At 46.4% G+C, this 112,147-nt stretch overlaps 1 protein-coding gene across 3 annotated transcripts; it reads left to right on the top strand.

Moving 5' to 3' along the window:
- Window positions 1–10,800: 10,800 nt before the first annotated feature.
- On the top strand, window positions 10,801–58,819 carry TNS4 (tensin 4). Of its 3 annotated transcripts, XM_084804587.1 has the most exons (14): window positions 10,831–10,933; window positions 20,664–20,780; window positions 24,048–24,658; window positions 35,724–36,153; window positions 38,400–38,806; window positions 41,937–42,023; window positions 46,200–46,307; window positions 49,783–49,875; window positions 51,188–51,265; window positions 54,072–54,143; window positions 55,460–55,628; window positions 56,917–56,985; window positions 57,400–57,426; window positions 58,114–58,819. In XM_084804587.1, exons 3-14 carry the CDS (start codon window positions 24,172–24,174, stop codon window positions 58,241–58,243), a joined length of 2,157 nt encoding a protein of 718 aa, XP_084660713.1. In that variant the 5' UTR covers window positions 10,831–10,933; window positions 20,664–20,780; window positions 24,048–24,171; the 3' UTR covers window positions 58,244–58,819. The 3 variants fall into 3 exon arrangements, with proteins under 3 accessions (XP_084660712.1, XP_084660713.1, XP_084660714.1); XM_084804586.1 differs by lacking the exon at window positions 20,664–20,780 and having other exon boundaries at window positions 10,801–10,933; window positions 58,114–58,816; XM_084804588.1 differs by lacking the exons at window positions 10,831–10,933; window positions 20,664–20,780; window positions 24,048–24,658 and adding an exon at window positions 34,623–34,847 and having other exon boundaries at window positions 58,114–58,816.
- Window positions 58,820–112,147: the final 53,328 nt, after the last annotated feature.

The following is a 112,147-nucleotide window of genomic DNA, read 5'->3' as shown; positions in this document are numbered from 1 at the left end:
TATTGGGGATAGGGTTCAGCCCTGTGGACAGCCCCTTTAGAGTTCTGACTGGTCCTGACTGAAACCGAGAGCGGAGCCATTGCCCCACTGACATCGGAGCCACCAGCCTCCACTGGGGTATTGTTAGAGACCCAAGCATCTCCCTGCTTCCATCTGTGAACTGCTGGAGCTGATGCTTCCAGGTCCTGCTTCAAGTTCATCACTGCCTTTGCTCTCAGCCTGGCATTCTTCGGAACCGGATGTGATAGCTTTGGGCCATGGTGGGTGGCAGAGGCTGGAGGCGGGGGCGGCTTCCAGGAAAGGTTTGTGGAATTAAGTCGCTGACACATTCAACCACAGCAGGAGAAGAGAAGGAAAAGTCGGAAGGGGGGGGCAATCCAGCACTGAGTCAACATGTTTTCACATTCCATTTATAAGAGAAGGTGACTCACTGGTAAGCAAGAGGGAAGAAGCGGATCCCATGAGCTTCCTAGGAACAGCTCTTTTATTCTTCTGAAGTAGAACTAAAACAGAGGAGGAGCTGCACTGGATAAGACCAACAGCCAACCAGATGTCCATGAGATGCCACAAACAGTTCAAGAAGAACCATCACGGGTGGCCTCAGGCCACCAAGATTTTTGTTACAAGCCAAACCTACTAACGGATCGCACCACCAAGGACTTTGCTTTCTTCCCAGAATCTCTAGGGAAAGGGCTGAAATTTCAGGGTGAGGGGCCAGCCTGAGTATTTATTGGTGAGGTTTAGAAAAGTGCACCTTCTGCCTAGCAGGCACCCAGGACGATGATAATAATAGTTAAATTGATTCCATTGATACCATGCTTTTTTGTAAAGCTTACACCCAAGCTTTAATCAAGGGCACAGGCCACTTGCGACTTGGCTTGAGAGCTTCCGCCCTTTGCTAAGTGCCCCATCCCTCCCACAACAGTGTCTCCGCCAGGCCACCTTGAGCCACCAGACACAGGCAAGGGTTCTCCTGGCCAGTTGCCTTCCTTCCACCACCCCACCACTCCGCCCACCCCCAACGCAACCACAGCCGCAGGGAGAGCACCCGCCTTGCATGCAGAAGGTCACAGTTTCAATCCCTGGTCTCCCCAAGTGGGGCTGGAGGATGGCTTCCTTTTGTGTCTGGAGTGGCTTTCAAAGGTTGGAGACAAATTGGAACTGGTTCAGAGGAGGGCAACAAAGATGGTCAGACAGAGGCATGGCAAATAAAGTCTTAATGAGGAAAGGTTGAAGGAACTGAGTATGAGTAGCTTGGAGAAGAGAAGACCGAGAGGGGTGAGGGCATGACTGCACTCCTCAAAGGCCTGAAGGGCTGTCACACAGCAGAGGACAAAGAGGTGTTCTTGGCTGCTCCAGAGGGCAGGATTAGATCTACTGGGCGCACATTACAGAAGGGTAGATTTGGGTTGAACTTTAGGAGAACATTCTTATTTGTAAGGACAGGTTGACAATTGGACAAATTACCTAGAGGGGTGGTAGGCTCTCCCTTGCTAGAGGTCTTCAGACAGAAGCTGTTCATCTCTTGGACGTGATCTAGCTCTGGATTTCCTGCAGCAAGCAGCGGGGGGTGGGGGTGGCCTTTAAGATCCCCTCCAGTTCTATCAGCCCTGTCTGAAGCCCTGGAGGGCCACTGCGAGTCAGTGTAGACAATACTGAACTCGATGGACCAATATGCAATGGGACTTGCACCGTAGAAAGTGTGCTTAGGACTCCAACCAGGCCACTGAACATACGAACTGTGCTAGATCAGAATGCTGGACCTATCTGGTCCAGCATTTTGTTCCCAGAGTCACCAACCAGATGCCCCAGTGGGAAGCCCACAAGGAGGACATGAATTTACTAGTGCTCCCCTGCTCATGTTCCCCAGCATCCAGTATTGAGATACATACTGCCTCTGATATTGGAGGTAATATGTAGCCATCGTGACTAGTTGGTGGCCAACATTACATCTTGCGATAGCAAATTCCATAGTTTAACTATGCACTGCTTGAAGAGGTACTTCCTGTTATCTTTCCCAACTCTCCCATCATCCTATTTCACTGGATGACCCTAGGTTCTAATATTATCAGGGAGATGTTCTCCCTATCCACTTTCTCCACCCCATAAATAATTTGATACACCTCTATCATCTCCCCTTAGTCACCTTTTTTGCAAGTTTTTGTTGTTGTTCAGTCGTTCAGTCGTGTCCAACTCTTCATGACCCCATGGACCATAGCACGCCAGGCCTTCCTGTCCTGCGCTCTCTCCCAGAGTGTGCTCAAGCCCATATTCAGCATCGGTGATGCTATCTAGCCATCTCATCCTCTGCCGTCCCCTTCTCCTTTTGCCTTCAGTCTTTCCCAGCATCAGGGTCTTTTCCAGTGACTTTTCTCTTCGCATTAGGTGGCCAAAATATTTGAGCTTCAGCTTCAGGATCTGTCCTTCCAATGAGCACTCAGGGTTGATTTCCTTTAACATGGACTGATTTGACCTCCTTGCAGTCCAGGGGACTCGTAAGAGTCTTCTCCAGCACCACAGTTCGAAAGCATCGATTCTTCGGCGCTCAGCCTTCCTTATAGTCCAGCTCTCACAGCCATACGTTGCTACTGGGAAAACCATAGCTTTGATGATATGAACCTTTGTCAGCAAGGTGATGTCTCTGCTTCTTACTATGCTGTCTAGGTTTGCCATAGCTTTCCTCCCAAGGAGCAAGCGTCTTTTAATTTCAGGGGTGCAGTCACCGTCTGCGGTGATCTTGGAGCCCAAGAAAATAAAATCTGTCACTGCTTCCATTTCTTCCCCTTCTATATGCCAGGAAGTGATAGGGCCAGATGCCATGATCTTAGTTTTTTTAATGTTGAGTTTCAAACCAGCTTTTGCACTCTCCACTTTCACCCTCAACAAGAGGCTCTTTAGATCCTCTTCGCTTTCTGCCATTAGGATGGCATCGTCTGCGTATCGGAGGTTGTTGATAATTCTCCCGGCAATCTTAATTCCGACCTCTGATTCATCCAACCCGGCATTTCTCATGATGTACTCTGCATATAAATTAAATAAGCAGGGAGACAATGTACAGCCTTGTCGTACACCTTTCCCAATTTTTAACCAATCAGTTGTTCCATGTCCGGTTCTTACTGTTGCTTCTTGACCCTCGTACAGGTTTCTCAGGAGACAGGTAAGGTGGTCTGGTACTCCCATCACTTTAAGAATTTGCCACAGTTTATTGTGATCCACACAATCAAAGGCTTTAGCGTAGTCAATGAAGCAGAAATAGACGTTTTTTCTGGAATTCTCGTGCTTTCTCCATGATCCAGCGAATGTTGGCGATTTGATCTCTAGTTCCTCTGCCTCTTCGAAACCTTCCGGTAGTTCTCGGTTCACATACTGCTGAAGCCTATCTGGTAGGATTTTGAGCATAACCTTACTGGCATGTGAAATGAGCGCAACTGAATGGTAGTTTGAACACTCTTTGGCATTGCCCTTCTTTGGAACTGGAATGTAAACTGACCTTTTCCAGTCTTGTGGCCATTGTTGAGTGTTCCAAATTTGTTGGCATATTGAGTGCAGCACTTTAACAGCATCATCTTTTAGGATTTTAAATAGCTCAGCTGGAATACTGTCATCTCCGCTAGCTCTGTTGTTAGTCATGCTTCCTAAGGCCCACTTGACTTCACTCTCTAGGATGTCCAGCTCAAGTTCAGTGACCGCACTATCATAGCTATCAGGGACATTAAGATCTTCCCTGTATAGTTCTTCTGTGTATTCTTTCCACCTCTTCTTAATCTCATCTGCTTCTGTTAGGTCCCTGCCTTCTTTGTCCTTTATCATGCCCGTCTTTGCACAAAACGTTCCCTTGATATTTCCGGCTTTCTTGAAGAGATCTCTAGTCTTTCCCATTCTATTGTTTTCTTCAATTTCTTTGCATTGTTCATTTGAGAAGGCCTTCTTGTCTTTCCTTGCTATTCTCTGGAACTCTGCATTCAGTTGTGTATATCTTCCCCTTTCTCCCTTGCTTTTCGCTTCCCTTCTTTCATGAGCTACTTGTAAAGCCTCATCAGACAGCCACTTTGCTTTCTTGCATTTCTTTTTCTTTGGGATGGATTTCATTGCTGCCTCCTGAACAATGTTACGGACCTCCGTCCATAGTTCCTCAGGCACTCTGTCTATCAGGTCCCTTAAATCTATTCATCACCTCCACTGTATATTCATAAGGGATATGATTGAGGTCATACCTGAATGGTTTAGTGGTTTCCCTATGTTCTTCAATTTAAGCCGAAATGTTGCAATAAGAAGCTCATGATCTGAGCCACAGTCAGCTCCAGGTTTTGTTTTTACTGACTGTAAAATAGAGCTTCTCCATCTTTGGCTGCAAAGGACATAATCAATCTGATTTCGATATTGACCATCTGGTGATGTCCATCTGTAGTCACCTCTTGTGCTGTTGGAAAAGAGTGTTTGCTATGATCAGCATGTTTGCTTGGCAAAACTCTATTAGCCCTTGTCCTGCTTCATTTTGTACACCAAGGCCATGCTTGCCTGTTATCCCGGTGATTTCTTGACTTCCTACTTTAGCATTCCAATCCCCTATGATGAAGAGGACATCTTTTTTTGGTGTTAGTTCTAGAAGGTGTTGTAGGTCTTCATAGAACCGATCAACCTCAGCTTCTTCGGCATCAGTGGTTGGGACATAGACTTGAATTACTGTGATGTTGAATGGTTTGCCTTGGATTCGTACTGAGATCATTCTATCGTTTTTGAGATTGTACCCCAGTACTGCTTTTCCCACCCTTTTGTTGACTTGAGTGCTACTCCATTTCTTCTAAGGGATTCTTGCCCACAGTAGTAGATATAATGGTCACCTGAATTAAATTCGCCCATGCTTGTCCATTTTAGTTCGCTTATTCCCAAGATGTCGATGTTCAATCTTGCCATCTCATGTTTGACCACCTCCAGCTTACCTTGATTCATTGATCTGACATTCCAGGTTCCTAAACAATATTGTTCTTTACAGCATCAGACTTTCTTTTCACCACCAGACACATCCACAGCTGAGTGTCCTTTCGGCTTTGGCCCAGCCGCTTCACTCTTTCTGGCGCTACTTGGAAATTCCCTCTGTTCTTCCCCAGTAGTATATTGGACACCTTCCGACCTGAGGGGCTCATCTTCCGGCATCATATCTTTTAGCCTTGTGATACATTCCATGGGGTTTTCTTGGCAAGAATACTGGAGTGGGTTGCCATTTCCTTCTCCAGTGGACCACATTTTGTCAGAACTCTCCACCATGACCTGTCCATCTTGGGTGCCCTGCACGGCATAACTTATGGCTTCACTGAGTTACGCAAGCCCCTTCGCCACAACAAGGCAGTGAACCCCAAATATTGCTTCACCCCCTTGATCATTTGGGTCACCCCTTTCTGCATCAGCTCCAGCTCCATATTATACATTTTGAAGTGCAGCAATGAGAACTGTACAGGGTGTTCCAAGGATGGTCACATAACTAGCATTATTGATCCATTATTGATCCTATTGCTGAATTCATTTCCTACTTGCAGACATAGCAATCCCACCCAAAGCTCATTCATTTTTTTAAAAAGCATACATCAGATGCATTTGCGGTTTACTGCACCGATGGAGAAACGTTAAACTCCACCACCACCCGCCCCTCTTCCTCCAGGTCCCAGTCTGGATCAAGGACCCATGCCCGCTATTTGCTCTTTAAAGCCATTCGTGCAATTGCTAAATGCGTGACTGGGATCATGTCAAGTTTGGCCTTCTGTGTAGATCAAGGGAGCAGGGACAGCAGCTCCCAGAAGACCTGCGGGTCAAATCTACCTGTGACCCTGACATGGAGCACATGAATGGGACAATCAGGCTGCAATGGAACTCGTTACTCGCAGGGTCAGCTCAGTGGGTGGAGATGGATGATCAGCTGCAATCTGGAGTCCCTTGCTTGAGGCTGGCTATCTATGGCGGAAACATGAGACAAGGAGACAGAATCTTGAGAGACAGGTTAAAAATCAGAGCCAGGGAGTCAGTCCACTGTGTCCAACACCCATTGTTGGATGCTGTAGTATGGAGCAGTGAAAGACAAGGTGTTCTGGGGAAAGACAGAAGTGGAGAAATTGTTTGTAGTTACGCCACCAATGTAAATATAAGTATTTGCATTAGTGCATGCTGTAGCTCTGTCTGGATCAGGGAATCAATTACCTTTCTGGTGTGCCTGACAAAGTGATTGGTGTAACTCAAGAGTCAGCATATTCCATGCTAACAGAGTCCAGTCCAATAAAAAGTATATCTTGTTTCTCTGGAGATTTCCATGTAATTGTAAAAGTTGCTTCTCTGTTCTTTCTGCGGTCCAGCTGAGCATATCACTTCTGCCTATTTCCTTCTCTTGTTTGAACAGGAAGCACAAACAGCAGATTGTAAAACCTGCCATCAGGGCTCCATATCTGTAAGTGACTGGCTTGCTTCATTACAGTGATCAGGCCCTTAACTTAGATATCACTCTCTGGAGTTTCACAGAATGCAGGTCACGGGGTTGGGAACAGAAGGGTGCAGGCTGGCTCAGCATGAAGTCCAAACCCGGTGCAGCTTTTCCATCGTGGGTTGTGTTTTTGCAAACAAGCCACCCAGAGAACCCATGGCTTGTAGCAGGGCTGTTTTGGTGGCTTGTTTCCAGGGTGGCTTGTTGTGACATCCGAACCCGGCAGAGTCGCTTCAGCATGGGTTGTTTAAAATGGTGAGAGACCTGCCTGGCAAGAGTGGCGAAAAACCCTGCCGGCCGCCCCCCACAATCTTGCTAGTGCCACCGCCATCCATCCTCCTCTGCTGCATTGAGTGTCCCCTCCTCTTCACCAATACTGCATTGAAACTTGGCAGTGTCCCTATTGTAGCGGCAGCTCTTATTTTATTTAATTTTTCCATTAAAAATTGCACAAATGGGTTCAGGGTTTTTGTTGTTTTTTCCTTCGGTCCTGCACAAGTGCGCACGTTCACAGGACCACAGCAAGGCATATTTTCCTATTTTATTCACATGGTTCATTGACTGTTAAACTGGCAAGGCAGAAATAAGCCCCACATACTCCTGCATCATTGTACAATGAGCAAAAACAAGCTGAATGGAGAGTATCCATCAGGTATCTTGATCTAAATCATGATGCAACTGTACCGCTAGACCGAGCTGCAGAGGAGGCCTTAGCTCGTGGACGCACAGCTTGAATGTTGCTTTGACCAACTGAACTAATGTTTTGGACACATCCTTCCTTATTTATTCATTTATTTATTTCATTATACTACCCAATAGCCAAAGCTCTCTGAGCGATTCACAAAAATTAAAAACACAAAGCACAGGATAAAACAATATAAAATATAAAAGCATTACAACCACAGTATAACAGTACAACCAGAATAAAGCCTAGCAGCAATGCAGAGGTTTAAAATACAGATTTTAAACACCAGAGCTAGAAGTAAAAGGTAAAGGTGTCCCCAACCAGTCGTGTCCGACTCTAGGGTGCGGTGCTCATCCCCGTTTCTAAGCCGAAGAGCCAGCGCTGTCCGAAGACGCTTCCGTGGTCATGTGACCGGCATGACTGAACACCGAGGTGCACGGAACGCTGTTACCTTTCCCGCCGAGGCGGTACCTATTTATCTACTTGCAATTTCTTGCTTTCAAACTGCTAGGTTGGCAGAAGCTGGGACTGAAGACGGGAGCTCACGGGAGCACACTCTGTCACGCAGCACTCGGGTCTCGAACTGCTGACCTGCCGACCTTCCAGTCTGCAGTTCAGCGTTTTAACCACTAAGCCACCGCGGCCCAATAGAAGAGCTAGAAGATTAGGAAGCTAAAAAGGCTAAAATAGTGGGAGAATGAAAAGGTCTTCACCTGGCACCAGAAGGAGCACAACGTAGGCGCCAGGCGAACCTCTCTAGGGAACTCATTCCACAACCGGGGTGCCAAAGCAGAAAAGGCCCTCTTCCCGGTAGCCACCCACGTCACTTCCTTTGGCAGGGGCTCCTGGAGAAGGACCCCTGAAGATGATCATAGGGTCTGGGCAGGCACATATGGGAAGAGGCAATCCTTCAGATAACCTGGCCCCAAGCTGTTAAGGGCTTTGAATGTTAACACCAGCACTGTGAATTGGGCCCAGAAATGGACCGGCAGCCAGTGCAGATGGAAAAGTACTGGTGTAATGTGATCTCGTTGGCCAGTCCCTGTTAACAATCTTGCTGCCCTATTTTGGACCAGCTGAAGTTCCCTACAAAGAGCTTCATACACAACGGCTTCAGACTCTTTGGGAGATGCTCGTGTGCTTGTGTGCAGTGAAATTATTTAGACTGGGGCGCACATCTTTAATACCCGACGACTGCAACTTGAAGTTGCTTCTGATGAGTTTTGCCGCAGTTTCAATTACAGGTATCTTCTTTAGGCTGATATAGCATTCTTTGGCCTTCACATCCTTACCACTTTTACCAGATATTATGACACTGTCCCCATAGTGTTCTATAAACTGGTATTTGATGTGTGTTCTGTCATGTGCTTGTGAATCACCACCTTCAAGGAAGGAACCCATCAGTGATATGATATGAGTTCTGCAACACTAATCCATTCATCATTTACTTCTAAGTAACTACATGTCCTCAGAAATGCTTCATGCTGCTGTTCGTTACTTGGGTATCCCACATTCCACATTTTGGCCAAATGTTTATTACTTGCATACTGTTGTGGGATGTTTTTCCCATTGTGGAAATTTGAGCTACAGCTTTGCCAATATATGCAGCATGTAGATCAGACAAGTAATACCCTGTTCCTCCTCTGACTACAAATGACCATTTATCACAACATCTCATACAGGTCGTTTGAATGGTTTCAACAAACCAACTTGTCCGAACTTTTATATGTTCTGCTTTTGGCATGTGCTTTGACGGAAAACCAACAAGAGTACCACAAGATAAATAGTGTGACTGAATATTAAACGACCCTTGACTTAAACAAATACTTCTTTTAAAGGTACTGTTCACATTACAGCTTTTTTTTTCTTAAAAGTCATGCCTTTTATGTTGGTAAACAACTTCTGGTGTGCAATCTGCCCTTCCGAAGCAACAATCGCAAATAACAAACCATGGGTTGTTTGTGAGCATGTGGGAGTAAGTGAGCGTGCTGCCTCCCGCTGCTTGCCTACTTCTGCTTTGCTACACAACCCAGGGAGAAACAACCTGGAATTTTAACTCATGGTTTGTATTTGTGCTAAAACTCTGGGTTGTTTCACCCTCAGCAGCCCAGAGTTCTGGGTTCGCACATCACGGCAAACAACCCAAAAACAACCCAGGGTTGCTTAGCAAAGCGAAAGTAGGTGAGTGGGTGGGAGCCAGCCTGTGCACTCACTCCCAACCTCTCGCAAACAACCCACAATTAAGCAACAATATGGGTTGTTTAATCTAGAGCTGTGCGCAAATGGCCTCCTGAAATTCTCCACCTTACTTGTGGGCAGAGAAATTTGGGAGACAATTTCACCGAATTTGTCCATTCTCTTTCTCCAGGGAATTCCGGGAGTTGCAGTTTGTTTTTGGGGTGGTGGTGGCTCAGGACGAATTCCAGGTTTGAGTAGGGCAAACTTAGTACTCTCTGGTGGGCCTGCTCCTTTGTCAGAGGGGACCAACTGGCTTATGTGGGAGTCACAAGCAGCATCGGCAAAGCTCCACCATAACACCAGGAAGCTGGACATTGTGGTAATTAAAAGGGTAGCTAGACCCAGCCACTTGGAATGGCTTGGATTGCTGTGACCACAGAGGAGACGTTGTCAGCCGACAGAGACTTGTCAGCCAACTGGATCAGGTGAGTATGGATCAAACCAAAGGTCCATCTAGGTCAAAGATGGGCAGCCTTTTCTCTGTTGAGGGCCACGTTCCCTCGTGAGTAATCTGTCGGGGGGCGCATGTCAGTGTGGGCACGGCCAGAGCCAAAAGTGGGTGGGCGACCCCTTTTCTCCCCCTCCTTCTTCCTTCCCACCCGACGGGCTGCCAGGAAAGGGACAGAGGGCTCTTTCCAGAGGTCTGAACTGAGCACATGCAGAGGGCTTTTGATCGAGACTCTAACTCAGCACCCCGCTTGCCAGAATGGCCAGCTGGATGCTTCTGGAAAGCTCATTAGCAGAACAGGAAGGCAAGAGCCTTCCCACGTCATTGGTGTTCAGTGGTATACTGTCTCGGAATGTGTGGGTTCCCTATAAGCACTGATAAACCTACCATCCTTGAATTTGTCTAATCCCCTTTTAAACCCTTATAAGACTATAATGTGTGCTTTGTATACGAAGGACGGAAGGGGAGTAGCAAAAGAGACAGCTTCTTAGTTGAATCTACATTCTAGCCAGCTTTACATTAGAGATGGGCAGAAGCACTTTGAATGATGTAATGTGGCTTATCCAGCTATGGTGACTCATACTAATGAGAGAAGGATACTCTACACATGCTCAGAGGCACTCTCCATCCAGGCACAGAGAAGTTTCCTTCCAAATGATGAATGACGGAATCTTATTCCAGTCAGCGGACTGAAAAGATTATTCTCTCCCTCTCCTTTACTAGAAATCCAGATGAGCCCAGCCCTATTTCGATCATCCAGATTCACTTCTCCATTTCTGCTTATTAATTTCCGTGGTGTAGTATGCGAGCTTTTGTCTTCCACATAACTTCAAGCTATGAGTTGTGGAGGAGGGCGTCTGCTTGGCTGGTCGCCAGCTTGCACAGTCAGCTCCTTCAGCTTTTTCACCACCCCTGGACATGGGCTGAGAGACACGCCTAACAGAATGCAGGTGTGGCTGCCATGAGCTCACCTGGCATAGGCGGGACAAGGCTACCGTTAAAGCAACAGCACCCTAAAGGCACTGAGATCTGCTCACACTTTCCTGCTGCCACACTTCCAAGACTGAGCACATTAGAGAAAACAGCTGCAATTTAGGTAACAGGAGAAAATGTTTCTCTTTTTTCTTTCTATTTCCCCATTTGTGTTCCCCTCTCTTCATCGATGGTTGCCACATTTTCTAGTATTGTGTATTTAACCAAAATTGTGTAATTTCTGTCCTAGTATGATATGTAATACTAATTTCTGATGAACTGGAATATAAATGGTGGGATCCTTTTTTTGGAGGGGTGTGTGTGTTGCTGGGGGAAAGGAATCTGAAACCATCTTTGGGGAGGATGGTTTAGCTCCAGAAGTCTAGAATACTGTGCTTACAAAAATAACACCCTGGTGAATCCTTCTATTTCTAGGGCACTCAGATTCTTAATTATATGTGCATCATGCAAAACTTACCTGGAAATCCTAATCAAGAGCCTTCTGGACTCTTATACTAAGCTATTCCTGAACAAGCAGGTGGTATTGACATGGGGGGGGGGGAGATGACACTTAGTTTGTGGAACATCTGGATAACATGGGCTGATGTGTAGAGGAACAGTTAAGTGTGTTTCTGCTTTTGATTTGAATATGTGGATCATCCTGCTTATTGCTGGACTGGGTGACCCCAGATGCCTGTCCTGTGTCTCAAAAACCTGGGGTGCTTCCACACTAGGCATGTAATGTAGCATCATCTTACCATCCTTTCTTCACTCATTTTTTAGGGGGGATCCACCATCACCGGCTCATCATAGTGTATTTTCCTTGTGGTTTTCCCAACTTTTCTCAGACCACAGAAAGTTCAACTCCTTTTTCACAAAAGTAGTGCAAACTGCAGAGGTGTAGAAGTCCTTAGAGGTGCTTTTCGATCTTTTTTAAAGGGAAGGGTTTTGATGGGGGCAGCAATGTACTGGGGCAGCCAGGCACAGCTCAGCACATGTTCACTATAAGCTTTGCGATGGGGCACCATTTAAAAGATTATTTTTAAAAAAAACCTTTCTGGTCACTGTGATTAGCCATCTAGTGAAAATGGTGGTGACTGGAAAGGTTTTTAAATCTTTTTTTTTTTTTAATCACATTATAGCATTATACCATGATAACACTTTTTCATCTAAGGGGTATCTCACTAATATTGTAATTTTTTTTAAAAAAAAAAATGTAGCTCGAAAAGCATTTTAATGCTAATTAAAAGATCAGTTTTTTAAGTGATAAAATGACACCCAGCACAAAGGTTATAGTGGATGTGCACTGAATGGCCACTCAGGTGAATTGTACCTTCCCCTTTTCTTTCCCCACCCACAGCAGGTATGTCTGCTGTGGATGGAGCGTAGTGGGATGTACACATAGAAAAAGTGCAATGCTCCCAATGGCATGGAAAGTGTCAGTTATAGTGCCACTTGTAGCTTACAGTGGAAAAGCAATTATTGGGTCACGGTAGGAGCCAGCTGTCTGGAAGCAGCCCTGGTCAGTCAAACATCAGGAACCATGTGCAATTCTCAAGAAGCACAGGGGTGACTCTGAAGGTGCTCCCTGACTCAGGGCTCCTAAAAGTACCAATAAAAGGGCTTTATGCAGCTATACTAGGCATCTCTATACCAGCCTAAAATCCTGCATTTAAAATGGGGCTTTCTGCTTCTGTTTTAAATTCAGGATCACAACAACTCCCTTTTTCACCTGCTTCCTTTCCGCCACCTTTTTGCCCCTCCTGCTCCCCGAATCTGAGTCTTCCATTATCTTTCATTAAGCTCGCGCCTCTTCTCGCCGCTATTACTCTTTTCACAGAGGGAACTCCAGCAGAACACAACGGGGTAATTTGATAGCTCATGATCTGCGATATGTTTAAAAACGGAACAAAGGGCATTTAGTGCAGAATATGCTTTGAATGATCACGGTGGCATGTAAAGAGCCCGCAAATTTCCGTGAAGGAGCAATCTCAACTGCAGGATAAAAGCTCCATGTGAAGGAGCCCCCTGTCTACCCCTCCTTAACAGATTTTTTTGTGACAAGAAGAAGTGATGAGAAAACATGGGAGGCTTACAAATGGAAGACAATGTCACCTGGACCCCCCTGTAAAATTCCGTGAATGAGGCAGAGCAATTGCACAATAAAAGCCTCTCCCGGAGTCACCCAGAGACAGTTCAGAAAAGACATTCCTGAGTCTTTGCATTCTTCCAGATGCTGCAGTAATGTGTGGGGGCTCTGGACGAATCAACTTGAGTCAAAAATGCAATGTGCGGGTGAGACTCACACCACTGAAAGTGCTGTAGGGAGGAAATCATTGGGAAAGGAAAGACAGTGGTCGTGGTTGCTCTGGCTCTCCACCACCATTGCGAAGAATTCGGGGATAAGAAAGAACCAAGAGGACCAGCTAGCCTAGGGCGAGGAAAAGACAACTCTTTGTAAGGCAATATTCTATACATCTAAATCGGGATGAGCAAATTCAGAGGGTCCAGAGACCAATTTCCCACTCCCGGAACCCATCATGCTGCCAAAATTCAGTGCCAATTCAGTGTTGGTGACTTGGGTGGCGAGGGCCACAAAAAAGGCCACAGGAACCACATGCAGGTTGAGGGCTGCATGTTGCCCATCCCTGATCTAAATGATCCCTGATGCTTCACCACCCTTTCCTGAAAAGGCCCAAGGAAGAGCTTCCAGAACCTCTTCAGGCAGCTATTAGCTGACAAGCAGTTAAGATTCTAAATTCTTCCTAATGACCTAAATCCACCTCCCTGTGATCGAAATCATTGTAGGTTGGCCTGTCCTTACTGGATAGGATGAACAATCTCTCCTAAGATCTAAATATTTCAAAGCAGTCTTCTGGGATGAAGCGGAACCCGCCTTCTCATCAATATGTGAACCGCTTACAGATTTTAATACACTAAGAGGTATAAAAGTATTATAATAAATTAAAGAAGTGGTACTGAGCACAAGATCAAATGTATCATTAGAAGGCCTAATACTAGGGTCCATTCCACCCATACAGAAAGTGGACCTTTATGCAGGCTTATGATTCTATGAGTGACCCATTACATAAATAGAAGGTTGTAGGACTACTGAAAATCAAAGCCAGGACAGGGGAAATTGAATGAAAGGGCAACAGACAAGGAGCCAATCTACATTACAATTTTAAACTGGTTTTAAACTGGTTTATCTAAAGGGATCCTGCAGTTTCATGAGGGTACTGAGAATTCCTAGAGCTACAATTCCCAGAATTCCTGTATTTGGTAGCTGTAATCACTAAAAACAGGTTTGAAACAGGTTTGAAACCAGTTTAAAGTTGTAATCTAGATTGCCCCAAGAATGCAGTTAAAAGGCATCCTGGTGTCTTTTGGATATGGGCCAATAGGTTTCAGTACAAACTCTGGATGCTCTTGAACACAGTACCCCTGCATACACATTCTCATCTAACGTTGATGTAGAGTTGAGATGGCCACTTCCATATTGCCAAAAAAAGAGGAAATGCATTCCCCCGAAATAGGACAAAAGAAGATACAGGTTTGCATGAAAATGTGTGTACACTAATTTATATGTATAGATGCACATTTAGAAAAAATGACTATACTTCAAATAGAAATATAATGCATCTCACCACAGTGGGAAAGACTGAGGCCGGAAGACCTGTGTGCTTGCTGCTCCATTTGCTGTCCTGGTGCGAACTTTTGATGGGCACCTTCAAGGTTCCTGCTTACCATTATGATGTTTCTTTATTTTTAAACCAGACTTCCACTAGATAGCCCTTCAAACAAAAGACACCGTCAATAGATGGATGTTCTCTGTAAACGAGGACACATGGCCACCCTACCCACAACTGGGGACGATATTTGTTCAGATCTGTCTTTAGTTGTTCTTCTCTTTTGCTCTTCCCTCTTCAAAGTTGAGCTGCAAAGGCAAGCAGGCCTATATTTCCTGATCCTAGAAGTAATGTGGAAGGGAAGGTTGGATCACGGATGACACGTGTCTTAGTCATCAGTGGGTTCCTGTGTGGCTCATCTGGATTAAGAGGGTGTGCTGGTGAGATTGAGGGATACAGTTGCCACAGTTACTGAGGCTGTTTGTTTTGACTGAAGTAATAATGAGCTACGTTATCAGCAACACCGTCTAATGTTAATATGCCTCCAAAGCACTCAGCGCTCTCTCTCTCTCTCTTGCTATGGGGTGGGGGGGCAGGAAGATTGTTTGTAGGCCGGCCCTACCATTATGCAGAGTGAGGCAGTTGCCTCAGGGCACTGACTTTGGGTGTTTTGAAAGAACAGCAGCTTGTTAGCTATTGAAGGTGCAATCCTATGCATATTTAGACAGAAAAAAGGTCCTACAACTCCCAGCATTCCACAGCTAGTTATGCTGGCTGGCGAATGCTGGGAGTTGTAGGACTTTTAACATACCTAGGATTGGGCCCTTGATTTATTAACTATGCTCGGGGGGGGGGGCACCTCAGGCAGCAAAATGTCTTGAGTGAGCCCTGTGTAAAGGAAGGACAGGCCCAGAGATATCTATCTATCTATCTATCTATCTATCTATCTATCTATCTATCTATCTAAGCATTTTTATCTTACATTTAATGTTGAGGTGGCTCACAATAAACTTTAGCCTGGTACCTACTTTAAAACAAAAAACCCTGACCATGTCAGCTCAAGCAAATCACTACAAGTCAGACCATTAGAGAGAGCTAGTCTAGCACTGCAGCTAAAAGTGCAAGCTGGGAAGTTTCTAGCTGAAATCTCACCTCATCTTAGGCCTCATCTGGAGTCCTGTGTCCAGTTCTGGGCACCACACTTTAAGAAGGATGCAGACAAACTGGAGAGGGTTCAGAGGAGGGCAACAAAGATGATCAGGGGACTGGAAACAAAGCCCTATGAAGAGAGACTGAAAGAACTGGGCATGTTTAGCCGTGAGAAGAGAAGAATGAGGGGAAGATATGATAGCACTCTTCAAGTACTTGAAAGGTTGTCACAGAGAAGAAGGCCAGGATCTCTTCTTGATCATCCCAGAGTGCAGGACAATGAATAATGGGCTCAAGTTACAGGAAGCCAGATTCTGGCTGAACATCAGGAAAAACGTCCTGACTGTTAGAGCAATACGACAATGGAACCCATTCCCTAGGGAGGTGGTGGGCTCTCCCACACTGGAGGCATTCAAGACGAGGCTGGACAGCCATCTGTCAGGGATGCTCTGACTTGGATTCCTGCATTGAGCAGGGGGTTGGACTCGATGGTCTTGTAGGCCCCTTCCAACCCTACTGTTCTATGATTCTATGAGTCTATTATCTCTGAACTCACTTGGTGGCTTTAGTTGAGCCACCACTCTCTCACCTTCCGCCTTCTTATCTGCACGATAAAGATAATAATACTGGCCTGTCTTATAGGGCTATTGTAAGGTTACCTGAGATAACATCTGTGAAGCATACTCAGCATTTATAAATATGCTGCATAAGTGCTCATAATTTAAAGAGATCAAAGGACCTGAGCTCCCATTGAACCCATCTTGGCTGTAAAGTTACCAGACACTAACTGAATTGCCACGCGTGTGTCTTGGGACATGCTGCACTAGCAAAACTTGGTGTGGTTTTGGTTTGCTCAGTCAAATGTAGCTGATAGGATGTGCGGTATTAACAGAATCCTTGTGCGGATGTTTGCAGTGTGTATCTATGGACAGTGGTGGTAAGTTTTGGACCGGATCTCCTGGCCTTGACCTCTACACATTCAAAAGCTGATGTGCATGCATCCTACTGCATATGGGGAGTAGGCACTGATTGTGCCACCTGTAAGCCACAAAAATGGAGGGTACAGCTTTCTCCAGCTGCTCCCAACCTAGTACCCCCCCAGAGGTGTTGGACTGCAACTCCCATCAGCAGTCGGACACATCTGGAGAGTCCAAGGTTCGGCTTATGAAATTGGAGTACGTGCATGGTGAGATGTACATGTGTAGGCCTTGTGTTGATGAGGCCTTAACATTTAAGGCTTAAACAAATGGCAGTCAGGGGACTGGCCCGTAGGCACAGCCTCAACACTCCCTTCCTTGTGTTCATCTGTACACACTTGGAACTTTCCAAGAGGGAGCCAGTGTGGTGTAGTGGTTAGAGTGTCAGGCTAGCATTGAGGGCACTGAGGGCTCAGCTATGACACCAACTGGGTGACCTTGGGTCACTCACCAGCTGCCTATATTAAAGAAAAAACCCACAGTCCTCCTATTGTGGATCCTTTCTGCATTTACAGCAGTGACCATGTGATTGCTGAGAGGGGAAGTTTTTAATTTTCAAAGTTCCATAGAACTCAATGAAACAGCACCATCTAGTGGCTGTTTCAATACTGCAACAATCCAACGTATTTTAATACCTCGTTATTTCCGGATCTATTTGACATGGAATAACCAGGAAATACCTCTGGATGTGCCCTGGAGGTTGACGACATCATGAAAAGGACCCGCAAGCTTCCATGAGTGAGCCATCTCAATAGCAGGATAAAACCTCCATGTGAAGAAGCCCACCGTCTCTCTAACGTACCTCACAGGGTTTTTGGAGGATAAAAATGTGGGAGGGGAAGCTATAAACACTGACTCAAGCTCCTTGAAGGAGAGGCAGGATATAAATAAACTTTCTCTGCATAGGGTTAGGTTTTGCCTCATGATTTGCACCCTACTTACTTTCCTTAGCTCTTTATCTTCTTTTCGAAACTACTTGTATTACAAAGCCAAGATTCTGTTTTCTTTCTTTCTTTGCTCTCCATTCCCTACTTGTGGAACACTCTTCTTCCTAGCATATGCACCGCTCCATCTCTTCCTATTTTTAAACAGCACCTGCTCTTTATAATTGCTTTTCCAAGTTAAGGAGTTATTTTGGCCTACAGCTTCCTCCTTCCTTTAGTTTCTTTCTCTCCCCCTCCCTTACTGTCTATCTATACTAGATCTGCGTGCCTACAGGCAGGGCTTGTCTCCTTTTAACTTTTGATCTGAACGGTGCTTAATTTTTAAAAGCTATAGAAAATTATGTTATTATTACCTCAGGGGTTCTTAATCTGAAAATTGCTATCAACCTGAGCATCAGCAGAGGTTATCTGGACAAACATCTCAGAACCAAGGTTTTGTCCAGGCCTTCTTCCTCCACTTTCATTAGAATCTTCATTAAAAAAAATATTGTGCACACATCCACATCTTCAAGTCTTCACCAATGCAGACCTCTTCTCAGTGTCCCTTCTTCTCTCCCCCCACCCCCCACCCAGGATGAGATGCTGAGGCAGGGGGTGGAACCTTCCTCTTCCCACTAGCCATGACTTAGATGGGCTGGATGCCTTGTCTCACCCATCTACACTGGATTTGTAAGGGTGTCTGAATCCCAGGGCCCCCATCCTCCCATCCTAGTTGGGGGCCCAAAGGGTAATGATAGCATTGTGCACTCTCCACTTCCTGGAGCAGTCGGAAATTTCAGTGGCAATGCCAACTGGGCTTGGTGTTCTTTGGATCTGACCACAGTGGAGATTTCACAACTTCGTAATATTTTGCTTTATTTACAGATATACAGATAGCACTTAAGAGCCTTTCAACATGAGGCTTTTATTGTGTGCTTGTGACTGCTCACTCACAGTCATTTGTGGGTCCTTTACATGATGTCATCCTCCTCCAGAGGATGCTTTGTAACCCGTGCTTTGTAACCATTATTGGGGGGGGGGGAGGTCCCTAGCGAGGAAAGTGTGGTTTTTTTTCTGGATGGTGTTACAGAACCCTTGTGTAATTGCACAATTCTGCTATATCACAGTGCCGCCTAGTGGTTGTGAAATGGAACATATAGAAAGGCAGAGAAAGAAAACCCCCAGAAAAAAACACATGTAAAGGAGCCGATCATAATCCTGCAGAGAATCCAGAAGCAGAAGCCTCAGTAAAGGTGCAGATTAAAAGCCTCATGTAGAAAAGCCATAAGTGGAGGCAAAGAGGCACTCCTACAAGATAGCAGATCTCCTACCTGAGCCTTATGCAACCTGGTTCCATCCAAATGTGTTGGACTGCAACTCCTACCATCCCCAGCCAACATAGCCAATGGCCTGTTGACTCACAATGATGGGAGTTGCACTCAAACACATCCGGAGAGCACCAGGTTGGGGGACCCTGCCGTACCCCATATCAGATCCCCAGAAAGATGTTCTGGACTGCCCAGCATACCTTCAGCCTACAATTCGCTCTTTCTCTGCATCTCTCTCTCTTCCAAGCAAATACTAGGAGAAACTTCGTCATGGAAAAAGCTGTTTGGCAGTGGAACAGACTACCAAGAGAGGTGGTGGGCTCTCTTTGCTGGAGGTATTTAAGCAGAGGCTGAATGGGCATCTCTTGGTGATGCTGTAGTTGCATCCTGTGTTCAGCATGGGTTTGGACTAGATGACCTCCAAGGTCCCTTCTAACTCTTAACATTCTGTGAGTCTATGAAACTGGTGTCTTTACAGACACACAAACACCTGACATCTGACCCTCCCCACATCTGAAGAGGTGTCACCCTCCTGGAGCTCTATTTGCATTCAAAAACTGCAAAGAGTTTCCGAACGATCACCATTAGTTCCAACTTAGGAAACATCAACCAGCCATCCTGGGCTATTAACTGGAAATCTACCAGACTAAAGAACAGACAGCCAGCAGCCTAGCAATAGTTTCCTGTATAGGGGCTTATGGAGGGGGTCAAAAAGATTATCTTCTATCACCAGTATCTGATTAAAAAATGAATAAATAAATCTGCAGGCCTTTGCAGGCAGGACGTTGCATGCAACTGTGGAAGATTATTGGTATTGGGTGTGTGTGTGTGCACAAGATGGGCTAAGTTTGAAAGGGACAAGTTCAAAATGTTTGAGAATCTTTTTTTTTCCTGTTTGTGTGCCCTCGCCTATTTAGCACTATACAAAGTGGCACCATGCCCATCCCGCAAAGGGAAAGTATTAGAGGAGGTGGAAAGTCATTGAAAGGCATTGACTTGGTTCACACAATCATTTTCAGTCCTGGTGGCTTAAATAAGCCACTGTGGTTTGCGGCATGCACCAGGCGCCCACGGACACCCATCCCATAATCCAAACCCCACTCATGGGTCATTGTATCATCTGAACCCAGCAAGGGTGGGCTGTTGGCATGATTAACAATCCACCCACAACCCCAAACAGCCCATGTTTCCTAGGAGGGTTGTTAACCATGCCAACAACTCACCCTTGCTGGGTTCAGATGACACAATAACCTATGAGTGGGGGTTGGGTTATGGAACGGGCATCCACAGACACCGGCGTGTGCTGCAAACCACGGTGACGTATTTAAACCACAGTGGCTGAAAATGATTGTGTGAACCAGCCCGTTGTGTACATTTCCTTTTGAGGGAAAGGAGGACAGGAAGGAGTCATTTATTCATGTCCAATGTTTATGTAATTCCTAGGGTGCAACGTCCTGGCTATTTTTCAAGGCTTCGCATCTACCTCTCCCATCAGCCTTGAGGGCAGTTAGTCAGTGCTTGCTAGACATGACGTGTGGCAGCAGTTGCAGATCTTAGTTTCTCCACCCTAAGCTTGAGCTATAACTCAGCCTGCCACCAATTTGTCTTCTTCAGAAGGGCATGCTTCAGTCGCCGATAAAAGGTTTAAAGTATCTTAAGGTGACTTGTGCAAAGTTGCCATGGGGTGTGCCAGAGATCAACAGGGCAAGTAGGCAAACCAAGAAATCTATACTGTGGAAATGTATGATAGTTGTTCAGACCATCTGTGCCTCTGTTTTCCTGTCTGCACTATGGGTATGTATGTCGATGTGATTGCCTATTCTTTTTTCACTGCTGTTTCTTTTTCAGCACCTCCAAGAGCTGCTGTTTGATCTCTGTGCCTGTGATTAAAGCCCTTCTGCATCCTCTGTCTACCTTTTGTCTAGACTGCTATAACATAGCCTCTGATGGATTTTATTGACCAAGGTCAGTCTTGATTTCTCTGCTGCTTCTCCCTGGTACAGCACATATTTACCTTTGGTCTTTTGGGTTTACCACTGGAGGTAGTACAGTCTAAATTTCTTAGGGCCATTCTCCAAGTTCCTTACCATGTTCAACACAACGCCCTGTGACTGGAGACCGGCCTTCAGAAGGTCAAAACTAGAGCTTGGCTCGCTATCTTCAATTTTTGACTGAAAATACTTTTTTCCAACTGGTTTAGGATCCGCTAATTCTACAAGATGATTTTCAGTCAGTCTGGAAGCAAACCCTGCCTCAAAAGCTCCAGACATTTGGACTCCCCTGGGGCTACCTTACTGCTCTGGGATCTGAGAAGGCCAGAGTGGTCCTCAAACAACGTGTTGCAGATGTTGAACACCAACATGACTGAAGCCTAACCTCAAACCACATTTTAACTGACAGAGCATTCTGCCCAAATAAGCCAGGAAACCATCTATCCATGATTCTGGTCCAGAATCATTGTAGAGCCTTTACACTGGCATGCTTCAATGTCTTCCCCTCAGCAGTTCTGGAAGGAAGATATAGTAAAAACCCCTACCATGAACACAGGTGCCCCTGTGACTCTGGAGAGGTCAAATCGTTGACTCATGTTTTTCTGTATTGCTCCTTTTACTGTGACCAATGCAGAATTTTTTATTGATCCTCATTTATTCAAACTGCCACGTCATTCAGATTTTTTTTATGTCTTTTCATTTCTTTCTGATCAAAGTGTATCCACCACTTGCAGTCTTGCCAAATTCTTTGCTGCAGCATGCAACCCTCCCCGGGACCTGACCTCAGAGACTCTGTAACCCTCCTTAGGAGATTGCAACATGATCACAAACTTTGTAATATCGTTGCACTATTTCTCTCCCCATTGTATCTCACCTTATGTTTTTATCTTATTTTATCTCATGTATTCTATGTGTATTTTATGTGTTTTGTGTGTTTTTATTTGCTATGCTGGTCATTGACTGTAACAATAAATGACTGATTGTATTCTGGGTAGATTTTGGCAAAGCCTTTTAAAAAAAATTATTGTGAGTGACCAGAGTTGCCATTTTTGAGGTTTTAGCCCTCTTTTCCAGGTCTCTAAGGGAGCAATCCTATGGCCACTAGACAGCAGCTAAATGGCCATAGGATATAATGTTATCTGGGAACCGACTTTGGAGCCCGCGCTCTGAGGTCAGTTCCCAGAGAACCAACCTCCCCCCACTTCCGTGCTTCCTCAGAAGCAGTGCGGAACAGCCCTATCCTCCACGCTCGCAAAAGGAGCGTGGAGCAGCCAAAAAGGGGCGTAACTGGGGGTGTTCCAGGGCAGGGAGGACAGAAATGCCTATACGACACATCCAGTGTGTCGTACAGCAGCCTCCCTCCCCGCTCTGTCCTCCCGCAGCTAGACAGCCGCAATCAGCTGTCCAGCCGAAAATCCAGGGCAGGAGAAGTGCAGAGGGAATAATCCCCTCCGTGCTTATCCTGCCCTGCTTTGGATAGGCAGTCACCTCCAAGTTCAGAGGCAGCTGCCTATCTGGATAGGATTGGGCTCTAAAAGTTAAATCTCCAAGGGTGCGGGTGGAGGGATGCATGTGTCCATGAAAAATGCTCCCCCCCCGCCTGATACCCACCTTTCCTGACACCTAATGTTGTCAAATGTCCTTGAAATGCAACTGTTCTATCAACTACAGCCAGGTCCATTGTGAAATTAAACATAAGGAACCCGTTTGGGGTCAGGTTACTGACAGCCCCTGCTTCAGTTGCCAGTTCAGGACAGACTGTGGCAGAGGAAACTAGCTAAGTGTACAGCAGGCAGAGGAGAGCTTGGCTTTAGCAAGGTGTAATAATAACATGTGGGGAGACATCTGGCAGTAAACCTTGATGAGGCGATAAGGGTTCACAATATCTTATTTTCATTTCTGAGTGGGGCTATAAAATCCTCACTTCCTTGCTAGCCTTCCATCCTGCTGAGCTAACACCCCTCCAGAGAACCACCCCTATTCAAGATAACATAACAGCAATGGGATGAGAGATTCTCTCCCTGGATGTAGGGATGTACGAAAGTCACTTACCGTTTCGCGGATTCATTCGCGGCGGGGGGGAGGCGCTCCGTCCCTCCCCCCGGAATCCGTGGCGGGGGGGAGGCACTTCGGTCCATTCCCCCCCGCCCCAGGAATCCTGCCCGGCCGGCTCCGCTCCACGGCAGTTGCGCGGAGCCGCTGGCCGGCTCCGCCTGCAGCCGGACATCTGGCCGCTGGGCAGCAGAGATGCAAATGGTGGCAGCCGTAGCCACCGCCACTTGCGCCCCTGTAGTGAGCCGTGATAGGCTACGTAAGTATTTACGTAGCCTATCATGGCAGGCTTTAAAAAAAAATGCGTACGCAAATGGCGGCGGCTATGGTGGCCGCCATTTGCATTCTGTATTTTTCGCCATTCGTCACTATTACAGTGAAATAAAGGGGAACGCAAATGATGTAGTGGGCGCCATTTGCGTTCCCCTTTTTTTTTGGCTGTAATAGCCTATGTAAATATTTACGTAGGCTATAACGGCGAAAAATACAGAACGCAAATGGCAGCCGCTGTAGCCGCCGCCATTTGCGTACGCGTTTCTTTTTTTTAAAGCCTGCCGTGATAGGCTACGTAAATACATACGTAGTCTATCACGGCCTCTGCAGGGACGCAAAATGTATTTACGTAGCCTATCATGGCCGTGAAGAAGAAGCGAATGGTGGCCGCAGGGCGGCCGCCATTCGCAAGTCAGCGCCGACGGGAGCAGGTAAGTGCTCTGTTTCGCGCAACTTTCGTGGGTTGGGGGAGGCAGGGGCTTCGTTCCGCGATGGATTTCGGGGGGCCAAATGCACTTGCATTTGGCCTCACCGAGATCCGTCACAGAATTCTCTGACATCCCTACCTGGACGTGTGCCCTATGGCTGAAGTAGGACACGAAATAGGGTCTTTGCATTTATCATGCATTTTTACAAAATGCACCTAGCAGGCATGGTGGTGGTGGGGGGGAGCTGGAAATTATCAGGACTGCAGCAGGTGGGAAGGGGGGGAGTTTAACCCCTTTCTCTCCCTTTGCTTCTCCAAGCCTCCTATTTGCATTGGGAAGAAATGCATCGGTACCAGAAGTCCTTCTCCTTAACAGTCAAATGTGTATGCTTCCCTTTCTCCCTCCCCGTCCACTACCTGCTGTCCTGAGTGAGACTAAAGCACATTTGCGGCCAGAGTGTTCATAATTGTTTCTCCTGTAACTTTTAGGTGCCATTTACATGGGTCTTCTCCTTTGATGAAGAAGGCCGCAGAAGTTCACATGCCTTGGCAAATCTTAGCCTTACAAAAGACAGAGAAGAGCAATCGTTCTTGAAGACTTAATAGCCGAAGGATGTCAAAAGTCATCCCAAACCACGTGGTACGTGTTGGACAGACAATATGTGTTTCATCCCAGGATGAACAGGCTTCTTTGCAACACCCGAGTGGGTGCTTGTCCTGGCACGCTTTGCCAACACAGTATTTGTATTACTCAATGGAAGGTTGGGACAGACAGAGCTCATTGGCCCAAACCAAAGGATGTCCACTGCCCAAAGCAGAACTCTATGCCTCTTGCAAACCTACCACAGAGGCCATGCCTATGACACCACCGAATCTGAGAGAGAAACGCCTGCAAGAAGAACCAATGGAAGCAAGGAAGGACACCTGCCCCATCTCTCCTACTTTGGATGTATCCATTGAGGACTTGAACCGCCTGATCTTGGAAATCGACCCCACTTTCCAGCCTCTCCAGCTGAAGCCAGCTCAGACCCCGAGCCCTGCCCAAGCTATTCCACAATGCAACACAGTGGTGGCCCCAAAGCATGAACCAGATTCACCAGGTAAGGTGTGGAATTTATCAAGTCCAACCTGCAGAGCCAATTGGATGGCTCTTCCTTCCCCTGCGGATTTGAGCATGTTGAGCCCAGCATCCAGTTGCTTCTGAGAACTGCTCCCTCTTCTTCTGAATGCTTCAAAGCTGTCCAAAACACCTGGAGGGCATGAGGTTGCCTGCCCCAAGGTATCCAGAGTTCCATTAACTTAAACCACCCAGTGTCTGTGCGCCAGAATCCTGGCTCATTAAACTACAATGTGTATGAGCTGCAGGCATGGGTAGCTTAGAGAGAAATCTTATGGCCACTAGACACTGCCTAAGTGGCCAGAGGATTTTTCAGTTCCTGGGAAGCATGCTCCCCTCCCCCTCATAGCCAGCGTGGTTCTTTCCACACTGCTGCCATCTCTGCACTCGTAAACGGAGTGCAGAGAGGGCAAAAACAGAGCATTCCTGGGGAGGGTAGGAGACCACATAAGCTGTTTTTTAGACAGCTTCCTATCTGGTCTCCAGGCCTCTTCCCTCCCACTCCCCGAAGCCAAAGCTAAACACACAAAAAGCACATCTAGCCACAAATACAGGGCTCGTGAGGTGCAAAGGAGAGGAGAGGAACTCCTCCATCCTCTGTCCACCCTGTGTTGGATTGTAGGTAGCCTCCAATTTTGGAGACTAACTATCTCAATAGGATTGCACCCCTCATGTTACATAAACCCTGGATTATGGCTTACTGTGCCTGAACAAGCCAGGACTCGTAAACCAGCAACAAACCATGATTTAAAGTTGGCTGACACTCCTGTCTCATTTGGGCACAGCAAACCATAATCCTGGTTTGGACGTAACGCTAAGCTATTTGTGCCTGGTTTGTTTGCCCATTTGTGAAAGGGAGAAAGGATACACGAAGAGTGGTGAAGCTTGAACCAACTGAGACACAGGTTTTTTACCCTGTGTTACAGTCTTAAAAACACACAACTCTGAAGCAAGTCGAATTGAAATCAAATCGAATGGGACTTATTTCCAAGGAACAGGATCTGTATGCAAGTATAAAATGGTGGGATATTGGCCAAGACAGCCAAATGAAACTTCCACATAGAGAAGAGATATATCTCTGAAGTCTAGATGCTGGAGACAAACAGGAGAAGCCACTGGCATGGTGTAGCGATTAGAGTTCTGGGGAGTGGGGAGACCCAGGTTCAAATCACTCACGCGTGAAGCTCCTCCAGTGGCCGTCAGCCAGTGACTGACTTTCAGCCTGACGTACTTGTCAGACAAGATGGTGAACCTGTGTCCGGTGGGGTGGCATATCCACTCTGGGTTTCAGGCCTTATTCAGACGCGCTTGAGGAGAGGGTGGTCAGGGTAACTACGGAGGGAGGGGGTTAGTGAAGCCACAATGCGCAGGCCCGCCAGACAACTGCAGAACCACATGGCATCATAATGTTTCCGCCAACCACCCCCTTCCAGAGTTACCTGGCGATTGTCCCAGCACGGTTAGCGCGCATCCCATCATCCTCCGTGGTGCAAATGGGCTCCCAGCAGCCACTCTGGCATCCAAAATGGCCACACAACCATAGAGAACATCTGCATCAGCTAGAGCGTCACTGGCAGTGGCGGACACTCTGGCCGGGGGACTCTATGGTCATAGCCTGGAAGTCCTCCCGGCGGGCCCTTAACCCTTTTACAAAGGGGTGGTTAGCCAGGGTGGTTTACTAACCACAAGGAAGTGGTTTTTCTCCCCCCCACCAATGACACACTAAGCCACCATGGTTAGCAAAAAATGCCTAACCATCATGGCTTAGCGTGATGTCTGAACAGGGCCAGAACCAGTCAGAACCCTAAAGGAGCTATCCAAGGTGCAGAGCACCCTGGGAAGCTCCTTCAGAGTTCTGACTGAAATCTAGAGTGGATTCACCACCGCACTGATACCGGAGCCACCGGCCCGGATTCGCTGCTTGTGTCTGGGCTGCACTACTTCATACTGCAGGTGTGGATTCGCATTACTCAGTGCTCCACCAACCAGACATGATATGGAGGCGTCTTCCTTCAAGCGAGTCTCCACCTGCAGTCTGAGGTGGTACAGTCCAGACACAGGATTACCAACTCGTTTGCTGCTTATAACAACCAAGCCTGTGCTGCATGCATCATCAACTTGCTCCAGTTTGTGGTGGTTGGCGTTCTTGTGCCGGGGGTGGGGGGAGGCCTTTAAATCTAAACACCACATGATTGTCCCCTCAAACACACCTGATCGATCTGTCTTAATAGATTGGATGTGTCAGTTAAATATAACGTTTTTGGTGCTTTCCCCATAGGCTTGGCTGGGCCTGGGGGCTTGTTCAGAGAGGTCTGCTTACTCATTCTAAACATTCAGTGATGTCTCAGAGGGCGTTCCATGTGGTGATTGCCAAAGGCAACAAAGAATTAATTGTGTTCCCCACCATACACACACACCATATAGATATCTTTGAACTGCAGTAACCTGGCATGTCAGGAAACTCAAAATAAATTGCAGCTAACCCCCAGTCTTATCTGAAATGGGAATGTAGCTGATAATGTTTCAGACCACATCTCAAGATTTCCTGGATGATCTCCTAGAATGTACTTGGCAGTGCCCATGAAACAGAGAACCAAAAGGCACTGCATATTTCATCATAGAATCACAGGGTTGGATCAAGACTTAGTCATACTTGGCATAGATCATAAGAACATCAGAAGAGCCCTGCTGGATAAGACCAAGGGTCCATCTAGTCCAGCATTCTGTTCACACAGTGGCCAACCAGCTGTTGACCAGGAACTAAGGATGTCGGAGAATTTCTCCACAAATCTCTGGGAGGCCGAATGCCAACGCATTCGGCCCCCCGAAATTGGTGGAGAAATTCTCTGACACCCCCCCCCCCCCCCGGATGGGACTTACCTCATGCGAATGTCCCTCGTGGCGGCAGGTCCCGGTGGCGGCGCAGCGGCGGCAGCGGCCGGTCTTCTGACCGGCTGCTGCCGCCGCCATTTCCAAGTAAAGTGTAAAAAAAAAAAAAAAAAATGATAGGCTACGTAAAGATTTACGTAGCCTATCACGGCTAGATTTTCAAAGTCAGCCGTGATAGGCTACGTAAATCTTTACGTAGCCTATCACGGCTGACTTTGAAAAAAAATAAAGCGCGTACGCAAATGGCGGCACCCATGGGCGCCGCCATTTGCGTTCCTTCTTTGAGCACAGGTAGTCTACGTAAAGATTTACGTAGACTACGGCGAAAATAAGGGCAACGCTATTTGCGTACGCGCTTTTTTTTTTTTTCCAAAGTCAGCCATGATAGCCTACGTAAAGATTTACGTAGCCCATCATGGCTGACTTTGAAAATCTAGCCATGATAGGCTATGTAAATCTTTATGTAGCCTATCACTTTTTTTTTTTTTTACACTTTACTTTTTTCTTTCGCGGCCAGGGAGACAGGGCGCTCCCCCCCAGCCAGAATTTCAGCGGGGAGGGATGGGGCACCTCCCCCCTGGCCAGAATTTCGGGGGGAGAAACGGAGCGCCTCCACCCCCGAAAACAGCTGCGGGACAAGGTAAGGGACTTTCGTCCATCCTTACCAGGAACCCACAAGCAGGGCATGAGCGCAACAGCACCCTCCCACCCATGTTCCCCAACAACTGGTGTACATAAGCTCACTGTCTCCAGTACCCATTGAAATCAATTGGATGTAAGTTAGTCTTGACTATTCTTAAGCCACTGATAGACAAATACATAGATGCAGACCTCTTCTTTTTAAAAATCATCAATGGTAGCACCCATCCCCACATCATGCAAAAGTGAATTCTATAAGTTAGTGTTGGGCTTTGTGAAGAAGTACCTCCTTTTGCCTGTCCTGAACAGTGATGGGGGGGGGGGGATAGCATTTAGTTCACATTTTGTTAAGAATGTACCAAACTGACACTTCCCAAATCAATGTATGAACCAGAATGCAATTATCCTTTGGTATCCTGACGTCTCCAAATTTTGCAATATATTTGTGCAAAAACACACACAAAATGGCACTACGTTAAGAAAAACTGCCTGCAGAAACTGTGTATATTAGGCAGGGTTGCATACAAAAATGTATATATTGGCAATCGCTTGCAAAAAAAGTGCATATATTAGGGAAAATATGCACAAAAATGCATAAACATTTTCATGCAGACTTGTTTTAGTCTCAAACTGATGCAGCAATGAGATGGAATGAACTTGGGGAGGGGATGAGAAATGGAGAAAAAAACCAAAATTGACGGATTCATCCATCCCCAGTCCTGAACATAGTGCTAATCAACTTCAATTAATGACTCTGACTTCTAGTACTGTGCAAGAGAGAGAAATCTCCCTTTGCTGACTCAGTTCAGAGGGTTAGATCCAGATTTAGGCATACTTAGAGCAGACCCATTGAAATAAATGCCCCATTGATTTTAGTGGGTCTGCTGCTCTAAGTATGAATATGTTGGGGTCCATCCAATCCATAAGAACATAAGAGCCATGCTGGATCAGACCAAGGGTCCATCTAGTCCAGCATTCTGTTCACACAGCAGCCAACCAGCTGTCGACCAGGAACCCACAAGCAGGGCATGAGTGCAACAGCACCCTCCTACCCATGTTTCCCAGCAACTGGTATACGTAGGCTCACTGTCTTTGGTGCTGGAGGTCACACACAGCCATCAGGATGAGTAGCCATTGATAGCCTTCTCCTCCAGGAATTTACCTCACCAACTTTTAAAGCCATCCAGCTTGGTGGCCATCACTACATCCTGTGGTAGTGAGTTCCATAGTTTAACTCTGTGCTGTGTGAAGTCCTTCCTTTGATCTGTCCTGAATCTCCCACCAATCTGCTTCATAGGATGACCCCAGGCTCTAGTATTATGAAAGAGGGAGAAAATGTCCCCCTGTCCACATTCTCCACACCATGCATAATTTGGTACACCTCTCTCATGTCTCCCCTTACCCTCCTTTTTTTTTCAAGCTAAACAATCCTACCTGTTGTAACTTTCCCTCATAGGGGAGATGCTCCAGCCCCTTGATCATTTTAGTTGCTCCTTTCTGCACTTTTGTAAATTTCAGTCATGTCTCCCCTGCCCATCTTCAGCCTTTTTTTCTGAACTAAAAAACCCTGAATGCTTCAGCCCTTTCTCATGAAGGAAGATTCTCTGTCCTCTTGATCATCATATCTACCCACTTCTTTGAGACTGCTTGGAAGGCTGGAAATCAAGTAGACGTTTTTTAAATGAGCCTTGGCCATGCAGAGCCATACTGGCACCTCACCCTACTCCCCACTGGCCTTTCTTTCTCCAGAACAGAAAGGCAGGTGGGAAGGAGCATTGGTCACCTCTGCCTAAAGGTGCATAGGGCACCTTTTAGGAAGCAAAGCCCAATGGGCTGCGCTCCCTTTCCCCGCCGGGGGGGGGGGGGCTTGACTGGTGTGGCGGCTGACACATCTCCCATTTGGGGCTGGCTGACAGCACCTCTTGCCACTCCAATCCAAACCCCGCACAGTGGCTGTTTTCCTGCTTCCCTCACAGGCTTCTTCCAGGCAAAATTGGTTTCAGCCTCCACGCTGGAAGGCGGCTGTACTGCTCATTCCAGGTGTTTGGGCCAGCCAGCCCATTCACAGCATAGTGATCCCCACCAAAAACCATGTATCATGCCAGAGCCTAAAAGCAAGGCAGAGACACATTACGTAACAGGGCAGCATGACTCACAGCGCCATGGTAGATTTTGTACTTTGGCACTGCTTTCCACGAACAAAAGACATTCACGGGCATCGTTTAGGAAGGATATGCACATTTTATAAATTGCTTGTCCTGCAAAATACATGCAGGTGGACACCAGGAAAGGATCTCTCTCTCTCACATACACACACACACCCCTACCTTTGTGTGTGTGTTGTAGGCAAAAAGTGCAATTTATATATGCGCATACCATTTCTAAATGGGAATCTGTCCCTGAGCACACAGGAAAGCAGACCAGCTCTTGTTGATGAAAGATTTTGCAAGCTTTTCTAATCCGTGTGCTTTTTCATTGGAAGCTGCCTTACGCTGAGCCCAACCATTGGTCCTTCTAACTCAGTGGCTGACTCTACACATAGCAGTTATACTGTCGTACAGTTATCATAACTATTGGTGCCCATTGGTGTCATGTGTACCAATAGCTATGATAACAGTATGAGAACAGTATAATTGCTATGTGTAGATTCAGCCAACATCGCCAGGCTGGCACCCTGGCAGCGGTTCTCCAGGGTTTCAGACAAGGCTCTTTCCTGCCCTGCCAGGAGATACTGGGGACTGAACCTCGGGCCTGCTGTGTATAAAGCTTGTGCTCTTTCACTGAGCTATGACCCTTCTTAAGCATGGATGCAGAGTAAAAAAGGAAAGAAAACGGGTTGCCTTTTCACCTGTTCAGACTGGTGATGTCGATGCCTGCTAGGAATCAAATATCTGGGAAGAAACTTTTCCCTTCTGTCCTGGTTTTATTTCTTAAATACCACTCCTAAATGGGCAAGGAACAAATAGAAGTTTGTGGGGATGTTCAGATATAACGATTTCCATCTATATTTGCATGACAATGCCAAGAGAGGTCCATCATGAATTTTGGAGCCCAAGGGCAACAAAGATTAGGCTGATTGTAAATGCTGTAGACGTGAAAGCAGGTCTAGTGGTTGAGTTTGTGAGCAGGAAACTGGAGTTCAAAACTCACGAAATGAACTTAGATAGCCTTGGGGGCAAACTACATGTTACATATAAATATGTGTAAGAAATCTGCAGTGTTGGTTTGATGAGAAGTGGCCCCGGGTGGCTACAATTTTGAGAACAGGACGCTTAACCCTTTCCCTACTTGCCCAAAATCATTTCCCCTCCCCAATCTCCAATCTCTACCACCCTAATGGTCAGAGCAAACTCCAGAAAAACTACTTTGGGGGAGTTAAGGATGATAAAGATTATTAGAGGTGCAAGGATTTCATCCATGATACATAGGACCTTAATATACTGTGGTTGAAAGCACCTTTTCTTCCCCTTGGTACCCTTTGGAGTCATCCCTACCCATAGAATTCCAGACGTGAGAAGTGCACGGCCCATCTGGAACCCCACTGGTGAAAAGCAGCTTGGTGGCTATTTTGAGCAGACAGCGGGGAAAGGGTTAAGAACCCTTTTCCACTCCACCAATCAGAGCTGCGTTAGGCTGATCTTAATTTAAACATCTAGCTTATCCCTTCCAGAAGATACTGTTCTTTCAGTTTGTTTTCTTCGTTTTCACCACCAGTACGGGGATGATAATAACAGTTTTGACCCATCTTGTAAGAATTAATATAATGTCGTATGTGAATTGCTTTGAACACCCCAAAAGTGCTTCATAGATAAAGTGTTATAACTTTCTCCTTCTTTAAAAAACAGTTGGGATTCTTTCCCCATTTGTGCTTCCCAAATCTCCGAAAATTTAACCTCTTCAGTGCAGGTTAGAGTTATTAAGGGTGCAATCCTATCTGGACAAGCAGCTGCCTCCAAACTCGGAGGTGACCGCCTATCCAATACTGGGCAAGAGAAGAACGGAGGAGATCGCTCTCTCCGTGCTTCTCCTGCCCTGAATTTGCCCTGCATTTGCCGCTAGACAGCCAATTTCTAGACAGCAGCCATAGGATTGCTCCCTCCATTAATCTATTTGGCCCTGCTTGGAGGAGAGAGGAGATTTAAATGAGAAGCCTTCCTTGAATAATTCTGCAGATAAAATCCTGGGAGTTACTTCCAAACTGAGCAAGTGAGTCACACACTTGGAAGCAAACATAAGCTGCTGTTTTCTGGGTTGGTAAAGCGGTGATGGCTCTTACAGAAATCCCATACAAGCCATCTTGATGATGCTGTGATACGGGAGGCCCCTTTTCACGTCTATTTTGTATAATAAATATCGGGAAAGGTCAGTGTAAGATCAGTGCCTCACTGGAGTCAAAACAGCACGGAGGAGTGGCCTTGAGGAAGCTCCCTTTGCTTGCCTCTGATGTATTCCTTGGGAGTAGCCAGTTGTTTTTCATCTGGAGTCAGGTACAGGCAGGCAGGGAGAAAAACTGAAGCATGCATCCCCACCCTCTTGTACAGGTAGCTACAAGTAATGGACTCAGGGATATGATGAACACAGGGATGACTCTGCAGAACCCATGTTTCGGCATGGCTGCTGGCCTTCCAGATCCCAGAACAGGTCTTTGGTGCCAAGGAGAGAGAAGTGCCTGCAATCAAGCCATCCTGGAAGCAATGTCCCTCGACCTAGATGGCTTGCCCCCTTCATCGCAGGCAGCCCTGTGTAGGAATCAAATGTGCAGCCTGGGTGATGACCAAATGAGGCTGCCTTACGCCATTGGTCTGTCTAGCCCAGGAACTTGTGTGGAGCTGGTGGCCCTCAAGTTGTTGCTGGGCTACAACTCCCATCAGCCCCAGACAGCATGGCTAATGGCCAGGCATGATGGGAGTTGTGGGACAACATCTAGAGGGCCACAGATTCCCCATCCCTGATCTAGTCCATTGGTCAGTTTACTCTGCCTTGCCAAAGTGGTTCTCAGCCCTGCTACATTTTGAGATCCTTTCAACTGCGTATGCCAAGATCCAAACCTGAGCAAAGCACATTGTCTTCCATAGAGCGCTAACTTCTGCTACATAAATCAGGGATAGACCGTAGAATTATTGCATATGTTTGTGGCATTTGAATTTAACAAATATAGCCGGGTAGCAACTGTGACTTTCCAGTATTTTTTTTTTTTAATTCGTTGTGCACAATTGTCCCAGCTGCCAATTCCTGTGGAAGTACCTTCTATATAGGAAAGTTACTGTGTGGAGGAAGAAAGTTACCAGTTACATTCATTGCTTGTTCATTTCTGAGTACAATTTAAGGTTTTAACCTTTAAAGCCCTAAACACTTTGAGGCAAGGTTATCTGAAAGAACACTTGCAGCCATGCGAGCTTGCCCAGGTTTTAAGATCAGCTTCAGAGGCCTTGCCCTCTGGCCTGCCATTACAATCTACCAGAGACAGGTCCTTTTAAGTGGTGGCCCCTTATCTTTGGAATTCTCTCCCCAGGGAAGTATGCACATCCCCATCGTTACTGGTTTTTAAAACAACCATGAATTTTAAAAATATCAAACCATATTTGGTTGATGTGCTGGTTCTTGAATTTTATTTGCTGCTACACATTAATTAAAAGATTTGGAACAATTGTTTTTGTGATTTTTTTTTAAATAGGGCTATGTCCTGAAAGCCAGGTCAGAAATCTTTTCAAATAAATACAAGATTATTTGAAACTGCTCTCAAGGTGAGAGTCTGCACATGTTCAGAGTCTCTGTCTCTCTTGGCCTTATTATTTGCACATCCCCAGCTTTGAAAACTGCTTCAAGGACAGAGGTCTGATCAAACTAGTCTTTGAAGAATTAGCAACCCTGTTCAGGTGACAAAATATTTGGGGTGCGAGACTGTTGATCGTGCTCCCACTTTGATGCTGTAGGGCTGGGGAAAGAGGATGAGATGTTTCTCCAGTTTTGAGTCCCAAGACAAAGTTAACTGCCTCAGAGAATTTGTTTTCGAATATAAAGCCAAGGAAGTCTTGCCTTCTAGCATTCTACAGCTGCTGAAAGTAAAATGAGGGACACATTCCCATCCCCTTGGTTTGGACTGTCTTTACACATGCCCATAAGCACAATTTTGTCACGTGTGAATGTTGTTCATGTGAGATGGAATGCAGGAGCAAAATCAAATGCCCATCCGAGCTACTGTTTGTTTTGCATTCATACTACAGACTAATTCAAGTACAACCAATGCAAGTTCCACGTGCGAAAATGCCCATTCTAGTCACTGGGACCTGCCATGGCTTCAGGAGTCAAGGAGTGCCCAAAATCAGGCGGAAAGAAAGCCGTTTATGAGCAAATGCAGTGTGTTGGTTAAGAGACTGAGCTGTGAGCTAGGAAATCTCCTGTTCAAATCTCAGCTCTCTGCCACGAACTCACTGGTGTCCCGCTTGGTCTGTAGCACCGTCTAACAGCAGCGAAGTCAGCAAACCTTCACGCCTCCAGCTGGTTATCCAGCGGGGCTCAGGCTCCAACAGAGGAGGTCTCAGTCCAGGCAGAAGTCGGAATGCAGGCAGGCAGGCAGGAGGATCAGGCAACAGCAGGAGCAGCCACAATAAGAAGCAAGAGGTCAAACACGGGAAATCAGTCAGGTACATTGCGCAGGCTGGAAGCAGGGCCGTTAGGCAGCCCAAAAGGCCAGGAAAGAGCACCGCCTCCACCACAGGGCCGGGTTCGGGAGGCAAGGTGCAAGGCAGAGGCTGGATGGACCATGCTGTTCCAGCACCACCTAGGCTTTTGGCGAAGGCTTTTAAGCCCAAAGCCTGCTGGGCCCCACCCAGAGCTCAGCTGCGGTAGTCAAGCCTCTCTTTCCAGAGCCTTATTCCTGAGGAGGCACTTTCTCCTGAGGAGATCTTTTCTGGAGGCGAGCACTGCCCCGCACAGGGACCCTGCTAGTCAGTTGCTTGAGGTGAGGGTGATCCTGGGGGTCAGGGCCTGCTCAGCTTCCACCTCAGGGGCAGAATCCCTGACAGGGACAGCCCTGCCACCATCTCCCCCGAGGGCACTGGCTCCTGTGGGTCTGGTGGCAGGCCCTGGTCTAGGGTGCCCTGGGCTTCTGGGGCCTCCGGCTCGTCCTCTGAGGAGGACTCCTCCGGTGGGGGTATGGTATCTAGGTGGCCTGAGGCAAGCCACTGGTCTCTTCACCTCAGCCCCTTTCTGCCCTGTGGGGGCAATAATATTGGCCTGTCTTACAGGGTCATGCTGGCTAGCTTGTTGCAAGGATTACTGAGATACTGTGAAGATCTTTAGACGATGCAAAATGGAACATATACAGCCCTTCAGCAGTGTTTCCAGAACAGGTTACGGGATAAAATACATCTACATAAAGTTTAAAAAACCATTGCTAAGTATGATGATGTATGCACTGCTTCTTAAATGCAGTGAAGATGGTATATTATTTTTAAAGGTTGGTGAGCCCTGTTGATCTTGTCTGAGTTTTGCTTTTTTTTTTTTTTGTTCTTACCTAGACATAAAATACATCGAAATGTCACCTGCCAGGGCAAAGCCTCAGGAGTCTTGGCAGAGCTCAGCCAGCCCTTCCAGCACTCCGCTCTCTGGGTCTCCCCATTTGTTTCCATGTGGAGGAACCCGTCGAGACAACTGTGACATGAGTGGCCACATGACCTTCACGGGGGGCCATGATCCGGGAGGACCCCGGCACCTCCCAGCCACGGGGAGGCAGTCACCAGCTTGCATCCAGGTGTCTGAGAGTATCTCCATTCCACAGCAGGACCAGAAGAACTCTGCTGCCTATGGGTCAAATCCTCACCTGGCTTCCTCCCCAGGCTTTGAGCATTTACTGAAGTTGTCGCAATATGGGAGGTTAGTCCAGAGGTGCAGCGAGGCATCTGTGCTGTCGACGAGTCCTGGGTCAGACACCAGTTACATTCTTGGAAGGTAAAGTTGATGTTTGGGAACCCCGTCTACTATAAGAGAACTCATTCTCCGAGTGCCAATCCAAAATGGCACCATCCAAACACAGGAATGGGATAATGACGTCTGTAATTGGCATTTGTATCATGTTTATGGATAAGTGTTTCATTTATTATTTATTTATTCACAACATTTGTATCCTGCTCCACATCTAAACAGATTCCGGAGTGGCAAACGACAAGGGATAAAATGATGAAAAGATAAAAAGAATGAAACACAATATTAAAATTATTCTTGGGGGGAAAAATAGAATGTCAATAAAACCAAGGCTGGTCAACTAAGGAAGGCTTCCTGGAAAAGAGCTGTTTTCAGGAGGTGCCAAAATCAACGCAGAGTTGGTGCCTGCTTGACCTCCAGAGGCAGGGAGTTCCATAGGAAAGGAGCCACCACACTGAAGGCTCTTCTCCAGGTGGGCTCCAGTCGGGCCATAGGTTTTGTTTTATATGAGGTAGAAGAAAAGATCAGGATGAACTGAAAATGGGCTTTTCTCATATCCTGCAATGACATGGTCCAGTCTATACCCATGCCTTTCCCAGACTTTAGAGGCATACCTTTTCTTAATTAAAGTCGGATACACTCTTTGCCCTTACACCCCAAAAGGCTGGCTCTTAAAGTCTGAAAGTATAAGAATTCCCTCCCCTCCTAGGAACCCAGCCCCTGAGGGGGGCACAGCCGGAGCAGGGACTCATGCAGAGACAAAATAGGCAGCTTTTCTGTGGGTGGGTTATTCTGCTGAGGAGATCACGCAGGGATACAACAGGCACCCTCCTCCACAGATGAGCGCTTTGATCTCACAGCAGCTTTTTAAATCATGTATTTCTTATGGCACACTCGTGACAATTTTGCTTTACCTGTATACCAGTGTATACCACTGGTATACACTGTATACCAGTGAGAACCCATCACCCAACAAAAGCCAAAGGCCAGGGCAGGCATTGTAGCAGTACTGCTGCTACACATGGGCCATGGAGTCGGAGTCTGGGGTCCTGCAGCCCTCGCTCTCGGGGAAAACAAAGTCCTGGTTCTCTTCTGCTACTCAGCCCTGGATTGAGCCTATGGTGGCCACCAGCACTGCTGCCAATCTCTCTGCAAAAACTACTGCGTGGAGCTATGCAGCTGGATTTCAAAATGCACTTTTTCTTCAAAGGAAATAAATACACTTTAAAATCCAGCAGCGTGGCTCCAAGTGGCAATTTTTGAAGAGAGATCAGAAACAGCTGCCCAGGCAGCTGGCTGCCATTTTGAAAATGGATCTCAGTTTGGATGAACTCTGCTATAGTTCCCACTCCCTCTCAGCTGAGCTGCATTTTCACAATGGCAGCCAAGGGTGGGCCTGGTTAATGATCCAGGCCCTGGAGGAGAGGGGGGCCATCAACCAAGCAGGTGGGGAGAAGCAGTAGCAAGCAGGGAAGGACACAGCAGCAGTTGAGGAAGAGAAGACGGCACTGGGGGGTGGGCTGAGGGCCACTGAAACTTGGCAGGGCTCCTGCACTGCAGCTGGCGTGAACAGGAGGAGAGGAGGTGGCAGGAGGAAGAGGAGATCACACAAGTACATGCCTGGGGGTATTTTTCCTTGTCCAAGGAGTGGAGAGCAGACCTGGGCACATTTCATGGTTGAGACTCTTTTCCTTAGGCACTGCCAAACATTTTCAGCTCCCCCCATCTCTCATGACTATATAGCTAAACATCAGTGTTGCAGAATGAAACGCTGGGGAGTTCTAGATGCCAAATGATGCAAATCTTGCTGCCCATGCTGCATTTTGCCCTGACAAAGCAGAGCCACAAATGCACTGGATACATATGGCTGATGTGGAGCAGAAGAAGAAAGGTCCGATGGCAAACTGAAGGGGTCAGCAACAGGAGACCCCCTGGGCCAGATCTGGTCCCCAGAGTGATGCCGCCTGCCTCCACTCCTCCCAACAAGGATCAAAGGAGGGATAGGAGCAGGGATATCTGTGACACAAGACTATCAGCGGGTCATTATGGGGAGAGCGAGGTGGGGCTTTGGCTGGCGACCTCCCACTCCATATTTAAAAGGGGCCAGCCAGCAATGCTAGATGCTGATTGGGGGTGCCAGTGCTCTAAGAAGGGCCCTGTGCCCCTTCCATATTTTGTACATGTACCATTTAGCATTATATGAATATTTAGTACTAGTAGTTGTATGGGTCTCCCTTAATTCTTCTGTATTTTTCCTTTCTCTTTTGCAATAGCACCCAGTCACTGTCCAACAATGAGCCCGACATGCCTCAAACCAGATCAACAGGAAGTCCTTCCTCTGTTGGATCCCTCAGTGGCTCTTATGCCAGCTCCTGTAGCTCAAGTTCCTACTACCCCAGTGTCATTTGCTCCCAGAAAGGGAATTCTTCCCAACCTCAGCCATACCAGAAGCAATGGTCCCACAGTGGCTCTCCTTCACCCATTGCAAACTCCCCAATCCCCATTGTGCTCATCAACGGTCTTCCGGAAGACAGTGAGATTGCTCCCAAACCTTCCCGGGTTCACCCAGGTTCTTTCAGACACAAGATACCCCAGCCTAATTCTGGCACGTTTTCAGGAGTTAGTGGTTCCACCAAGACCTCTTCTGAGAGCTCGCTCTCCTCCTCCTCATCTGTAGATAGTAAGTCATTCCATTCCTGTGTTTGTTTCACAATACCTTGATTTACATTTTGTGTCAATTGAAATTTCCATGAGCACTGTGTCTGTGTCTGTCTGTGTGGTGTGGTCTGTCTGTGTGGTGTGGAGGGAGGATAAAGCTGTCTAAGGGCTTCTCCACACAGGGCTTTTATCCTGGGACTGAGATTGGTTACTCACTGGAGTTTGCAGGTCTTTTACATGACATCACCAGCCTCCGGGGCATCTCCCATGCTAAATGACTTTAATCCCTTTTTTAAAAAAGATTGGAGATCATGAGCTATCAAATTACAGCTCATTGAATTTCCTTGAGAAAAGAGGAAGTCATGCAATAAGAGGCACTAGACCTCAGCACCATCTAGTGGCTGTATAATGAAATATATCAAATGTGCAGATAAGGGGGGAAAGTGGGATGGGGGGTAAGGGAAGCGCGTGTAAAGGGAGCTCGTCGTGATCCTGCATTTAAAACGGAAGCGGAAAGCCCCAGTAAAGTTGCAGGATTTTAGCCTGGCATAGAAATGCTCAAAATGAAAGCTCCCTGCGACAGAGGGAGGGGGAAAACAATCCAAGCTAAAAATGGCAGTGTGCCCACATGCGCAGTGACCAAGTGGACAGAGCCAATCTGTACATCGTCCAGCAGAAAGGCATCTGTGCAGTGGGCTCAGTAAGATTTCCTGGGCTGACTCTGGGCCCCCTGTTTATTGATGCTCTCTCCCCTTTCCTCCCCTCTGAGCTTTTTGAAACTTCTTCAGAAAATTAAGAGGGCAGAAGTGGAAAGAAAATTCCTTCCTGCGCACCCTTCTGTTTCCATGTCCTCCAGTTGAAACCAGTGTGAGAGGGCAGCCATGGCAGAACACCACCCCTCCTTCTCTTGCTCACATACCTGCTCCTCCTCTCTGTCACTGAGCCATTTCTCATCACACACAGGGGAGGGGGCAGCTGTGGACTCTGGGGAACAGGTTTGCCTCCCCCTTCAGAGCGGCCCACCAGGAAAACAAGTTGCTGACCAGGGACAAAAGAGCAACGATCTACCCAGCTTAGCATGCAGTTGTTGTCTAAAGCCGCCACTCAGATGCTCTAGGAAAGTTTACACGTAATGGAAGGCAACACGGTTCACTAGAACAAGCCTGAGGTAGCCTGTCTCTGAATATGGAGGAGGTACTTCTAGGGCGCCATCATATGATCATGCACTCGTGATGGGTCCCTCGTGGACGTTTGCAGGTCCTTTCCCCAAGTCGTCAACCTCCGAGGCACATCCGGCAGCGTTTCCCAGTTACTCCATGTTAAAAAGATCCGGAGATCACAAGGTATTTAAATATCCTGGATTTTCCCTACAGTGTACATTTGTTGTTGCACAATTAGACAGCCACTAGATGGCGCTGTTTCTTTGAGTTCTACGGAACATTGAAAATTGGAAACTTCCCCTCTCGGCAATCACGTGGTTGCTTTCTGGGAGCCCGCAGTAAACACAGGAAGGCTCCACAACGGGAGGACTGCGGGTGTTACCTTTAATGTAGAGATGCCCCCAGTTATTGTGACTAATAGCTATCTTTGGAACTCTCCAGCTTGGAGAGAATTAGTTTGACCTAAAGTATACCCATTGACATAAATGGGACTTAAGTTAGTCATTACTAACTCGAGTCCCATTGAATTCAGTGGGTATACTCTGCTGGGAAAGACTGAAGGCAAAAGGAGAAGGGGACAGCAGAGGATGAGATGGCTAGATAGCATTACTGATGCAATGAATATGGACTTGTGCACGCTCCGGGAGAGAGCGCAGGACAGGAAGGCCTGGCGTGCTATGGTCCATGGGGTCACGAAGAGTCGGACACGACTGAACGACTGAACAACAACTGGATCCAACCCTGGCTGGGAAATGCTGGGAGTTGTAGGACTTTTTTCTGTATAAATATGCATAGGGTTGCACCCTTATTTTGGGTTCCACCCTGCGTTTTACTCCTGGTGTCTATCCATTTCAGTGGACGATTCTGGATGCATTATATTTCGAGAGGGCATGATTTCCCCCCTCTTCCCTTTCCCCTTATTTATTAGCACTATAAATATATTCAGCTTGCACACATGAAGGTTAGAAGTGTGGTGGTGAAGAGGGTATGTACACAAGCCCCCCCCCCCCGCCCTCAACATCCCTGCACACCCAGCTCCTTTGCAAATCTTTGCACGCTAAGCACGAAGGTCTACAAGGGGGTTGTAAGCACATTGTAAGCTGAACACACTTACAAACCCACTGTAGACCTTAGTGCGAAATGTGCAAAGGTCTTCAGAGGTGCATGCGCATCCCAGGGGTATTTGGGGCAGGGCATGCATGACATGTGCATCCTCGCTCTCACTACCCTTTTAGTCCCCAGGTGTGCAGGCTGAATGCCTGAACAGAGCTGTTGTGATTGTATAAACCCCTTTCAGATCCCACTTTTTAAAAATCCTGTCTCCAAGAGGAAAATATCCATCTCTTTGATTGTCCTAGTTGATGAATCCCCAACCTTTTAAGACCCGTGGGCACATCTGGGAATTTGAGAAACTGCTGTGGGCGCCACCACAAAATGACTCCCACTGTGGGTGTGGCTAGTCACAAAATGGCTGCCGTGGGGGGCTGGCAAGTCCAAAGTGAACTAAAGCAGGGGAGAGAAATAGCTAGAAGCTGGGACGGAGGAAGAAAGAGCAAGGCACAGGGGTAGAGGGGAGAAAAAGAGCAAGGCACAGGAGTAGGAGGGAAAGAAAGAGCAAGGCACAGGAGTAGGGGGGAGAGAAAGAGCAAGGCACAGGGGAAGAGGGGAGAGAAAGAGCAAGGCATGGGGAAGAGGGGAGAGAAAGAGCAAGGCATGGGGAAGAGGGGAGAGAAAGAGCAAGGCATGGGGAAGAGGGGAGAGAAAGAGCAAGGCATGGGGAAGAGGGGAGAGAAAGAGCAAGGCTAGAGGTTAGAAAGGGAGAGAAAGGAGACTGCCCTATTTCCCAAGGTTTTCCTTAAAACAAATTTTTTAAGGGGGTAGGAAGGGGAGAACTTCGTGGGCACTGCTAGTGGGTGCCATGTTGGGGACCCCTGTCCAGTTGCTTCTTTTGTTAACACCTTCAGCTTCATTATATCCTATTTCTTCTTGCAGGCTATTTCAAAGATGCCCAGACAACGATGAAGTTTGTAATGGACACCTCTAAATATTGGTTCAAACCTAGCATCACAAGGGACCAAGGTAAAATAAGGCACAGGGGCTAATGGGGGAGGTGAGGGAAGAGCAGGACATCTAAGAATATCAGAATCTGTTGTGTTTTAGACGGAGCAGAAAGGGGTGGTTCACAGTTACAGGAATGAGCTGATACTCATGTGCTTCCCGCCTTCCCCCCTCAGGTGTGAGGGGACAGCAGTGTTGCTAGGTCTATGGGGGCCCTGGGCAAGGTGCTCTCTGGGACCCCGACACTGGGATCCCTGTCCCCTCCGGAGCGACCACCCCTGCTTTGCCCAGCTCGCTTGCAACACCCCCGCCTCTCCTCTCCCCACTGCTCTGGTCGCTCATCACTCTCCTCCCTTCCGCAACTTGCCAGATGGTGCAGGGAAGGGGATTCCGCTGTGCTTCTTCTTGCCGTCGTGCACGCTGGCCAGCCAAGCAAGGGGCACCTGTGCCTGGTGGAGCAGGCTACATGCCTGCCACTGTGCCATGGTGTCTTTAAAAGGATGCCAAGGAGAAGAAAGGAGTCCCCTTCCTGATGCTGCTTGGTGAGTGGCAGGGGGAGGACAGCAAGGGAGGGCAGGTGCCGGGGTCGTGTTCTGCTGTCCTCCCTGGCCTTGCATCCCATTTTCTACTTTCTAAAAAACAGTCATGCAGTAGTAGACGCCCAGCCAAGTGCCAGAGCCAGCTGTGCTTGGCGAAACGACCATCCACTGCCATGCAACTGTCTTTTAAGAAGAAGAAAAAGGAACTCCTTCCCGTCCTAATGCCACCTGGTAGCGAATGCCAGGCCCGCCCTGGATGCTCTGTTCTCCTCCTGCACCAGCCCCCACTTACCAGACAGCGTCTAGAGTGGGCGAGGGTCCCTTTCCCCCTCAGAAATAAAGCTCAACAGTTCAGCTGCAGCCGCATCCACCCACCACCCCCTTTGTTTCCAGAATGCCTCTCCAGCCCAGAGGCACTCTGGGAAATGATGGTGGTGGCGGGCATGGTTGGAGCTGGCTCAGGAGGTGTTTCGTGGAGCAGCACGCCTGCTGCTGCTGACCTATGGGGGGGGGTCCCAAGGGGGATGCTGCTGCCTTTCTCTGGGGGCCCTCTGGGCCGCGGGTCCCCGGACGTCTGCCCAGAGGCTTGGGGCTAATGGTGCCAGTATGAGGGGATTTTAAGCTTTTGTTTTGATATCAATAAATGGTGGTTTGTTAACAAGCCAGGATATCAAACCAGGGTTGGAGTGTGCCAGCCTGTTCAGGCATGGAGTCAGCACCCAGCATGGTGGGGCAAATGCCAGGGCCTGCACAACCTGCAGGGCCCACTGGGGCTGATGTTTGTCTCCTGCGTCTCTTTTGAAAAAACAACACATTTTAATTGGGAAAGCAGGCTGGAAGTACTCAGCCTGGCACTGAAAAGCAAAGTGCCAGGCGAGGCTGCAGCCATCCACCATCTTCGTTTCCCCAGAATGCCTCTGGGCCCCAACACAGCATGGCCCAGAGGCATTGTGGGGAAAGGAAGATGGCAGGTGGCCACAGCCTTACCCAATGCTTTGCTTCCAAGCACCTGGCTGATCGGCGGCTGGCCTGCCAGCCTAGCAGAAACGTTTTCAACAAAGCAAAAGGGATGCCTGTGCCCACTGCTTTCTGCTGCCAACTGGCAAGCTTACTGGGGAGGGGGAGCCCACCAGGGGGTGATAACGTGGCTCTGGAGGTCACCTTGCCCAGGTTTGCGTCAAACCTGGCCCTGGCCTGGGCTTGCTCACGGAACAAGAAAAAACGATAGTGTGCTGTTATGTCCGAAGTGGGCCTTTGTGTTGCAGGAACAGACCAGTGATCCATCTAACACGGGATGTCATGTTTGCCTCTGACGTGCAAAGTGGGGACTGGGATGCATTTGCAAAGCGGGGAAGCAGAAAATGGGAGGGGGCTTCTTAGCCCATACCATGCCCACTGCTTTTGCTTTACAGCTCTCCCTCCAGTCAGAGGCCTCCTTAGCCTGCTAAGCTTGAGACTACTTAAGGAGGACTTGCGCAGCTTTGAGAGAGGCCAATCTGCAGGGTGAGGTGGTGGACGAGCTTAACCCTTTTCCTATCCAGCACGTTCTCCTGTGCACCTCCCTCTCCCTTTCCCCAGGGTTCCAGCTTCCAGATATACAAAGGGAAATAACACCTGTTTATACTCTGTGTGTGTGTGTGTCTGTATGTGTGCGTGCGCGTGTGTGTGTAATATTTCTTTAATTCCCAATGTGTTTTGAAAACCAGTCTTTCTCAAGGGAAAAATTGCTTCACAGATAAGCAAGACAGTTCGGTCTGTTTGCTAATTCCGTAGAGTACAATCTTCTGTCTTACACACGTTTCCAGACTCTTACCAAGTTAAGGCAATAGAACTTCCCAAAACAGATCTCAGAGCTGCCTGACTTATTTATGAAGCAAATTTTTCCCTTGAGAAAGACTGATATCTAAATCCCACTGGGAATTTAAGAGGGGTGTGTGTGTGTGTGTGTGTGTTTTGGTCTACAGAGCTGGTACCGTTGCAATTTTGTCCTTGTATTTGTTCGCAGCTGCTGTGATCCCTTTTGTTGCTTTGGATTTTGTTACACACATGCAAAGTGCTGTTGCACCTGTCCTCACAAAGAATTCCCACCTTCCCCTTTGTGCATGGTGGACTGCCTGTGCACAACAAGCACCGCAGGGACTTGCCTGGAAAAAGAAGGAAACTTTGTCCCCCCCGCATCCAGGAACTGATTTTGACAGGGAGAGCGAGTTCAGAGACAGCCTTAATTATGAGGCAAGAAAAGGCATGACTAATACGTAATGTAATATTGTTGGGTGGCATTTTCTGCTCCAGCCCTTCTGTTCAAATTCATCATCTCAAAACATGGGAATTCCTCTCTAGTGTAGCGTAGTGCTAAGATCCTATCTAGTCTGGCCTAGGGTAGTGTAGTGCTAAGAGACGGAACTACGAATCAGGAAGTCCCTGGTTTGAATCTCGCTTCTAACATGAACTTGCTACCGGCTTTAGGCAAGCCGCTCCCTCTTGTCCTCAGTCTAGCCTTCTGCAATATGGGAGTTCATAATACTGGCTTACCTTGCAGAGTTCATAGAAACATAAAATAGTAGGGTTGGAAGGGGCCTATAAGACCGTCAAATCCAACCCCCTGCTCAATGCAGGAATCCAAGTCAGAACATCCCTGACAGATGGCTGTCCAGCCTCATCTTGAATGCCTCCAGCGTGGGAGAGCCCACCACCTCCCTAGGTCACTGGTTCCATTGTCATATTGCTGACTGTTAAGTCAGGACGTTTCTCCTGATGTTCAGCCGGAATCTGGCTTCCTGTCACTTGAGCCCATTAATCCGTGTCCTGCACTCTAGGATGATGGAGAAGAGATCCTGGCCTTCCTCTCTGTGACAACCTTTCTAGTCCTTGAAGAGCGCTATCCTATCTCCCCTCAGTCTTCTCTTCTCAAGGCTAAACATGCCCAGTTCTTTCCGTCTCTCCTCACAGGGCTTTGTTTCCAGTCCCCTGATCACCTTTGCTGCCCTCCTCTGAACCCTCTCCAGCTTGTCTGCATCCTTCTTAAAGCGCAGTGCCCAGAACTGGACACAGGACTCCAGAGGAGGCCTAACCAGTGCTGAGTAGAGGGGAACTAGTACTTCCCGGGATTTGGAAGCTATGCTTCTATTAATGCAGCCCAAAACAGCATTTGCCGTTTTTGCAGTTGTATCACATTGTTGGCTCACATTCACCTTGTGATCTACCACAATTCCAAGATCCTTCTCGCTTGTAGTATTGTTGAGCCAAGTATCCCCCATCTTGTAACTGTATATTTGGTTTCTTTTTTCCTTGGTGCGAACTTGCCATTTATCCCTATTAAATTTCATTCTGTTGTTTTCCGCCAACACTCCAGCCTATCAAGATCACTTTGAATTTTGTTTCTGTCTTCCAGGGTTACTGTAAGGAGGACAACTGTATAATGCATATGAAGCACTTTGAACGCTTGAAAGTGCTACACCAGCCTTCCCCAACCAGGTGCCCTCCAGATGTGTTGGACTACTGGCTGAGAATGATTGGAGTTGTAGTTCAACACATCTGGAAGGTATCAAGTTGAGAAAGGCTGCACATTAAGTATTGAAATTAGTCCCTCATCCTCCTTTATAAAACGACACCCTTCTTTGTTTTGCTAACTCTTTGCCTACTGTGTGTTTTTAAACAGCCGTCGAACTGCTAACGGATAAACTCCCCGGCACTTTCATCATGCGGGACAGCACATCTTACCGTGGTTCATTTGGCTTGGCCATGACAGTTTGCGGCAGCAAATCAGGTACCGAAAATTCCTTTTGTGGATTGTTAATTGGCCCTCCCAAAGAGATTCTATTGCAAGACCTTGCAGGAGATGAATCTCCACTTTTGGGGTCACTTATATTATAGAGACAACTTGCTACACAAAGGTTCCCAAACTCAGTGTTGAAGGAAAGGGAAGACAGAAAAGGAGAAAAGAACTTTTGGTAGCAGGGACACACTTAAAAAACACACAGCAACACTAAAATTGGAGGCACATACTCCTCTTGCAGCTGAAAAAGTATATTTTTAGAGTGTGAAAAAGTAATTCATACGTGTCTCTGCACAAGTCACTGTTTGGAGCATGTAATGTAATTCACTGGAAGAAGGCAAACCCAGATTAGTGACTCATGCAGAGATGCAACAAGCTGCATCCCCCAAGGGTGAATAATTCTGCTGAGACTCAGGATAAGGCAGGAGTAGGCGACTTGCAGGTGTCCAGACGTTTTGGCCTACAACTGCCATCAGCCAGCATAGCCAGTGGTGAGGGGTCGTGGGAGCTGTAGGCCAAAACACTTGGAGGGCCACAAGTTGCCCATCCTTGGCATAAGAAATTGTTGAATAAATCAGCTGTAGCCAACACAGAGAGGCAATAGGTAGCATTCCCTGTAGGGCAGGTGCCCTGACCTCCCAGCAGCCTTTAACAATTTAATGTAGCCTTCCACAACTGATGTGTTGGACTACAATGCCCACCCTCCCCAGGTTGGGGAAATCTGATCTAACACACTTCTCATTGCACACTAGCAGTTCTTTCGTGGCACACAGGGAATTGCTGGAAATTACAAGAGAGATGTAGAAGCTACAGAGCGCGGTGCCGTCACATAAGAACCAGCCATCACTGTTGCGTTTCTAGAGGAGTCTGCAGTCTTTCAAAGAGGAGCGTGCGGGGTGGATGAGTGGGGCAGACCACAGGGGAAAGGGAATTAACTGACTCGAGGAGAAGTGAAAGAGCAGGAGAGGAAAGCAGATGAGGTGTCCAAAGGGAAGGCAAACAAAGAAAGCAGAAGAACAATAGGCAGTCAGTGAACGGTGATAATATCCAGGCCTCTTTGAGGCTCTCGTGACCAAGGGCAGTGTTGAGAGCCGGCGAAGGCCTAGGCCCTCCTGCTCCTTCCAGCTGCTGAGATCAAGCTCCAGGAGCAACTGTAGGCCTCTGGGGAAGCGGAAGGGAAACATGGAACAGAAACAATCTCGTGAAGAATAAACTGATGTGCTGGGACCGATCCATACCACCATTTCAGTGCCTGGCGGCTGCAGGCCAGTAACCATTTCCGGCGGCTTCAGCCCAGACCAGTTCTGTTGATGCAGCCCGGATCTGAGCTTCGCGTGCACAGCTACCACCTCGAAGCCGAAGCAGACTCATCAGTTTGGCTTTTCAGCAGGAAGGGGAGGGTTAACATGAAAAGGAGGACAAGGTGGATGGGAGCAGAGCCTGCCCCCACCTTACTGCCTGGGGGTCCGCAGTCTTAAGTCAACCTCCTGCCCCCCTGGCCTGGTTCAGGTAGCAGAAGGGAGCCAAGTGGGGGAAAGCTGCTGGGGGAAGGGGCGAGTTTTGCAGGCTCCCTTTTCGTGCAAAATGAATTTACCTCCTTGGGGCACAATCCTGTGCATGTTTAGACAGAAAAGAAGTCCTACAACTCCCAGCGTGCCCCAGACAGCAAAGCTAGTTGGGGCATGCTGGGAGTTGTTGGATTTTTTTCAGTCTGAATTTGCTTAGGATTGTACCCTTATTTGTTTGGGGGAAACATACCCTGCCTTTGGTTCCCAGGGCCACTTACAAAAAATCACTATGGCAATCATGCACCCGCTTTATAGCTCAGCCAGCAAGCAGGTGTTCAGTAAACCCCTGCACCTCTGGCTTGGGCCTCAGTTTATTTATTTTTTAATACTTTTTATTCTATTTTTTATCTTTATAAATGAAATAAGCAGTACCAACAACCTAGTCATTATCTACAGTTTCCAACAATACAGTATTATTAGGAGGGCACAGCAATAACGAAAAAGAAAAAGAAAAAACAGAAGAAGGAAAAGGAAGAAGAAAGCAAGAAAGAAAAAGAAAAAAATATTAAAAAGTTACTTAAAAGGATTAAATTTAGGTTTGGGCCTCAGTTTAGAACCTTTGGCTTGTACATGCAGGCCAAAAGCCAGAGTCAGCCTGTGATGGCATCGACACACAAACCCCTTCCAGAAATGGTTGGAAGTCAGCTCAGGGCGGGGCCACCACATGCCAGATGTGTTGCTTAAGCAGCAGTGTTAATAATGGTCATGATGGAGGGAGAGCGGGCTTCTCTTTTGTCAAGATCTGCTAGAATTTGCAGCAAACCCTCTTGCTATGGTTAGGACTCTAGCTAAACGGATTACATTTGAGATTCAATTCACTTCCCGCATTGCAGAATTTGAAACCGTGTAAAAAATTATTTAAACGGATTTTAGGGACAGATTTTGAATATGGTGAGACTTCACATGGCCCCTTTCATGAGACGCTTAAATTGTTTTGTTTAATTTTTTTGTTATATCCCACATCTGTGTCATAATGCCATTGTAACACCAGTCGTATTTATTCAAAAGTTACTACCTCCTTAAGCTGAAACTATTTTTTTTGTGGTGGGAGGCTTCTCAGAGCAAATTCTCTTTCTTCAACAGATTTAACGGTGAAGCATAGACATGCCCTATCACAGCATCAGCGGTTTAAAAAATAATAATAAGCCCAGAAATTTAGGAACAGAATTTGTGTTATCTATTTGTTTAGGGCACAATCCTATGGCCGCTAGACAGTGTCTAGACAGCCATAGGATTTTTCCATTCCCAGAAACCTAACTCCCCGCCCCCGCCCCTGCCACCCCGTAGGCAGTGCGGTTCATCCCTGGCTCCATACTTGTAACTGCAGCGTGGAGCAGGAAAAAATGGGGCGTTCCCAGGGACAGGGAGGGGAGGAGACTGCGGAAGCATAATTACAACGCTTCCTATGCGCCATCCAGCCTCCCCTGCCTGCTCCAAGGCGCCCCAGCTAAGCAGCTAAAATCGGCCATCTGGCCGCAAATGCAGGGTGGCCGGAGCGCAGAGAAGATCCCCTCCATGCTCCGCCTGCCCTGCATTGGATAGTCAGTCGCCTCCAAGTTCAGAGGCGGCCAACTGTCCCCACAGGATTGCAGCCTTATTTAGTTTAATAACATTGTTAGACCACTTTCTGTGCAAAGAATGCAAAACACTGCATTCAGAAACTACATCTTAATTATTTAAATCTACATTTTAAAAAACACCCCCAAAACCACCAAAAGCAGGTGGGGGAGGGTAGTGGTGGGAAGGTTGAAGATTATAAGGGTGCAAAGATAAACCCAGGTTTTAAAGCTAGTTCAGTTTTGAGTTTTTCAAAACCTCAGGTGCAAGGTGTTTGGGGGTTTTTCCCCCCACAAGTTGCATTTCAAATCCATTTCAGCTCTGGATGTTTTGCTTTACAGGGGAGAATGGTGGTGATCACATCAGACACTTCCTCATTGAGTCTTCTGCCCGGGGAGTACATCTTAAGGGGGCTGACGAGGAACCATATTTCGGTAAGGCATTATACTTACTTTGATTCAACTCTGCGTTCTAAAGCTGATATAGACATATATATCAGCTTTCCTCAACCTGAGGCCCTCCAGATGCACTGGATGCTGGGAGTTGGAGGGGATGCTGGGAGTTGTAGTCCAATGCATCTGGAGGGCAGCAGGTTGGGGTAGGTTGATGTACACTCTTATTAACTGTTATTACGACTGGTTGAGGTTTGGTGGAACCTGTGTTTAGTTAGGGATGTGCGAACACCCCCCCTGTCTGGGTTCTCCGGCTGCCTGCCGAGCCCTTGCCCCCACTTGCCGGTCCCCAGACTGTGCCCCTGGGGCACTCCCGTGCTTGGCAAGCAACCCACACTCACCCCGGCAGCTTCCTTGAGCTCCACAGTCGCCATTAAAAACAAAACACAATGGCAGTCGCACAAATGTGTATATTTGCAGATGCGTGAAAATACACATTCTTGCAAATGTGCATATTCGCAGGTGCACAAAATGCGCATTTTTGCAAAAATGCACATTTCTGCACATCAGCAAATATGCACATTCGCAAAAACTCACATTTTTGCAACCACCATTATATTTTTCAAAAAATGGCGACCGCAGAGCTTGATACGATGGCTGGGGTGAGTGCAGGCCACTCACCAAGTGTGGGCACGGGGTGAGCATGGGAAGGGTCTCAGCGAGCGGGGCTCATGGGTGCAGGCAGGGGTGGTTCTACTGGATTTCCAGGCAGAATCAGGCATCCGCACCATCTCTATGTTTAGTGTAAGTCATGCGAATGCTGGGAATTGTAGGACCTTTTTCTATCTAAACATGCATAGGATTGCACCCTAAAAGATGTTGATAGACCTCTTCTCCATGCCAATAGGGGCAGCCATCTCCCACACACACACAATAATGCCCCCGGCCCAAGATGTTTTGCTATCTGAGGCGAAGGATAAGACAGTGCTCCCGTCCCATGTAGCAAAGCCAACTGGACTGGCAGGTGAAATCCTTGGCTGCCTTGTGAATAATGGTGAGCTGCCCCCAAAAGGGATCAGAATCCCCCCCCCCTTTAAAAAAAAGAAGAAGAAGAAGTCACCAGACATCTCCCCCACCTTCACAGGAGACGAATGGCCCCTTGAAAATGGGGCAGGGGAGGGGGGATATTCGGTGCTGCTTTACTAATAATTTTCCAGATTTGTTAACAAACCTTCAGTGCTACTCTTAGCAGTGGCAGATTGCATGGAAATTAATAGTTTCAGCCAGGATATGGGTTTTAGAGTTTTAAGAACTCTGCACAAACTTCTTCCATCTCTCTGTCTCTTCACTGTAGGAAGCCTCTCAGCATTTGTGTATCAACACACCATCATGCCTTTAGCACTACCCTGCAAACTTGTCATCCCCAGCCAAGGTATGTTTAGGAACCTGAGCAAAGAATTCCTGCAGTGTTGGGAGGAATGGAACACACTGTGGTGAGGTCCATAGCTATTTATGCTAGGTACAGGTGTCAACAACAATTAGGCTGTAATTCTGATCACCCCTACTAGGTTGTAAGCTCCAGTGAACACAGTGGGACTTGCTTTTGAGTAAACATGTATAGGATTGCACTGAGGACGTCTCCCATGCCTTTTCCCCTTTATCCCGCTTTCAAAAAGATTGGAGATAAGCTGGAATATTTTTTAAAACGTGGGGTATCGGCAGTGTGCAATGCCGGCGGAGCGCTACGAACTTGCCAAGGAAGGACTTTCCTCGATTCAAGTGTCTGCCATGTAAATGCTTGAGCATGTGTTTTGATTGCAGGCCAGTCAGAGGGAGAAGAGGATAAAACGCCTCCCTGCAACAAGGGAGACACATCTGATCCCCCGCCCCACCAAGCTCAGAATCAGCATCTTCTGTTGATTCAGAGCACCCCATTGAGTTCAGCAGGGCTTACTCCCAAGTACGTGCACCTCGGGTTGCAGATTTACAGTGTGACCTCACATCTACTCAGAAGTAAGTCCCACTGAGTTCAATGGGGCTTACTCCCAAGTAAGTGTGCCGAGGGTTGCAGACTTACAGCACACTCTTATGTCTACTCAGAAGTAAGTCATAGCTTTCATGGGGGCTGCAAGGAAACAGTACAATGACAAAAACAAGGACACCCCCCCCCGCTCCTTTGCACATGTGCCAGGGAGGGAGGGAGGCTCTCTCTTGATTCAAACCACATGTCTGCCACGTAAAGGAGCCCCTCCTAATCCTGCAGAGAAATGGAAAGCAGAAAGCCCCAGTAAGGATGTGGGTTTTTTGCTAATGTAGAGACACCCTGATAGTCTGGGTTGAATATCATGCTGGATTTGCAAGCTTCCGGGGTTTTAGCTTCATCCTCAGGATCTCCAGGGCAAGAATGAAAACCTCAGACTGAAGGGCCAGAATCTAGGGTCTCCTTAGAAGCTATTCTGGGTTTGGCTACATCGCCCATGGCCCCCCGAGCCTGGTCTCCCCAGTGCGCTGCAACGCAGAATGCCAGGGCAACCGAGGGGAAGGGGCAGACCTCCACTGGGGGGTCAGTGCTGCTGCCCCCGCTGCTGCCGTTTGGTTTAGTACAGTTGGAGGAGGAGGAGGAGGATGCTTTGGGGGTGGGGGGCTGTTGGGAGGGCATTTGGGGGATGGGGAGAGCTGGCAGAGTGGGAGTCGTTTACTGAGCTTTGGATTGGCTTGGAAAATGATCAAAGTTTTTCCAGTCTTGGGAGGAAAGATCTTGGATAATTTCCAAGTTAATTCAAGGCAAGCAGGGGAGAACTTCCCACTTATGAGAGGTAGGATATTGTTGTTCCCATTTCTGGAGAACCCAGGACTCAGGGCCAAACTAAACGGAATGTGTGAAGACCTTTAAGTAGGGATGTCAGAGAAATCCGCCAGGGACTCAAATGAGGCCAGATTCTTTGGAATCTGGCCACCGGAATCCGTGGCGGAACGGCTCCACTTACCTCCACTCCAGGAGGATTCTGGCTGGAACGGCACTCCGGCTCCAGAGCGCTGGTGATACGGTAACGGCGGCTGCCATTACCTTATCGCGGGAAAAAACACAGATGCAAATGGCGTAATGGACACCACTTGTGGCCATAAAGCCCTCAGTTTAACCTAACTGCAGCCATTTACGGCTGCATTTAGGTTAAACTCGGCGCTTTACGGCCCCAAGTGGCGTCAACTACACCATTTGCGGCCGTATTCCTCCCAGTGATAGGGTAATGGCGGCCGCTCAGGAGCCGGAGTGCCATTCCAGCCAGAATCCTCCTAGAGCAGAGGTAAGCGGAGCGGTATGGAGCCAGAGTGCGGCTCCTCAGAATCCTTGCAGAGCAGAGCCTCTCCAGAGGATTCCAGGGGTGGGGAGAGGAACGGATCGCCTTCCCCCCGGGCAGATTCCCCACCGGAATGGAAGGTGGGGAATCCATACGTCCCTACCTTTAAGGTGTCTCCTTTTTTTGGCACCAACGGCAGCTTCCCTATCAATATTAAGAGCAAAATAACTGATCATGATAAAATATCACAACAGAAAAAAAAAACATATATAGGGGGCCAGCAATGAGATCAATAAAAAGCTTGGTGAATTTAAAGAAGTATTAGTATCCACTTAAAGTCTGCAAGAGACGAGGTCAGATGGAGTTCTTAGGGGAGGGAACTCCACAAGTGCAGAGCCACCACTGAAAAGGCCCTGTCCGCGGTATCTGCCATCCTGATCGATCTTAGTGGCAGGCCTGAGAGCAGGGCCTCGGAGCCCGATCTTAGGACCGAGGCAGGTTCGCATAGGTGTAGACAGTCCTTCGTATAATTAGTTAGTTATATTAAATAAATGGTTCCAAACTATTCAGAGCTTTCAGGGTTAGTGCTAGCACTTTAAATTAAGACTGGCAATGAATGGGTAACCAAATGCAACTCAAGCAAAATTGTGCTGTGATGAAGCCCCCAACCCACTTGATACCTGGTAAGTATAATTGTCAGTTACATTGTGATGGAGGGTGGGTTAGCTTACCTTGAAGGAAGAGAATAATGCAGCAAGGCCTGAAGTTGTGGTGGGGTGCAGCTTAGTGTATGTGGCTTAAGAAGCTGAGGGGCTTTCCAGGAGATGGTTTCACTGAGCGACAGGGCTGCAAGTTTTGCAAAGTGGCTTGTAACTGATCCATTGTTGTCCTCAGTCAGATTTGTTTTGACATTTTGATTCCCCTCCACTCCCATGTCAGATTTCATTGGAGGACAAGGAAGTCCTGCCATGGGTTCAGAAGTCACATTTCCAGTTTCACAGAAAGCTGCTGGTAAGTGAAATAGGCACACACAGTCCTGTTAAATTAGCAAGGACTGTTGGACAGACTGACATTGCATATTGCAAATGTGTATCTGTAGTTCAGTTCTTACTTCTTCTATCAAGGGAGGGATGTTGGAGAAATCCACAACAGAACCAAATGAGTTTGGGTTTTTATGAATCCAGCCTGTGGATTCCGCAGCGGACTGGCTTTTCCCCTGTCAGGTGGATTCCACAGACTTGTGGACCGGTTTTCTAACTTTCCTGAATTTTACTCAAATTTCGTTGTAGGAAAAAATACACACATTTTTTTAAAAATTGGCCAAAAATACGTATTTTCCCCATAGGCTAAAGTGTGAAAATGCACGGGGGGGGGGGGATTTGCGCATTTTTTATCTGAGAAATTGCGCAAATTCGGTGGGAATCCGATTCCGTTGATGGGTGGACGATGGAACAAAAGCGGTCTGAGAATCTGAGAAATGCAGACGGAAAGGATTATACAATCCATACATCCCTTTATCAAGGTTGTGTATTTTGTAATGAAGGTATTGCATTTTGGTAGCATTAAAACCAAAATATTCTGTACCTGGGTAAAATGAGATTTTTATCCCTTCCAGCCAAATTAGGGCATCCTTTCCTACAGTGGCTTCAGGGTGGAATGTACTTGTGTGACTCTCCTGTTTACTGCGAGTGTGTGTGTCTGTGAGGGAGACGGAGAGAAATTCTTGTGATATGAATAATCAGGACGAAAACCCTCAGTGGTTCCTGACTCTGAGACCTGAGGGGTGTCAGGCAAGGATTCCGCCTGTGCACCACTACCCACCCCTGGTCAAAGAGGGAAACTACAGGGAGACCAACCAGAGAAACCTCATTGCATTGAGGGCCGAGTGGGGCAGGTGATACTCCCAGGCCCCACTAGAAGCATCTGTACCAGTCACAGAAGCACGGCCAGTCACAAATTGTCTGGAACACCCCCGACTTTCTGTGCATGCATGTGTGTATGTGCTTTCTCTCTCTGCTTTCTCTCTCTTTCTGTTCTCTCTCTCTCTCCCTCCCTCTCTTCTTGTTTTCTCTCTGGCTACTTTTCTCTTGCGCTCTCTCTCTGTCTCAGCTTTCAGTCACAGCTCCAGTTCTCATGGCCCACAATTGCTGGGGAACATGGGCAGGAGGTTGCTGTTGCACTCGTGTCCTGCTGCCTGGGTTTCCCATGGGCAGCTGGTCGGCCACTGTGTGAAGAGAATGCTGGACTAGATGAATCCAGATACCTCTGGCAGATGTCAGCAGCCGCCATAGGTCACCAATTGTCTCTTTTGCCTCCCGGCCTTGCAGTATGCAATCTCTTGTACCTACACTCCGTGACCATGGAGACTCTCACTGGCAAAGCAGCAGTCCGGAAAGCCGTGTCCTCCACGATTGAACTGGAGATCCCGCCTACACCCACCATAGTCCACTTCAAGGTTACTGATCAAGGAATAACCTTGACAGACATCCAGAGAAAGTAAGGAAATTGAACAGGGGCACATTTTATACACCTGGCCATTCTGGTAAAATGCTGGGGATGGGAGAGATGGCATACTTTCTGAAATTTTGGAGACAAAAATAGAGATACTCCTGTGGTATTTGTAACACCCATAGACTGGGTTTGCACAACACGCTAACCCACACTCAGTGGTTGAGTGTGGGTTGTTGTTGAACTGTGGGTTGTTTGTTGAACTGTAGGTTAGCCTGTTGTCTGAACGCAGGACATTTTCCGCCAGGTGGCTTGTTAACCCTACAGTGTGGCTTATTTTTCTCAAACAAGCCACCTTGCAAACCCATGGTTTGTTGTTAAGTTGTTCCAGTGGTTGACAAGTTGTCCAGGGAGTTGTTTCCAGTTGACATCCTCACATTCCGCATCTGAACTACTCTCAACAATAAACAGGCAGAGTAATCTTCCCAGGGGCCAAGGAACCGAATTATCCTCTGAAGGCGGAGGAACCACCTTCTCCGAGTCCTACCAACAGGGCAGACGGGAGGGAGGAGTGGTGTTTTTCTCCAGCCCATTTCAGGGTTTTGGTCATTACTTTTACCATTTCCATTACATTCATTGCAACGGAAGGGAAATTATGTATGCCAACTCCATGGCTGTTGTACATTCCCCCAATTCTGGGGCTTATTGGGGAGTGGGAAAGTGATGGATCCATATGCTTCCCCTGATCTGCCCCCAACACACCCACGGAATCCCCCCCCCCTTTTTGCCTGTACCAGTGTCAGAGATCCAATGCGAGAGAGGCAAGGGCCATGGAAGTTTATGTGGCAGCTGGGTTTTTTTGTTTTTGCGAGGTTGGATCTCCCCCTCCAAGTTTGGACCTCTCTTTCTCTCTCTGCCCTCAGAAAGGGCGACCCAAAACCTTGTGTGACCCTGGGGATGCTCTCCCAAGAATCATAGGAATGCAGCTTTAATAGATAGACTCATACAGTCTGCCTGGTTTCTTAAAACCTTTCTATCTCTAGCTTTCCCCAACCTGGTGCCCCCCAGGAATACAACTCCCATCATCTCCAGCAACTTGCCTATGCTGGCTAGGGAGGATGGGAGCTGTAGTCTAACACGTCTGGAGGGCACCCTGTTGGGGAAGGCTGACCTAGGTCAACCTCAAAGTATGTGGGAGCCTCTGCCTTATTTTTGGTTGGCACTCGTTTCACTATGGGTGAACGGTTCTTATGAATGGGTGTCTTTTGTTTGGTGGGAATGCAGAAAGAGTTTCCATCCTGTAAAATTTTACAGTGCTCTCTCCTCATCCGTACAGGGTTTTTTTCAGGCGGCACTATCCCTTGGCTACCATCAGCTTTTGTGACCTGGATCCTGAAAATCGGAAGTAAGTGACAACAGTGGTCCTCGGTACAGACCTTTACGAAAAGTGTTAATGGGCAAGGATGTCTGTCTCTCCCCACACAGTTAGGGTGCAATCCTATGCAGGTTTAGACAGAAAAAAACTTCTACAACTCCCAGCATGCCCCAGCCAGCCACAAGAATTGGGGGCCTTTCCTGCACCTGCTTATCCCCTTCCATCCTCTCATGGGGATCCACCATACTATAAAACTAAACTTGAGAAGAAATTATTAAAATCTAAGATTTGCTGAAAATCTTAGATTTGACTAAAACAGTTTCTTTTGCAAAAGTGCAATAGACTATTTTTGTAATTTCTTTAATGTTACATTAAGGAAGCAAGCAAATTGATCTGATGTATGTGAAGTCTAACTTCCCCTTTTTCTTGTTTGGTTCTTTTAAGGTGGCAAAAGTTTTCCAGAACTTCAAGGTAAGCTATATGAATGGGATGAGTGATTAAGGCCCCATGGACTACATGGAGGCTAGGCTGTGATATGGGGAATTAGATATTGGTCAGGGGGATTTTTTTCAGCCAGTTCCCAGAGAAATATGTTAGGAAAGGTTAAAAAAAAAATCCAACAACAGAAATACAGTTTAAAGACACTGAAGTTGCATAAAGGCCTTCATGACAGATCAGCATCCCAATCCTAAATCCATTTGCTTGAATGTAAAATCCCATGATTTTACTGGGACCTACTTGCAGATACTTGTGCCTATGGCTACAGCTCATGTCCCATTTACTATTTATACTCTTAATTAATTCTGGATTTGAATCTTAATCTTCTACACCCTGCTGTTTAAATTATATAACAAATTAATGAAAGGAAAAAGAAATGGGGCACATAACACAGGTGAGTCAACCTTGGAGAATTCAGGTCCAAACTAGATGCCATTTAAACAAAAGAATACAAAAAAAAGAATGCCTTCTATAGCTCTTCACCCCTCCGTACAACTACCAGAAACAGAATACATTGTGCAAAATAAGCAGCTGGACCATTCCTTAAACTGCAGAGTGACACACTATCCTGGCTACATACTTACTGAAGCCATTTCTCCATCTATCATGAATGTCAACCTATACCTTCAGAATGTGTTTCCTCTCCATCTCTCACCACAGGATCTTTGGTGTTGTTGCCAAAAGCCCAGCAGACTCCGAGAATATTTGCCACCTCTTTGCAGAATATGACGCAGTACATCCGGCTTCTCACGTTGTTGACTTTATCAAGAAACTTTTACCTGCTGCTTAAAGTTGCCCTAAGACTGAGTTATCTATTTTCTAGCAGCCCCACCACCTCCTATAACCCAAGTACACACCCCCCTTACTGAACAGGTCTGTGACTGTATAATAAACTGTGCTTGACTGATGGATTGACTGCCCCCTTACCTTTTGAAGCTATCTGGGTTGCATTCTGAAAACTCTTAAAGACCCAGGCAAATGTCAGGTGCTGTGCTGGAGGGCTGGAACAGAAATGTGGAAATGGCAGGTTATATGTCTTCATGGGAATTTTTAGTGGAGGACCTCATGCATTGTCTCTTCTATCTACAGATAGGCCAACCATGTAATTTCTTGTCTCATTTTATCAGAAACCCATTTATCAGAAATATGGACTTCTTCATGGAAAGGACAGTCTTGTCACATGCTGTTTGCAGTGACAATAGCAAGTCTTTGGGATACGTTTGCCACCAACAATGTTATTAAACTGTTGCACCAGAAGTATTGAAACAATATCTGTACCAACAACGTCATGATTTATTATATCATTTCTCTCCATTTATTGGAATGGCCTGTGGGTAATACAATAAACTAATTTTGCAAGCTATCTTTATCATCTTATCTATGGTGAATAAAAATGCTATTCTTTTCCCCAACAAACAAATCCATTGCAGTTGGGTATTACAGGCACCTATTGGGTAGTGTCCATTACTTCACCAATAATGACTGAAACAACTCTCCATTCATATGCCTCCCTATTTCATAAGGAACTTTTAAAATTATTATGTAATGGAGGGAATACCCACTGGAGGGAACACCCACCTTTGGTTGGTGGGTGTTCCCTCCAGTGCCACCATCACTACGCTCAAGTGCTCAGCCTCTATTAATTTAAAGAAAAACTTGAAATCAAAGAGCTCATCTCTTCCTCCTGCACTGAGTCTGGTGCAGTTGGCTGGCATCAGGCATAGGCTTTCTGTGCCACCAGGACTGCCAGTCAGAGGATGGGACTGCAGGCAGGCAGTTTGAACTGAGAGAGCCACACAACAGCTGCAAATCCTCCTTGTCTGAGGAGTCAGGTGATACAAGAGGGCCAATCCAGTACCACTGTCCAATATAAAGCGTTCAGGTCGCTCCTTTCCTCAGTCTGGTTCACTTTTCACCAAGGGAAGTCAACAGGTTCTCCTATGTGCCATTGGCCTGCCCAACAAACTTACTAACACTTGGAGTACTTGAAAGAAAGGCTTGACGGGATCTTTCCAGGAAAATTAAAGATGATGAAGGGAAAGCTTTCAAGAGATCTTGAGAGGGGAGTGAGTAGGAGTTGAAAAGGTAATCTTGTTGCTATCACTGCAGCAAGTCAGCCTGCTCCCTTCCATTGCATAGGGGGTGGATATCACACTACAGGATATTTGCTTTACTTTATTTTTAATCCATGGTTCAACAGAAGACAATATAACTAATTTAAGAACAATTAGAAGCCATTCTTTTTTTCCTCCCCCTTTATCCATAAGAAGATGTTACTTCATATTATCAATACAAAGGAATAATTGGGTGGTATCTGTACCAATATAGGTTCCAGACTGAATTATACTTTTCCTTGCCTGTTCCAGTTATGTATGAAATTCTTTTGTTCTTATTCTTTTTTCTTTATGTGTTACCAGACTGTAGGGGGATAGCATCAGTACTATGTATAAAAAAAGGTTTCAACTATCCTATAGAAAGCCCTGAAAGAACCCAGCAGCTCTTTGGAAGCTGTAATGGGTGAAATTTGAAAACAAAAATATTTTTTTTTTCTTCCACCAAAAAGTTGGGTGCATTTTGTTGAAGGATTCCACCTCATAGAGATAGAAGAGTTTGTTGATTTTGATTTCTCTCAGTTTCTCATTTTTTCCATCTGAAGTTTGTTCCATCGAATTTTCATATCGGTTTGCATTTTTTAAAGAAGGCCACGCAAACATTTGTATGCATTTTGGTGTGCACTTCTCCTAAAATGCGAATTTTTGTACATGATTTTGCCTGCTATATGCATTTTTGCAAAGACATTTTCTTAATACAATGCATTTTATATTATTTCACGAATATACCAATTTTGGGGGGTGTACGTTCCCCTAATATATGCATTTTTTATCAAAGGACTGCACCGGAAAATTCAGAGAAGTGCAAATACTGAATTGCGAATTAGGTTCATATTAAAATGCGAACCAAATTAATTCCTTCTCCACAAATCTGACCCAGTTTAAACTTCACTGCTGACCAGAGTTTTGCAGTATCAGAGGTAATACTTTATGTATAATGAAAGAGAAAAAGAGAAAAAATGGCTCTTGGCCTCTCTGCTAGAGATGATTATGGAGTGATTGGGTAGTGAAATTACTCTGTAGCTTTTGCTCCTTTCCGGCATTCAGACAGTAAAAGCACTTGAACTAGACCGCTGCCTCCCGCTGAGAAGGAGCCCGTACCTATTAGTTCTGAGCCGCAGGGGGGGCCAATGAGCCAGCTTTCAGCTGCAACCCACAGCCTCAAGTTAGGAAGGTTTGCATCGCTGGTTAGCGTAATCCTGTTTTGATTCAAGCAAAAACGTAATCGCTCTTGTTAATGTTCAGTGTGCTTTTTTTTTCCTGGCACCTAACAAGCTGAGTCTCTGAGGGAACCTGGGAAAGCTTTTTATGCAATCCGTGAACAAGGCTCTGCTTTTAAATTTGCCCATATTCATGACAATTGCATCCCATGAAAACACTTCTATAATCGCAAAGGGGGCTACGGCAAGGCAAACGCTTTGGCTCTCTCGCTGTTCAGCGGAATCGGCCACTTTCTAGACCAGCTGTTTTTCCTTCTCTCTTTGTTTTGGTCTTTTTATTTCTTGGATTTTTGGTTTCTTCTTCTTTAACGGACTCTGTGGCGCTATCCCAAAGTTGCAGAGGAGGGGGATTTGGCATTTATTTTTAGGTTTCTGCTGCAGAGATGGGGTGCATGTGGAAAGACCTGGTCTGTTATTAGTTCCATTTAGTAACAATGCTCATAAATTCAGAACTGTAAAATAGAACACAAGGACTAAAAAGAAAAGGCCACTTTCTCAAACCATGGCCCACATTTGATAAGATGCTGTGTTTCCAAAATGCTCCAAGTGCTTATGCATGTTTATTTATTTACAACATTTATATACCGCTCCATATCTAGAAAAGATTTTGGAGTGGTGAACACAAAAAATAAAATAGTAAGAGCATAAAAAGATTCAAACACCACATTACAATTAAACTTGTTTAAAACCACAATGCCAATAAAAACCATAACTGGTCAATTAAGGAATGCCTCCTGGAACCATGCTGTTTTCAGGAAGCACTGGAAACAACACAGTGTTGGTGCCTGCCTGACCTCCAGGGGCAGGGAGTTCCAAAGAAAGGGGGCTGCCACACTGAAGGCTCTTCTCTTGGTGGACTTCAGTTGGGACACAGGTCCATGTGGAACCATCAGGAGCAAGCCCTCCGATTCTCTCAGTAACCTTTACAAAAAGAGCCCTGAAGATAGGCAGCACATCATAATCTCCCTGTTACAGATTGCTTGCAGAGCAGCGAGGGTGGGGGAGTTTGCGGCTGAGGCTGACATAATGGATTACCTAAAGCAGGTGTGGGGGGCCTCTTTCAACTTGAGGACCAAATTCCATTTTGGAGAAGCTCTTTGATGGGGACTGAAGGCAAAAATGGTAGCACCAAAAATACTCCAAACCCCAACATATTGACCTGGTTCACACGACCACCACAGCCCGCCCCCCCGGGGCTTCTGATAGCATCCAAACCCAGCGAGGGTGTCCGGTTGGAGTAGTTAACAAACCACCCCACACCTCTACAACAGGCCATGGATTCTGGGTGGTTTGTTAACTACCCCAACAAGCCATCCTTGCCGGGTTTGGACAACACGAGAAGCCACACCTTGGAAGGGTAAGTATGTAAATTGGGCTGGCGCACACAGGGTTATTAACGAGTTTTTTAAACAAGCTCATGGCGTGCGAACTGGCCTATTGTAGCTTATTTACGTTTTTATTTACAATACTTATATACCGCTCCACATCAGAGGATTTTGGAGCGGTGAACAACAAAGGCAAAAGAATAAAACAGCAGGTTGCAACAGTTAAAACATTTTTTTAAAAGACAAATTCCAATAAGGTCGAACTGAATTAATTCACTCAAGGAAGACCTCTTGAAATAACAATGTCTTCAGGAGGCACCAGAAGGAACATAAGGTTGGCACTTGTCTGACCTCGAAAGGCAGGGAGTTCACAGGAAGGGGGCCACCACGCTGAAGGCTCTTTTTATTGTCAGTAACTAAACTTTAGGAGAGGCATTTCAACTTTTTATAGGGGGGAAAGAACAGCACAAAAACTGGGAAACCATGAAATGATCAGTGGTTGGTAGAAAGTGTGGGGCCAGGGGAAGAGGTGCGGCCATCTGGGCAACTCCAGAGTGCCTGATTGGGACCCCAGGAGAGCCAGATTTGGCCCTGGGCCTGATATTCCCCACCCCTGACCTAAGGTCACCCTGTAAGTGTAACACTTTTCTTCAGGGACTCTAAAGGGACTCACAGCAACGGCCTTGTATAGGGACAATTAACATATATCATTTTAATTTTTAATTAAAAACAATAATAATGCACATGTAATAATTTTACATGCATAACAATTCATTTATCACCAAAAGCAAGAAAACAGAATGGAGCCCTCCCAAAGTTCTGTCTTCAGCGTGAGTCCACAACAAAAATATAAATAAAACTTCTCTCTGAAGCTTGATTTTTCTGCTGGCCAAAGAAGGAAAACAGTCTCTACTCAGTTCACTCCAGCTCCATAGCAATGTTCTCAAAATGGATCAGGATCCAGCAACACAGGAAAAACTTGTTAAACAGCCCTTTAGGGTGCAAACCTGTGTGTGTTTTGACAGAAAAAGTCCTACAGCTCCCAGCATTCCCCAGCTGGCTGGCTGGGGAATGCTGGGAGTTGTAGGACTTTTTTCTGTTGAAACACACATAGGATTGCACCCTTATACAATATAAAAGAAGATAAACAACAAGGAACTTATCGTGTTTGTAAAAAAAAAATGACTCTTTAAAAAAAAAAAAGTCAAAAGTAAATCTCTGTACTAACCTGTCTCAAGGGTTCAGGGTCTTGCAGTGAGGAGAAAGCAAGCTTCTTCCACACTGCATTTTGGAAACTGCCTAAAATGGTGGCCACTCCCTATCTCACTCCTTTACTGAGCATGTCATGCAGGAATATTCCCACTCAGAATTCTTAAAGAAAAATATACCAGTGGGTTACACAGGCTTATCACCTGAGGGGGAATTTGAACTGGAGACTCCCTAGTTCACAGCTCATGCTCTGAAAACACAACATTAGCTGTTGCACTAGGATAGCAAAGTGTTTCCTGCAACATGTAAGCCCTCCCGGCCTCCACACACACCCTGTTGATCAAAATGTGCATTTCACTCGTCCCCCAACACCACTGAACTCTACCGCTGAACGGTCAAGTGAGACCAAGACACAGAACTTGCAACTATACATACAGAAGCAGGCTTTCAGTTACTCCAGTGAAATGCTACAGGACAAGTTTTAGCTACCTCACCCTGATGGTTTCCCTTCACTTCCTCCCAGTTAAGTGAATGGATGCCATTCACTCCTATGGGGAAAATTAAAGAATTGCACTTGTTGCCCTAGGCTCAGACTTTGCCCCCTGACACGGGGTGCCCCAACTTCTACTTGGAAGAGCCTCCTACCTGATGTCTCTGAAATATATAGGCTTCTCACCACCCCCTGAACACTTGCTGTGGTCCCACTGAAATGGACTGATTGTTCCAGGCTTAGACTTACAAGAGCTCCAAACCTCCATAAGGGCAGAGGACCTAATAGAGAGGTCAGCTCTCAGAACAGGATGGATCCAAATGGGGGACTTTTCCATCACTTTAAATGGAAAATGTTGGCAAAGTGATGTCTCTGCTTCTTACTATGCTGGGGAAAATACTTGGGCGGTTGACAAAATCACTCCCGAGTGTGCAATCCCTTTTGATCGAGCCAAACGGGCTTCTTAGTTTTCCAGGGAGCTGGGGGTAATGAAACAGCCTGGCAGAGGTGGGTCTCGGGGGCATCATTTTACAGTGGTCCCAATCCTTTCTGGGAAGTTGGTCTCAGAAGGTAGTGTTCAAAGACTTCTGCCTTAGGCCTACGGTGGCCAGCAGGGCTCCATCTTGTCTCCTATGTTGTTAAACATCCAGATGAATCTGTTCGGGGAGGTCATCCAGAGATTTAGAATGACACACAGCTCTATCTCTCTTTTCCATCTGAAGTGGTTGGTGTCCTGAACCGATATCCTGAACTGGTGACTGGATGTAGTAATGGGCTAGATGGAGGCTAACGAACTGCAGCTGAATCCTGAACTGCAGGTCAAAAGAGAAATGCTCTTACTGGGAAGGGGGAAGGGTTGGCTTCAGCTGATGCAGGGTTTCAGCCTGTTCTGCACGGGGTAGCACTTCCCTTGAATAAGTTGTGTGGTTTGTGGGTTCTCCTGGACCCAGCCTTGCTTCTGCATGCTAGGATTGCAGCTGGGGGTGGAGGCACTGCCCAGGTTAGGCTGCTGTAGAGGCTGGTGGCTCCGATGTCAGTTGGGCGATGAATCCAGGTTTCATTCAGAATCTGGGTTTCAGTGGCTTGATACTAGGTTGGTCAAGATGAATGAGACTCCCCTTGGTACACCCTAATTGTGTAATTCTCTCCCACGGAACGCTCGCTTGGCCTCTTCTCCTTTTAGCTGCCACTGCCTGGTGAACACAATTTTGTTTTAGGCAGCCTTTTTATCAGCCTTGTTATTTTAATGCTGACATCTTAATTATCTGCCATACTGTCTCTCCTCTGGGCTTAAAAGTGTTTAATTGTATATTTTTAAAAATCTTCTTAGCCACCTTGAACGCTGTTTTTATAGCAAAAAGTCGTGATATAAGTTATCTTCATAAATAATGAAGTCATGTTTATTCTAGTAAAAGGCAACGTTGTAAATTTTTGATATGTGCACCCTACTTCTGAATGGTGAGAATTTTCCGGGCTACAGTGCTCACTCAGGGTTCAATTTCCTTTGGAGTTCAGAGGAAGTTTATAGATTTTTAGAAATATTTGCATTTATTTACAAATATACAAGTTGAACATAAGGTTCACAGTATTAACCACTCCAACAGATGTTCCAAGTTCACTGCTTCCTCATCAGATTTCAGGGGAACACAGCCAGTCCCTAAAATCTATTAGCTTCCAGAGTTAAAACAAAAAACAAAACAAAACAAAACAAAAACCTCATCCTGTGTGTCTCTTTCAGACACACTTTTAAAAGCCTGCAGGCTTCTCCTTTGTCTCCTGCTTACACAGAGACCTGACTTGCCCCTCTTGTCTAGTGGGGTGAATAAGGGTGAGCCTTCCTTCTTGGCTCACCTTCGCTCCCATTGAAATACATCGCCTGAATGTTACCAGCTATAATAGTCCTTTGTCACGTCTTAAGGGGTATAGCCTCAGTGCACCCACACTCATATCTCTAGTCACAGAAATCTTAGAATCAAGAATTATGCCAGTTCATGCCAGTGCCCAATTCAAAGTGCAGGTCTTAACATTCAAAGTCCTAAACAACTTGGGGCCAGGTTATCTGAAGGATTGCCTCCTCCCATATGTACCTGCCTGGACCCTAAGATCAACTTCAGGGGTCTTCCTCTGGGAGCCCCCACCAAAGGAAGTGAGGCTACCAGGAAGAGGGCCTTTTCTGCTGTGGCACCCCGGATGTGGAATGAGCTCCCTAGAGAGATTTGCCTGGCACCCACACTCTGCTCTTTTCAGCACCAGGTGGAAGCCTTTCTATTTTCCCAACATTTTAGCACTCTAGTCTTTTAGCTCTGGTGTTTTAAATCTCTATTTTAAATCTCTGCATTGCTTCTAGGTTTTATTCTGGTTGTGCTTTTATAGTGTGGTTTTAAACCTTCATATTAAGCTTTCATGCTGTACTTTGTGGTTTTAATTTCTGTGAACCACACAGAAAGCTTCAGCTATGGGGAGGTCTAGAAAGGAGGCAGTGATAAGACCGCTATTAAAGAAGCCCTCCTTGGATCCCCAAGTTTTGAACAACTTTCGCCCAGTCTTGAATCTGCCATTTTGGGGCAAGATCATTGAGTGGGTGGTGGCAATGCAGTTGAAGGCACACTTGGAAGAAGCCGATTATCTGGATCCATTTCAATCGGTCTTCAGGCCTGGGCATGGGACAGAAATGGCCTTGATTGCTTTGGTGGATGATATGAGGAGGGCTTTGGACAGGGGTGAATGCTCCTTCCTTGTTCTCCTTGACCTCTCAGCGGCTTGTTCTCCTCAACCTCTCAGCATTGACCATGGTATCCTCCTGGACCACCTAGAGAGGATGGGCATTGCAGACATCGTATTATGGTGATTCTGGTCCTTCCTCTAGGCAGATACCAGAGGGTAGCACTGGGAGAGGAGGTGTTGGACCCGTGGTCGCTCACGTGTGGGGTGCCACAGGGTTCCATCCTCTCCCCAATGCTATTTAACATCTATATGAAGCCGCTGGGGGCTATCATCAGGAGGTTTGGGGTGCGGTGTCATCAATATGCAGATGACATGCAGCTCTACCTCTTGTTGAAATCTTCACCATGGTTGGCTGTAGAATCCCTGTCCAAATGTCTGGAGACGGTGAGTGGCTGGATGGGGAGGAATAAGCTGAAGCTGAACCCTGACAAGACCAAGGTACTTTTGGTGGGAGAAAAGAATAGGTTGGGGGATGTTGACCTGGTGTTGAATGGGGTATGGCTACACTTGAAAGACCAGGTCCACAGCCTGGGGGTCATTTTAGACTCCCAGCTGTCCATGGAGGCTCAGGTGTCAGCTGTGAGCCGGACAGCGTTGTACCAACTCCATCTGATACGGCAGCTGCGCCCCAACCTTCCTGACCATCTGCTCCCATCAGTAGTACATGCCCTGGTCTCCTCTCGTCTAGACTACTGTAATGCCGTCTATGTGGGGTTATCCTTGAAGACAGTTCGGAAGCTGCAGCTGGTGCAGAACGCAGTGGCTCGCCTGATTAAAGGCAGCCGCCGGTGTGATCACATCATTCCGGTACTGAAGGAGTTGCACTGGTTACCAGTAGGGATGTCGGAGAATTTCTCCACGAATCTCCGGGAGGCCGAATGCCAACGCATTCGGCCCCCCGAAATTGGTGGAGAAACAGTCCGCCCCCCCACCCCCCCGGGATGGGACTTACCTTTGTCGAATGTCCCTGGCGGCGGCGGCTCCCGGCGGCGGGGCAGCGGCGGGCGGTCTTCCGAACGACTGCCGCCGCCGCCATTTCCAAGGTGAAAAATAAAACAACAACAAACGCGATAGGCTACGTAAAGATTTACGTAGCCTATCACGGCTAGATTTTCAAAAAACGCCGTGATAGGCTACATAAATGTTTACGTAGCCTATCACAGCTGACTTGGGGGGGGGGGAGCACACAAATGCAAATACCATTGCCCTTATTTTCGCCATAGTCTACATAAATGTTTACGTAGACTACACGTGCCCAAATAAGGAACACAAATGGCGGTGCCCATGGGCGCCGCCATTTGCGTACGCGCTTTTTTTCCCCCCCAAAGTCAGCCGTGATAGTCTCCGTAAACATTTACGTAGCCTATCACGGCTGACTGCAGGGACGCAAACGGCGATGGCTACGGCCACCGCCATTTGCGTCCTGGCAGAAGACGAGATTCGCAGCTGGAGGGACGGGGCGCCTCCCCCCCGGCCAGAATTTCGGCCGGAGGGACGGGGCGCCTCCTCCCCAGCCAGAATTTTGGCGGGAAGGGATGGGGCGCCTCCTACCCCGCCCAGAATTTGGGGGGGAGGGACGGAGCGCCTCCCCCCCACCGCAAAGCAAGCTGCGGGACCAGGTAAGGGACTTTCGTCCATCCCTAGTTACTGGTTGTTTTCCGGGCCAAATTCAAGCTGTTGGTTTTGATCTTTAAAACCCTATATGGTTCCAGCCCAGCCTATCTCAAGGAGCATCTCCAGAAACACCAGACAGGCCGCTTAACAAGATATAGAGGTGTGAGAGAATTTCTCGCCAAAACTTCGGGGGGCTGAGTGCCAACGTATTCGGCCCCCCGAAGTAGTTTCGGGGAGAAATTCTCCCCCCCCACCCCCCACCCCGGGATGGGACTTACCTTTCCTGAATGTCGCTCCCGGTGGCGGGTTGCAGCGGCGGTTCGGCAGGGCTTCGACAGAAGCGGGGGTGGCAGCCGGTCTTTTGACCGGCTGCCGCCACCGCCATTCCAAGAAAATTTTAAAAAAAACGCCCCCGTGATAGGCTACGTGACGATTAATGTAGCCTATCACGGCTAGATTTGCAAAGTCAGCCGTGATAGGCTACGTAAATCGTCACGTAGCCTATCACAGGTGACTTTAAAAAAAAAAAAAAAAGCGCGTACGGCTAATGGCAGCCCCCATAGGAATCCGCCATTCGCGTTCCTTATTTTCGCCGTAGTCTACGTAAATCTTTACGTAGACTACAGTGACCAAATAAGGAACGCGAATGGCGGCTCCCTATGGGGGCCGCCATTTGCGTACGCGCTTTTTTTTTTTTAAGTCACCCGTGATAGGCTACGTGACGATTAACGTAGCCTATCATGGCTGACTTTGCAGATCTAGCCGTGATAGGCTACGTAAATCGTTACGTAGCCTATCACGGGGCGTTTTTTTTTTTGTTTTTTTTTTACTTTTCTGTTGAAGTTCGCGGCCAGGGAGACGGGGCGCTTCCCCCCAGCCTGAATTTCGGCCGGGGGCGAGGCGGGAAGCCTCCCCCTCGGCCTGAATTTCAGCCGGGCAAGGCGGGAAGACACCCCCCGCTTGCATGAACTTCGGGGGGAGAAGCGAAGCGCCTCCCCCCCACCGCAAAAAAAGCTGCGGGACAAGGAAAGTCCCTTTCGTACATCCCTAACAAGATCAGCCTCGGATGGCCTTCTCTCTGTCCCATCAGCCAGAACAGCTAGGCTGGTGAGGACAAGGGAGAGGGCCTTCTCTGTGGTGGCCCCCACTCTGTGGAACTCCCTCCCTAAGGAACTCCACCATGCCCCCTCTTCAACGAGCTTCCACCATGCACTGAAAACTTGGTTATTCAGGCAGGCATTCGGGGTGGGTTAGGGTATTTTTAAATAATGTTTTAATTTATAATTTTACTGTTTTAAATTGTACCATTGTACATCCCCCAGAGTGGCCAGGTGGCCAGCCAGATGGGCAATTAAGAAATTCAATAAAGAAAATAAAGAAATAGAAATATAAATGAATAAATAAGAATCACAGAGTTGGGAGGGACTCCTCAAAGGACATCCAGGACATCCCCTAAACCTACAGCAATATTAATTCCCATTTCCACCAACCAAAATGTCACAAAATGGTGTGCAAGCATCTGAGTTCCCCAGAACTCTTCATCAGGCTAGATGGTAAACAATGCAGGGCTGTAGGGGGAAGCTGGCTGATGCTGAACTCATGGAGTCTGCATTTAGTCACAGTCTTAAGGCAGAATGTGTGCGGAGGTAGGGGCTTTTCCACATGGAGCTTTTATCCTGCTATTGAGACTGGCTACTCACGGACATTTGAGGGTCCTTTAGATGATGTCGTCAACGCCCAGGGCATCTCCCGCACTAAAGGACCTTTATTCCGTTTTTTAAAAGAGAGGAGATAATGAGCTATCAAATTACAGAGCTTCAGTTCCGCTTCAGCTCCCTCCGTGAAAAGAGGAAAAGCCACAATAAGAGGAGCTAGACCACAGCACCATCTAGTGGCTGTATAATTAAACATATGGAAGACTCAAATAAGCGGGGAAAGGATGGGGGTAAGGAAGCGCCTGTAACGGGAGTTTGTCGTAGCCCCGGTTTAAGTGCAGGATTTTAGGCTGGTGTAGAAATGCTCTAAGTGCTGTGATAGTTTCAGGTTGTATCTAGGACTGTCCCTGGGACTGCTGGGATGAAGAAGCATACAATGGTTGAACCCCCACTTTTTTAAAATATAAAATACAATTTAAAATATATATTTATAAAATCTTATCTGGACCTGTCTTCATTAGGGATGGGCAGATTCCCTACCTGCTGCTCCGCTGGGGAATCCGCCCTTGGGGGGAGGTGATCCATCCCTCCCCCCGGAATCCTTGCCGGCCGGCTCTGCTCCGCAGCGATTCCGTGGAGCTGCCGGCCAGCTCCAAAGTGCCAGCGATACAGCTGCCATGCCATATTGCTTGCTGAAGGGGACTACTGCCTGAGGACGCAACTGGCATCCAGAATGCCATTTGCGGCCGTAAAGGCCTTAGTTTAAGGTAATTGAAGCCATAAATGGCTGCATTTACCTTAAACTAAGGACTTTACGGCCACAAATGGCGTCTGGGATGCCATTTGCATCCTCAGTCAATCCGCCCAGCCAGCAATACGGCAATGGCGGCCATATCGTTGGTGCTCCGGAGCCGACCGGCAGGGAGGTTCTGGCCAGCGAGGATTCCTCCTGGAGGTGCAGGTAAGAGATCCAATCCTCCGCAGACTTTGGCGGGCCAATTCAATAGAATCCGGCCTCACTGAAGTCCGTGGAGGATTTCTCCAACATCCCTAGTCTTCATCCTTAGACAAAACACACAGGTGGAAAACCAAAGTAGAGAAAAACTAGACAGTTTTTATATAAATGAAGATGGAGATTACTTTTAGGTGGTAAAAAACACACACCCAACCCTCAAATATTAATTCAAAATTAAATGTATCCACACACCAAACACTGTACCTGCAGAATGCATTCAAAGATCCCCTTTATGGGCTTTGCTGCACACGAGGCTTTTAATCCGCTGTATCTACTGTCAGTTTCATTGCAGAATTGAGATCCAAGCACTATATGAAGGATGTTTTCTTTCCTGCTTCATAAGCTCTAGGTGGCACTGTGGTATAGCAGAACAGCACAAATACACCAGTGGAAAAGGCATTTTCTTTCACTTTTACAAATAAACCCCACATTTTCCTTGCTCTAAAAAAAACTTACCAAAAGTGCTTTTTAGCCACAGGAGCAAAACTGGAGGGTCACATCGTCATCTCAAGAACCTGTTAACAACCATAAGTAGGGAATGACAAGCACACAATAAATGCCTTGTGTAGAAAAGCTTTAGTATCATCACCCACTGCATATTTTTCCCTTTACAAAATAAAACAAAAATGGTGACTGGTAACTAAAATTTACTAGACTCCTTCACAACTCTCTACAACTAATTAGGGGATGTGGAGATGGATAAGAATATAAGGGGGCTGGAGGGTGATTTGCAATAACTAAAATAATGTCTTCTGTTCTCTACTGTAGTTTATGTATTTTCGTTAAAACTAGATAAAACTTGATTAGTTAAAGATTTACCACCTTCCATCTCAAAATTGCTGTTGGGTTTTTCCATGGTAATGGCTCCCCAAACTTTCAATTTTTTGGACTATGCTACATTTAGCATAGTCCCATTTGGTGTTAGCTTGACAGATCCCACAGTGTTCTTTAAGAGCCATTAAACATAATTGTATTGTGCATAATTTCACAAATGTGAATGATCAGGAACAGCCTCTTGCTGCTCAAGCTATAATATTAAGAGTTCTTTCTTCTTCTTTTTGAAAAATAAGGATTTTGGGTAGCACAGAAAAATCAACACTTGGGCATCAGATGTAACAACCATGTGCAGCCACCACAGTGTGCTCCTAGATTTCCTCAAACCACATTTTCAAACTGATCTGAGTGTTAAATTAGCCTCCAGGAAAGACATTTGGAGTTTCTTTGGCAGGCCTCACAATGTTCTTTAAAAGCCATTAAAGATAATTGCACTGTGTACTAGTCTGAATGATCAGGAACACCCACCCTGTAAGAACTGAAGAGTCTATAAGGTTAATGACAGGCAACTGTAGGGTGAAATCAGAAACATCTCTAATAATGACATGGCATGAGAGGTATGCAATGTTCAGGTTTTTTTCTTTCTTTCCTTTTCTTTTTAAGGCTTGGGGCTCAAGCCTCCATAGCAGTCACATTGTCTGAGATGAAGGGCTTCACACACCAGGCTTTTTATCCCGCAACTTACTGGAGTTTCTGCTTCCGGATTCTTTGCAGGATTTAAATCGGTTCTTTACACAGCCAGTTTTTCTTTTACTGCATAACACTACCTGCCATTTACACTGGTGGGTGGAGCCTGGCAGGTTGTTATCGGATGTCAGCAGCATTGTATCCCTCTATCCACCCCCTCTGAGGTAGCCCCTCCCCCCTCTCGACATGAACGTTTCCATTTTGACTTCCTTGACTCCCCTTTTCATTTCTGCTGCCTCCAATTCCTACTTCTATATGGAGTCTTCTTTATACAATCCACAGTACATTTGCAACTTCAGAAGTCTGCTCTCCCCCCACCCCACATGTGCAAATCAGTATTGTTCTTGTAAAAGCAAGCAGTAACACTTTTCTTGTTTGAGTATACACTGGGAGAGGGGATTGAGTGAAAAGGGGTTGCAACATTGAGGGCATTCAGAGCGGCAGCCATCTCTGCCATGCTGTACTCATGAAACAGCGGTATACTGAACTTCTGAAGTTCCCAGTGTTGTTCCCAGGAGCGGAATGGCAAAGGGGCAGGAGGTCAAGGGAAGCACGGGGGGGGGGGTGACACTCCCACCTGATCATCATCACTAGGTGATGTCAACACCACACCGCCCAACACCTGCCTGCACAAAGCGTGTCATAGCGCGATGTCAGCAACACACGGGCAGGTGATGGTGGATCTGTTGCTGCAAATACCACATTTTCCACATACAGAAATATCACAGGGAAAACAGGGGGAAGGCATGAGACAGTTGCTGCAGGACAATGACATCGTGTATTGCACATGGGAAATACCGTGAATGAAGAGTGACAGTTGCACCCCCCCCAAAAAAAAACACCATGTGAAGGAGCCTGAAAGCTCTTCTCCCTATTTCAAGGAATGTCTGGATGTAGCTATGCAGTTATGCTAGCAATACACTCTAAACCCGCTCAGGTATACTCTCCCTTCTTTATAATTGTTTCCATGCAAAGACTGAACGCTGCCATTTACAGCAAGCTCTGGGGATGGGCTCTGACTCAAATCAAGCCCTATAAATAAATGTGTGTGATATTACAGCAGATCTATACATACAGAATGAGGTAGTAGAACCCTGAGATGGTAGAGTGGACGGGGCCACTTCAGACTGCAGGGGGTATATACTATATGTCAATGCTTCCCCATGTGAAACACTCCCTGCAATTAGAAAATCTTACATCAAGAGGTGAAACCCAGTTCTCCAGCTGTTCTGGTAGTTGTGTGTGTGTGTGTGTGTGTGTGTGTGAATGTAAGAGAGCACTCAAATATTATTTGCCCCCCATTCTCTACATACAGTCTGAAGTGCTACAGCCCGTTCTACCACTTCACGATTTCATCACCTCATTCTTCTACATGTGTCAATCCAGCCTGCACATGCGTAATATTTACAAATATTACAGATGTGTAAAATACACGTGATGGTAGTTCTCAGAAATCACCTTCTCCCAGAGAGGAACTGTGGCCTGGTGTAGAACTGCAGCAGAATGAGGCAATAGAATCACGAGAGGTCTAAAATGAACTCTACTACTTTCAACTGTGTGTATATGTGTGTATGGGGGGGTCCCATTTGCCCTTCTGTGCATCATACTCCCCACATGTGAACAAATTTTATTGTTCAAATTTTATTGTTCAGATTGAACAAATTTTATTGTTCAGATTGAACAAATTTTATTGTTCACATTTTATTGTTCAGATTGAACAAATTTTATTGTTCACATTTTATTGTTCAAACTGAACAGATTTTATTGTTTAATATTGCGGTTCTGTGCATCATACTCCCCACTTGTGAACAAATTGAGCAAATCAAAGGCCCTATCCTATCTCATCTCATCTCACTCCTTGCTGTGCTTGTTTTCTGACTGCAAAATGGTGGGTGGGGGGGGGGGGTTAAAGTAGGGCAGCCTCCAGAAATGTGATTCTCCTCCTGGCATGCCTCATGGAGAGAGTAGGCAGGGTTCACTTCTCATTCTTGCCTCTCCAGGAGGAGGAGCCATCCTGCCTAGTGAGCACAGCACTTGGGTCAGTTAATTGCTCTTAAAAGCTCAACTATAGCACTTTAGAGTAGACTTTGGCCCCATCTACACCAGGCTTTTACTCCGGGGCAGGAGCAAGCCAGGTCCCTTGTGACAGATGACACAGTCACGACTTCACAGCCATCCGTGGTTTTTGCCTGGAAAATGCTAAAACAACAAGGAGTTGTTTTACTGCGATGTTGGGAGGTTGCGGCAGGTTCCCCTGCAGTTGCGGGCCGTCCGTTCCTTCCCCAAACCGACTTCACATTTTACAGTGAGCATGCTGTCGGCGTGCGTCGTGCCTGCGTCACTCTATGATGCCCCTTTACTCCCCCCATGCTTTTGCAGCTGCGCAGTTACAGAGGCACAGGGGGGTGTTTTCATCTATGTAATCACACTTTCGCACTGTTTTGCAGCTTCGTATCTTCGCAACAGATGTGGACTCAGTACCCAAGGGCCGGGAGCAGGGGGTCTTGGGGAAGGAACAACATCGCTCCAGCCACCATTTTGAAGTGATGGTTAGGCACGTACCGCTCACGCTTTTGAGTGCAAACCATCACGAGAGTCTCAGGCTGGGGAACTGACAAACTGATAGTGCGGAAATGAAGGAGCGCAAAACACTCACTTTTTACCTAAAAAGGGACGGAAAGACACAGCAGAGCCCCCTCAAATACAAAACAGCCACTGAAGTTTCGCACCCCCACACTCACAGGACTACACAGCTGCGCATTTCAGTAAAATGGCCAAAGAAAAAGGGCACGGAGAGTCTATAAGGGAAGTGTGCAGTACATCACGAGTGTATCGCGGGGTGTGCTGACTCGAAGCCACATTGCTGCGCAGTTGCGCAGTTGTGACGGGGTGGGGTGGGTCAAAGCGGTGCCATATAGATGCAGCCTTGGTTTTCTGTTCTTCCACATCTTCTTTCTAACCCTCCTTCACAGCCCTGTCATTCTTTAGCAAGGCCATGCGGGGTGTGGGGGAAGGATCTCACATAGGGGCCTTTGGACTCTAGCCGCATTTAGGGTTCATGTTTCCCACCCTACCATCAGGGAAGAGATGGATATGCAGAAGCAGGAGTTCCCACTGGTGGCCCATGCTGTGGAAACACCGGCTGACAGGCGGCAAAGCCAGCACAATCACTGCGCCAAAATCAAAGCAGGCTGGGCCAACCTGGTAGAGGCCACAAAAAGGACCTAGACCACTGCTCGCCTTCCTTATTCCCTCCCCTTCCCCACAGGAAAGGGAAGAAGCCAGTGTGGTGTAGTGGCGAGAGTGTTGGACCGGGAGCCAGGAGATTCGGGTTCTAGTCCCCACTCGGCCATGGAAGCTCACTGGGTGACTTTGGGCCAGTCAAAGACTCTCAGCCCAACCTACCTCACAGGGTTGTTGTTGTGAGGATAAAATGGAGAGGAGGAGGATTATGTATGCCGCCTTGGGTTCCCTAGGAGGTACAAAGGTGGGATATAAATGTAATGAATAAATAAATAAGCCACTGCATGCCCAGGAAGGCAGCAAGGATGGACAGATCCGACTCTAGCAGAGCCACTGAGGTAAGCTGGGCCCAGCTTCCAAATCCAGCCAGGCATGATTTTGGCACCAAACGTAGAGAGCCAGTGGGCCAAGTTCTCATCTGCCATGCGGCCTTTGGGCATAAAGTATTTCAAAAGGTGATAGGGTAGTTCCTCTGATCCTTGGAAGCCCACCCTGGACAGTCTTGTTCCGATACATCCTGAAGTGAGGAATGCTCTCCATGAAGCTCAGGAGGAAACTGAAATGTTCTAATCATATATTTCTGTTCTCTGAGCATCACAGAGGGCAATCCACCCATGTCTTTCTTCCAGGATAAATAAAGGCTTCTGATATCACCATACACATGGGACAGTTGGCAGAGCTTTCCAGGGATGTTTCAAAGTAGTTCAGTCTTTTCTGTGCTTTCCATGAGCATTTCTACAGCAGCATAAAATCCCACATTTAAAACGGGGCTTTTCTGCTTCCGTTTTACATGCAGGATCACAATGGACTCCCTTTAAACGTGCTTCCTTTTCCCCCTCCCCTTTCCCCCTCCTTCTCCCCCTTATCTGAGTCTTCAATATCTTTCATTATACAGCCACTAGATGGCACTGTGGTCTAGCGCCTCCTATTGCACGATTTCCTCTTTTCACAAGGGAACTCAAGCGGAACTCAAGCGCTGTAATTGATAGCTCATTATCTCCAATCTTTTAAAAAAAACGGAATGAAGGTCATTTAGCGCAGGAGACTCCCTGGAGGTTGATGACGCCATCTAAAGGACCCGCAAACATCCGTGAGTAACCCATCTCAGCAGCAGGATAAAAGCTCCGTGTGAAGAAACACCATGTTACCATTCTTTGGTTGTTCATTGCCAGTTCTAAGTTGATCAAAGGGCAAATAATGGTTGGTTTCATTATTGAAAGGCTAGCTTAGTGGTTAAGACGCTGAACTGCAGACCGGAAGGTCGGCAGGACAGCAGTTCGACACCCGAGTGCCGCATGATGGAGTGAGCTCCCATCTTCAGTCCCAGCTCCTGCCAACCTAGCAGTTTGAAAGCAAGGAATTGCAAGTAGATAAATAAGTACCGCTTCGGCGGGAAAGGTAACAGCATTCTGTGCACCTCGGTGTTCAGTCATGCCGGCCACATGACCACGGAAGCATCTTCGGACAGCGCTGGCTCTTCGGCTTAGAAATGGAGATGAGCACCACCCCCTAGAGTCGGACACGACTGGCTGGGGACACCTTTTTTTTACTGAAAATAAAGTTCTAGAGACAGGGGCGAAGGGGTGGTCTTGCTCTTCTAATAAGCCTGGGGATCAAGATAGCTGCCCCCCTGCACCGCCCCAGAGAGGCAAGGTTAGGAGTGGACCCTCCCTACTTGCTCCAGGAGGAGATGCCATCCTGAGATGGAGAATGCCCTCCATGATGCTCAGCGAACAGGCAGTCACAGAAAGAACATTTCCCTTTCCCTTCACCTACAGTCTGAAATGATACATTCTATTCTGCTACTGCAGGACTGTTCCGTATCATTACCATACCATCTCATTCTGCTGCATGCATGGACCAAGCCTACTTGAACGTCTCCAAAGGGCCTAGATTTTCCAATGAAGGGGCCATAGCTAAAATATTGTGGCTGAACCTCACAGTATGTTAATACACAATCGTATTTTTTGTTAACCAGCAGTTGCTCTGTGTGTGTATGAGTTCAGAATAAGGCTGATGGAGCATGGGAGGGGGAGCTTGACCCTCCCCCCCACACACACCATGCCACAGTTCCAACAAAAATCGCCACCCCCTCTGAAGCTTTTTTTTTGCAAGAGGGAAGCTGCTCTTCAAACACACACACACACACACCCTGCACCTGATCAGGCCTTCCTGCAGCTGCTGTTTAACAACAACAAACATCCAGACACATTAAATGCAATCATGCATTTAATAGAGTATGTACTTTGGCCCCCAGAGATCCTGCTGGCACTTATGTAGGGGGAAAAAAACCCTCTTTCTTCTCCTGTTGGTCTTGGTTTTGTAGCCATACCCTTGCTCCTTTAAGCACACCTATCTAGCACCACCCCCACCCACCTGTGGTCATGCCCCATTTTTTGATATATGAATATATATCCACCTTCAGAGATGTACAGAATACCTTTCCCTCAACAGTAAGCAAATGCAATCTATCCCCACCAACCTAGAATTAAGGTGCAAGGCTTCCTTCCAAGATAGATGGCTGAGCCTTGGGCCCAGTCTACATAAGCCATTTATTCCGGGGCTGCTACGATCTGAGGACCTTCGGGACATACGACGTAGTCACCATTTTGCAGCCAAACCGTGGTTTTCACAGGTGAAATGCAGATTTCTGAAGAGGTGTTTTGCTGCGATTTTTTTGCTTGCTGCAGGTTTACCGTGGTTGCTGAACTTCTGTCCCTTCCTCGAACTGACTTGGAGGAAGGGACAGAAGTGAAGGTGCAGCCAGGCCCCTTGGCCCACTAGGAGCCATTTTCTGCCCCACCAGGCACAACTAAACTAACCATACAAACAGTTGGTTCCTCGCGAACACAGTTCACAGAGAAAAATAAAATCTAACTAAAGCAGTTGGCTTTATGGACATAAATAAACTCCCGACGTTGAATTATAGTGAAAACCGTTGTTGTTTTTGGAATCTGTGTGTCAAGAACTTTCCAAAGGAGTGTGTTTCATGAGAATCGGTCAACGGGAAGGCAGTCAGAAAGGGATGACCAACTAACTCCCAACTTTGAATTATATATATAATCCCAGGCTCTAACACCTCAGGACGTGAGCCTCAGGAGATCTGGCAACCCTGGAATGAAGTGTTGCCAGATGGCTAAGTGAGACCCAAAAGGAGCCAAGCATCTAGGGAAATATGGAAAGACTAGAAAAAAGGAGCAACCATAACCTGCAGAGGTAAGATGTGGCACATAGCAAGGACTAACCAGCCAGGATTAGCAAGGACTAACCAGCCTCTTTCCTTGGGGTCCTTCCTGACCTCTGTGAGCTAAGATAAATCCCCCTCCAGGCTCCCAAGCCAATGGTCCCCTGGTCTGAGACTGAGACTGGTTTCAGGAATGCAGTGCCAAGGGGCAAAAGATTACTAAGAAAATGGATGTGAAGCACTGAGGGGGGGAAGTGCTACATACATCTTGAGGCTGCCATCAGTGCACTTTCTTGAGAGAAGCCCTATTGAACTCCAGAGGGCTTACTTCTGCAGAAACATGACTAGGATCAGGCTGCATACCTTATTATTCTTATAAGCCCCCCTATGCACACGCATGCACGTCGCACACCCAGATGTGTTGGCGCCAAACACACATTTTGCACACGCTGATAAAGGAGCAGAGTCTTCTTGCCAAGCGAGATTTATTTAATGGAAAAATAATGGTTGGCTGCCAATTGGGGGAGGGGGGGAAGCCTAGATGCCAAGTCCTGGCACGTGTGGTGATGGTGGAAAGGGTCCTTCACCCTCAAGTAATTGAAAAATGATGACAAAGCCCTGCAGGTTTGGATCGTGGAGTCCAAGGGTTTTGGAGCTGGAATGTTTGCTCTCGGTTGCCCCCGCACTCCTCCCCTTAATTGCTTTTTGAAAGGAAAAGAAAACAGTTTAAAGATGGACTTAGGGAGGGAAGGCAGCGCCAAGGCCCCACTCCATTATCGCCTGCCGCAAAACCCGGCCGAGGAAAACATTTGTGAGGGAGGAAGACAGTTGTGAGGCTTTTAAGCATATCCAATTTCAAGGGTCTGTTTGTAAAAATAGATGGCCATCTCAGTTTGCAGCGTGTATTGCTTTTCTTTTGTCACTTTGCGAACACTTCTTAGATGTTTAAAAAGCCCTTCATGTACTTTAGTTCTTTTTGTGCTTCAGGGAAATGTACTAGGAACAAAGCCCTCAATGACCTGGTCAGTGCTGGGTCTCTCAGTCTTGAAACGTCTGAAGTAAGAATAAAGCGCCTCTGGGCATCTACAGAGTAGTTTTTCATTCACCATGGAGTAGTCACATCCAGCAGGGGTTTAGTCAGGAAAAGGGTTTCCAGGACAGAAAATGTGATGGTCCAGAAGACTTTTATGACACCTCCTTTCCACCTTTTAGTTTGAATGTTAGTGGATTCCAATCCCCACTTAAGCCATCTTGTTACTGGAGAGGGAGGAAGGGAAGTAATTTCTCTGTGGTTACTTAGCAACCATAGCATACCGTTCTCAAGTTGACCTAGAAGCTCTTTTGGTTACTAGGCGATCACAAAGTCCTTCCCCCTTGTTCCCAGGTCCAGCACAATAGCCAGAGCGCTGAAGGATGCCATTTGGCTACCCAGCACATTCTTCTAACCTGGATGGAGGTCTAGAACACAGCTGCCAAGCGGCCTACATTTTATAAGCCTGTCTAGTAAAACAGTGTTCTGTCAGGCAACTGGTTTGGGGATCTGAAAATCCCACACAATCCAGATTTTGGCAGTCCCTGTCCTTAACTCACCAGGTCCTATCCTGGCTCCACCTCTGATGTTCCAGATCTCTAAAGGTGCTGACCCAGGCTGTGTCCCTGAACTGGCTTCTTTTGTGCTGACTCCAACTTTTGGCCCTGCCAAGCAGGACAGAATTTCAAAAAACAGAAGTGCCAAGCAGTGCCAGGTTCTAGTTCTTGGGGTTCCCTTGGGCAAGATGATCTCAGTGGGCTCACCACCTCTTCCTCGCCACACTTGCCACTTGCCTCTCTCATTCGCTTGCCTCTCCCTCTAAGCCTGTGACCATCTCCCAGTGGGAGAGGACAAGGCGTGCAGTGTCCTAGCTCCTTCTCACACGTTCAGAGAGGGCAGGTAAACAGCAGCAACGTACAGGCACCAACTGCAAGGAGCTCGACCAGCAGGATGCAGGCTCCTTTCTGGGCTGTAAGCCTCTAGAGATGCCCAGCGATGCTGACCCCGATGCTGGCTCTGTCAACCCTAGCCCAAAGGAAAGCCTGCATGTTCATCTGAAGCTTAGCAGTCCTACTCATCCAGTGTGGTACAGGGTCTCAAGACTGCTTAGACGCCAACCTCCCTAACCCTCAATGGATGTGGATGTCTCAATGGTCTTCATATAATTTGCCATTCCCAGTTAATTGTAGGATTTTTAAAATTTGCAAATTTTTAAAATTTGCATTAGAATGAATAAATTATGGACCACTACCCCTTATCATGCTTCCTGCATAGAGATGTAACACTTCTGGAAATTTTGAAGCTATGGAAAAAGTGTGTGGGGGGGGCGAAATTTGGGAAAATGGAAAAATAAGCAGTACCTTTTTTTAGCACTCTTTACAGATCTAAAGTCACTTTGTTGCTTTAAGACAGCCTTCCCCAACCTGGTGCCCACCAGATACTTTGGATTTCAGCTCCTATCAGCCTCAGGCAGGATGGCCACTGATCAGAAATGCTGGGCATTGTAGTCCAGAACATCTGGAGGGCATCAGGTTGAGGAAGGCTGCGTTAGGAACATAAAGCAGCCTTTATGTTCCTAAAGTTATATTATGTATAACGTGGTTTGCTCATAGCATTATTGTTATATTTGAAAACTGTAAAGAGTGAACTCAGTAAATTTGTAATTATTGTCTGAACAAACTATACTTTAAAAATTTAATATACCAAACATGATTAATTTTATGAGCAGACCAAGTTATACATAATATATTTTAGGTTCCAAGTTTATGTCTCACCAGAGGGAACTTCAGCAAATAGTCCCTGAAACATCTGAATCATCCTAGAAGTCAGAAGAAGCCAAAAGAACTGGAGGCAGAGGAAGACAAGGCCAGAAACACAGGACTCTGTAGAACAAAACCCAAACTGTCAAGAATGTACATTTTCTTCCAGAGTTTGATATGGTGACTCTATTCATATGTTGGGAAACTGAACATGACTTGGAGCATCCCAAAATGTTTACCAGTGGAAGATTCATTGGAACAATAATTTTAATAAGAAATAAAAGAAATAACTATGCTAAGAACCTTACACAGAGGATTAAAAAAAACATTTTTCCTCAAGGCTTCATTATTTCCAGACATTTTACATCTTTAGTCTTTCTATAAAAATCATATTACACAGTTTTAGAAATCATTGAAGGGTGGGGAATAGAGGCTTGGTAACAATATATAAAAACCTTGTCTTAAATTCCAAAAGGAAATATTTCATAATCCAAAGCTGTTCAATTTGGGGGGAGGGGGGGAAATAAGAACAGTCCTTTGGGGAAAAAAACAGAAAAATCTGTTTTTTTCTGGATTTCTGTTTTTTCCCCAGGCTTTCACATCTCTGTTCCTGCCTACAGTTCTCATATATTTATGGTCTCACTTTGCCTAAAGCCCAGCATATCCATTCCCTTCCAACAACCCAACCACTGTCGAAAATGTTCCAAAATGTGTTGTAAAAAGAAAGCTTCATTTTGCTGTCAGGATGAATGTATGTAAATCCATGCCATTTATTCTGCTCACGTTAACCTTTATTTCTCCCCAACTCCTTGATATGGAGCTTTTGAATTCTTAGAAAAGCCTCGGTAAGCTTTTTCCTGGCTTTCTGCTTTCTTTAATATTCTACTAATGCACTACAACCCCAAAAGTTTACTCCTGGCCAAAATGCTTTGCAAAAGGATTCAGCGAGGGGGGAGAAAAGTTATAATTCTATTCACTCAAGCCTTGCTCAAATTGTTTACAGGATCTAGGGTCACGGCATGTTCCCCTCCTGTCTCCAAAAATGTATTTGGGAAAGAACAGGCTGTTAACTCTGAACAGCAAAAGCTGAAGCCTCACGCATTGTGTTGGGCGCTGTGTGAGCAAAAGTTTGTTTTGGAAGAACGCAAGGCCCAGTGGGGACCAGGAGCCACAATGCCTGAGGTGGTATTTCTGATATTGTCCCTGACTCAGCTATGGAACCATGGAGTGTATATGCAAGAAAACCTGGGACCTCGGTTCCATACAATTAACTAATGAGATTAAACTCCACACAGTGCACATAAACATGCAGTAAAAAAGGGGGTGGGGGAATCCTCCTTTTAGGGTGCAATCCTATGCATGTTTAGACAGAGAAAAGTCGTATAACTCCCAGCTATACTGGCTGGGGAATATTAGGAGTTGCAGGACTTTTTTCTGTCTAAACATGCATAGGATTACAACCTTAACCACTCTTTAACTACCATATAAGTGTGAGTGTTGCTAAAACATGCCGACCAACTAATCCTCATTTAAACCTTGCCAGTGGCTTTGAAGGCTTTTTAAAAGGAAATCTGCAGTTCTCCAGGTCCCTATCAGATCTATCTGTTGAAACATTCTGACTGAATACAGGGCCGTTCAGAGGAATCTGGGGGCCCGGGGCAATGGAATTTTTGAGGGGGCCCTGTCACACACAAAAATTACAATCATTTTGAAAATATTTTTTTTAATGGAGGGAGCAATCCTATGGCTGCTAGTGAACGGCTAGATGGCCACAAGATATGTGGGTTTCTGGGAACCGTCCTCTGCGCTGCCCAGAACAGCCCCACGCTCGCACTCAGAAGAGGAGTGCGGAGCGGCCAAAATGGGGCATTCCGGGGGGTGTTCCAGGGCAGGGAAGGCGGAAATGCCAGTACGACACATCCTATGTATGGTCCGGCAGCCTCCTCCCCTGCTCTACCTTTCCGCAGCTAGACAGCCGAAATTGGCTGTCTAGCCGCAAATACAGGGCAGGAGAAGCATGGAGGGGACGATCCCCTCCACACTTCTCCTGCCCTGCATTGGATAGGTGGATAGGTTCAGAGGCGGCCACCTATCCCCATAGCATTGCGCCCTAAAAGACCATAAACCCATAAAAATGTCCCAGCTTCTTGAACAACTACAGCATACATATAAATACCTACATAATTAAAAAGTAAATGATGAAATGTTTGTACCCAATAAATTATTAGTACATTTAATCTTTCTTCAATAGGTAATTAAAAATATTTCAGACCTAATGTAGGGATGTACGGACTGTGTAAAATCCACTCCTTCTGTATTTTGTGGATTGTCAGGTGCCTTTTGTTCCATCATCCGCCCACAGACGCATGTGATTTTTTTTTCATCATGCGGAAAAATACGGAAATAATTACATAAGTATTTATGTAAGTATTTACATAAGTATTTACATAATTTACCCCAGTTCATAACATTTAGTGTACTGTCCCCTATTCCATTCTACATTTCCTCAGCAGAAACTTACGCATCTTTCTAAGGATTTATATGCATAAATTTCAGGAAAGTAAAAAAATCACCCGAAAGTCCACGGACTCCACAGGGCCTGAGGGGGTCACTCCGCAGCAGATTCCGCAGGTTGGATTCTTAGAAATCCGAGCTCATTTTAATCCATCTCGAATTTCTCCAGCATCCCTAAAAGTGGGGTTGGAGAGCAGTGTCCCCTCTGTTACTGGGCCGAGTCGTTTCATGTTTAAATATATTGTTCCTCTCTTACAAATTGACAATTTTTAAAAGGAAATTTTGGTGAAAAAAAAGGATAAAAATGTAGTATTATTTACTAAATGTACGTTTAGTTAAAATTGCTGGGAGAAAAGCTGTAAGGCCTCCTTGTCCTCCCCTTACAGCCACCCCTATCCTCGATTCACTACACCTAGAAGAACTATATGCATAGAGCATTCAGAGGCGTAGTGACTACTGCCTAGGAAGTATTCCAGAACCAAGTTCTGAGCTGCTTCTTCAACTAGTTTTTGTCAGAAGCCTGGAACAGAATACAATATTAGTATAAAACAACATGAGCTGATAGTTCTGTTCAAAACAAGAAATAACATACTATGCCCGGTACTCCTGGAATGCTATGCTAGGGATGTACGAATCCCTTACCTGGCTCCGCACAGGAGCATCCGCAGTGGGGGGGAGGCGCTCCATCCCTCCCCCCGGAATCCTCCCTGGCTGGCTCCGCTCCGCAGCGGTTCTGCAGAGCCGCCGGCCAGGGCTGTCCGCAGCCACAGTTCCAGCCACGGCTGGGCTGCTGCAACCGCAAATGGCGGCCGTCGTAGCAGCCACCATTTGCGTCCTGCCAGGCTGCCGTGATGGGCTACGTAAGTATTTACGTAGCCTATCACGGCAAAGAGCAGGGATGCAAACGGTGGCCGCTACACCGTTTGCGCCCCTGCTCTTTCCGTGATAGGCTACATAAGTATTTACGTAGCCTATCACAGCTTACTGCAAGGACACAAATGGCGGCCACTACGACCAATACTTACGTAGCCTATTACGGCAGCCTGGCAGGACGCAAATGGTGGCCACAACAGCCGGCCAAGAGACCACTGAAATCTGTGGCGGAATTCTCCACCATCCCTATGCTATGCACAGAGAAGAGTGCGAGAGCCATTACAGTGTGACTTCAGAGTGAAAATGCATACAACTGAAAGAAGGCCTACAAGGTACACCACAGAACCAGCCAAAGTGGAGTCAGGATTATGACCGGAAGTTCTGTTATAATGCATGACCTTTGTAGGAAGAAATAATTGAAAAGTTGCCCTTGAATATTTGGTATAGATTTGGTATAGATTTGGTATAGATATAGACAGGCTTTTTTAAGTGTGACCCAGCAAGCGGAAAGCAGGAGGAATTTAGCCAGGAAGATGTGTTCTAAGGCAATTTATCAATGCTTGAAGAAGAACGGGGGGGACCCATTTCACACACACTGGAAAACTGAGGCAGCGGGCAATTGAAGTCAATGCTGAGTATAGGTTACATAATCACAGGGTTTAACACAATAATTTGACCAGCAAATAGAAAACTGGAGGAATTTAGCCGGACGTGTGTTCTAAGGCCTTACTTTCCACCCCCAAAAGAAAGGAAAGGGTTTTTAAAAGAACAGACTGAGAAGCATCAAAAAATGTAGGCCAGGCATGGGCCTCAGTTCATTACTTCAGGCAAGGATAAGAGAGGACAAAAACACCCCCAATTTAAAAGCAGTTCAGACCCCCATCCCCGATTTATTCAGAATAGCAGCACAGAGAAAGCCATTTCTGGCAGAGGCCACATATCAATGACTGGAAGCAGGGGATGAGAGAGGCAACCCATTTCACACACAGGAAAACTGAGGCAGCAGGCAATTGAAGTCAATGCTGAGTTTAGGTTACATAATCACAGCGTTTAAAATAATATTTTTTAAAAACAGCAAATACAAAACAGGACAAAGTTAGCCAGAAATACGTATATGCATTACTTTGCACCATCAAATGAAGGGAATGGGCAAAAACTAAGGATGGCAGAGAATTCCGCCACGGATTTCAGTGGGGCCGAATGAACTGGCATTCGGCCCCCGAAATCCGTGGTGGAATGGCCCGCCACCCCCGCGGATCCCCCCCTGGACGAGACTTACCTGGGGCGGATGTTCCAGATGCAGCAGCTCCGGCGGTGGCTTCGGCAGCGGCGGCGGTAGCTGGTCTTCTGACCGGCTGCCGCTGCCGCCATTTGCAGTCTGGTCTTTTTTCTTTCTTTTTTTTTACCCAGACGTGATAGGCTACATAAAGACTTACATAGCCTATCACTTCTGGGTTAAAAAAAAAAAAGCGTATGCAAATGGCGGCGGCTGCGGCGGCCGCCATTTGTGTTCCTTATTTTTCACCGTTTACGTAAATATTTACGTAGACTATTACGGCGAAAAAAAAGGGGAACGCAAATAGCATAACGGGCGCTATTTGCGTTCCTTTTTGATTCGCCGTTTTAGCCTACGTAAATATTTACATAGGCTAAAACGGCAAATCAAAAAGGAATGCAAATAGCGCCCACTACGCTATTCGCGTTCCTCTTTATTTTCACCGTAATAGTCTACGTAAATATTTACATAGACTAAAACGGTGAAAAATAAGGAACACAAATGGCGGCCGCTGTATTTGCATTCCTTTTTGATTCATCATTTTAGCCTACGTAAATATTTACGTAGGCTAAAATGGCGAATCAAAAAGGAATGCAAATAGCGCCCACTACGCTATTTGTGTTCCTCTTTATTTTCACCGTAATAGTCTACGTAAATATTTACACGTAGCCTATCACTTCTGGGTTAAAAAAAAAAAAAAGCGTACGCAAATGGCGGCGGCTACAGCAGCCGCGATTTGCGTTCCTTATTTTTCGCCGTTTTAGTCTACGTAAATATTTACATAGACTATTACGGTGAAAATAAAGAGGAACGCAAATAGCGTAGTGGGCGCTATTTGTGTTCCTTTTTGAGGAAGCCTACGTAGGAAGGAAGCTTTACATAGCCTATCAAGGTTAAATACAGGGACACAAACGGCGGCGGCGGCTACAGCAGTGCCCATTTGCATCCCTGCTGCCCAGCGGCTGGATGTCCGGCTGCGGGCAGAGCCAGCCGGCGGCTCTGCGGAATCCCCGCAGAGCGGAGCCAGCCGGGCAGGACTCCGGGGGGAGGGACGGAGCACCTCCCCCCCCATCGAGGATTCCAGGGGGAGGGACGGAGCACCTCCCCCCCCACCGCGAAGCAGATCCGCAAAACGGTAAGTGACTTTCGTACATCCCTAGTAAAAACAGACTGAGAAGCAATGTATAGCACCGCATAATGGAGGCCAATTAATTACTTAAGGCAAGTATAATGGAAGACAAAAAAGGCCCCAATTTAAAACCAGTTCAGACCACCCCAGCCCCACCTCAATTTATCCAGAATAGCAACACGGGGAAAGCAATTTCTAGCAGAGGCCACATAAAGATTTTTTTTTCCAGTAATTGCAGGGTGGGGCAGGGCGGGGCAGGGCAAGAGATGGTGTAAACAAGATGGGAACAACTATTTTTGTTGCATTTTACAACCCAACACCACCTATGAATTTCACCAGACATCCAAAACAGAGACTAGAAAGATTTTTAAATGAAGAACATACTGGTATAAATATGAAAAAATAAACAGTGATAGTCTGGTCTGGTCTCTCCCCCCCCCCACCTTTCTACACATTATTATTATTATTTATTATTATTATTTATTTCATTTTTATACCGCCCAATAGCCGAAGCTCTCTGGGTGATTGATTCACAAAAGTTAAAACCAAAAAGCACACAGTAAAACAAGATAAAATATAAAAGCACTGAAAGCACAATATAACAATACATCCAGAATAAAACCTAGCAGCAATGCAGAGATTTAAAATACAGATTTAAAACACCAAAACTAAAAGACTAAGAAGCTAAAAGGCTAAAATGCCTTGGAAAATACAAAGGTCTTCTCCTGGCACCAGAAGCAAGGAATACAATGTAGGTGCCAGGCAAACCTCACTAGGGAGCTCGTTCCACAGCCAGGGGGCCACAGCCAGGGGGCCCTCCTCCTGGTAGCCACCCGCCTCACTTCCTTTGGCAGGGGCTCATGGAAAAGGACCACTGAGGATGATCTTAAGGTCCAGAGAGGCACATATGGGAGAAGCCAATCCTTCAGATAACCTGGCCCCAAGCCTTTAAGGCAGTGGTCCCCAACCTTTTTGGGCCCAGGGACCGGTCCCGTGGAAAACAATTTTTCCACGGACCGGGGGGGGGGATGGGACCAGGCCACAGCAGGGGTGTGGGAACCCCCCTTACCTTGGCTCCGCGGGGGGGAGGCGATCAGCCCCCCCCCCCCCCAGAACCCTGGCCGGCTCCGCTCCGAGTCCGTGGAGCTGCCAACCGGTAGCTCCGAGGACTCAGAGCGGAGCCGGCCAGGGCCAGCGAGGATTCCAGGGGAGATCGCCCCCCCCCCCGCGGACCCAAAGTAAGGGGGATTCCCACACCCCTGCTCCGGCCCAGTCCCTAACAGGCCATGGCCCAGTACCAGTCCGCGGCCCGGGGGTTGGGGACCCCTGCTTTAAGGGCTTTGAATGTTAATGTTACATATGAATTAGGGTAGAGTGGAAATAAAGCAGATACTGTGCCTCAGTCACTCCACCCAGTCCAGTCAACCGTGCTTGGACTGCCCAACACACCCACAAGTGCCTCTGACTGGCCACCAACTAGCCAGCCAGCCAGCCCCCTACTCCATTTACTGGCCAGTCAATCAGCCAGCCTTCTTCCTTTGTGCGACCCCCCACCCCATCGCCCAAAACTACCTGTCCCTTGCAGAGGGAAGGGGTCATCTTTGATTGGCCAGCTCAGGCGAACAGCCTGAGCTGCCCTATTTTTTGTGGCGCTTCCCCTCTTAATTAGGGGGCTAGTGGGGCACTGGGCACCAGGCAGACTCCAAAGCCTTTCTAGTCCAGGGAAAGGCTGTGGAACAGCAGGAACATTCTGAGCATGTGCGAGCATGTTTTTTGAAATTTTTTAATAAATGTTCTCCTTGCCTTGGCTCATGTAAATGGCTCTCATTTTATTTATTAAAAAATAAAATAACACTTGTCAGGGGGCAGGCTGCTGTGCAGGGGGCCAGGGCAAAATGCCCTCTCCCCCCTTCCCCCAGAAGACCTGGTGAGATATCAGTAGTTATCATCAATTTGAGTATATATTATATATTCCCAAGATAGGACAACTCCAAGAATTCTGGGATGGCTGATCCCTGCTGGTTGTGCTGGCTGCCAAATGGAGGCTCAGTGTCTGTATTCTGACCTGGCAGGTGGGGATGCCAAGGATGGGATGGCTTCATCTCATTGCTCACATACGTCCTTCTCCTGGCCAGAAGTCACCACCTGGAGATCATTCCAGCCAAATAGAGGTCCCTGCGAACCATTTTAAATTCCCATCTGCAGGAAATATCCAGTTACTAACGCTCTGTATACTGCTAATGGCTATAATTGTAATTCTTCTTCTGGATGGTCGAATACTTTTCTGTGAGGATTTAAGAAATATCATCATCATCATCATCTCCCCTTTCTCCCTCCCTCTTTTCATATTTCATTTCTTCCTTTCTGGACTTTATCCGCGTGAAATTAAAATGCCAGTGACATGGGTTGGCAAGAATTTCTCAGGCTGGCTTTTTGCATTCCTGGCACCCATTCCTCTCTGTTGGCTTTAACTGTTTCCCCTCTGCTTCCAAACTTTAACAAGCAATAATTTTCTTCTTCCCAGGCTAAATCAGGTCATCAGAACCCACTGCCACCTGCTTTTCTATTTAAGATTTTTTAAAAAAAATTGTTTTCGAATATTGCTTTTCTCTCTTTCTGCTCTGATGATCTTTATCTGTCGGAGAAATGACTGGAACCCAGAATTTCAGGATCTTATTCCTAGGTCTGAAGAAGGAAATTAAAGTTTCAAAAGAAGATGGTTAGAACCAGGTTTCCTGTCTTCCCTTCATAGAAAACTGTGAAATTAATGTGATGTTAAAATTATAAAATTTAGGGCGCAATCCTATGCATGTTTAGACAGAGAAAAGGCCTAATGCTGGGAGTTGTAGGCCTTTTCTCTGTGTAAACATGCATAGGATTGTGCTCTTAGTATTCATTTTGTTTGTTTGTTTGTTTGTTTGTTTATAGCAGTGTTATCCTACCCTTTAGTCAGAAAGGCTCCCAATATGGTTTACAAAGATAAGAAATAAGACAGCCCCTGCCCACGTGTTTACAATCTGAAAGACACCACACAAAAGGAAAGGGGATTGGGAGGGAGCAGGAGAAAAGCAAATCCAGGCACTAGATTTTTAGTTGCAAAGTTCAGCAGGCCATGGGCGCAGTGGAAGGGTTGCTGCTTTCCTTCCCTCTGATGGCCTCAGCAGTGACAAATAAATAAATGCTCCTCCATTAAAAACACACACGCACAACAACCAAGAGTTCTGTTCCCTCCATGTAGAAAATGATCACATCGAGGAGGAGGCTAGGTTGTGTAATGCTTTAAGAACATGCTGACAGCTAGGTTAAAACTAGAGCTGCGCGCAAATGGCCTCTTGAAATTCTCCACCTTACTTGTTGGCAGAGAAAGCTGGGAGCCAATTTCACCAAATTTCTCCGGTGGAGGAGAGAAATTCTCTACAATTTCTCCCAGGTAGGGCTCCCCATTGGCAGGGCTTGTAGCACAGCTTCTTCCTTTTTTCCTAAGGGTTTTTTTTGGGGGGGGGGTCATGCTGCAAGAGCATCAGCTGTCTTGGCAGGCCGGCCCCCAGTTTGCACCCACCGCAAGGGAGGTGGGGGCAGTGTTGGGTCCAGCTCCAGGGATGAGGGGGAGTTCGTGCTCTGCCAAAAGCTGTCCTCCAATTTCCTGAACGTTTTCTTCCCGTATGAAAGAGGCTTCCCTTGTTCTGCCTCATTCGGGATGTTTCATCATGTATTTCTGTGGTGTTTCTGAGCTTCCCTAATCACAGCGAGCCTCCCAGGCTGCCTGCACGTCCTGATCTGAAAAGGCCCCATGGGAGGAATTACCTCTTGGTGCCTTAAACTGGGCTTTAGCTGAAGTGTAGGAAGCTGAGGAGGCTACAGGCGGCCAGAGAGATAATGGTGCAATGAAAATAGGACCCTTGTGCTCACTCCTCAGCCACCTCCTAAGTAAGGTGAGCTCAAGAAACCCAAACCCAACCCAGGAGAATTTCTCCAAAATTTCTTCACCATTGAATTTCTTTTCGGAAGCTTTTTCTCTTACTTACTTACTTACTTATATATTTATTTATTGCATTTATATCCCGCCTTTTTTCCTCTTGCAAGGAGCCCAAGGCGGCTTACATTCTCCTCCTCCTCCTCTCCATTTTATCCTCACAACAACAATCCTGTGTGGTAGGCTGGTCTGCGACTGGCCCAAAGTCACCCAGTGAGCTTTCATGGCCAAGTGGGGACTAGAACCCGGATGTCCCGGCTGCCAGTCCAACAGTCTCGCCACTACACCACGCTGGCTCTTCTATCAAATTGAATGGGAATGGTCGAAAAATGTGGGAGAAATTTTTGGCACAGCACTAGTTAAAAAGCCACACATCAGCTACAAGAACGACAACAAACAACAGCACACAAGATCAGAGAACAGATGGGGCTGTTAGCAGGAAGAAGGAAGCACTGTTGGTGGTTAAGTGTTAGAGAGAGGGAATGACTGGTACGTGAGTGAAGTGTGAGTACAGGATGAGAGTGAATAAGGAGTGGTCATAGAAAATACTGCAAATAAAAAGCATTATCTAAAAACATGCTCATTTTCCTCCCATTCTCTTCAGGCCAGTCATTTCTTAGAGGCCAGTGCTTTAGGAGTATCAGAGTATAGACCAAAGCAAAAGTTGGCCCAGCCCCAATTCTTGGAACTTTAAACTAAATGTTGATTCACCGCAAGCTCTCCCCACAGCCCCATGTGCCTTGATTTGGCTCCTTCTGGCCTCAGTCACCCACCTTGGTTTCCCTGCTTGCAAGCCCCCTTAATCCTGACACGTTCAATGTATTATAGCCAACCTCTGGTCCGGGCAACCTTACCAGCAGAGTAGTGATAAGGAGGTGAAGGCTCAGAGGTTCATTATCTTTATCCTTCAGTCTCTGTTTTAAAACCCCACAGAGTGGGGACCAAGATACAAAAGAAATGCCCCCCAGCAAATGATGTATGGACTGCCAAATTCAGGGAAGGCTTGGTCTGAACCTGAGCTGCCATCTTGAAGAGGGCTCCTCAAACACTCGATTGAATATGTTAATGTACAAAAGGAGCGGCGATGAAACCTCAAACTAGTCCTCAAGAATGGTTTATTATTGTAAGTTGCCCGACACATTTTATTTATTTATTTATTTATTCATTCATTCATTAATTTTAAGAAATGAAAAAAAAATCTTAGCATGTCTTGGTCTAGTAAAGCTGCTAGAGCTGTTTACTCAAGCTTATTTCTCCAGGGAATATTCTTTCAAAAGCATCAATAAACTATCTATAATGCTTAGAACCAATTTGAGGCTTCACTCTGCTCTCATATTTTTTACTCTCCTACCACCCAGAGAACCAAAGGAAGAGCAAACTAGAGTGGTTTCAGTAATATAATAAAGGGATGTTATTCAGATTTCAAAACCGGCCTGATTTCAAAAGCCGTCTGCAAGGAATCCATTTAGACCTCTGGAAAGAGTGATCTGTCTCTCCCCCAGCAGCCTGAGGGGGTATCTCCACAAGCGATTGACTGCACGTTTGCTGCATTTGGAAGCAACAGAGAGGAAGGCCAGGGTCTCTTCTTCATCATCCCAGAGTGCAGGACACGGAACAATGGGCTCAAGTGACAGGAAGCCAGATTCCAGCTGAACATCAGGAGAAATGTTCTGTTAGAGCAATACAGCAATGGAACCAATGACCTAGGGCGGTGGTGGGCTCTCCCACACTGGAGGCCTTCAAGATGAGGCTGGAAAGCCATCTGTCAGGGATGCTCTGACTTGGATTCTTGCATTGAGCAGGGGGTTGGACTCGATGGTCTTGTAGGCCCTTTCCAACCCTACTATTCTATGATTCTATGATTCTACTGTGCTTTTAGGGGGACAGTAATAAAAAAAAAAGGTGCCGCAGTGGCTTAGTGGTTAAGACGCTGAACTGCAGACTGGAAGGTCGGCAGGACAGCAGTTCGAGACCTGAGTGCCGCGTGACAGAGTGAGCTCCCGTCTTGAGTCCCAGCTTCTGCCAACCTAGCAGTTCGAAAGCAAGAAATTGCAAGTAGATAAATAGGTGCCACTTCGGCGGGAAAGGTAACAGCATTCCGTGCACCTCGGTGTTCAGTCATGCCGGCCACATGACCACAGAAGCGTCTTCGGACAGCGCTGGCTCTTCGGCTTAGAAATGGAGATGAGCACCACACCCTAGAGTCGGACACGACTGGTTGGGGACACCTTTACCTTAATTAAAAAAAACAATTGGGGGGAATCAGGCATAGGTTGCAGACTTGTGGAGGCAGGCACTAATACTCACTGACCAGAGAAAGCAGAAAGGGTGGAACAAGACAAAAGTGGGGGTGGGGGTCGGCAGGAGGGAACAGGCTCTCTACGTGATGACATGGATGAGACTCCACTCCACCCAGCAGCCACCCGAACAATTTGCAGTAAACTGCCGTGTGACCTGCCGAGAGCCCCGGGCTATAGCTTTGGATAATCCGGGCTTTCAAGCCTGTGCGTCCCTAGACGGAGCAGATTCGACTCTAGTAAAAACCGCAGCAAAGTGGAGAGCTAAGCCCGTCGCCATGGAGATCCTCCCAGAGACAGACAGAGAAAGAGAGAGAGAGGAGTGGCCCCACATCTCCAAGGCAAAGAGTTTCTCAACAGAAAAAAACGCTTCCTACCTCTGGTTTAAAGGCCCGCTCCTAGAGATACTCAAGATTTAATTTACAAAACAACAACACCCAAACAAAAGCCAACCAGTGTATATTTGTTGCACTTTTAATACCTCATAACAACTGTAGCAAGTTTACCGGCCCAGGTGAAAAAGACACATTTTAAAATTGACTGTTTCCTTGTTTATAACATCATATGCTCCAAATGAGCCTAATTTACCAGGGACGGTACCTATTTTCCGCTACCTGCCTTTGGTAAGTCCGTGCCCCTATTGTGTCTTTGGGGGTGGGGGTGCTGCTGATGCCAGCCGCACATTGCTACGCAATTGCCCTATTCAGCCCCCTCTTCTGAGCCTGTAGCAGTTCAGTCTGTCAGCGGGGTATGGGTGCCCTTTGGCTAACGTAGATATACATTGCAAATACAAAATGGCAATGCACTGCTTCTTTTCCACATGCACCTCATAACCCCTTTGCAGGTTGTAACGCTACGTAATATGGTTGACTTGTACAACTATTGTACAATACGTACAGCCAGAACCATTGTAAAATGAAACATTCGATAAAGCTTTAAAAACAACAACAACAACAACAACCCAACAACACGCTGTTACGATCAGTTGAGTAATATAAACTGCTTCAGAAGCAGGCTATTGCAGCATAAAAGAATACAATGTACAACAGGCAGAAAAGAGTCTTCAGCAACTGGCAATATTGGGGTGGGGGGGCATCCCTGGTGTGAGAAAAAGGCAGCCGCCAGCAAGATCACATCACTCCAGTGCTGAAGGAGTTGCACTGGTTACCAGTTGTTTTCCGGGCCAAATTCAAGGTGTTGGTTTTGACCTTTAAAACTCTATGCGGTTCCTGCCCAGCCTATCTCAAGGAGCGCCTCCAGCAACACCAGACAGGCCGCTTAACAAGATCAGCCTCGGATGGCCTTCTCTCTGTCCCATCAGCCAGGACAGCTAGACTGGTGGGGATGAGGGAGAGGGCCTTTTCTGTGGTGGCCCCCACTCCGTGGAACTCCCTCCCTAGGGAACTCCGCCATGCACCCTCCTTAAGGAGCTTCCGCCACGCATTAAAAACGTGGTTGTTCAGGCAGGCATTTGGGGTGGGTTAGGGTATTTACAAAAATACCTTAATACCTAAGGCGCGGTGGCTTAGTGGTTAAGACGCTGAACTGCAGACCGGAAGGTCGTCAGGACAGCAGTTCGAGACCCGAGTGCCGCGTGACGGCGTGAGCTCCCATCTTCAGTCCCAGCTTCTGCCAACCTAGCAGTTCGAAAGCAAGAAATTGCAAGTAGATAAATAAGTACCGCCTCGGCGGGAAAGGTAACAGCGTTCCGTGCACCTCGGTGTTCAGTCATGCCGGCCACATGACCACGGAAGCGTCTTCGGACAGTGCTGGCTCTTTGGCTTAGAAATGGAGATGAGCACCACACCCTAGAGTCGGGCACGACTGGTTGGGGACACCTTTACCTTTTTAGGGTATTTTAGAAAATGTTTTTATTGTAGAATTTTATTGTTTTAAACTGTTTTATTATATGTTGTACATCGCCCAGAGTGGCTGGGTGACCAGCCAGATGGGCGATTAATAAATTTAATAAAATAAATAAATAAATGGGTCTTACAAGTAACCACGTCCATATTTTAATCTATGAAATATTTTAATCCTGCATATAAACCTAGTTTTACAAACTTTAATCCACTAGGTAATTTTAGACTCTGGACTTAATGGATTTAACAGGGACTGAGGACTCTTTAGATGGTCATGTGTATTAGTTCGTTTACTTCAACACACATCTGTGTTTATGTACACACACACACACACACACACACCCCTTTAGAAGGTAATGGCTATTACTTCAAAGTGTTGCACGCCAGTCCTTCTGTGTTTGGGCCCACCTGCTTATTCTGCTGAGTGGAGCATTGGGCTCCTGCCCCAAAGTCTTTCCCTGAGCACAACATTTTCATCCACCTCTGTAAAAAGAAAACATTATAACAGAAAGTTTACTGTCAAATACTAAAGTTTAAGAAGCAATGCCACCTTTTCCATTCCTTTCTACTGCAAGCTTGGCACAAGTTATCGACCGCTTTGATCCCTTGCAGGTTATGTTATTGCCACTCAGCAGAGAGCTCATTTTGAAGGGAAATCCATTTATTTCTCCCCTCCACAAATAAAATGCATTCTGAGTGGTGCCAAGGAAACAGATCTTCCATTTGTCCTCCACCATCCATGGAGTGATTTTGTGGTACCTTTATTCCTTCCCTCCATAACCACTGAATCAACATTCTGAAACCAGTGTGCAGCACTTGATTCTTAAGGTGCTGAGCAGCTCTCTGTTAACCAGAATACAATTCTACAGTGGAAATCCCGGGTCTTTGGGGAAGAAGAACTATAAGACATGGGAATGGATATAAACTACTGCAGATGATGTTAAGCAGAAAGAGTTTCACTTTGGGCCCCAAATGTTTCAGCTCATGATGTAGGGGAGAAGACAACCCTGAGAGACTGGCATGATTCCCTAACCTCAAGTATAGCCTTTGTCATATAAGGCATGGAAGAGTCCTCCCTATGCAAAACCTGAGGCTGCCCTGGGTTAACAGCAAGGCTTGGTGGCATAGCCCCACTCCTGGGAAACCATACCGCCTCACCAGTCTAGTCTGTGTGGAACCAGATGCACTACACAGAGATGTCAGAGAAACAGGTCATAGAATCATAGAATAGTAGGGCTGGAAGGGGCCTACAAGACCATCGAGTCCAACCCCCTGCTCAATGCAGGACTCCAAGTCAGAGCATCCCTGACAGATGGCTGTCCAGCCTCATCTTGAAGGCCTCCAGTGTGGGAGAGCCCAGCACCGCCCTAGGTCATTGGTTCCATTGTCGTATTGCTCTAACAGTCATGATGTTTTTCCTGAAGTTCAGCCGGAATCTGGCTTCCTGTCACTTGAGCCCATTATTCCGTGTCCTGCACTCTGGGATGATCGAGAAGAGATCCTGGCCTTCCTCCCTGTGACAGCCTTTCAAGTACTTGAAGAGCGCTATCCTATCTCCCCTCAGTCTTCTCTTCTCAAGGCTAAACATGCCCAGTTCTTTCAGTCTATCTTCATAGGGCTTTGTTTCCAGTCCCATGATCACCTTTGTTGCCCTCCTCTGAACCCTCTCCAGCTTGTCTGCATCCTTCTTAACGTTCAGTGCCCAGAACTGGACACAGGGCTCCAAATGAGGCCTAACCAGTGCTGAATGGAGGAGAACTAGTACTTCCCAGGATCTGGAAGCTATGCTTCTATTAATGCAGCCCAAAATAGCATTTGCTTTTTTTTTTTTGCAACTACCGTAGACTAGAGCCCTATTCAGGCATTCAAATTACTGATGTGATGAGAGAGAATGGGGACAAGTGGATTTTTGTCTGCCCCCTTCCATCGCTGCCTTCATTGCCCTCCGCAAATTGGAGACGAACTACACCAGGAAGCCTTCTCTACCTGTGCAGGTGCCCTGCATGATTTAGAACTGTGGGAAAACCAAGGCTCAGAGAGTCATATACGTTATGTTAATTGCATAGCCATGTGTAGCTGAGAATTATATATATGTATATATATAACGATCTCCTTTGCTCTAGCAAAGGAGATCGTTACCTTGTATATGTATATGTGTGTATGTATGTGTATGTATGTATGTATGTATGTGTATATATATATATATATATATGTATGTGTGTGTGTGTGTGTATATATATATATATATATATATATATATATATAAAATGATCTCCTTTGCTCTAGCAAAGGAGATTGTTACCTTGTCGTGGTGCTGGAACTTGAGCACCTCAATGACAGCATGAGCTAAACCGTGAAGGGACACCCAACACAGGAAGGTCATGGAAGAGAGGTCAGACTAAATACGATCCCTGGGGAAGGTAACGGCAACCCACCCCAGTATTCTTGCCGTGAAAACTAAATGGATCAGTACAACCAGAGATATGTAGGGTATACCATCACAGGATGGGACTCCCATGTTGGAAGATGGTCCAAATGCTACTGGGGAGGAACAGAGGATAAGTTCAACTAACCCCAGATGTGATGACGCAGCTAGCTCAAAGCCGAAAGGACAGCTAGCAGCCTACGGTGCTGGTGGTGAACGACGAATCTGATGTTCTAAAGATCAACACACCATAGGAACCTGGAATGTAAGATCTATGAGCCAGGGCAAATTGGATGTGGTTATTGGGGAGATGTCAAGATTAAATATAGACATTTTGGGTGTCAGCGAACTGAAATGGACTGGAATGGGCCACTTCACATCAGATGACCACCAAATCTACTACTGTGGACAAGAGGACCACAGAAGAAATGGAGTAGCCTTCATAATTAATAATAAAGTGGCTAAAGCAGTGCTTGGATACAATCCAAAAAATGATAGAATCATCTCAATTTGAATTCAGGGTAAGCCATTTAACATCACAGTGATCCAAATATATGCCCCAACCACATATGCGGAAGAAGCAGAAGTAGATCAGTTCTATGAGGATCTGCAGCACCTACTGGATAATACGCCAAAAAGAGATGTTATTTTCATTACTGGAATGCTAAGGTGGGTAGTCAAACGACACCTGGAATTATAGGCAAGCACGGTCTGGGAGAACAAAATAAAGTGGGACATAGGCTGATAGAATTTTGCCAAGGCAACTCACTGTGCATAACAAACACTCTCTTCCAACAACCTAAAAGACGACTTTATACATGGACTTCACCAGATGGTAGACACTGAAATCAGATTGACTACATCCTTTGTAGTCAAAGGTGGCAGACATCTATACAGTCGGTAAAAACAAGACCTGGAGCTGACTGTAGTTCAGATCACGAACTTCTTATTGCACGATTTAGAATCAGACTAAAGAGAATAGGGAAGACCTACAGATCAGTTAGATATGAGCTCACTAATATTCCTAATGAATATGCAGTGGAAGTGGAGAACAGATTTAAGGGACTAGATTTAGTAGATAGGGTCCCGGAAGAACTATGGACAGAAGTTCGCAACATTGTTCAGGAGGTGGCAACAAAAAAAGTCCCAAAGAAAAAGAAAACCAAGAAGGCAAGATGGCTGTCTGCTGAGACACTGGAAGTAGCCCAAGAAAGAAGGAAAGCAAAAGGCAACAGTGAAAGGGGGAGATATGCCCAATTAAATGCAAAATCCCAGAGGTTAGCCAGAAGAGATAAGGAATTATTTTGAAACAAGCAATGCGCGGAAGTGGAAGAAGATAATAGAATAGGAAGGACAAGAGACCTCTTCCAGAAAATTAGAAACATCGGAGGTAAATTCCAGGCATGGAATGGGTATGATTAAAAACAAAGCTGGCAAGGACCTAACAGAAGCAGAAGTGATCAAGAAAAGGTGGCAAGAATATACGGAAGATCTGTATAGGAAGGATAATAATATCGGGGATAGATTTGATTGTGTGGTCAGTGAGTTAGAGCCAGACATCCTGAAGAGTGAGGTTGAATGGGCCTTAAGAAGCATTGGTAATAACAAGGCAGCAGGAGACGACGGTATCCCAGCTGAACTGTTTAAAATCTTGCAAGATGATGCTGTCAAGGTGATGCATGCCATATGCCAGCAAATTTGGAAAACACAAGAATGGCCATCAGATTGGAAAAAATCAACTTATATCCCCATACCAAAAAGGGAAACACTAAAGAATGTTCAAACTATCAAACAGTGGCACTTATTTCACATGCCATTAAGGTAATGCTCAAGATCTTGCAAGGTAGACTCCAGCAATTCATGGAACAAGAATTGCCAGATGTACAAGCTGGGTTTAGAAAAGGCAGAGGAACTACAGACCAAATTGCCAATATCCGCTGGATAATGGAGAAAACCAGGGAGTTTCAGAAAAAACATCTATTTCTGTTTTATTGACTGTTCGAATCTAAAGCCTTTGACTGTGTGGATCATAACAAATTGTGGCAAGTTCTTGGTGGTATGGGGATACCAAATCATCTTGTCTGCCTCCTGAGGAATCTGTATAACGACCAAGTAGCAACGGTAAGAACAGACCACGGAACAACGGACTGGTTTAAGATTGGGAAGGGAGTACAGCAGGGTTGTATACTCTCACCCTACCTATTCAACCTGTATGCAGAACACATCATGCAATGTGCTGGGCTTGATGAAGCCAAGGCTGGAGTTAAAATCGCTGGAAGAAACATTAACAATCTCAGATATGCAGATGATACCACTTTAATGGCTGAAAGCGAAGGGGAGCTGAGGAACCTTATGACGAAGGTGAAAGAAGAAAGTGCAAAAGCTGGGTTGCAGTTAAACCTCAAAAAAACAAGATTATGGCAACCAGCTTGATTGATAACTGGCAAATAGCGGGAGAAAACGTGGAGGCAGTGACAGACTTTGTATTTCTAGGCACAAAGGTTACTGCAGACGCTGACTGCAGCCAGGAAATCAGAAGAAATCAGAAGACAAATCTGGATAAAATAGTTAAGAGCAGAGACATCACACTGACAACAAAGGTCTGCATAGTTAAAGCAGTGATATTCCCTGTAGTAACTGCAAGAGCTGGACCATAAGGAAGGCTAAGCGAAGGAAGAGAGATGCTTTTGAACTGTGGTGCTGGAGGAAAATTCTGAGAGTGCCTTGGACTGCAAGAAGATCAAACCAGTCCATACTCCAGGAAATAAAGCCAGACTGCTCACTTGAGGGAATGATATTAAAGGCAAAACTGAAGTACTTTGGCCACATCATGAGAAGACAGGATACCCTGGAGAAGATGCTGATGCTAGGGAAAGTGGAAGGCAAAAGGAAGAGGGGCCGACCAAGGGCAAAATGGATGGATGATATTCTGGAGGTGACGGACTCGACCTTGGGGGAGCTGGGGGTGGCGATGGCCGACAGGAAGCTCTGGCATGGGGTGGTCCATGAAGTCACAAAGAGTCGGAAGTGACTGAATGAATAAACAACAAATATATATATATGTATATATATATATATATATATAGAGAGAGAGAGAGAGAGAGAGAGAGTACTCTAGAGCAAGTGTCGCTCTGCAAAACTTTTCATGGCTGGAAAAATAGAGCTGTTGTGTCTGGAACTAATGCCCCTTTGCAGATTTGTTGCCTATCAGTGCTGACTTGAGACATTTTTGTACCTGTCGCACTGACATTAAAAATGGAGTTGGGAAAGTGGCACATACTCCCTCTCTCTCTCTCTCTCTCTCTCTCTCTCTCTCTCTCAAATGTGCTGCCCGGAATGGGATGCTTCATATTATATCACTGGTGGTAAAGCTGGGATTGTCATTGCAAAACCCCAAGACAATTGCATTCCTTTAGTAATTTTCATCTGGTCATTATTCTCTAGGGAAATCTCTAAGTGACTGGTCTAGACTTCAGATGAGTGGAGGAAGTGAGTCCCCAATGGGGTAACGGAAGCTACCAGACAGACTACACTTAGTCGTCACATGGGAGACCCATAATCAGATCTCCCGATATCGATTTTCATTGTTTAAAAGCTGCCACAACAAGTTATTCGAATTGCAGGCTTTGTCCATCAGAGGGGTTCATTTTGTGGGTTGGTTTTTTAAAGCAGTTTCCCCATTAAAATCACACATGCACGCACACACGCACGCACACACCCTGAAGCTGCTATTAGCCCTGGAGGTGAAAAAATGCAGGGACTCATAATTTACCCATCTCTATGGCTAATAGTAGCTTGGAGGGGTGTCAGATTTCACTGGGCTCAGTGCTGCAACCCAGATTCAAATCCTGCCCATCCCGTGGCTCCTTTTAAGCGTGTAAAAACATGCCAGGATATCTAATCACCACATCACATCTAATTATTTGGTCCTAATATAATGGAAAGGCAGGATGGGGTAGCCTTGCTACCTGCAGGTAGCCTTGCTGAATGAGCTGGGTTGAAAAGATGAGTGTCTGACCATCGGCGAGAGAGAGCCCAGTCTCTGATGAAAGAAGAGCAACAGCAGTTCAAAATCTGTGAGGACACAGAAAACATACAACATCCCACTGTAGTGTGGAAAGTGAATTGCAATTCTGCTTGGGGCTTACAGCAAAGGAGCCAGGATTTATTAGTGCAAGGAGGGAGCTGTCTGTCTGGAAGCACCCTAACATCCTAGCCCAGCCACCGTCAGGACAGGAAAATGCCCACAATTATGGTGCTTTCTGGAGAGAGCATGGCAGCTTACCAGCTAGGGGTGCAATCCTACGCATGTTTAGACAGAAAAAAGTCCTACAACTCCCAGCATTGCCCTGGGCAATGCTGGGAGTTGTAGGACTTTTTTCTGTCTAAACATGCATAGGATTACATCCTAACTTGGCTTAGTGGTCCACAGCCGTTTCCCCCACCATGGAAGTGTTTGCTAGGGTAATACCTGGGTGGTTTAGTGATAGCTGTGTAGCTCCTATTGGTGATTAAGCCACAGCTTTGGGAAATGCTGGTAATCATTTAATTAATGCTGGTAATTAAATGCTGAAAAATAGGGCAGTAAGATTGTTAACAGGGACTGGCCAATTAGATCACATTACGCCAGTACTTTTCAAGCTGCGCTGGCTGCCAGTCCATTTCTGGGCCCGATTCAAAGTGCTGGTAATAACATTCAAAGCCCTAGATGGTTCGGGGCCAGGTTATCTGAAGGATTGCCTCCTCCCATATGTGCCTGCTCGGACCCTAAGATCATCCTCAGCAGTCCTTCTCTAGGAGCCCCTGCCAAAGGAAGTGAGGCGGATGGCCACCAGGAGGAGGGCCTTTTCTGCTGTGGCACCCTGGTTGTGGAATGAATTCCCTAGAGAGGTTTGCCTGACGCCTGCGTTGTACTCCTTCCAGCACCACGTGAAGACCGTTTTATTCTCCCAGTATTTTAGCCTTTTAGCTTCATAGGCTTTTAGCTTTGGTATTTTAAATCTCTGCATTGCTGCTAGGTTTTATTCTGGTTGTACTGTTATTTTGTGGTTTTAAGCTTTCATATTTGATATTGTTTTATGCTGCACTTTGTGGTTTTAGTTTTTGTGAACCGCCCAGAGAACTTCAGCTGCTGGGCGGTATAGAAATGAAATAAATAAATAAATTGGTGGCTCCGATGAATGCGCTCTTCAGGTACCGGAGGAGAAGAACGGAGGTTTTGTGGCTTGGACAGTCTCCTGAGCCTCTTGAACGATGTAGGTGAAAGGGGACCGTCCTCATTTGTTTTGGCTCCACCGCTTTTCTCATCCCGCTGCAGCCCTCCTCCTTTGCTACTGTTGGCGCTCGCACCATTACCAGTCCCAGGCCCCACATCGTTCCCTGCATTCTTCCTTGTGTTTTCTTTGCAATATCTGATCCTGGGGGGGGGACATTTCTGAGCGCTCCTTACACCAGCCATTATGAAAACACGAGCCCGTGTGTTCCCTGCTGAAGCTCTTATTTTCACAGCCCTGCGCTGGACGAGTCAGGCAAGCCAAACAAAATGCCCCCGGTGAAGCTCCGTGGGAGCTTGGCAGAGGTGTGGAGTCCTGTTGTGCTCAGCGTCGCTGCAAAGGGGGGACGACTTGGGCGGAAGCCCAGCGATGTCACGGGCTGCAACCATTTCACGTTCAAGGAGGAATGTAGCCTTTTCCTAGAATAGTCAGCCTGTGAAAAGCTGGGGAGGGGGCTATTACAACTCATTCCCATGCATTGCCCCTTATACAATGACCCAAGGGAACGGTCTCTGGGACCCTTAATTGAAAAATCCTCTTATCAGAGTCCTTTGGATATGATTTTCTGTCTATAGCCTATGCATATCAAATGCATGGTATCCATATCAACTTTGATATCCATATCAAATTTATGGATTTTCTATACATAAATCCTAGGATTTATCCATATCCTAGTAGATTTAGATTAATACATGACCTGGCGTGTACCTCTCTTTGCCACTGCTACCAAGAAGATCAGAAAAAAAGAAATAGCAGAGAGAGCCATAAATTGCAAATTAGATGACTGTATTTGACTGTATTTGATTTACACCATATCTATCAAGGATGGGTTATATATTTTTAAATACATAACCCATATATTTATAAAATATAAAATATATTTATAAAATATATAATATATATTTATAAAATATATTTATAAAATATAAAAATATATTTTTAAATTTTGTACATTATGTGTTATATGTATTATATGTAACCTTGGTATTTTTGCTTCCTTCTTTTGCTGTGTGTATTTATACCATATCACTTATGGACCAATGACAGATGATTTTTATATTTTTAAAATTTGTACATTATGTATTATATTTAACTTTGGTATTTTTTGCTTTTTTCTCTCGGTGTGTGTATATATTTTATGCAAAGACCATTGGCCCAAAGCAATAAAATTTTATTGTAAACTAATTACCTGTCCATGCAAGGCTGGCACAGGACATTTAGCACTGAAGGTAGGTAACTGACATGGCACTCCTCCTCCGCCCCAAACAGAAATCAAAATAATGAATATATTATTATATGTTAAAGGGTCGCTGTGCAAGTGGACTGCTGAGATCTCCAAGAATTGTCAAGTGGTCTGCCAAAAAATAACAACAACGTGAGAACTGCTCGCGTAGACCTTTGTTTAGGTCATTGTTTGTTAGGTAGTTAGGGAGGCTGATGTTGAATGTGAGCAAATTACAGGAGATGTATCCTGATATTTAAAAGACTCTTTTCTCCCATGTTCCTAAAGCTTGAACACTGTGAATCTAAAATCTATGTAAAAATTCACTTGTATTCTCTAAATGGCTAGGTGTCTTTTTCCATGTCTACATGCTGAAGCATACATCAGAGGGGTGGAGTGGGGAACCATGTATAAAACATGGAGGGAGCAATCCTATGGCTGCTAGTCAGAGGCTAGACGGCCATGGGATATGTGGGTTTCTGGGAACCGACCTTGCAGCCCGCACTTTGAGGTCAGTTCCCAGAGAATTGACCTCCCCCTGCCTTCCGTGCTGCCTCACAGGCAGCACAGAGCAGCCCTGCACTCCGCGCTCAGAAGAGGAGTACGGAGCAGCCAAAACGAGGCATTCCAGGGGGCGTTCCGGGGTGGAGAAGGCGGAAATGCCAGTACGACACATCCTATGTGTTGTCCGGCAGCCTCTTCCCCTGCTCCACCTTCCCGCGGCTAGACAGCCAAAATCGGCTGTCTAGTCGCAAATGCAGGGCAGGAGAAGCACGGAGGGAACGATCGGAGGCAGCCGCCTATCCCCATAGGATTGCGCCCTGAATCCCTCTTGCCCCATTCCCACTCCCTCCAACTGAGCCTGAGCAGCTAGGTAATGTTCAGTTCAGTTCAGCATATTGCTTATTAACCAATCAGGCCATACGCATACAGAAACATAATACAATGCCCCTCTTAAACAGAAAGTGACATCAAACTAATGTTAGATCCTGGACTTCATGGCCTTACCTTTATGTATATTACTTTATTTGTGACGTACACAGCTGACATTTCTCCCTCCCGCCCTTACCATTCCATGCCTTATGACTCCTTCCACATGCCTGATCTGTTTTTAAAAAACAAAACCTTGTTCACCAGCCTGATTAAAAAAAAGAAATACTCTGAGCATGCGCAGTTTCACATTTTAAACACCATCATGGCTTCAGGAATAAAAGAGTTTGCTTGCTGCCCTGTTGATTCTTGCATAGACACTGGGGCTGTTCACACAACACACTAACCCACGCTCAGTGGTTGAGTATGGGGTTTTTTTAACCGTGGGTTAGTGTGTTGTCTGAATGCAGCACGTTTATCACGGGGTGGGTTATCATGTGGTCTCTCTGAACGCAGCCAGGGTGGCTTGTTAACCGTGTAGTGTGGCTTGTTAACCACCCTGAACAACCCAGCAACAAACCATGGGTTCTCAAGGGGGGTCGTTCAAGAAAAATAAGCCACACTGCATGAGTAACAAGCCACCCTCGCTGCGTTCAGGCCACATGTTAACCCATGGCTCAAAAAACAATCCACAGTTCAAAACAACCCACACTCAACCACCGAGTGTGAATTAGTGTGCTGTGTGAACAGCCCCACTATGTCTTAAGCTACCTGTGTATCAAACTTTGGCTTTCTGGGAAAAAGTCATACTTCAGAGGCAGAGCACATGTTTTGTATTCCAAAGGCGCTAGACCCAATCCCTGGCCCCTCCAGTTAAAGATGGCAAAGCCAGGAACGATCTCTGCTGGCTTCCAGTTAAAGATACCAAGACCAAGAAAGATCTAGCGCTGTGCAAGATGGACCAATGGAATGACTCTGTATAAGGCAGCTTCATATATTCATATGGGTCTGAAAGTACCAGAACAATTTGCTGATGTGTTTTTGAGTTGAGGAAGGGGTGTACAAATGTTGCATTTCCAGATTTTTTAAATTTAATTTTATTGTTCGGGGTGTACTTCTGGTATCTTGAACAACACGTACATATATCAAATTTCCACGCTGTAGCTTATTGAGAAGTAGTTTTTATACCCTCGTGAGTCAGCAAGTGAGTGAAGTTTGAGCATATATTTATTTTTATTTATTTATTTATTTATTTATTTCATTTCTATACCGCCCAATAGCCGAAGCTCTCTGAGCGGTTCACAAAAATTAAAACCAAATGGCACACAATAAAACAATATAAAATATATAGAACATTAAAACCACAATATAACAATACAACCACAATAAAACCTAGCTGCAGTGCAGGAATTTAAAATACAGATTTAAAACAGCAAAACTAAAAGTCTAGAAAGCTAAAATGCTAAAATGCCTGGGAAAATAAAAAGGTCTTCACCTGGCGCCAAAAGGAATACAATGTAGGTGCCAGGCAAACCTCACTAGGGAACTCATTCCACAGCTGGGGTGCCACAGCAGAAAAGGCCCTCCTCCTAGTAGCCACCCGCCTCACTTTCTTTGGCAGGGGCTCACAGAGGAGGGCCGCTGGGGATGATCTTAAGGTCTGGGCAGGCACATATGGGAGGAGGTGATCCTTCAGATAACCTGGCCCCAAGCTGTTAAGGGCTTTAAATGTTAATACCAGCACTTTGAATCGGACAGGCAGCCAGTGCAGCTGAAAAAGTACTGGCGAGACATATATATATATATATATATATATATATATATGGAACTCCCTCCCTAGGGAACTCTGCCATGCCCCCTCTTTAATGAGCTTCCGTTGTGCATTAAAAACGTGGTTGTTCAGGCAGGCATTTGGGGTGGGTTATGGTATTTTAGAAAACGTTTTTACTGTAGAATTTTATTGTTTTAAACTGTTTTATTATACACTGTGCATCGCCCAGGGTGGCTGGGTGACCAGCCAGATGGGCGATTAATAAATTTAATAATAAATAATTAAATTAGTTAAAGGGGCTGTTCACACATCACGCTAACACATGGTGGGTGGCCAATCACTCTGGGTAGGTGGCTATGCAAACAACCTACTGTGCTCTCATCAGACCATCAGGCAAACAAGCTACACAGAGTAGCTTATTTCACACACACCCTCAGCCCTACTTCTGCTGTACCCCTCCCACCCAGTCAGGCAGGTATCCCAGCTTCCTTTGTGGCAGAAATAAAGATCGCTTGAGAGGAGCAGAGCGGTAGCAGCGGTTTTGGCTGCTCTTGCAGAGTGGGTCTGTAGGTGATTTCCGTAACCCACACTGGCGCAACAGACCAGTGGCTAACCCACCATAGGTAAAATAACCCTTACTGCACAGCATGGGTTCTGAGGGTGGCTTAATCAGGGGAATTAACCCATCACGGTTAACCCCCCACACACACACACACACAACACACTAGCCCATAATGGGCAGTTCAGGCCACTTACCAACCATGGCTTAGCGTTACATCTGAACCCAGCCAAAGTGTAAGATCCATGGAATAACTAATTATTTCACGATTTAACTGATGTAAGGTAGTGGACTGTCTTTTCCCTCCATGAGTCTATACAAACCCTATATTCATCATCAAACACCCTCCTCCAATTCCCCCACCCACATATATACACTTTCTAAAGTTAGATGGGTGGAAATTGAGGAACAGCTTTCTAAGTTGTGACACCACGTATGAGGCTTGCTTGGCACCCAGTCTAATGTCCTCGTGTGTTATCAACACTGATTTTAGTTTATAGTTTTATTGGTTCTGCTGGTTGTTGTTCCTCTGCTGTGCTTGCTAGTTCTGCGGTTTTTAACAATGAATTTATTGTATCTGTTTTGTTTTTATGATCCGTGAGATACCCAGGGAGTTTCTTATCCTGAAGGGCAGCACATAAGTTCATAGATAGATAGATAGATTTGACACTTAGGAATGGGTCTACACACTTTAGCTAGGTGATGTGTAGATTACCTATAATATCCTTTGAAGAAATAACCTGCAGCCCCCTTGCCTCACGTTTGTCTTTGTCAGCCTGCTCTGGTTGCAGCCCAGATGGGGGGGTGGGCATCCTATACCAACGGTAGGGGATTGCTGCAGCCCTTACCAGGGAAGAAGAGATGGGGACAAAAAGGGGGGCAATGTTTTTTGTTTGTTTGATTGTCAGGTGTTTCAAATCTCTGCCCTCCCTAATACATGGGTTGCATAATTCAGTGGGAGGCCGACTTCCTGCCAGAATTTACAGTCTTTCACTTACATCGTCACTTGGTCCCCAGGGCTTACAAAATGTGACTGGGGCTGATTTCCTGTCAGAACATTGCAACCTTTTGCCTTTACCCACATCCTGCAGGGGCAGATGTTTTGTCAGGATTTGCAATCGGAATGACTGTATTTTGATTTTATGTTTAAGCCACCATGGAAGGATTTGTGTCTTGAAAGGTGGGGCATTCGTCATTAAAACAAACAAAATCCCTGATGCTGGGAAGGTTCTAAGAAGAAAAGGTTGTGTTTTCTGGCAGGATAACTTTTCTCGCCAGATATTGTAACACATGTTCATTTATTTTTGTGCCCTTTAAAACATATTCCCCCCTTGAGTTGCACATTCTGGAAGGGAGTCGGGGTACAGCTGTGGCAGCTGCTTTATTATTTCTTACTGAATATGCAGAAGAACAGCCGGAAGCATAACCAGCTGGGAGGCAAACTCTGCATGCACTTTAAGTGGGATAAGAGTAACTTACTTGTGCACTTAGGCCAGCCTCTGCCAGAGTCACTGGACACCATAATAGGAGGTGTGGATGGTCTTCAGTTACCATGCCTGGGCCAGCTGTGTGGGTATCTCCATAGCAGGTTCCAAGGACTGGAGTGGGCCCACTGTCTGCTGCGCTTTCTGTATTTTGTAGCATGTGTTTGTGCAATTGTTTTCCTTACTTCTGCATGTATGGCGTGCAAGTTTTTTTTTGCTTGCTTAGGAAGAGAGTCCTTCTTATTGATGCTGCTGTTTCAGAAAGCCACCCTTACTTGAAAGGCAGAGAATCTGAATGCCAGCCCACTGCATGGGTGATGGGTCTTTTCTTTTTGGAGGTTGGGAAGATGCTTCAGCAGGCAGAGATGTAAAATGTTAAAGCCTGCCCTTCTTTGGATATGATCTGGGCAAGTTTGCACAGGGTCAGGGGCATGATTTTAACATGCCAAGTAAATGTCTCTCCTACATTCAACATACCCATGTAAAACAGAAGCCTGTGGTTTTCAAAACATGCAAGCTCATTCGTGCTGGGTGAACACAGCAATGTTGTTTTTGTAGACACCTTCCGGAAATCTAAGATTTCCAATAGCTTAGCTAAAATTATTTTGAATGTGTGACATGTGAGAATTTTGAATGTGTGACATGTGAGACTTTTGAATGTTAGAATCTTGATAAAGGGGAGTTTAAAAATTGCAGTGCTAATGCTAAATGATTCTGTGGTTTTCCTTTAATAGACAGACTGGCCCAGCATAGGATCATGGTTAACTCCACCCTCAGTAACCCCAGTGCTTTGTTGTGATTAGAGTGACTTGTTCTCTTACTAATCAGGGCAGAAAGAACAGGCCATGCTTTACCTTCCAGACCCTCTGATCTGTTACTGTTTTGTGATATCTTCCAAACCAGCACCGTGTGTATTGTGTACACTGCATCCTACCGGGACACAAACATGGACAAAGCCCATTTCAGTATTCCTCCCTCGCCATCTAAAGTTGCTTCAGCTTGCCCCAACTATGGTAGAGAGAGCTTTATCAGCTGTCTCAGCTCCTCCCACTTAAAAAAAGAGAAAAAGCGGTTTCTAGCCGTTGTTGCTGTGGCCATATGCACAAAAGTGTGTGAGCGATGCCTGGTGAGAGTTCAGAAGCCAATGTGTTTGCTGAGCCTAGCGGTCAGGGCGGCAGGGTTTCACTTCCTTGCCTAGGAACTGGGTGAGGCTTCTCTTCATGTGCCCAAACAACACTTTTACCATACCCACAATCAACTAACTTTTGAATAGGCCTATACTGAATATTTGGGGTTTATAATTACCTAATAGAGATTTGCACTTTCAAGGGGATAGAACAGTTGGTTAAACTAGTAGATAAGTTCCCCATCCTATTTTCTGCAAACATACTTAGAGCCCAATCCTATGCATGTGTAGACAGAAAAAGTCCTATAACTCTCAGCATTCCCCAGACTGGAGTTGTAGGAGTTTTTTCTGTCTAAAAATGTTTAGGATTGTGCCCTTACTTACTTATTTGGGGGATATATATCCTGCCTGTCAACCAGTTTCCAGGACAGCTTACCAAAAAATTAGTATTGCAGCAAGACAGCCCTGCATCATGCACCCATTATAGCTCAGCCAGCAAGTAGGTGTTCAGAAAACCCCCGCACCTCTGGTTTGGGCCTCAGTTTAGAACCTTTGGCTTGTACTTGCAGGCCAAAAGCCAGAGTCAGCCTGTGATGGCATCGACACACAAACCCCTTTACATGGGTGAAAGTGGTTGGAAGTCAGCTCAGGGCAGGGCTTTTCCCATGGCTGCCACATGCTAAAAGTGTTGTTTAAGCAGCAATGTTAATAATGGTCATGATGGAGGGAGAGTGGGTTTCTCTTTTGTCAAGATTTGCTAGAATTTGCAGCAAACCCTCTTGTTACGATTAGGACAGCTTACATTTGAAGTTCAGTTCACTTCCCACATTGCTGAATTTGAAACTGTGTAAAATGTATTTAAACAGATTTTCAGAACAGATTTTGAATATGGTGAGAGTTGACATGGCCCCTTTCATGAGATGCTTGAACTGTTTTGTTTAATGTTTTTATTTCCTACTTCTGTGCCATAATGCCATTGTGACACCGACATGCTGGCTGGGGAATGCTGGGAGTTGTAGGACTTTTTTCTGGCTAAACATGCATAGGATTGTGTTCTTAGTTTGTAGCATAGTGATGTCAACTTCCCACCACAGTTCCCATCATACTCTGCTTTCAAGCTCTTTTTCAGTTGCCATATGAGTCTGCAAGCCAGCCTGGTACCATGTAGTAAACATGAAACAAAGCTTGATGTTGTAACTCACTGACCTTGTTTGCACATCATCCTCAATGAAAATGAAGTGCAAGCAAGCAAGTGTGCTGGTTCCTGGCCACCCACCCGCTCCCAAAACTCTGGGTTGTTGGGAGATGAACAACCCAGAGTTCTGGGTTTGAATGTCACAATAAACAACCGAGGGGTAGCGCATCCCTGGGTTGCTTATCAGAGAATGCGGATGACCAGGAACCACCACGTTCACTTGCTCCCGTTCGTTCACAGCTACCCAAGTTTGTTTAAACCCTGGGTAGCCGGGACATATGAACTTGAGCACACTCCGGGAGACAGCGGAGGACAGGAAGGCCTGGCATGCTATGGTCCATGGGGTCACGAAGAGTCGGACACAACTTAACGACTGAACAACAAAAGCCGGGACATGCAAACCAGGCCACTATGAATGAAAGAGAGAGAAAATAGACCTACACAGCCAATGAGTTACTCAATAGCTTGTGGCATTATATTTATGTAGAGGCATGCGATGAAATGCCCTCATGAGCTGGATTCCAGGGCTGTGCAATCACACCTTATATTATGTTGGGTCCTAGTGTTGGCTTTCAGACTGCTCCGGGAAACTCTGCGGTTCCTCAGAATCTTATCAGGAGTTCCTCTATAAGATCAATCAGGATGGACAAGCTTCCCTGAAAGACAGTTTGATCATTGCTACCAATCTTCCCTTTCCATGTGCAGATGAAAGACAGTGCTGGGTACATTTTAGAGCAAAGCTTC

Source organism: Heloderma suspectum, chromosome 6, assembly GCF_057233095.1.
Source record: "Heloderma suspectum isolate Gila_16-S chromosome 6, 16-S_ref, whole genome shotgun sequence".
NCBI classification, from domain to species: domain Eukaryota; kingdom Metazoa; phylum Chordata; class Lepidosauria; order Squamata; family Helodermatidae; genus Heloderma; species Heloderma suspectum.
The sequence above is the reverse complement of the archived record's forward strand: the minus strand, read 5'-3'. Positions and strand labels throughout refer to the sequence as shown.

Coding starts and splice junctions, on each gene's coding strand:
- TNS4 (XM_084804587.1), top strand. CDS start 24,172: ATGTCAAAAGTCATCCCAAACCACGTGGTACGTGTTGGACAGACAATA. Junction 24,659..35,723: donor GCATGAACCAGATTCACCAG/GTAAGGTGTGGA, acceptor GTTCTTACCTAG/ACATAAAATACATCGAAATG. Junction 38,807..41,936: donor CTCCTCCTCATCTGTAGATA/GTAAGTCATTCC, acceptor TTCTTCTTGCAG/GCTATTTCAAAGATGCCCAG.